Below are 142243 nucleotides of genomic sequence, written 5' to 3' on the forward strand. Positions count from 1 at the left end.
TGAGTGCAGATTTATTGTGGGAGGGACCTTTTGATTGGGTTGTTTCCATGGAGATGTGACCCCTCCCATTCAGGGTGGGTCCTAATTTGTTTACTGGCATTCTCTATGAGAGGATAAAAGGCAGAGACATTTTGAAGAGAACTCAGAGATAGAGAGAAAATGCTCAGAGACATTTGGAGACAGCCATTGAAACCAGAGCCAACACAGACTCAGATGTTTGGAGATGCTAAGCTAAGAGATGAAGCCCAGAATTTGCCCCGAAGAAGCTAGGTGAGAACCCACAGATGCTTAGAGAGAAAGCCACTGGAGTCAGAAGCTGAAAGCAATGCAACCTGGGAGCAAAGGACCAACAGACACCAGCCACATGTCTTCCCAGCTGACAGAGATGTTCTGGACTCCATTGGCCTTTCTTCAGAGAAGGTATCTACCTCTTGATGCCATAATTTGGACACTTTCATGGCCTTAGAAATGTAAATTTGTGAACTAATAACCCCCTATTGTAAAAGCCAATCCGTTTCTGATATATTGCATTTCTGGCAGCTTAGCAAACCAGAACATGTGTTCATGGATTGGAAGATTTAATATTGTTAAAATGTCAATTCTACTCAAAGTGATTTACAGATTCAATGCAATCTCAATCAAAATTCCAACAACTTTCTTTGCAGAAATAGAAAAGCCAATCATCAAATTTATATGGAAGGGTAAGGGACCCCAAATAGCCAAAAACATCTGTTCCAGTTTGCTAATGCTGTCGTTTTGCAAAATACCAAAAATGGATTGGGGCTTTTATAAAGGGGGTTTATTTGGTTACAGAGTTACAGTCTTAAGGCCATAAAGTGTCCAAGGTGAGGCATCAACAATAGGGTACCTTCACTGGAGAAAGGACTTTGGCATCCAGAAAACCTCTGTTAGCTGGGAAGGCACATGGCTGGTGTCTGCTTGCTCCCAGGTTGTGTTTCAAAATGGCGTTCTCTACATGTCAGCTTTCAACGGCCGTCTTCCAAAATGTCTCTGTAAGTTGCAGCAGCAGCTCCTTCTGTCTGAGATTCTTATATAGGACTCTAGTAAACTAATCAAGGCCCACACTGAATGGGCGAGCCTATGCCTCCATGGAAATTATCTAATCAGAGTTATCACCTACAGTTGAGTGGTTCACATCTCCATGGAAACAACTGAATCCAAAGGTTCCAACTTAATCAGCACTAATACGTCTGTCCCCACAAGGTCACATCAAAGAACATGTCTTTTTCTGGGGGCGTAATATATACAAACTGTCACACCATCCTAAATAGAAGAATGGAGGACACACATAACCCTATTTGAAAACTTATTGCAAAGCTACAGTAATCAAAACAGCATGTTACTGGCACAAGGACAGACAAATAGACCAATGGAATCAAATTGAGAGCTCAGGAATAAATCCTCACATCCATGGACAGATGATCTTTGACAAGGGGACCATGTCCTCTCAGTGGGTAAAGAAGTCTCTTCAACAAACGGTGCTGGGAATGTTAGATATCCGTAGGCAAAAGAATGAAAGTGGAACTGCACCACAGGCCATATACTAAAATTAACTCAAAATGGATCAAAAACCTAAGAAAAAAAACTATTAAACTCCTAGAAGAAAACATAGGGGAGTATCTTCAGGACCTTGTGTTAAGCAAAAATTTCTTAGATTTTACACCAAAAGTATGAGCAACAACAGCAAAAAATAGATAAATAGGTTTCATCAAAATTAAAGACTTTTGTGCATCAAAGGACTTCACCATGGAAGCAAAAAGAGAACTACAGAATGGGAGAAAATATTTGGAAACCACATATCTGATAAATGCTTCATATCCAAAATATATAAAGAAATCTTACGATTCAACAACAAAAAGAAAACCAACCCAATTTAAAAATGGGCAAAGGACCTAAATAGACATTCTTCAAAAGAAGATATGCAAACAGCCAATAAGCACCTGAAAAGATGCTCGACATCAGCCATCAGGGAAATGCAAATCAGAACCACAGTGAGGTACCAACTCACACCCACTAGAATGGCTACGATTTAAAAAAAAAGAAACAAACAAGTGTTGGAGAGGATGTGGAGAAATAGGAATTCGCGTTCACTGTGGCAGGAATGTAAAATGGCACAGTCACTGTAGAAAACATTTTGGTGGTAATTTTGGAAAGTTAAGTATAGAATTACCAGGGGACCCAGCAATTCCACTTCTAGGAATATACCCAAAAGAATTGAAAGCAGGGACTTGAACAGATATTTGCACATCATTGTTTATAGAGGCATTATTCACAATTGCCAAAAGACAGAAGCAACCCAAATGTCCATTAACAGATGAATGGATAAGCAAAATGTAGTACGTGCACACAATGGAATATTACTCAGCCATAAGAAAGAATGAAGTTCTAGCACATGTGACAACATGGACGAAGTTTGAAAACATCATGTTGAGTGAAAGAAACCAGACACAAAAATATATGATATCACTGTTTTGAAATAATTAGAATAAACAAATTCATCGAGTCAGAAACTAAAATATAGGTTGCCAGCTGCTGGGGTGGGGGCAGGAAATGGGGAATTAACGCTGAATTGCTACAGATTTTCTGTTTAGGTGATGGGATCATTTTGGTAATAGATGACGGTGATGGTAGCACAACATTGTGAATGTAGTCAACACCATTAAATGATATATTTGATGTGGTTAAAAGGGGAAATTTTAGGTTGTAAACATCTTACAAGAAAAAAAAAATTTAAAAACCTGTAAGATTGTGTAATACAAACAGTGAACCCTAATGTAAGCTGTGGACTATTGTTAATAGTATAGTTAATATTGTTTCATCAATTGTGACAAAGTTGCCACACTAATGCAAAATGTTAGTAATAGGAAAAACTGCATGTGGGTGAGGGGGAGTAATATTTGGGAACTCTATCTTCTGCATGATTTTTCTGTAAACTGACAACTAATAAAAAATAAATTTTAAAAAACGTATCACATTGAATATTTTAAACATGAGGTTTATTGCATACCAATTATATCTCCCTAAAGCTGTTAAATTTTTTTTAAAAAAAGATGTGAAGCACAAACATTGAGGACTGACGGCTTGGTATGCTGAGCGCTCTATGTTGGGGTTTGCCCTTATGAAGCTTGTTGCTGCAAAGGAGAAGCTAAACCTGCTTATGGTTGTGCCTTAGAGTCTCCCCGAGTGCCTCTTTGTTGCTCAGATGTGGCCTCTCTCTCTCTCTAACTACGCCATCTCGGTGGGAGATCTCACTGCCCTCCCCGCTGACGTGGGATCTGAATCCTAGGGGTGTAAATCTCCCTGGCAATGCTGGATATGACTCCCAGGGATGAATCTGGACCCGGCAGCATGGGATTGAGAACATCTTCTTGACCAAAAGGGGGATGCGAAATGAAATGAGAAAGTTTCAGTGGCTGAGAGATTCCAAATGGAGTCGAGAGGTCACTCTGGTGGACATTCTTACGCACTATATAGATAACACTTTTTAGGTTTTAATGTATTGGAATAGCTAGAAGTAAATATCTGGAACTACCAAACTCCAATCCAGTGGCCTTGACTCTTGAAGATGATCATATAACAATGTAGCTTACAAGAGGTGACTGTGATTGTGAAAACCTTGTGGATCACACTCCCTTTATCCAGTTATGGATGAATGAATAGAAAAATGGGGACAAAAACTAAATGAAAAATAAGGTTGGATGGGGGGGTGATTTGGGTGTTCTTTTTTACTTTTTTTTTTTTTATTCTTATTCTGATTCTTTCTGGTGTAAGGAAAATGTTCAAAAATAGATTGGGGTGATGAATGCACAACTATATGATGGTGCTGTGAACAGTTGATTGTACACCACGGATGATCGTATGGTATATGAATATATCTCAATTATACTGAATTTAATTTAAAAAAAAGATGTGAAGCAAATAAAGTAAGCAGGCAAACAAACAAGAACTTGGGTCTAATTGGGCACAGTACATCTGTGCTGTCTGGAAGGGCACCACTGCTACTGTGGTGCCACCAAAAGCCGTCTCAGAAGCGACCCGTAAGGGTAAGATGAAAGTTAGTCCTCTCACTGGACATGGCCGTGAGTTCTCTCTGCAAACGGCTGAGGATCAGATATACGCATTGTCCTGGGCAGTGGCAACTGGCTTGGCTGGCCGTTCGGGAGCCTCAGAGAAGGCTGGCATATTGGTGACAAGGAGATCTAAGGGAAATGTATGAAGATGAACCCATGGGAGGGGGCAAAAAGATTTCTCTCTGTGTCTCACGTCTGAAGTCCATCAGGAGGGTCTACTTCAGGGGAGGCCATCAAGAGGTGCCGAGGTGGCCAGGATTATGCAGTTAGTAGATGTCAGCCAAGCTCTTTCCTCAGCCACCCTAGCGCTGGTGCAATGGGCCCCTGGACAGAGTAGCCATGGAGACAAGATGGAGCAGCCTGGGCTGCTCTCGTGAAGACTGATGGAGCTCCTGCCACTGCTGAGTGCCTGAGTGTTCAACGGCAGGACCAATGCTGAGCCTTCAATATGGAACCACCCTTTGGGGGACCAGCCAGCCACTAGGTGACTGACAGATTACAGCGAACCCCCTTCCGCCCTGGTCAGGGTGGTGAGTTCTACCATTTGGAATTGACACCTGGTCCAGATGAGTTTGTCTTACCTTCCCTCAGGCTCTTCACCAGCACCCCCATCTGAAGGCTTTTGGTTGCCTGTTCTAGTGACATGGTATCCCACACAACATGACCTCAGACCAAGGGACTCATGTGATGACAAAACAGTTGGTAGAGTGGGTGTCTGACTACAGGATCCCCTAACCTCCCAGGGACCCCAACACCCATTGGCATGGCTGGTTAAAGGCTTAGCTCTGTTCTCCAGGATGCTGACATATCCCACTGTGTGTGGCTAGAATACGTAGGTAGAGGTAGCAGAGGGTGGAGGTAGAGGCCCCTCTCACCATGACTCCCAGTTACCCACTTGGAGAATTTTCAAATGTAGGTTCTGCCAGTTTGGAGATTCTAGATCCTGTGGATGGGAAGCTTCTGCCAAGGGTCACGGTAGGGCCCCAGAGTCCCAGTGAACTTGAAGATGTGCCCATTCCCTGATCTTTGGGCCCCTCTGGCTGGTGGGGCTAATGAATTCTGATTACCATGAGGAGATAGGCTGCTGCAACACAACAGGGCAGGGAGTTTTTTCTAGAATCCCCTGCGGTGTCTCTTGGTATCTTCACGCCCACTGATAACAGTAAATGGCAGTTGCAGCAACCACCACCCAACCAGGGCAAGGCACCAAGGCCTCAGGCCCTTGGGGATGAGGGTCCGGATCATCCCATCAGCTAACAGCCAGACCAGCTGCAGTATTGGACCAGGATGAGGGAAACGGAGAATGGAGGTGGGGGGTGGGGGGTGAGGGGTGGGGGGAGGGGCCAGCTGCAGCTGCAGGGCCTGTAGCTGGTGTCACTGGCCCTCTAAGTCTTTCAGACATTGTGCTGCCTACCACCTCGAAGTGGTCTCTGATTGAGTGGACTGCTACCTCCCCTAGTAGGGGAGAAGGGACGGAAAGAGTAGAGTAGATCTGAGTGATGTGGGGAGTGGACTCTTTCAGAATCTCTTGGCCTTACCTGCCTTTGGTTCCAGCTCTGCCTGGGGTCTGATTTGATGCAAATGCAACCTGCCAGCACCCACCTCCTCCATGCCTGTGCCCTGTCGCCTCTACCACCCACCAAGGGCCCTGGCTTGGCACCCAAGCCCTTAGATAGGCAATGCAGAAATGCAAGGAGTCAAATCTTTAATCAATGGGAAGAGGGAGATGGTGGGTAACTTCTCCCGTCTCCCCACCGAGGGATGGTGCTGAGCCTCATTTATACAGTTTCTCGGGGTCACAGTTTGTTGGTTCAGCGTTCACACTTAGCGGTGACCACCTCCATGGCATATCCTTCTGTTGGCTCTCCCTCCGTCCCGACTTTACACTCCTTCCCTCACTGCTCCTCTCTGCAGAATGGAATGAGGGTGCCTGAGCCCCCTGCTTTAGGCTCTCCTTTCTGGGAAACCCTGGCTAAGACACCATCCATGTGCTGAACCCTCAGTGTGTCTCTCCAGGCAAGACTTCAGCCTGGAGCTCCAAATCCACATTTCCAACCCCTGAATAGGAACCTTAAACTCAACATGTCCCAAACTAAACTCTTGATCTTCTCCCCCATAACGGCGCCACCTGAAGCTTTCCCATCTCAAAAATAGCAAATTTATCCTACCAAGTGCCCAGGACAAAAACCATGCCTTCTCTTTCTGCTAACACCCTACATCTGGTCTGCCAGCACGTCCTACCGTTTCTACCTTCAGAAGGTGTCCAGACCCTGACCACTGGCCACACCACCGTCACCACCAGCCTGGTTCACGGATCCATCATCTCCTGCCGGGAATGTCGCAGGAGCCTCCTGCCTGGTGTCTCTTCTTCCAACCTTATTCTCTTGTTGTCTGTTCTCCACAAAGTAGCTCGGGGTCCCACAAAGATGTAAGTCAGCTCATGTCACTCATCTATTCAAAACTCTCCAATGGCTGCCATCTCACTCACAAAGTCAAAGCTCTTATGGTTACCTGCAAAACCCCAGTCTGGGGACTCCCCCATTCCTCTTTGCACCTCCTCTCCTACTACTATCCACCTCCCTCACTCTGCTCCAGCCACACTACCATTCTCATTTTGTTCCTTGAAGACATCTGGCCAGCCCCCACCTAAGGGCCTCTGCCTGTGCTAGTCCCTCTGCTTGGATGCCCCTTCCTAGGGATCCCCACAGTTTAAACCCAAGGTCTTCACTCAAGTCTCTCCTCAGATGTTGTCTTTCCAGAAAAGCCTGCCCTCACCACACTACTGAATCGCTAAACCCTCCCACATACATACGAGCCTCTTCCCTGCCTCCTTCTCCTCCATAGCACTTTTGACATGCTGCGTCTTCCACATATTTGATTTTGCATGTTGTCTGCCTCCCTGGGCTAGAATACAATCCATAAAGACAGGGATTGTCACCCCTCTTGTTCCCTGCTGTGACTCCAGTGCTCAGAACCATGCTTAGCACACAGTAGGCACTCAAGCACTTTGCTGAATTAATGAACTTCTTTCATTTGTACAAAGGGGAAAAAGGTCACAGAGTTTTTGAGAGGATTAGCATACATGCATATAAATGTCTGACACATGTTAGGCTTTTAATAAAGGTTGGCTGTTCTCTCAAGTCTGAGACTTTGACTCTGAGACATAAAATCATGCCCTTGAGGGAACAGTGCACTCGGTTGACACGGTGAGGAGGACCCTGGTTACACACTTTGTGGTTAACTGGTGACATTGTTCCTGGAGCCTGTGGGACTCCCAGGGACTCTGAGCGAATGAGGCCGTCTGAGAAATCTCAGGAGCTCATCTGGTCTTCCCTGAGAATCCCCAACAAGGCAGCGTTGAGTGCGGCACCAAAGTGTCGCCATCACCCAGGAGCAGCTGCTGATCAGTTTAGTGGGTTGCAAATAGTGTCACCTTGATAGAAAACTGTGTGTTGCAGAAAAGGGGGTAGCGACTGACTAAAAATTTTTGTTTCACTTGTTCATGGACACGGGTACTGGATCACGATGTATCTCTAATTGTGCAGATCATGGGCTTTGGGAAATTAAGGCTCTAGTAGTTGTAAATACTAAATACACTTGAAAGTCCCGTCTGGTATCTACCATGGGTTTTCAGTGACGTTAGTTCTAGCCCCCAGCACTAGTGGGCTGGTAAATGTTTGGACAGTGTCACCAGGATGGGATTCATTAACTCAGACTCACTGAGGTCCCCTTCTGTGCCAGGCACTGGTCTAGATGCTTGGCACATAGCAACACACAAAAAATCACTGCCCTCACAGAGCTCATGTTCTTAGCAGGCAGAAACAGAAAAAAAAAGAAAAAAAGTAATAAATACTTGTTCAATGACAACTTCCATGAAAGATATGTCTATTTAACAGACATATTAACATATGTTAAATATGTGGCAGGACAGGGGTCCTCAGGAGAGCCAGGGGAGGGGAAGGAGAGGGGACTCTAACAGGGGGTCTAGGTCAGGCTCATCGAGGCAGCTTCTGAGCAGACTTGGAGGTAAAGGCGTTGGGTGCCGTGGAGACTTCTGGAAGAATGGGTGGAGTAGCAGCCAGGGCAGAGGCCTCAGGAAGGAAGTGAACTTAGCAATCAAGGAACAGCAAGGAGCCACTGTGGCCAAAGCAGGGCAGTGAGGCCGCGAGATGCCACGGAGCGGGGAGGGCCACGGACAGGGCTCTGGCCTCGAATCTGAGTGGGATGGGGGCCAGAGCAGTGTTTGGCTAGAGAGTAACACTGTGGAAACTGACCTCAAAGGGCCTTGAAACAATCCTAGGAAGGCGAGCGGATGGAGGAAGACAAGTTGGGAGGCCCTGGTGGTGACCTTGGTCAGCCCGGTGGCGGTGATGGAGGTAGGGAAAGGGGTCAGGGACCAGTGTCAGTTTGAAGATCAGAAACTGATGGATTGGATGCAGCTTTCGTGACTGTGGAGTCCAGGGTGTACCCCCGTTTGTGGCCTGGGACCTAGAAGGATGAGAGGAGGCCACCGAGACACGGGGACTGCAGGGGAGGACAGGCAGGGCAGGGCAACATGGATGGTGCTGAACAGCACGTGGACGGGCAGGAGAGTGACGAGGGCCACGCCCCTGCCACACTGAGGGCAGCTCCCTCAGTGTGGGCAAAGACAAAAGGTCATCAGCCAATTCTCAGAAGACAGCATAGGTAGACAGTCTGAGTCATCACTTCTAAGTGAAAAACGAATGGTTTGGAGTTAAGAGAAATCTGTAAAGAAATCACTCTACATTTCTTGCTCCTTTAAGATAAGTTACATCATGTGTTCCTCCGAGAGTGCCCAAGTCCTTGCGACATCGAGGAGACCACAGGCAGATTACACCGAGAAGTTCCCCTAGACAAAGTTAAGGTCACTTCAAAATACAGCTTCCGGATCTGATTATGTCAAGAAATTGCGTAACAACAGTAAACCACCAAGTCAGAGATCTCACAAAGGGTTTCCAACTACGTTTTATTTCAGTTTCCAATATTATCAGCAATGATACAGGAGTAATTCAGGCAAATATTATCGCCTTAAGTAATCAGAGAGAAAACTCACAGTGTCGAACACATCTTGCACTCTAGCAAATGAACATAAAAACAGAGAACAAAGTTAGCAGCATTCAATTAAAGTGCTTTTGGCCAAACTTCTTTTGGAAAGGGTCTCTCCTTCAGCAGTATAAATTTTATATTATTTATTGTGTAAGAAGTTCAAAATTCTATTCGTTTCCCATGGGCTACATTCAAAAAATTCATGTTTACTTATTTTTAAATAATTTTTTAAAAAGAGCACAAAATTCATTGGAATTGTGTGACACTGATTTCTTCCTGGCACACGATGAGGTAACCATGACCCAGGCCTGGCAAAATGCTCAGAACCTTCTCCCACATGTATCCTCCCTGGCAGAGTCCGTCACTTTGTTCCATGCAATAGGGTAGACCGAGGGTTTGTAGACAAGCAGGTAAGTGGAGAGGATGTCACCCATGTGGCCACCCACCAGTGAGCAGAGGCCACCAACGCATTTCCTGAAGACCACAGCAGCTCGACTGAAAACCCAGCAGGAACCAAACTTCATCTCCCTGCCTGAGCCCCTGCCCTGTGGGCTTGTTTCCGGGTAAGGTGTTACATTCCACTAAAAGCTGCCAGAGCTGCGCACCACAGGCTCTGTCACCCAAAGGCTGCTTTTCCCAGCCTTAACACTTAGCAGACAGGAACCTGACCCCACTTTGACCAGTAACAATCCCAAAACTCGACAACAGGAAACGTTTCTCAAAGTCAACATGAGGACAAATGTGTACCAGTCAGAGGCTGCAGGGATCCAAGGAAGGTGGGAGTGTGGGTGCTGGGTTTCCCACACCTTCTCTCGGCCAACTGCAGTCACTGAGTACACAGGAATTAGGTCCAGAAGGCTGGTCGCCAAGGGCAGCATGGGGTAGACAAGGAGACATCTCTTAGGGACATAACAGAGATATAACCAAGCAAGTGGGGTGGGGGATCTCCGGGCCCATGAAACCTGCCTAGAGTGAGGTCAAATGGAAGGCCCATTCTACACTGACACCATATTCTCTAGCCATCCTAGGTGGGGTCCCACTCCCTTGGCCTGTCGCCAAGGTCCACCCCACCCCTTGCACCACACTTCGTTCTACTACATCCTTTAACAAATCAGAACCAAACTACCATTCTTCAATAATAAAACCAGACTACACAGGCCAAGGACCAAAACTAGAGCATGCAACTCAGTGAAGGGGCAACATCTTCCTTGTCATGGCAATAGCCCCCAGCTCTGACACTACAGCACCCATCAGACACACCTTTTCACACACCACTCTCCTAAAGATATTCTTAGTGACCTCTGCAGCAATCTGTCCCACCCCTCTTGGCAGAGGGCCTGCTCAATCTAAAACCTAAGGCATTAACAAGCCCCACCACAAAGACTTGTCTAAAAGGCTCTACAATGGGAAAGAATGTGAATGCTGAAGGGCCCCGCTCACCCAGCAGGAAGTCCTGAGATGGACTCAGCCTTCCTGGGACTATTTCTGATTCAGTCAAGGAAGAGAATCCAACCACCCCTCCAAAGGAGCCTCTCTCTACAGATGTGCTGGGTGCAGGAAGGGCAGGTGCAGAGAAGCCGGTGCTAGTGCTGGCTAGGAGAAGGTGAGGTGTCTGATAACCTTGGAGGTGTCAATCAGCACTCGGCAATGCCAAGAGACCCAGACACCTTAGCGAGCATTCAAATGATTTGCAATCAGTGAACCTGATGGAGCAAAGGCTCCACTTAAACTCCCTGGTACCATGCTGTCACTCATCATCGTTCAAAGCAGTCTCCTTTGGGGATATGAGATGGAAGAGTCTGCTGCAACAGCAGACAGAGGAGGGGAAAAAATTAACTAGCATTTAAGGGGTGCTTTCAATTGTCACAGCGGTGGCCACAGGCAGGAGCTGCACGACTCCTGGTGGGAGGCCCACAGTGCACGGAGGGGCTGGCGGCGGCACCCCATCTCCATGCAGGCTCCAGCTCCAGGCCACACACTATCTGCTGGGCTGCAGGTACTGGTGCGTGAACATGTTGAGTTCACTGTCCAACCAACCGGCTTTATTCCTGCAAAGACACGGTTATTTGGTTGCAGTAACAGCTAATAAAAGATACTTATGAAAAGAATGTGCCAAGCACCGTTCTGAGAATACCTGACACATACAAATGTAATACTCTGATTACATTCTGAGTTACTCCACTTTACAGATGCGGAAGCTGAGGCCCACAGGAGTTAAATAACTTCCTAAGGTCACACGGTTAGTAAGTGAGAGAGAGGCTGTTCTGACTCTCAGCCCTGTTTGGTTCACCCTAGGACCCACAGCAGTCCTTTAACTGTGGGAACTCAGTCTCCAACCCTGTCCCTGTGGCTTAGAAGAGGCAGCAGAGACCCTCCTCCTCTCCCTACACACCCTGGGATTTTCCAGCCAGGGGGCAGCAGAGTGTGTCCCGAGGAGACAGCTGCCCCAAGGGGCAGGGAGGGGCACATCCACAGAGACCAGGGAAGGGAAAGTCCACCCCCCGGTGAGGGGGTTGGCACTGACACCCTGGGGCACCTCCCCTTTGGCTCTGACACCCAGCAGGCCTCTTGATGTCAGGGACAGGGTCCGGAAGTCCAGTGTCCCCATGCGTAGATGTCATCGCGTGCCGAGTGGGCTGCAGACTTTTGTGTTCAGCTCTGCAGCTGTGTCAGGAACTCTCACTCCCAACAATGAGACAGAAGAAAGTTATGTGATTTTCCTGAACAGGAGTGCCGGACTAGAACCCAGGACTCCTGGCTCCTTGGACTGACACTCTCGCCAGCAAACTGCTATGGAAGCTCTGAGCTACAAGACACACCATGGAGCTCTGGGCTGAAGTTCTGGCTCTGTTTTCGCAACGGATGGTGGCAATGGTAGCGCAAGGCTGTGAATGTACTTAACACCACTGAATCGGGCACCTGAAAGTGGCTAGAATGGGGCATTTTATGCTGTGTATATGTCACCAGAGTAAAATTACCACAAAAAGTGGATCCCAATATAAACTATGGACTTTAGTTAATCATAGAATCATAATAAACTTGGCTCATCAATTGTAACAAATGTACCATGATGCAAAATGTTAGTAATAGGGAAAACGGGGTGGGAAGGAGGGGTATGTTGGAACTCTGCATATTCTGCATGATTTTTCTGTAAACCTACAACTGCTCTAGAAAAAAGTAAAAAAAAAAAAGAAATGAAACCCCCCTGGCTCTGCAGGTCACCTAAGTCTCCAGCCTTCCTGTGACTAAAAAGGGTGAGCTGCAGCCTCCCTGGGCTTGAAGGGGAGGGAGATGAGGTGCGCATGGGACTAGTTCAGTGCCACAGTGGGCAGCAGACACACAGGAGGGTCGGCTGTGCAGAGCATCACGGGGCACTGGGGCCAAGCATGCCTGGATTCTTTGCCCAGCCTGCCTGTTTGATGGGGGATTCCAGACAAGCTACTTGATCTCTGGAGGCACCAACCTTTCTACTTACAAAGGAGATGCTGATACAACCCTTAGGGGATGCTGAGGATTGAGTGAAAATGGCTCATGTGAAAGGACTGAGGTGCAGCTGAGCAAAAGGTGCGCGTGATGCTTGGTCCCTGTCACCGTCCCTGACTGCAAGCACTTGCAGGGCAGGGGTTGTATTATGGCACTGCATCTGGCATCCAGCAGGGACCCAGCACACCGGAGCCCACTGCCTCCAGCTGCCCCAGCCAACCTCACCTGAGCAGTTTTGCTTTGCTCTGAAGCGAATTAAGAACTTCAATTTTCTTGTTCATGGCGGCAATTTCTTGTTCCAGGTTCTCGCGGGTGACATCGACTTGCTGGCACAAATGAGCAAAGGTCCCAGACAGCTCCCTAAGGGGAAAGAGTCGGGATCAGCTGGGCTGTGCAGCTGTTTGTGCCGGAGGCAGTCAGGGGCTAAGTCAGACCCAGAGAAGGGCAGCAGCTGGCAGTTCGGCCCTGCACCGGTCCTGGTTTAGCAGAATCTTTCCTACCTCCTGCTAAAACTGTTAAAAAACCACAACAAAACATTCAATATCACCATGATGGGCCCTCAGCAGTGCACCTGGCTTGGACACAAGAGACCAGGAGTCAGATCCTGGCTCTGCTGCTAATCAGCCAAGTGGCAGGGGACAAACAGGACTGTCTTCAAGTCCCAGCATCTTCATTTTGAAAAAGGAGATACCAATAAAAGCAACATCCACCTCATGGGGTTGGAAGAGTAAACAAAAAGATTTGTGCAAAGTACCTAAGCAAAGGGCCTGCCATGCAGCAATAAAAAGAAGGAAGCGGGTGCATTTAACCCCCTAACCCCAAGAACAAAACAGACACAGTCAGCCCCACACCCCCAAATCAAGTAATGGACTCCCACCAGGCCTCAAATGTGCAATGACGAAAAGGCTGTGACTAGAATTTCAAAGCCAGATCCATGGCATGAGCCCTTCAAGGCAATCTTCAAAAAATCCTATTAATATCCCTCAACTTCTCATTTCTTCTTTGGGGGACCAGTGGCCTACTCAGTCCCAGACCAGGACATAAGATGTTTGTGGAGGGACCCTCCCCATCCCTGGCCTCAAAGCTGACCCTGCATGGAAAGCATGGGATGCTCTGGCAGCTGCTGGGGCATGCCGTGCTGTGTATTCCTAAGGGAATTTCCAAGCCAGGCTGGAAGGAAGAGGGGGCTGACTGCACCTGGAGGAAGGCCTGACCTGCAGAAGCTCAGGCAGACCCACTCGGGGCGGACAGGGAGCACTCACTGCTGGACTTGGTGGCTGCAGTTGGAGCCAGTATAGCTGATGATGAGCTGCAGCTTCTCACTGGCATACTCTACAAACTGGCGCTTAAAGGCTCGTTCCTTGGCCTTGGTGGTCCAGGTGAGGCGCTCGTAGACGTAGAGGAGGCCGTAGAGCCCGAAGGAGAGGGCGATAAGCCGCCAGCCCACTGCCTTCCATACCTGCCGAGGCCCAGAGGTCAGCCCAGAGCAGGCATGCTCTGCGATGCCTCCACTCCCATCTTGGCCACCTGTCCACACCAGGAGCTCTCCTGCAGCCCAACCAAGGAGCCTCCCACTCCCACCTAGAACCCTTCTTCCAGATGTCTCCTTTGGTCCCACTAAGGCCAAAAGGGCAGGGATCAGCTCTGGTTTGGAGATGAAGAAAACTTAAGAGTTGAGTGCAAGGTGAGGGGCTCAGGACCCCTGCACGGAAGCAGGGACACAAAATTCTTAAAGATAAATGCTGGTGTTTTAACAAAGCATAACCCATTCTAAGGACAATGACAACAAGAATTCTGCATATCATTCCCCAACATCTAGCTTCTTTGGGTCTGGTTTCCAACAGTTTGGTTCAAGGCAGAATGATTCTGGTCAAGGAGCACTGGATGTGGAGCTGGGGATCTTGGTTCTAGTGCTGGCTGTGTGAAATTTCTTTACCTCTGTTTCCTTACTCACAAAATGGGCATAATGTTCTATGCCGTTTCTTAGGGCTGTCTGGGTAGAATGGATATACTGTTAAAGCATGACGTAACTGTCAAGCATTATTTTCTCAGCCAATGACCCTCTGGCAGGCCACGGTCTGTGAAAGAGGACCAGAGCATGTGCCACCTACAGTCCAGGGAGAAAGGGGCCTCGATTCATTCCAACCCCAGTCCCACATGCTGGGGATGCAACTCTCGGCAGTTTGCACTATGGCTACACCTGCCCCTACAGCCAGGGGCTGGGAGTTCCCTGTTACTGAGAAGACAGCCTGCAATCTCAGGCCTTTGGGTGGAAAGAAGAGCCATAGCAACCAAGGGATGGAAAGGCAAGGGTTCAAGTCCTGCCCTGGCCTCTTTTTGTTTTATGCCTTCGAAGTTATGCTCTTGGTTTCTTCACCTGCAAACAGGTAACTCTTTGTTGGGCCCACCCCTCTATAACCCAGGTTTGCCCATCCCTACACCTACCTGTGTAGCACAGGCTGACAGGAGGGAGCCAGGATTGGCCCCAGATGGGCTAGAGTTCAAAGCTTTGCCATGTCTTCAGCAAGTCACTTACCCTAGCAGGTTTCCCTTGTCTCTTAATATGGGAATAGCGGTGTTTAAATGTCATGCTAGTTGAGTGCCATCTCCCCACGAGATCTCAGTGAAGAGAAAGTTGTTGGTGGGTGTGAAAGCACTTTGCTATTGTGAAGTGCTGGGCCAATGCAGGGACCACCACCAGAACTGTTGCCCTCAGTCCCTGCCCACCTGTCTGCCTCCCCCACTCCCCACAAACCCCTAGCCCAAGCAGGGCCTGTCACTGACCACTCCTCCAACAACGAGGATGCCCATGGAGGTCCTGGAGGTCAGGGAGGCCAGGCCAGTAACCATGGAAACCATGAGCTCTTCCTGGGTGAGTGAGCCCTGAGGGAGAGGGGGCATGCTGGGGTTGGCTGGTGTCAGGGGGACGGGGCGCTGGACCTGAAGAGAGAAACAACGGGAGGATGAGAAGAACACAGCAATTCTCTTGCTCAGTTGAGCCCTCAGTGACTCTCAAGGCTGGGGCTGCTACAACAGGGACACAGAGAGCAGCTCTTCAATTTCCAAAGACAAAATGAGGGAAAACGAGCTTCGCATGCAGCCAGGAAAGATTTAAGCTTCCTAACAGACCTGCCAGCTCAAAGGTGGGCCTTGTGGGATACAAAATGTCAATAGGAGCCACTTGGAATCCTTCAGCAGTTTCCCAAAGTCCAGATGTGTACCAACAATGGCATGCACAATAATGCAAATTATACAGATGACCATTTTTAAAACATAGTATTGTCAATGGATATATTAAAAATCATCTATATTTAATAGCTACATATTTTAACATGCATCAGAAAAAATGCAGCTAGCATTTCTAATTCCACAGATACTGCTGCTTGGGATCAGGCCAGGGTGGTTTGACCATGGTGGACCACATGGGGGCACACAATGCCATGGCTGTGGACCTCCCCACACCCTGTGTGAGCATGGTTGGTGTGCCTGGAGGCGGGGCACAGACTCCGTGACCCCCAAGGGTGAGGAACTCGGCTTGCCTGGTCGTTGTAGCCCATCAGGGCCCGACAGCTGTTTTTGGGGCCCAGGAACCTATTCACGAGCATGGTCCACCCGAGAGAGAAATGGAACTCGATGTCCTCCTGGAAGTCAGCACACAGCTTGTCACAGTTGAGGTCATAGCTGAGGGAGAAGCACTGCCGAGGGACCAGAATGTCTATCTGACTCCGCACAGATACGGGAAGAAGGGGTTTCAAGCCATCTAGAAGGAAAAGAAATGGGGCAAAAGCACAGCAGCTCAACCCTGTGCCATGCCAGTGCCATGCCACAGGAACGTGGGCCAAGCCCACTACTGCCAGGATGCCAAGCGGTCCTGCAGGGAAACCGGGCCCTAGATGAGCTGTTCTGCAGGTCTTGGAGGGCCTCGCTCACAGAAGGTGCACCAGTTCTCCCCAGGGGTTTGCAGCGAGAGGCTGCACACCTGTAACATTTATGCCTTATTGTGGATTTGAGAAACAGGTCAAATTCTCAGTCTAAAATAGCCCCGTGTGGTAACACAGGATGGGTTCCCCAAGTCTACAAAGAGAATAAATTCATGACATATACCCAGAATCTGAAGGTATCGAGTTGAATCATCATAAAAGGTGAGAGATAAAGAAAGGTCACTATTTCTTTAGATTGGCCTCTGAATCTGATCTTGGGCAATCCCAGAGCCCGAGCTCCCAAGTTCCCCTGGTGCTGACCTATCATGTCCTGCTGCATGGTTTGCAGGGAGCTGGTGATGGCCGTGGAGCAGCGGTCAGACATGTTCCGGCCCAGTCCTTCCTCAATGTGGCGGTGCAGTTCCTAGAGCCAGAAGAGGATGTTGAGGGAAAAAGCACCTCCCTCAGGAGTTCCTTCCAGAAGCCAAAGGACGTGGAGATCCTGAGGATGGTCAGCCCCACCCCACCAGATGACTGTGGAAGGCTGGGTGAAGTCCAAGTCTTTTCTCCCTGGCTTCCACTGCCACTGATTGGGGCCCTGACACAAAGCAGAACTGCTATCTGCAGGGTGAGTCCATCCAACAGCCAAAAAGAATGGAGATCCTCTGCCAAGAGCACCCGCTGCTGAATGACTCACATTCTTATAAACCTTGAGAACGACTGGAGAAGGATGGAAATCCATCTGGTACTCGTCCACCAGTACAGAGAGGCGCCTGATCTCCTCAGCCATTGCAGTCGACACCTACAGCAAAGGGAGCGTGCTGTTAAGTACCATGGAAGAAGGTGGTTCAACTCTTATGCACCAGGAGAGAGTCTAATAGACCGTTTTTCTGCTCCTCAAGTTAGCAATTTCCCCAGCTGATCTATGGAATTAAAGCCCTTCAAGGAAGAAAGGACCTTAAGAGACTGGCCGGTCAAACCCATCTAAGATATGGAGGAGGTGGCCCAGAGAAGGAGGATTGCCCAGGGCCACACATTGGGACAACTTAATGCAAGGGAAGGCTCCATATTCTTGAGTCGAGGCCACAACTTCCTTCTGGAAGGCAAGAAGCCCCCTAAAATGAGGATGTCTGTTTTCGCACTTTTCCAGCACCCTGGATTCTACTCTGAGTCCCAATCTCCCCAAAGATGCTTCCTCCTCATTTCTCACCTGCCTTTCAACTTCCTCTGTAATCTGCTTAATTCGCAGCTTGTAGTCCTGTGCCAAGAGCTCTAGCTGTTTGTCAATAAACCTCAGCCGGTCTTGCCGCTCTTCACGTGTTTCCAGGCAGTAAACGCTGAGAACAGAGAGCCCTGGTGAGAAGACCCGAGTTCCCACGTGATGAAGCCGAGAAGCGAGAGGGGACACCAGGAAACATACAGAACCCCCCAGTTATCCTGGCCGGGCAAGGCCGGAGGGTCTGGACAGAGCTACCGCCACACGCCCAGGGGCACGATCTTGTCCTTCCCAGGACGGGGGGATACTCCACAACCCAAGGTTCCCTCTTACGTCTTTCATTTGGGAGAAGATATGGTGGTGAGAATGGGGGTGGGGGGTGCTTTTAGAACAAGTTCCATCAATAAATGCCAAAAAAAAGGTCCAACCTCACTAATAATCAGGGAAGTGAACTTATAAAAAGAGTTACTACTTTCAACCCAGACTCCTGGCGAAAACTGTTTAATGTGAAGTACGCTGAAGGTGTAGGGCAATGGAGTTCCTAATATGCTGCCGGTGGGACAACGAATAGGCAAAACTGCTCTGGAGAGCAAAAGGTAAAACTGAGTAAAACTGAAAATGTGTAAACCCTAAGACAGAGCAGTTCCACCTCCAAAAACGAATCCTAGAAAGACTCTTACAAATGTCCACAAGGTGATACAGGAACAGATGTTCACTGCGGTAGGGTTTGCAATAGCAAAAACCTGAAATCTAAATATCAATCCATGGAAAAAAGAGCTGGATTCACAATGGAATACACTGCAGCAATTAAAATTTATGAGCTCCAACTACATGTGTCCACAAGGATAAAGCACAAAAAACAATGCTGAGTGGAAAGAAGATACAGATGCAGAGTGAGAACTACTGTTTGATTTCATATCCGAACATTTAAAACATGGAACAGAATAACATTATTAAATAACTCTTCAGGATTTATGTAAAAAGTATTTTTTAAGTGGACACTGAGACCACAACCACATTCATGGTGGTGGCTGCCTGAGGAGTGGGTGGTGACATTGGGATGGGGCAGAAGACTCAAAGGGCACTTAAAAAAGATTTTTTTTATTTTAACTTAAAATAATATAAAGCAAATGTTAAGTGCCAACACTGTGTGGTGGAAACAAGGTGTTTTTATATTATTTATATTTTATTATTTATATTGCATTATTTTTATATTATTCTCTGTGCTTTTCTACATTATACATTTCTCAGCAACGAGACAGAATGTGTTGTTGACGGCTCTGAGAATGGCTGCTCTGCTCAGCAAGGTGCTGCAGCTAGAGGCCCCCAGTACAGACTGTTCAGTGGATCAGGCTGCACACGCCAGGCCGGGACAAGCAGGCAGCAAACCGCCCTCCTCGGCAGGCTGCTCTCTGTGGCTCTAACGTCCGGAGGCCGGTGGAAAGGGCCCTGCCAGGAGCCCTGAGCCTCAGCTCTGCCACCACGGATCTGCTGCTGGCACATCCTGGCCACCCACAAGGGCTGAATACAAGCATTTCCCAGCAACCCCTCTCCACCTGTCCGCAGCCCAGGTTCTTACCGCTGCTCCTGAGCCGCGACATGCAGAGAGTCCATGATGAGGCGAACGGCCTCTGCGATCTGCTTGGCCCGGACTGTGTGCTGCTCAAATTTGGTCTTCACTGCAGACTGGGAGATGCATTCCTGGGAAGACAAGAGGCAGTGAGGCAGACCGGCGCCACCAGGGCCTACGGTCAAGGTCAGGTCCTGGCTTTCACTGCAGGTGAGAGCTGGGGGAGGCACAAAGTGCTGCTACTGGAATCAAAGGGCTCACCTCAAATCTCCGCTCAAAATTCTGAAACTCAAACATCCTCACTTGAAAGCCTTCTGCAAGGGCGCCCCCTAGGAGAATTGCAAGGCATTAGCCTGGAAATGATTTAGCAGCAGATGAAAATGATGACACCACCCAGTGCCAGCCCCGACTGGGAACTCTGTTTGTCAGTCACTGGCTGGAAAACAGAGCCTCTCACTCAAGGCTCTTCTCATCATCTCCTTCTCAGAACTATTTTCTACCGACTGACTTAGCTTGATTCCAAATGTCTCAAAGTATCAGGGAAAAAGGAAAATTTCTGTTCTCATCATCACCTCCTTCAGGCATGCCCTGGGCTTTCTGGATCCTTGCATTGAGCACCTCCTTGGCAGACACAAAGAAGATGCGGTCCCCAGCCTGGGCTCGGTCCACTAGGCCCAGTTCATCCACCAGGAAGCTGGTACAGCGCTCCATGTGCTGCCGCCGGACCTGGAGCCAAGCAAATGGGTGTATGTGACCAAGGTGTGTGTGGGGTAAGGCCCTCCTGATGGAGCCCACGGCCACCAACTGCCTTTTTTTTTTTTTTTTTTAAGTAATATATTCACATGGCTCAATATACAAAAGGTACAAATCTATGTAGAGTAGGACTCTCCTGCCCATCTCTATTAGCCACCAAACTTCCCCGAAGAACCAACATCATGGGGGTTTCTTGTATATATCCTCCCAAAGATATCCTATGCATACACAAGCAGAAATGTTTAAACATTCCCCGGCTGCCTCGTTAGAGCCTACATGGCTCACTTTGGGGCCCCAGAAAGAAAGGATCCTGGGACTCTGGGAACATGGGCTCTGTACTGTCCTGCCAGGCTCCCAGGGCCTTGTCTATAAAATGACAAAAGGCCACTAGACACTCCCTTCTAGCTCTGATGTTCCAGAGTTCTATTTATAGAACTTAAAAATAACAACAGCCCCTGGTAGACACCTGCCATATGGGAGCACATTTCCAAATGTTAGTAGATGTCATCCTCAACAACTCTATTTATAACACCCATCTCCCAAGTGAGGAAATCAAATCACCAAAAGATTAAGTGATTCACTAAGGTCACAAAGAAGTTGAACTCTGGCCTGCTCCCAGCATGCTTTATTATCCAGCATTGCCTGATAATCCTTTTCCTTTCACATCATACATAAAAGTTGTGAGTTGTCAGTAAGAACCAACTATTCATCCCTCTTCTTTTTAAGCTTCCCTCCTGGGTGTCTTCCTAAAGCTTAGCTTGTTCTGCACTGACGAATTCTTTATGAACCAAAATGAGCATCTAAATATATGTGAAAATCTTCCTCTCAAAGAATGGATCAGGATGGGAAAGTGAGTGGGAGAAGGGAAAGGAGTCTTTTTAAAGCAATCAGAAGACACCACGGTGATCCTGGGGAACACCTGGGAAATCTCTGGCAATGAAATTAATTTGGAGAAGTCACCAGACCTGAAGAGGCCTGGAAGGAGGCAAACCGGCCTGTGAAGACCGTGCTCATGTGGATGGCACCCCCAGACTACCAGGCAGAGAGCCACCAACCTCCTCCATGTACTCAGGCTCCGAGGCGGAGGCGTCCCAGCGGTTGTTCAGGATGAAGATGTTTGGGCGGGAGAGGCGCTCGCTCACCTTGTGGAAAAACTGCTTCTCCTGGATAAGGGAGCAAGACCCCAGTGGAGGAGAGGCTGGGCCAGCCCAGGCCCCACCAGCCCCTGGCCCGGCAGGACCCTGAGAGCATGGGACAAGGCAGAGGACAGGTTACCGTCTGCATCAGGGTGGACTCGGAGTTGGCCACCAGCACAAACACATCAGCATCCAGGCAAAACTTGTCAATCCAGCTGTCCAGTTCGGTGGTGACATCAATCCCTGGGCTAAGAGGGCAGGGGTAAACCAATACTGTCAGGCACCCAGAACACGGGCCTATTTTATTTGCTTTGAAAAGATATGGGATTTGCAAGGCATCCAGGCAAGGGAGCAGAAAGCCAGGGAAGGGAACAAAATCAGGCCTGGCCCTTACTGGGGGAGATTTTTACTTTTCCTTTATAGCCTTCCAGGTTCTCTGAAAATGTGTCTTTTACCACATCCACCTATTGCTTTCATAAACAATAATATGTCAATGTACTTTTGGGATAGACATTTAAGGTAGAGTTCTCTATGTATGTGAACCAGGTAAGCACTACGGTACTGAACTTTATTTGGTATAGTTGTAACCTGTCTGCAAAGCAGGGGCAAAGTACTCCTCCACAGACATGAAATATACCACTGACAATACCACTGCAACCCAGTACTCCTCTACCCCCGTTCCTAATACACGGACTAACATTGGGTTGAGGTTAAGAATCTCCCATCCCTTTTTATAGACTATCACTGGGACATCTTCAGGGCACTGACTCTGATGGGTACAGTGACCAGACCCTGGAGGAAAGCCAAGAGGGAGGAGGATTTGGTTGAGCCAGTGTAAAAGGCAGCAATATGAGGTAGAGCAAGAACCTGCCCAGGGGGCTCTGGCCTGGATTATCCAGAAGTGAAAATCTGGTATCTTTCTGTTTGGTCCTTCTCAGCAGGCAGCTGCCCGCCTACCTGTCCATCAGCACGAGGTCATCCTTCAGAAGTGGACACTTGGAGTTGGGCCACATCACGCTCACCAGGCTGCCAGCATGGAGCTGCTCGTCTTGGTGGAGGGCATGGGCCAGCTGGTTCACAGTCTGATGGGGGAAGGAGGGAAAGGAAGGGCAGGGCAGAGGAAGAGCCACCCAGCCAGGAGGTTTCCCATGCCCCCTGGCCAAGGAGACTGCTGCAAAATTTACTACCCCTCTTTAACTCCACAAATAAAAAGTGAAGAGTTGTGAGTTGTCAAAACCAACTATTCTTTGCTCTTTCAGCTTCTCTTCTGGCTCTCTTCCTAAAGCTGAGTCTGTTTTGCATTGATTAGTTCTTTATGAACCAAAGGGAGCACGTGGCCCCAGACAAGGATGCAGAAGACTCTCAGAATAATAGTAGCATGCAGCCCCTTGCTGACACATCAGAACCACAAAGCAACTATAGGAATCACTCCCTGGAAACATCCCAAGGAAGAACAAGGCAAAGAGAGAAGTCAAATGACCTCTTATGCTTAGCAATACACAAGGAACTGAAGGGTTCTGATTCTTGGCTCTCCCCATTTCTGACTCTCTCTAATCCTCGAAAAAGTTCTGTCTGAAGAAGGACTTTCCCTATTCCGCCTGCAGGGAGGCACAGTCCTCTCCAGAGCTAGTGTCAGTCCAGGTACAGCAGACTTGACTGGCCAGCATGCCTAGGGCTGAGAGCTGGGCTTGGCCCTCTACCCCCTGCCTTGATGCCCCCATTCCCTCCCAGCATCCTCACCTTGACACTCCTCTTCTCCTCTGAGCCCTCAGTGAGGAGGAAAGCCTCATGGCCATCTGTGCCCTCTACCCGCAGGAAACAATTGGTGGTGTGGCCAATTCCAGAGGGCAGAACTTTGTCCCAGAGCATGGCATTGATCACGGTGCTTTTCCCATTGCTCGTCCTGGGTGGGAAAACAGCTGCCAGTGAAGCTACACTATCCATGACCACGGCTTTCACCATGAAGGTGTTAGCCTGGAGGTCCAAAGTCTTGTTCTAGGCAGTGCTACCAGTGCTCAGAACAACGCCCAGAGAGGCACATAGTAGGCGCTTGGTATTTGTTAAAACAGAGACACAGATGCCTCTGGATCCACGCCCATGATGTGTTCCTGGTTCATCAAGTCAAGCCCAGGCTGCAAGGGGCATGGAGCGCAATGCTAGCACACGGACACGTAACCTGCCCTCCACCAGAAGCCTCTCAGATCACGCATGCAGTCTGTCCTGGAAGATAAACCACTCCTCTTCTCCCTGAAATCGCTGACTCATCCCCCAGCGGTCTTCCTCAGTCTATACTGAACAAAATGACCCCGAGGCCCTTGACTCTTACCCAGGGATGGCTCTGCTGCTCTCCTCCCACCAGCTCCTCCTCATCCTGGCAGCCCCATCCCAACAGTCCCAGCCCCTATCTGGCAAAAGGAAAGACGGCTCTAGCATTCTCCCCTCTCACACCCCTTTCTTACAGCCTCGTTCTTGAAAACAGCTCTATTAGGAAAATTAATCTGCTCTGGATTTCAGAGGCTCTAGTCCTTGCCAAACATAGTCTCCCTCACTGTGAGCACAAAGCTTCCCAGCTCGTGTCACTCCCTTCACAGCTACAAGAGGCCTTACTTGCACCCAATGAGACACAAGTTCTGTGAGCCCACCCAAATGAGCCATACCCCCAAGGTCACAGTCCCTAGGGGCTGGACTCCAGGCAGGTACAGTACCTATTCCTTGGGCTAACTGTGCACTTGGCATCCAACCTGTCTGGGGCCTTTTTACCCCCTGTACTAGATTTTTTTAACGGTGTCTACTAGACCTCAAAGGGTAACAAGAAGAAATATGGATGAACGCCAGGGGCATGTCAGCTGCTGCCTGCCTTGGGGCGGTCAGATGTGATTCTGTACAAAGGGCCTCCCTCCCATTCAGCCAAGAAGAAAGAAGGTGTGTGGGCTTCAAGGACTCACCGGCCAAAAAAAGCCACTTTCATGTGTCGCCGGGCCAGCACCTCGCTGATGCCCCTCACTTTGGACAGGTAGCCTTTGACGTCCAAGACCTGTTCTTCCGTCGTAACGGGGTCCAATTCTGCATTCCTGTAGGTGTCTGGAGGTGGGGATTGAAAATGGGTCACTACGCTGTCAAAGGGGTCCCACAATCATAGTCTGGAAGGGACAGAGTCTGGCCCTGCTCTCCCAAATCACTATCCACACTGTGTTCCCTGATGTCACCAGCCCAAAGGTCCAGACTCCCTTCTGTGGCTTCACACTGTAGGGGCTGAGAAGGTGGGCTCAGGAGCATGACATCTGGCTTCCGGTGGCGGCTCTCACCACTGCCTCGCTATGTGACCTCAGGCAAATGGACCTTTCTGGGTCTTAAGTTTTCTTGTCCATAAAATGGAGATAACAAAGTACCTCGTGCAATTGTTCTGAGGACTAAATGAATTAAAACACATATAGTTCCTGGAGTGATGGCTGGTACATGGCGAACACTCAAAAGTTAACTGCCATCATTTACTCATGTATGTTTTACTAAACAAATACTTGTAAAGTTTTACTACATGCCAAGCACTGTTCTAATTGCTTTTCAAATATGGAGTCGCTTAGACCTTACTATTAACATATCACATGGTTAATAAATGGTAGAGTTAGATGTGAATACAGGCAGCCTGGCTCCAGAGCCCAGGGTTTTAACTACTCTACGTGATCTCATGAGATCCTCTGTCTGGCTCTGCTCTCAGCCTCATCTCTTGCCATCCCCTGCCTCACACTCCACCCTCATCATGCCCCTGAATGTGCATCTGGGCTTTGCTCACTGCTTCCTAAAACCACACACACAACACACACCCTGCCCCAAAGAAGCGAGGCAATGCCTCCGGGCTTGGCTCACCCCACTTAGCCTCGAGTCTATCTAGGCATCACAGCCTCCAGGAAGCCTTCCTTGACGATCCCACCACCCTGCCCTGAGTTAGGGCCCCCTTGTTGGAGCTCCTATAGCACCCTATACCTCACCCATCTTAGCACAGAGTGAACTGTCTAGCTTGGCTGCCTATGTCACCTAGCATATGAAGGCCAAACGGACAATGCCCAGTACCCAGCATGGTGCCAGGCATCCAGCAGATGCTCAAATGGTTACTAATGAATGTATACTGGGTCATGGCATTGGTTTTACCCAATGTCCTTGACAGGCAGGTGGATAACTAATTATCACAGACAGGAGCAACCGAGGCCAGCTAGCACTAGCTGGCAAGAGATGGGGGTCTGGCCCGAGCAGACTCCAGAGCATCCAGATCATGACCGGTGGCACCTCATAGACCACCCGGCAAAGTTCTCACGCAGCTGGTGCCATGGAAGGAAATGGCCAACCCGACAAGGTGCCTCCACCTACTGGGCACCCCTGCCCAAGGCCGATCAGCACTCCTGCCGCACAGGCCCTTTGGAGGAAGCTGCCTCTCAGGCCTGTGGTTACGTTTAATAGCAGCAGCACCAGCCAAACAGCCTCTTGGACACCTGCCTGCTGGAGAACAGCCCCTCGGCAGTGAGCATCCCTTCCCCTCCCAGGCACATCTCAGAATCCCTCCAGCTCTTCCCCTTTCACTCCACCAATAGGGGATGCTTCGCATTTTCTCAAAAGAAGAAATTGAACACCCATTCCTGATGCCATCACATAAACGCCCACATCAAGCACATGTCCATCTAGAACATCATCTGAGTAAGTGACTCAGAGCATCCCAGGAAGTGGCCTTGGGCTCCAAGAGGGCAGCAACCCGGTCTGCCACACCCACCTGCCCAGAGCTTGACACAGTGCCAGGCACGCTGGCGCTACTGCTACATAAGTGCATAATGATTGGAATAATTTCAACCATCCATCTTATAATTTTTCAATGCATATTTCCTTACTCAAGAAATATGTAGGCAGCACCTTCTCTTGCATCAAGCACTAAGCTAAGGGAAGGGCACAGACGGGGGAAAGTGACTGGATATAGTCCCTTTGTTTAAAGGGTGCCTTCTGCAGAAGCAGCCAGAAGCCAAGCTGTTGGGTTGAAGGCAAAGAACAGAGAAGTGTGTCCTACTTCAGCCAGGGGTCAACGCCTGGGGCATCTCCACTGAACTACTAAGGTTCTACAGACCACAATTTGGAAAAACCCTAATTTTGCCTAAGCCTCTCTTTCATAAATGAGGAAACTGAGTGCAGATGAGACTCTGCTACAGGGTGTTCACAGACCACCTCGGGAACTGGAGCCAAGGTGTGCCTTGTAGAGAGGGAGCCTGAGAAAGCCAGTGGCGGGAGCTGGTGCTCAGGTACAGGAGCATGGGAACCAGTCCTCTGCTGCCAGAGCTGGGCTCAAATTAGTAACTAGTGGAGAAGGTAGAGGTGACATGAGGTCCCTTCTCACAATTCTGTCACCAATCTAAAATTATCAAAGAGAGCATGCTATGCTCAGGGTACCAACAGCCAGGTTGTCCCAAGTATTAAAGGCAGCCCAAACCAGGCCAAGAATACCTGAGCTTTGGAGTCAGACAACTCTCAAAACTTTGGAGTCAGACAGCTCTCAAACCTCAATTTCCTCACCTTTGAAATGGGGATAAGATTGACCTACCCCTCATGATTAACCAAGGGATAACACATGGAATTCTTAAATGGCTGATTCCTTGCCTTCCTGACCTAATCTCCCCTGAGCCTCATCCCATGTGATTCCAAGAGCAGCACATCACTGATGGCAACAACCCATCTGGGCCTAGGGACCCCAAGGGCAGGGCTGTGCCTCCTCACCCCCAAATCCTGCTAAATGAATGTCCAAACCAATGGCAGTGGGCCTCACTGAGCAGGTGCCTCCTGACTCACCTTCGAGGAAGGTGGCACTCTCCTGGATGTAGGCCCCCAGCTGCTCAAAGATGCCATTGATCTTCTTCTTGGCAGTGACAAAGTGCTTGAGTGGGGAAGCATTCACCTCAGCCATGTGTCTCTTATCCTTCTTGACTGTGACAATGGAGTTGCACCGAGAGAAGAGCAGGGACATTGCGCTGCAAGACAAGACAATGTGAGTGAGCCCACGTTCACCCCATCTTGGGATGGTCTGCTAGGGGTGGGGCAGGGTGTGATGGGAACTGGGACCAGCTCGAGGGTCAGTGAGATAAGAAGCAGATTCTCAAGAGTAGGAAGAAACCTCCCGGAACATGCAGGCCAGGATCCACCTCTCATGGCACAGGCACCCAGAAGACTGAGCAGGGGCCCTGGGTACAGGCCTAGGCTGGCAGTTCCTTGTCTGCTGAACGGTGACAGGCCCTGCCTTTCCCCTCTGAGAGAGATGGGAGGAACTGTGAGATAACAGAGACGCCCTCTTCTGAGTCTCAGGCAGAAAGCATGGCTGAAGCAGACTTCTACACATCACCTACCCAAGAAAAAGTGTTGAAAAATGAAAGTACCAAGAGCAAAGTCACACTCGATGTCAGTTACTTCCACCACCCTTCCCTGGCTACTCCCCTGGACCCTAATTCCAGACAGGATTTTTTTTTTTTTTCAGTGAGGGGGATCAGGGAAGGGTGAAGTGAGGGAGGACTACTTCTTTAATTTATTTAAAACATCTATTATTTTGTCTTATTATAAGATATGTGCACTGAAAGAAATTTGAAAACTAAAGGAAAACAAATCATAATGCCATCATTCTGTGATAAACACTGTTAACATTTTATCATCCCAGTCTGTTTTGTGTGTAGGAATGTCTCTTGCTCTCACTCAACACACATCTCTGTAACCAATTTTTTTCACATAAAGGCTGTGAGACTTGACTCCAAAGTCCTAGAAGTCTTGGTTAAAGGTCAAAAGAGGCAGATGTACCAGAGAAGGCAGCACCCAGGAGTAGTGGGGAACCCCTGGGTCCTTGTCAGGTCCCTGCTCAGAGTTCCCACCATGAACAGAACTACTTCCCCAGCAGAGCCCTCAGGTCCAGGGAGATCAAAGTGTGAGAATTAGATTAAGTTTAGCTTTCACACAGGGTGGGGGCAGCTCAGGGGAATGGCAGAGGGTCAAGAAGCCAAGATGTGATCAGTGGCCGGTCCTCCTGTTTATCTGCCCACTATCCTTGCAAGGTGGAGACTCCGGGGGTAGCGGTTCCTAAAACAGCTTCATAACTTGTTACCAAACTAGCTCAGACTGACTCTGCAGTTAAAGAACAAAGGAAAGAGGGGTGGAGACTTCTTTCAAATGTTTCAAGTTTGTACAGGAGACTTTTTTTCAAATGTTTCCAATTTGTGTGGGCTAGTTAGGCTTGTTGAATATAGAATGTAACCTCTAAAGTACCCAGCCACTGGAGAAACAGGGGAGGGACTTGAGAGTTAGGCATAGGGAATAAATACTGCTGGGTCCATTGTTCTGGGCGCCAACCCCACACATTTTGGTTGGGTACCTGTTCTTGCAAGATCATGAATAAATTCTTTTCTTCACCACAATCGGGTGAGCGTTTATTCCTTTTTAGGAATAGTGCTTGTTTCTCACAAAAGGAAGAAGATGCCTCCCAAGGATGAGGGTGTAGTGTGTGCAGCTGTGTGCATGCCTGGCTCTTCTCTCTCCCACACCCAAGAAAATTCTTGTCTGGCCCCACCCTCACCCTAATCAGAGCCTCCACCCAACCCAGCACTCCACTCTCTCTGGCTGGGAAATGAGAAGGCATTGCTCATGACTGAGCATGCACAAGTAACTTCCAAAGGGTCCAAAGGGTGCTGAACAAGTTTACAAGAGAGAGAAGGAACCTCTGAAAAAGAAAACATGAGGACTGAATGTCAAAACTAGCTCTTGGAAACTAACCACCCCTAAAGAGTGGGCAAACCCACAGGGAGATGGGAGCCCACATCTTTTACCCAAAACTACAAATTATTTTGCCACATTAATAATTTCTGGGAAGATGGGAGAGGGAAATGACCCTATTTCCACTTATATATTCCTCCTTGGTCTAACACCACAACTGTTGAGAGATGTTTTCTTACTATAGAAGCCACATGGCAAGAAATGAAATAAGAGAGACGGAGAACTCTGAAGAGGGGAATTGGGAGGAAAACGACACTCTGGCTCCTCCAAACCAGAAAGAACAGACCAGTAAAATGAGGCCTCTCGTAGTCCAGCAGGCCACAGCCAAACTCTTGGAGACACAGGATTTGCAGGCAGAAGAGGGAAGCCTCCCAAAGGGAGGCAAAGGGGTCTGGGATGGGGCATGACACAGAACTGTAGATGATAGATTTTGGAGTCAGAGAGAGCTGGGCTCAAATTGTGATTGTACTATCTATGGGCTGAAAAATCTGAGAATGTCATTTCATCTCAGAACCTTGGTTTCCTCATGTGTACAACAAGCATGATATTATGTAGACAGCAAGCAGACAAAGATGATGCAGATAAGGTGCTTAGCACATAGTAAGAGCTCAAAGGCAGCTTTACATTTTATCAAAAAAAAAAAAAAAAAAAAAAAAAAAGCAATAATAATAATAAAGTCCCAAGACTCATCCACCCAAATGGCTGGTCTTCAGGCAAGGGCAGAGGCAACTCCACCAACACACCCAGGGCTCCCCCATCCCACTGCTGTGGGGATAAGTAAACTGGTCTGTGCAAAGGTGAGGACCAGCAGTGCCAGACCAGAAGTGACCTGCTTGGAGGCAGCAAGTTCCCTGAGATCAGCTGGGCTGTTAGAAGCAGGTGTTTTAACTTCTAATCAATGTTGGCAAGCCCCAAAGAAATGGAACCAAAAGTGTTAGTGTTTTTAATAAGTGAAAGATTCAAAAACATGCATTATAGTAAGAGCTTAGTAGTTCAAGGTTACAAGTTTGCTGGAGTTCAGCTGATCCAGGAACTGGCCTCTGCTCTCACCATTATCCAGGCTATAGCTGCATGCCCCAAATCATGCCCCAAATCACCTGTGCAGAACTACCTCTAAATGGATTTCTCTTGGCTCTAATTTCCAAGCTGAGATTCTGTGTTTACACTGCACATGCTGCTTCTAGTCCAGAATCTTCTTTCCTTTTTTTTCCTTCTTTTCCTTTTTTCCATCCTAATGGAGTATACCTATTTAGTTATCTGTCCTTCTAGATCCAACTCAAGCGTCACCCTCTTGGTGAAACCTTCCTTGAAGGACATGCATGCAATCCTACCAGACTTTTGGTGCTAGTCTATGAGCTTCCTGAGAGTCAGGCCCTGACTCATAGCAGGTGACCAATATGGGGCTAAGTGAATGCCCCCCTAGGGGGATATCATCTTACCCTTCTGTCCCTAGAATACACAAATCTCCTTTTTCTTAAAAAGCAGCCTTTGACAAAATATCTGTTTCTTTCCATTTGGAACCCAGTGAGTTAAGAGCATTGAACAAACCTTTCAGATTTCAGGATTTAATCCTTCCAAAGAACAAACCAGACACACGCATACGCACAAAGGACCAACACTGCAAAATACACAGAACAGAAACCAAGACTGCACCCCCATTATCTCAGGGCTTTGCCTGCTGGCTTCCTACCCTTCCAGAGTGGCAGAAAGCAACAGGGTTCCTTTTCCTCCTCTAGAAAGCCCTGACAGATCTCACTTCCCCACAGCGCTAGCCACAGATACGCGGGACCCCCCCCTCCAAGAACAGTGGGCCAGAGAGTCCAGCTCTAGTAGCAGCTACACACTAAGCAGCACACTTAGAGCTGCTATGACTGCCTCAAAGTGCTCTTGATATCAAGGTTTCAATATTTTAAGGCAGCATTTCCCAAGGTGTGGTTCCATGGAAAAAGGGTCCCATAGTAGAATCAATTTGTGAAACACCATGTTATTGCTGCCACCACCCCGCCCCACCCTGCTTCCAGTGGCGCTCAATAAAGGCTTTGGGGAGACCTGCTGCAAGGACACCCATTTAACTATATTTAATGCAGCATTTCGCAAGGTTTTTTTTTTGTATGAAGAAACCCTTCTTCTGCATAACTACCTTTAAAAACCCAAGGATCACACTTTGGGAGAATGCTTATTCATCTGATGGTCCCCTACTGCCACCAAAAAAAAAAAAAAAAAAGTGTGAGGGGCACAATATTTACCTAAGACCAGAATCAACCTTGATTCTAAACTGCAACTGCTACTGACGCTCCAAGATAATCAAAAACTTTGCCTCATCCTAGATTATTAGTTGAGAAGTATTAGCTGTCTTGGGTGTAAGAGGGAGCAGTAGCAAAAATCACTCCAAGATACGTGTAGAAACCAAGCACAGTCTCTGAATCCACACCACCTCCTTACCCAGTTTTATGTACAGCAACTCCTAGCAGAGAAAACAAAATGGATCCACGGATCGTCTGTTGGCACAACTGGAGCAGAGGAGAAGCCGGGAAATTGAAACAAAAGATTGTCCAGGGTGAAGAAAGCAGACTCTGAGCAATGATAAGGAGCCAGCCGCTGCTGGGCAGAGAGGAGGAGGAGAAGAGTCAGCACAGCAGAGAAGAATGAGCAAGGGAGATAGAGACTAATTCTTCAGAGAGCTCAGGAAATCTCGGCCACTTTCTAACCTGCCAACCTTTAAAACAACCTCTAACAGCCACCAACAAAATCATCCATGGAAATACAGTAGTTTTTTCCAACACAAGTTGGAAAACTCCAAATCTATGCAAAGAGACCTGCCACTGGTTGGTCAGCAGAGCACAACCCTTTCCACTCAACCCAGACTCAGGGTGCCAGAAGTCATAGCTACAACTTACTTTTTTGGGTGGTAGGAGACCTTCACAGGGTAAGCATCGTGGGCATGGCTGAAGTCAAAAAGATGAAACAAATTTGAGTTCTTCTGGCTGGACTCAGGTTGAGGTTGGCTGATTGTACTGACTCCACCAATCCCCTGACTTGTTGGAAAGGAAAAGAAAGATGTCAACAGGCAGCAGAAAAACTGGTGTGTTAAACATGTCTAAACAAGTTTTGAAGTTAAATAAACTCATCCCTGAAGGGAGCTTACTCATTGCACTGGGGAACTGAGTTGGCACGTGAGGAAGTGTCCTGGGGAAAAACACAACATAGAGGTGTGGGGCCAACCCTGGGTGTGCACAAACACATGCTCAGCCATGTGCTAGTGTTAAGGCACCAGGGAAGTCCCCACAGGGATCCTGGTAAAGGCACATCCAGAGGGGTGAAGAGGGGAGAGAGCAGAACTAGGACGAGGACTAGGCTTGCAGGTTGGGGAACTAAGAATTAGAGATGGGAGGGTGGGGGTGAGGAATACAAGTGGACTTACTGAAAGCCTATGTGTACCAGATGCTATACAATAGTATCTCACTTAATTCTCCATTCTATGGGAGCAAAAAGAGGCTCAGAATGCTTAAAAAGTGTTTACACTGATAGGTAAGTAGCCAAGCTGGAAATCTAGAGACACCAACACTCTTTGACTCCAAAGCTCATGTGTTTCAACTACAAGGAGCTGCCTTCCTCCCCACCTTGGGGGTAGGAAGGGTGAGATCAGAGCAGTTTTCTGGATAGAGAGAGAAAAGACTGGGAATGTAAAGAAAAAGGGCAATGAAGGATTACAAGAAAAAGAATACAGCTATTTATTCATCCTTATCTATGTGCCTGACCCAGTGCTAAGTCTTAGAGATAGGGATAGATAAAAAGCAGTCCTTGCCCTCGAAGGGCTTACAGTCCTGTGACGAATCGTACATGAAAACTCACAGTAAAATAGCGCAATAAGCATCCAAAGTGGGGGAGCCCAGGGCTACAGTGGGGTATGAAGACACCTATCACTTGGTGGGTAAATGTTGGCGGAATAAAGAGGACAGTTTGAGAAATGGGGACAGGGCAGGGGTGGAACGCTGCCGTAAAGGCTCGGGTGACGGAGACGATGGCGAGCGTCAGGGGACCCCACACCCAGGCCGGGTTCCCACGTCCCGCCCCCTACTCTCAACGCCGCGTAGGGCCCGGCGCCGAGGAAGGAGCGTGAGCACGCCCGCCTGCCCGGATCACGAGCGCCGGAGCCCCCGGACCCCCAGCGTCTCCCTGGGCCACGCTGGGCTGTTCAGGACTCCCCCTGGCTGGGCTAGGCCGGTCTCCACCACCCAAGCGCGCTCGCCCTCTCACCTTCACCTTCCCGGCTTCGCGGCGGCCATGCTGCCCACAACGTCACCAGAACGCGCCAATCAAGGAGAGACGGGAGGAGGCAGGGGAGGATGCGCGCGCATCAGCCGCCGCAGGTTTGCCGCGCTGGCCCCAGTCGGTAGATCGGCTCCGAGCTCAACGGAGCGACCCTATTATTCCTTATGGGAAAGGGTCCCCGCGGCTCTGTGCCTCCGGAGGCGGCCCAGCGCGCTGGCTCACCCCCGGGGCGTCCCAAGCCGATGATGTTTTGGTCCTCGGGACTCGCACTGCATCGCGGGAGCTGTAGTTCCGGCGGGCGTCAGTCAGGGCTGGGAAGGGCGGGGCGGAGTGGGGGCGGGGCTTCCAACTGTCAAGGGGCAAAAAAACAAGGGCGTGGAGGAGAGGTTCCCGGTCTTTCGTTTGCTGCCCCAGAGACTGACCCCCCCCCCCAAGTAGGATCCAAACTGGAAATTCGTAATTTTTAAGAAGAGCTTTCAAGAGATTAAAGCCGTTAGAATTAAGTGACTCACCCAGGGAGACAGAAGTAAGCTGGGGCCTGAGGCCCTTAAATTGCTTTTGAGGAAGTAACAGAGGCAATAACAGCTTCAATGTGGCAATCACCGAGCTGGGCATCGAACATACGTCATTTTATTTTGTCCTCACAACAGATCCAGAAGGCTCAGAAAGGAGAAATACTCAAGCTCACCTTTGGTGGATGACTGCCCCCCACACACACACACCTATGTGGTGGGCACTGGACACAGCAGTTAACAGGTCTCCTGATGGACTCAGCCGCAGCAGGGAAGATCCAGGCCAGCCCTGTCCAACAGGTAGCCACCAGCCACATGTGGCTATCAGTCCCTGAAAGGTGGCCAATGAGAACTGAGATGTGCTTTAAGACTTAGTGCGAGAAGAGCATGTAAAATATCTCAGAATTTTTATATTGATTGTGTATTGAAGCGATATTTTGGATAATTGGGTTAAAGGAAACATTACTAAAATGAATTTCACTAGTTTCTTTTAGTTTTTAAAATGTGGCTACTAGAAAATTTAAAATTACATCAGTGGTTTGCATTTGGGGTGATACTATATTTCTACTGAGCAACACGGCTCCATAAACACAAGTACCTCCAGAAACAAATCGGTTCTTGGGTGAGCAGCTTAACAGTTCCCCATGAGGTTGGTCAGAAAGTCTGTCCCTCCCTTGCTGCCCTCGGAGTAAACTGGCAGGCTAGTGTCCTAAGAGTCCAACTCTGGACTGTGAGGCCTCTGTCCAGGGTGTAGGACACACTGGGGCTTCAGTTACTGCCCTGTTCTGCCACCAAATGCTTCCTCCCCCACGTTCTCTGGCCTCCCTAAGGGGACTGTCAGTCCTCGGAGGGCAACAACTATAACTTCCATTTCCTTTCCCTTCTTTGGCAATCTTGCCTGAGTCAGGAAGAAGTCTGGAGATTCTTCCTCCTGAACATCTCTCCTGTCCATTCCCTCCTCTTCACTAAACCTCCCTGGGCTCTGGCCTCTTGCCTGGACTGCTGCAGGAGCCTCCCAATCCATTCCCAGGCCTCAGGTCTCGCCCACCATGCAGCACCCAGGTTCTCTCTGCAACAGAAAGCTTCAAGCCGTGAGGCCCCTACCTAAACCCCTCTCAACAGTGACTCCCCCAGCACTGCTGATAGTTTTATCCAGAAGGAGTGGGGAGCAGGGTCGGCATGCAATCGCAGGAGACCCTTCTTTCATCCACTACTTGTTTCTGTACTGACTGACTTTTTCACAGTGGACATGAACTGCATTTGTAATCAGAAAAAGGTAACAATTAAAATCAACCCTAAGAAATATGCACATACATGATTGTATATGCACAGACTGGTTGAGACAGGACACCCAAGAAACGGGTAAGCCATGATCACTTTTGGGGAGAGGAACTGGGTGACTAGGGGTGAGGGATGGGAGAGAGATTAAGATTCGGGCTGCATGCTTTAAACAATTTCACTGTATTATCTCCCAGTCAGAAATAGTTATTTTTCTCAGCAGCAGAAGAGCTCTTATGATCAGGTATAATTTTAAAACTCAGCCAAGGCTATCGCTCTCTAAGCCAACTCTGCAGGTAAACTCACTGCCCTCCCCCCTATGTGGGACATGACTCCCCCAGGGGTGTAAATCTCCCTGGCAACGTGGGTCATGACTCACAGGGATGAGCTTGCCCCTGGCATCATGGGATTGAGAAAGCCTTCTTGGACCAAAAGGGGGAAGAGAAATGAAACAAAATAAAGTTTCAATGGCTGAGAGATCTCAAATAGAGTCAAAAGGTCATTCTGGAGGTTATTCTTATGCACTCTATAGATATTCCTTTTTAGTTTTAAGTGTATTGGAATAGCTAGAAGGAAATACCTGAAACTATTAAACTGCCACTCAGTAGCCTTTTTTATAGATTTGTATATATTATGTCCCCAGAAAAAGCCATGTTCTTTGATGCAATCTTGTGGGGGCAGACATATTAGTGTTGATTAATTTGGAACCTTTGGATTAGGTTATTTCCATGGAGATGTGACCCACCCATCTGCAGGTGATAACTCTGATTAGATAATTTCCATGGAGGTCTGGCCCCGCCCATTCAGCATGGGCCTTGATTAGTTTACTACAGCCCTATGTAAGAGCTCAAACAGAAGGAGCTTGCTTCTGCAACTTAGACATTTTGAAGACGGCTGTTGGAAGCTGACAGTGACATTGGAGAATGTCATTTTGAAACACAACCTGGGAACAGACGCCAGTCACGTGCCTTCCCAGCTAACAGAGGTTTTCCAGATACCAACGGCCTTTCTCCAGTGAAGGTACCCTATTATTGATGCCTTACCTTGGACACTTTATGGCCTTAAGACCATAACTTTGTAACCAAATAAGCCCCCTTTCTAAAAGCTAATCCATTTCTGGCATTTTGCTTAACGGCAGCATTAGTAAATTGGAACACCTTTATTTTTGAAGACGATTGTGTAACTATATAGCTTACACTGTGTGACGTGTGATTGTGAAATCTTTCTGGCTCCCACTCCCTTTATACAGTGTATGGACAGACAAGTACAAAAATGAGGACAAAACAAACAACAACAAAAAAACTCAGCCAAGGCTAAATGCGATGTGGTATCCTGAATCCTGAATTGGATGTTGGAACCGAAGACATCAGGATAGTAATGGAAGACGTTAACAAGAGAAGAAACTGGGTTAAGGTTATACATGGGGATTATCTGAATTCTCTATCTTTGCAATTTCTCTATAAATCAAAAATTATTCTAAAAAATTTTTAAGATTTTTTAGATTACAGAATAAAAGAATGGTGGGAGTAAAAGAACAGGAAGGAGAATCAGGCCAAACCATGCATGAAGGGACTTAGAGGCCATTTTAAGAGTTTAGATTTTTGTTTTATTTTGAATATATTTTGAATATATTCTAATTGGGAAGCTGCTAAAAGAAGGCACCAAATAACTGGCCTGCTCTGGCAGTCAGCCAAGGCATTAGAGGCACTGCTTTGCTGAGCTCTTGCCAACATTCCAGCATTTAGGGGATGTGTGATAGGGCAGGGATGACACTGAGGAGACAGAACTTAGATCAGACCCAGGTGCTTGAAGCCCTGCTGAGAAGAGCCTCCTTGTTGAGCAAGGATTTTTAACTTCAGGGCAAAAGAGTCTATGTAGAATGTGCAACGCCCTGAAACTGTACCCTTAATTTTTGTGTATCTTATTTTAGGGCGAGAACCAGAGCTTTTATCAGCTTCTCAAAGGAGTCTCTGACCAGGAAAAGATTAAGAACCACCCCTGTATGAGGAACAGTGCATATAGTATGCTACCCTCTATGTAAAAAGAAAAAGCAAATACTAACATAAAAAATATAATTTAAAAAAATCGGGCTGTTCAATTTACTGTGGGCCAATTTTTTAAAAGTTAAAAATCTTTAAAACACATATGCACAACCCCTGAATGACTCTAGTTGCCTCCTGGATAAAGTCCAAACTCTCCTGGGCCTGGGAATAAACAGGCTTTTACAATCTGACCCTCTCGTCACTCCCACCAGCCAAGCTGCAGCATCTGATCCCACTTGTGCCTTGCCGGCTGCAGCCCTCTGACCTGGAGTCTCTCTGCCTGTTGGAAACCTCCCCACCCTCCAACGTGCAGCTTAAATGGCATCTGCTATTCGGGTTTCTCAACCACGGTACTTTTGCCATTCTGGACTGGATAATCTTCTGTGGAGGGGGCCATCCTATGCACTGCAGGATGTTTAGCAGCACCCCTGGTCTCCACCTGCTACCCTGCTACCACTAGCTGTCAGTAACACTTGCCCCAGTTGTGGCAATCAAAAATGTCTCCAGACATTGCCTAATGTCCCCTTAGGGGCAAAATTGCCCTGGACTGAGAAGCACTGTGGCAGAAAGCCGGCTGATCCCTCCTCCTGCTTTGTTTTTACAGCCATTGTGCCATTTATCCCACTGGTCCACAGTGAGTCGCATCTGCTTTTCTCCCTCCCCACTGCTGCCTACAGGTGCCTCAGGGACAGGGACCAGATTTCTTCCATCACTGGAATCATGTTCAAAGCTCTCAGTCTACCGCTTACTTGCTGTGTGACCTTAGGAAAGTTACTTGACCTCTCTGAGCCTCCATTCCCTCTTTTGTTTAAAAAAAAAATTACCCCTGTCCCAGAGTGGTGTGTGCTGAGGGGCTGATATGTGTGGTCCCTGGCCCACAGCAAGGGATGGACAGATGTTAGCTTCTTATTAATAAATGCCCTGAAGTGTTATTACTTCTAAGAAGAAAGCCTGTCTGGGATATGGTGGGAGCCACCAGAAGCACCAGGAGTTCTCCCAGTTCACATTTACAGGAAGGTTGCTCAGCAAAGGCTTCACAGAGGAGGTGAGGACTGATCCAGGTCTTGAAAGGCGAAGTAGCATGCCCCCAGCAACCAGTGCCTGGCTCGTGGTAAGCGTTTACAAAATATACAAATGACACTTCATGTGTGACTGAGTTTGGGAAACAAAGACGTGAGTCTCCTGACACCGCCTTTCCTTGCCTCCAGAGCACGCCAATCGTGGGCTCTTAAAACATCTCCCCCAGGTCACTCACACGTGTCCTCAGCCATGCACCTGCCCCAGGCATCTCCTGCGCAGTGGTTTCAATGACGTTTAATACAAACTCTCCTGTTTCTGATTGTCCCTCTCTCTGGAGGCATCCAGGACAGGGTGACCAGTGTAGTGTGTGGACATTCACTCCCCTCCCCCCAACAGCAAGGGTCATAGAGGGTCACAGAGGATCGAGCTGCGGCATAAATAGATGCCTCTGCCATCTCCCGGCAGGTTTTCTAAGTCACCGTCTCCAGGGTATGCTGGGCTTTCATGGCAAGAACCATGGAGGAAGGGGGCGTCAGCAGTCCTGGTGTCAGGGTGAGGGTGTGAGTCTGATTCAGGCCTCTGCATCTACCCCGAAGCAGGAAAACTCTGAGTCATGGATTCTTATCCCTGGAGTCTCTCTGGGCAGCTCAGGTAAGCCGCTGCACTGCTCAAGTCTCGGCCCATGGAGGAAGCAGAGGAAGGAAACACAGTTTTTCAGGAAGACAGCTTGGGGAGGACACGTGTCTGCAAAGCAGTGGACAGCATCTCCAGAGGCTGGGGCCAGAGCACCATGGAGAGCCCAGCCCAGGAGATCTGCTCCACCTGTGGCCTGTGCGCCCAATCTCTCCGACTGCTGGCTCCAAGAACAACGGGAAGTCAAGAGCCTGGAGGCTGGACCAGGTTCCTAGGAACTGTGGGCAGTGGTTGTCGGTGAAAAAGAAAGGTCCGAGGTGGCCGGGCCTGGACAATTAGGGATCGACGAAGGAGACAGCAATGTAGCGGGTGCCTTTGGTGGTGGGGAGGCCCTCGTGGTAGTGCGTGAGCCGCCCGGGGTGCATGAGGGTCCAACCTTTCCGTGGGGCACGGACGGAGCAGTCGTAGCGCAGGAACCGGCAGCCCCCGCCCTGGGAAACAGGAAGCATCAGTTCCCCAACAGGAAGCACCGTCTCCCCAGCAAGAAGCTGAGCCTTCCCCCACTGTCCCCTTATTCTCCATCTGAGTGGCCACAACCCCAGCGGCCCTCAGCACAGCCTGCCTGGGGATGCCTGGTGGAGTGAGAGCCATAGCTGCCCATAAGCTGCCTAGCACAGAGACTCAGCAAAGCCCAATTTATCAATTGCACTGGCCTTGGGGTCAAGGAACCCTGGGCAAATGTCGGCTCCATCAGTTACTAACTTTGTGACCAACCTGAGCCACAGTCTCCCCATCTGCAAAATGTGGAAGAAACTGCACAGGCTTGTGAGAATTAAGTGAGATGATTCAACTAAGGGTGTAGCTAAGGCAGGGTTTCTCCACCTTGGGACAACTGACATTTGGGGCCAGATAATTCTTTGCCTGGGGGGCTGCCTTGGGCATTCCTGATCTCTATGTACTAGATGCCAGTACCACCTCCATAGCTGGGAAATTAAAAACACTCCCAGGCACTGCCAGTGCCTGGTATATCACACGCCCTCAGAGAAGTCTAGCTGTTTTCATAAGCATCCTTTATGGTGCCCAGTCCAAGGCTGGGTCTAAAAAAAAAAAAAACCCTTAAAAGATGGTAGCTTTGCAAGGAGAAACATATCTCTGAGTACAACAGCAGTAAACAACCAACCCCACCTGAGTAAGTTATACAATCATGCATCAAAAAAGGAGGAAGAAGGGGTGGGTAGTAAAACAGTTATATAATTACAAAAGGAACAAAAAAACTATAAAAGCAAACCCTTCCCACAGTGTCACGCCTGGCGCCTCTCTCGTCTCATGAGAGCGCCCGCGTGCCCTTCATGTGTGTGTACTTAGTAAAGTTTCTACCTGCTTCTCGGGGAGGGGGGGTTGTAGCTTAAGGAGTGGGGAATGAATATGGCCCTCTTGCTGATTGCACCTAGAGGCCTCACGTGGGACCCTGAGGACCCCAGAACTGCTCCTTCCCCACCCTCATGTCCCCTCAGCTCTCTCCTCCAGCCACCAACCCGCAACCCCCACCCCCAGATCAACACCTTCTCTGCCACTCTGAAAGCAGCCTCTCACACAAAATTCTTACTACTAAGAGCTATTGTTCCTTGAGTACTTCCTTTAGGTCTGTGTAAGCAATTAACTGGAGTGTCTTATTTAATTCTCCCAATTTTGTGATGGGCACTCGAATTATTCCCAACTTATATACAAGGAAACAGACAGGGCTGGGAAGGGGGAGGCCAGGCCCCAGATCCAGGCATCGTGGCCCCAGATGTCCTCATGCCCAGCTCTGCTGCCTCTACAGTCCTCCCTCCTGCCAGATCATGCCCTGAAACCCCCTCTTCCAGGAAGCCCTCCCTGCAGGCCTGGGGCCCCTGCTCGTGTTCTGCACTGGCATACCCTGGGCCCCTCTGCCTCAACCACCCGAGGCTGCTAGCCAGCCAGGCCTCCCTGCCTGCCCCCTGCTCACCTCGTAATCCACCCCCACTCGGTTCAGGGCGATGTTGATGGTGAAGGTAGAGGCGTCGTGGTGCGGCATCAGTGAGGGCTGCTCATCAGGCTTGTAGCGGACAACAAAGGCCAGGTCGAACTGGGCCTGTGCCGCAGAAGGGGGACCGCGTTAAGCAACAGAAGCCGCCAAAGGCCAGGTGCAAAGGTTGGGGGCAGCAGGGTGTGCAGATGGGCCCCTCATCTCATCTGCTGGGGCATCAGCTCCCTCAGGGCTGTGTCCTCCAGGGCCTCCAGCAGTGCCCAGGATGGAGAAGGTTCTCAACAAAAGTGTGGGGCGAGAAAGATGGAGGGCCAGAGGAAGACAGGATGGATGGATGGAAGGAAGGAAGGCAGGAAAGAGGGAAGGAGGGAAGGAAGGAGGGAAGGAGGGAAAGAAGGAAGGAGGGAAGGGAAGGGAAGGAGGAATTTAATCTCACAACCCTTTTTGGCAAGTTACTTAGATTGGCAACTCCTAAGGGCAGGGTCCAGGCACACCTAGAAAAGGTGTCTGGAGAAAACTGCATGGATTGAGAAAGTGACTTGAGGGAGGGAGAAAGTCAAAGAGGCCATCAACAGATACACGAGAGATGGAGCTAGAGAGAAACTGAGGGAGGCAGTGGGCATGGCGGCCAGCTAACAGAGAGACATGTTTGCTGGCTGGATTAGGGGCCACTAAGGCAGGATTGAAAGACAAGGAGGAAGGATTCAAAAGACAGGGTGAGCTCGGAGTCTAGCAGAAGAGTGGCCTTCCTCACCCAAGACTCTTCCTGAGGCCCTGCTGGATGGGGGAGACCTCCTTCCTGCCTGAGGACCAAGCTGGGAAGGCTTCACTGCACCCCTCAACCAGCCAATCCCACCCCACCCTCCTCCCGGCTGCAAGCCCAGGCCGGCCCACCCGGGTGTAGTAGCCGGGGTACAGCTTCTCTGTCACGGGGGCGATGTACTCCAGCAGGAACTTATGCCACTCCCGCTCAAAGTTGATCTGGTTCATGTGGATGTCGATCGTCGGCACGTTCTCATAGCCACCCTGGATGCGGTTGTCCTGGAAGCGACCAGGGAGGGTGTGGCAGGCAGAACTCTAAGTTTCCTGCCCCCTGGGGTACCCAGCCCATACACTCCCCTCCCCTGGACAGTGGGCAAGGCCTGTGAATTTGACGAGTTACATTATAGGGCCAGAGCAAGGGATTCTGCAGATGGAATTAAGGATCCTAACAGTCGACTTTAAGTTCAGCAAAAGGGAGATTATCCTGGGGGAGAGGCCTGACCTCTTCAGATGAGCCCTTGAAAGGAAGGGCTCTCTCCTGCTGGCCTGGAAGAGGGAAGTCACTGTGGGTTCTATAGCTGCAAGGAAACGAATTCTGCTGACAAGCACGTGACCTTGGAAGAGGACCCCAAGCTTCAGCTAAGGCTCCAACCCTGGCTGACACCTCAGCTGCCATCTGGGGAGACCCTAGCAGAGGACCCAGTAAGCTGTGCTGGATTCCTTCTCCACAGGAACTGAGATAGTAAAGGAGTGTTGTTTTAACTTGCTAAGCTGGAGGCAACTCGTTACACAGTACTGAAAATTAATGCAGAAGGGCAGTGGTCAGCCCAGGCACCAGAGTCTGGGGACTGGTGTGGTCACTGGGGCACAAACGTTAGCCAGACCCCAGAACGAATGGGCTAGCCCAGGTCCTGGGCTCTGGGGATCAGCTCAGCCACCAAAGCAGATGGATTAGGCAGATTCACCAGAAGCACAGGTTAGCCCAGCTCCCGGGGCACAGGGCAGCTTGATCTCCGAGGCCCATAGGCCCAGGGTCTCCAAGGCCTTTAAAATGGAACTTTTCCAATACGATTACAGCTATGGAATCCCTACTTCAGAGCACAGCCTCTCACATCTGCCTCCCTGCTCCGGGGTCTGATGAACGGGGACCTCTTAGGCTTCCTAACTCCCCCCACCCATGCAAGCCTGGGGAAAGAAACTAAAGCATTCTAATAAGCAAGCAGGGGCTGAAAACCCAGCAACCCCAGGTGAAGGCAGCTCTGTGTCACGCAGCGGCGATGGCAGCTTTGGGACCAACAGTCTGTCTCCAATGTCCTCGTTTCCCTCCGCTCCTAACTGCCCATAGGCACCCCGGCCTGCATCCCCATCTGAAGGTGGTGGAGGGGCGGCCTCCCCTCCTTGTCCCCAGGGCCCACCTTGTTGTCACCCAGAGACCACTGGCCGTAGTGCTCCATCTCCTCCACCAGCTCGTCGCAGGCCACGTCTGTGAAGATGGGGAACCAGTAGACGTCCGGGCAAGGCTGCAGTGGACAGAGCTCAGTCGGGGGGTGGGGCACAGAGACCACCACTGCCACTGCCCTCAGCGCTCTACAGACCCGCTGTGCGGCCCTCGAGGTGACCCACGCCCCCAGCCCCCACCCCGGCCCGTAGCCCTCGTGGTAGCCCCACGGAGCAGGGGCTCGGTTGACACTGGACAGGCCGAGCGAGCCGCTGAAGGCAGAAGGAAGCAGAAGCTCCAGGAAGGACCTTCTCGGAAGAGACCGAAGAGCTGCCCCCAGCGCCAGAGCCGGGACAGGAATGTGCACCTCGAGGGAGCGCAGCCCTCAGAGAAACGTCCCCTCCTGGTCCTGGCCCACACGTGAGACCACATTTGGAAACTCTTCCCTCCCTCCTGCCTGAACCAGGGAAGAGGCCCCGGCCGGAAAGTGCCACCCCACTGTCCATTTCCTTCACCTCAAGTGCTGCCGAGCAGACAGAATGGCGCCTCCTCTCCCCCCCCGACCCCCTGCTTCCCAGCGGGCGTGGGGTGTGAAGGTGGCTGTGAACCAGTCGCTTTGTTCCCGGCCAGCCAGCCCCTACCGTCTCTACCAGCTTCCCAGCCAGGGCCTTGGTGTAGTTCTCATGGATGTACTTCTCCTTCCAGTCCTGTGGGGAGGGGGAGGCGCTGGGGTCACCACCAGAGGAACTCTGTGGAGCCCATGAGTGTGCGTGCCTGTGGCCTGGACCTGTGCCTGGTGGGCACGCGTGTGGGCGCAGGGACAGGGTGTACCCACAGAGCTGGTGTCTGCGTGCGCACATCCACCCCAGCTCCCAGTGGCCAGGAATGCTGTCACAGCCGCCACCTACTCTGACCCTCACCACACCCTCAGAGGCGAGGCGGGCCTGGAGGACACCCATTGTACAGCTGAGAAAACCGAGGCCTGGAAGGGGCAGCGCTGCGTCTGCTCTCCACTGGGTGGCGCTGCCTCCCCCTCCTCTCCCCTCCCAAATCCTCCCCTAGGGAGGCCGGCAGGGGGGTCCCAGCCACTGTTAGGCCCTGAGAGCGCCTGGCCTCCCTGCCCCAGCCGGGCCCTCACCTCGGGGTTGCTGAACACTTCCCAGAGGTCATTGTGGAGGTGTGTGGTCTGGTAGCTGTCCAGGGAGAGGAGGTGGCCGAAGGTGCGCCGGTTGGTGAGGAACAGGAACACATCCTGGAGAGAGCAGACCCAATGGGCACGATCCCTCCCCGCCCCCCACGTCCCAGAGCGGGCGGGGGGCATCAGTGCAGCCTCTGGGCCCACCGGATTTGAGTTCACGAGATCAGGGACCAAAGTGGGTCACCCCCACATCCCCAGCGCCCAGGCCAAGCCTGGCTCCTTCGGTGGACGGAGCGAGGACCGAAGGGATGAATGCAGAAGAGAAAAGAGTGGTAGACTGACCCCGATGTTTGACCCACAGGGGAAAACATTATGCTGACACTTTAAAAAAATAAAAAAGTTACCAAAAAATATAGGATGGGGCTCAGGAACAGGTGAGGGTGTCTCTAGGCACATTTCGTGGATGATAGGTGGGAAGTTTCTCTTTAGGCCACAAGGGTTGGCCCCCCTGCCCGGTGCCCTGCGGGCCCCCACCAGGCCCTGGCAGCACCCCCAGAATCTCGGGAGCTCCCGGACCTGTGGTGACCAGTCAGAGCTGGAGGCCCACCCCCCCCATTCTCGGGGCCATCCATGAGCCCCCAGCCCAGGGCTGACCTGCTGCCGGACGTTGGCGCAGAAGGCCATGTCAGGGTCTAGCCTGCTGTGGTGGAACAGGTCTGTCTGCCGCAGCTCAGCCCGCAGGGCACTGCCCTTGATCAGGTAGATGTTTGAGATATAGGGAACGTTCCAGACACCACTGAGAGAGAGAGAGATGGAGGGGGTCACCAGCTGGGAAGTCTGGGGCTGGGGGGCAGTGGTGAGGTCAGGGGGAACCTCACAGGCTGGTGCTGATTTGAGCCTCCCACCCTGGGCACATGAGCCTGGGATAACCATCGGGAAGTCCCTCTGGGTATCTGCTGTCTCTCTGGCTTCACGTTCAGCAGGAATGTGAGGGCACAAGGACAGGACGCTGGAGAGGGAGGTGCCGCGAGCCCAGGAGGACAGACAAGGATGCCCCCACCCCGACACTCACACGCGCCGTCCCTGCACAATGTCCACGTAGTCCTCCGAGCGGGCGTAGTAGCCGTCGGCACTCAGCGCCCCCCAGAAGTTTGACCACAGCCTCCCGTGACGGGTCATCAAGGGGGCGATGATGTTCCTGAGGAGGGAGGCAGCTCAGCGGGAAGCCCCCTGCCCACTAGGGGACAGGGGAAGACATAAGCAAGGGAGGATGGGGTGCGGGGTGCCCTGCAACCTGCACACAGTGAACCCCAGGACTCACTGGGGCGGGACAGGGTCCCAGACTTGTCTAGGACCTGCTCCCTCCCACGGGGCAGCCAGGGACGGATGGGGAGGGTCTCAGTCTGGGAGTGGGGAAGGGTGAGGAACCCCCTAAGCCAACAAGGGGGTGGGCTCCATTCTCCATCAGAACTCGGAGCTGCCAGGCTGAAGCCAGGGGCCCAACAGCCCAGGGCAATAGCTCTGGAAGCAAGGAGGAAGAGAAAGGCCAGGGAGGGGGCTCCCACCCCCAGACCCAGGTCTGCTGCACAGAGCAGCACCAGGCTGGGAGCTCCTGCTCTGAGGGTCCACCCGTCTGCCCGCCCACCCGGGGCCCTCGCACAGCCTCACTTGTTCTGCTCAATCAGCAGCCGCAGGGTGTCAGGCTCGGTCAAGGCCACCTCGGCATCCATGCTGAAGTAGTAGGTGCAGCTACGGTCCTGCCGGCACAAGTCTCTGCAGGGCAGAGGGCAGCGGGCTGGGCTCCGGGGCCATCTCCCAGCCCAGGTCTCCAGAGCTGCACTGCGCCAGCCTCCGCGCCCTCACCCACATCGGTGATCAAATCCTGGCCTCACCCCATCCCAGCCAAGGGCCAAGGGGACGGGGGATGCCAGCCCTGCTTGGACAGGGACCGGCAGCCCCTCCCGACTCCAGGACCCAGACCCTCAAGACGAAGGCCCAGAGCCTGGCAACTGCACCCATGAGTCCTGAAAACCCTGGAACTGGGGAGACAGACCCACCGAGCAGGTTCCTGCACCGCAGGAGAAGGGTGGGTCTGAAGGGTAAACTGGTATTGTCCCTCCAGAGAACAATTTGGTAACTTGTACCAAAAGCCTTAAGAATCTGTGTCCTTTCTGTTTATCTGGTCTAGAGCTCAGCAAACTATGGTTTGCTAAGGATGTTTCTTACATGTTTAAATAGTTGAAAAATCGTAAGAACATGAAAAATACATGCAATTCAAATCCCAGTTCTGTAAATAAAATTTTATCAGAACACAGCTCTGTTTATTCATTTATGTATTATCTGCAGCTGCTTTCACCCTACAAAGGCAGAGCTGAGTATCTATGCCAGAGCTTGCAAAGCTAAAATTATCTACCGTCTAGTATAGCAAAAATTTGCCAACCTCAGATCTGGACTCATTCTACCTACCTATGGTGAACACAAATTATTTAGGGTTTTGCTTTGTTTTGTTTTAAATAAATAGAAGAAACTGAAGACTGTTTCTCTAATTGTCAGCATTTGTCAACTTCAGTCCCTCCAGGGCTTCCTCTTTCCCCATTTGCCTCCTGAGCCACCTGCCCAGGACCCCCCAGGCTGCAAGGACAGAAACTAATTTCCTATTTGACAGGTGGGAACACTGGAGCCCTGAGAGGGGCAGGAACTGGCTGGAGGCCTCGCCAGCCCTCGTGCCCCAGCCCGGTGCTCCTCACCCCATGCCCCTCTGCCCACCCATCAGATCCCCCAATCCCCGACTCACGCGCCCATGTTCCTGGCATCGGCGTTTGCCGCCCGCACCTCGGGCCCCACCAGCTTCATGGACTGGTACTCGCTGCCGTGCTCTGCCAGGAACTGCTCCACCTGTGCCTTGTGGTGCTGCTCCTGAGGGCAGGTGGGAGGTTGGGGAGGGGTAGGAGGGCAGAGGCCCCACCCCGGGGCCACACCTGCTACTGCCAGGCTCCCCCTGCAGCCCCAGCCATCTGCTTTCCCGTCTCTGGATCTCTGCCTGTGCCAGACCCTCCCCCTGCAGTGCCTCACCCAACTGGGCCAAGTCCTAGCCATTCTCTAACCATCCTCCCCTGACCAGGCCGGGACCCCAGTCCTCTAAAGAGCCTTTGTCAACACAACAGCACCCACCGTTTCCCAGGCCCCACTTCCAGAGATGCAAATCTGCTGGTCTGGGGTACAGCCCAGTGATGTGCTTTGTTACGAAACACTCCAGGAGATCTCTGGACTACGTTGTGTAAAACAGCCCACACCCAGGGCCCCGTGCATGGGGAGGTGGAAAGAGCAGGGTGTTTAGAACCAAACCCAGGGTTTGCAGCCAACCCCAGCTCTGCTATGAAAGCCATGTGCCTTTGAACAAGTCACTTCATCTGTCTCGGTCTCAGTTTCCTCATTTCCTTATTTTCTCAGGGCTGCTGTAGATTCATCGAGTCAGGCATGTCCCTAGCGCAGTGTTACACGGGTGCTCATGGGCTGCCCCGTGACTATGCCCTTTCTCAACGCAAAGTCACAATTCACACATGTGCTGGGGACGTCCCTGAGGATGCCGTGAGCCCCCCAAGGCAGGGCAGACACCCCTTCTGTTTCCACGTGGCACACTGCACAGCTGAATGAATGAAGGTGACGAGAGCTGAGCTGAGCCTGGGACCATGGTGCCTGGGGATGGGACGTCCAGCTTGTCAGGGCTGAGATGTCTCAGAAGGGGGTGGGGAATGTGTGAGTTATGGATTGAATCGTGTCCCCCTAAAAGAGATGCTGAAGTCCTAATCCCCAGCACCTCAGAACGTGACCTTATATGGAAACAGAGTCATTACAGATGGAATCAGGCAAGTTAAATAGGTCATTCTGCAGCAGGGTGAGCCTTTCACCCAATATGACTGGTGTCCTTACAGGAAGAAGAAATTTGGACACAGATAGACAGCAAAAAGGGAGAACGCCAGAGAGCCACCGCCAGAAGCCAGGGGCGAGACCCGGAGCAGCCTGTCCCTCGGTCTGCAGAGGCAGTGTGGCCCACCGACACCTGGTTTTAGCCTTTGGCCTCCCGAACTGTGAGCCAATACATTTCTGTTGTTTTAAGGGACCCAGTTTGTGTCCCTTTGTTACAGTGGACCCAAGAATCTAAGATGGGAAGACTCCAGAGGGGGCAGCCAAGAAGGCCTCCCAGAAGACAAGGAGCCAGGAAGAACGGGTAGGATTTGGAGTGGACTTGGCATCACAGGTAGGGGACCTGGCAGAAGCAAAAGCCAAGAGGGACTCTGTCCGGCTAGGAGGGAGGGAGCTAGGGATGCTGAATCCAGGCCTTCTCCCCGAAACCTGATTCCTGAGAAGGTGCTCAAGGAATGAAAACCAACGTAACCATCCCCAGGTCAAATTGGGAAGGATTAATTGGGCAGAAAGAGAAGTGATGATAATGATGACAATGGAAAGTGCCTACTATGTACTTTCCACGCGCCAGGCACTCCTCACTGTGCGTCACGCGTCAATTCGTTTAATCCTCATGGAAATTCTATGTGTTTGGCACTATTATTAATCCCCATTTTATAGATGAAAGAGCTGAAGCACAGAGAGGTTAAGTAACATGCCCAGAGCCACACAGCCAACAAAAGCAGTGGGGTCGGGATTCGAACCCAGCCATGGCAGCCCCACTGGGTGTCAGCCACTCACGTGGTTGTGAATGAAAAGCCGCATCTGTTTCCGGGGGTAGTGGAGGCGCAGGAGCCGCTGGAAGAAGAGGGACAGGAACGGTGTGGGCTGCTCGATGAAGACGCCGACCAGGACAGTGGGTAGAGCTTCCTCCTGCATGGGGGAGGGGAGCAGAGAGTCCAGCAATGTCCACTTACAGCACCTGGCCCTGAGCCCCAGGGCGGCCTGAGGGAGCCAGAGGCACAAGCACCTGGGCCATCTGCACCTCTGCTTGCAGGTGGGCAGAGGCAGGGCCCGGCAAAGAAGCAGCAGAAGGATGCCCCGGGGAGAGGAAGCAGCATGAGCCTGGGCTCGGGGTGAGGATCAGGCACATGCAAGGAACAGGGGGCTGCAGGAAAGCAGAAGAAACTGGAACCGAGGCATTTGGGGGAAGCTGGAGCCAGGTGGAGTCTGAGAGGGCTTCCAGGAGGTGGTGCCTGGGTGAGGAGGGGATAATCCCAGGGAGAGGGCAAGCCCTTTTTCTCCCCTCAGAACCTGCCATCCTCCCCCATCCAGAGGACAGAACCCCCAGGTGTCCCTCAGGCCTCGGGGCCCGGCCGGCAGCCTTACCCCAATGCCCTTGAGGCTGCGTAGACCCTCGTCACACACGGTGCAGCCGGTCTCGAAGGTCCAGAAGCGCGGGATGTAGTTGCCCAGGTAGTTCAGCTGCAGCTGTTGGGGAGACGTGGGGTCTGAGAGGGGCTGGGCCAATCCCACCCACTGCCAGGCCTGTTGGGCCCACCAAGTCACAGCTCCCTGGTCCCTGGTGGGTCCACCCAAACCAGCCCTCTCCCACTCCTAAGGGGGGCAGGACCATGATTTTATTTTCAGTGGGTCTTGGAGAGAATGTTCCAGCCCCTGGAGATCACCAAAGCTGCCCTGAGGGAAAGCAGATGGAGAAGTCTATGTTTTATGTTTGTTCATCTTTGGATCTCCCAGGAGCTTGTTAAAGTGCAGATTCCTGAGCTTCTTTGGAAATTCCAATTCAGCAGATCTTGGGTGGTGTCAGGAAACCTGCCTTTTTAACGAGCTTACCCCACCCCCCACGAGATTCTGACCCAGGTGGTTGGGACCACTCGGGGAGAAAGCTGCAGTGGGCCGTGTGTCCTGCAGGGTCCAGCTCCATTCCCAGCCATGGTGAGCACCAGCCTGCAGCTCCAGGAGGGCCGGGGCCAGTCTATCCCTATTCCCTGGTGCAAACATTCATAAAGGTTTGCTGAATGAATATTCGAGACTGCCTGGTGGCAGAATGAGGAAGGCTCGGGGCAGCCCAGCCCAGGCCAGGCCAGACAGGCAGCAGCCACCTCCTGTGTGTCCTGCCATCCAGCAGGGATGGATGGGGTGTCACTGGCCACCACAGTGGGGAAAGGCACCACGTTGAGCGCGGATATGGGATCAGAGGAAGCGAGCTCACAGCAGGGCCCAGGCGGGTGGTCCCAGACCCAAGGAGAGGCTGTGGGGTGACAGTGACAGCAGCACTGGGGTTCTGACGCCCTCCTAGAACCCCACCCCCTCCAAGAATGAGGCCCCTCCCTACCTTGGTGGGCCCATTGCCGTGAATCAGGACGGGGAGGGTGTCGTAGGCCAGGTTCCGTGCTCTCACGTGGCCCATCTCGAACTTGAGCACAACCTCATCTGGGGGTCAGAGAGCACGCCCCGGGCAGCATTAGGCTGAGAGGCCCAAGCGGGGCCTGGGTCCCAGCTCAACCCCAGCAATCGGGGTGAGGCCTTGGGCAAGCCAGTTCACTTCTCTGAGCCTCAGTTTCCCCATCTGTAAAATGGGGATAATCGCTTTTGGTGGGGTGGGTGCAGGTCACCGTCTAGGACTCAGATCACACCAAGCACGCGGTGAGCCCTGAACCCAGGCAGCCCCACTACTCATCGTGATTATGTATCAGAGCTGGAAGCTGGGGGTGGGGAGCCAAGACCCAGGACCTTCCAGCTACAGCCACAGCTCAGAGACGCCCCAGGCCAAGCACAGGGCGCCACACTGACGATTAGCCCAGGGAGGCCAGGGTGGATGGGGGTCTGCAACGGTCAGTTCTGTCAGTTCTACCTGTCAATCTGGTGAGGCTCTGTGCCCTGTTGTTTGCTCAAACACTAGTCCAGGTGTTGCTGTGAAACTATTTTGTACATGTGATTAACATCCACGATCAGCTAAATAAAGGAGGTTACCCTCGATAATGTGGGAGGCCTCATCCAATCGGTTGAAGGCCTTACCAGCAAAAACTGAGGTTTCCTGGAGAAAACAAATTCTGCCTGAAGACTGAAATGTCAACTCGCGCCCAAGTTGCCAGCCTGCTTGATGGCTTTCAGACTTGCCAGTCCTGCACTCCGACCCCACTGCTCAGCATATCAGTAGCTGCCTTGTCTGACAGTGACCACATGAAAAGGGCCTTCTCTTCTCAGAGGCCTTGCTGAAGACGGAGGGAGGGAGGCCTTTTGTGGTGGGTGATCACGTGAGGAGAGCCCCACTGTGCAAGCTCCTGGCCAGTCCAAGAGGTGAGCAGGACCCAGCTTCTCAGCCCAGGGTATACAAACCCCCAGAAACCACAAAGCATGTGAGGTTTCTGCATCTTCCTGGGAGAGGAGCCAGAGTCCACACACCCTACAGAATCACCAGTCAGTGATTGGGTCCCACTTCCCTTTTCTAAAGATGGGAAAACTGAGGCCGGGTGTTGGGGTAGGGGGTGGGGTGGGAGACTTGCCCGCAGACCCAGCAAAGTCATCAAATCTTGGCCAGGCCCAAGGGTATCTGTGGCTTCAAGGACCAAGCAGTCTCTCTGCTTCCCAAATTGTCCACTGACTCCCTGCCAGCTCAGTCCCCAGCCCTAGCCCAGGAAACCTCGAGGTGGGAGGGCAGGGGAAGGAGCAGGAGCAGGCTCCCCCATAAGGACCCGGGATGCAGGCAGGAGGTGGAGTACCCACTGTGCCCATCGCCCAGCAACTCCCAGGCTGAGCGGCCGCCTCCCCTGCCTGGGCTTTACGGCCTGAACACTTGGGCCTCCTTTCCAGCAGACAGACCTGCTCCACCCCAGGACATCCAGGTGGTCTCTGGGAACCTGGGGGTCGGGCAGGCCACCTCCCAGCACCATGACCAGAGAAGGACCAGTCTGGTTTTCCCCTTTGGGCTCAGGCCCTGCCTCACCCTCTCCGCTCCTCACTGATCTCAGGATCCAACTCCTCAGTCTGCCTCCCACCCCTCCCTGTGGGGGCTGCTCACCCAAGGCTCCATCCAGGTTCTGGAAGATACGGCAACGGTGGTCCAGGGTGATATTGATGTGTTTCTGCAGGAAAGAAGACACCAGGCTGTAGCAGGGACAGGCCCTGGGAGGAAGATGGGGCTCTATCACCTCAGTACAGGGAACCCGACCCCACATCTACCACTTCCTCTCCCCACACCTGCTCTGTCCTGACACATCAGGGCAGCCGGGCACCCTGAGGATGCCAGCCACTGGCCAAGTCCCTGGTATCTACTGGTCTAGTGGCGCAGAGAACCAGGAACTCTCAGAACCAGAAGGAATCTAAGGAAATCACTGGTCCAACTACAATGACAACCACCACAATTACAAACACTTGCTTTACTATGTGCCAAGCACTGTTCTATTTCACTTAATTCGCACAACATCCCTTCAAGAAAGTACTATCGTTATTCCTATTTCACAGATGGGAAAACCAAGGCATAGAGAGGTTAGGTAACTTTGCCCAAAGTTACAAAGCTAGAAGGTGGCCAAGCTGGGATTTGAACTCAGGCAGCCTGGCCTGGAAGTCTCTATTCTTAACCACTGGGCAACATGCTCTTTTCAAGTTTCAACCGTCTCGTGGAGTCCTAGGCCAGGGCAAGGCAGGGCAGGTAGCACTCTAGGCTCCAGCTCCCATCCCAAACAGAACAGCTCCACTTTGATGTTTTAGACCCTGGGCTTCTGCAAATGATATCAATAGAGGCAAAGGGGGAGGAGGAGGAAGGACTGGCTTAACAAAAAGATTGTAATTTGCCCTGCACAAGCCCAACTGCTTCAGTTTATGGATGATAAAAGCTGAGGCCCAGAGAGGGAAGTGACTTACCCGAGGTCACACAGCACAGCAAGGGAAAGAAGAAAATGAGCAGGGCAGGATTCAGGAATCCAGAGCCTCAAGGGTCTTGCTGGGTCTGGGTTGCACTGGCCTGGCTCTGCCCCCCCTGCTCCCCTTGATGACCCCTGCCCCGGACCTGCTCTGAGGCCTGGCCTCTGGGACCCAGTCAGCCAATGTCTCATCAGCCCCCCCAGGGACCAGTCTCAGACAGGGTGGGGGAGGGTCCATTCCTTTCATCACAGTCGCCACTACCTGACATGAGAGGGTACATTCCTTGTGTCCCCCATTCAGTCCAGCAGAGACCCCAATTATCTTGTTCATTGCCATATCCCCCACAACTGACACTGTGTCTGACACAGCAGGTTCTCAATAAATATCTGCTGAATAAGCGAGTGAATCAATGAATGGGTGTCAATGCCCAATCCAGGGGTGCAGGTCCCAGGAAGGCTGCATCCAGGGAACCCTGGCTCCCTTTTTCTCAGCCCCTCCCACGCCTCTTACCCTCTTCTCCGGGTCTAAGAAGATCTTGGTGTAAAAGAGCTGGTCGCTGTCACTGTCCTGGCCCTCCCATTCGGCCACTAGTTTGCTGAGGTTGGGGGCATAACCGATGAAGCCTGGGGGGTTGTGGGGAACACGCAGAAACAGACAGCTTGCAGGCCAGGGGCCTCCTCCTAGCCTCCCCTGTCATCCACCCCCCACTCCTTCACCCATAAACCCTGCCTCATCCCAGAGGTCCTCCTGGATTGAGGGGAGGTGGTGTCTGCAGGCTGGAAACAGGCCTGCCTGTTAACAGCACTCACTGAAGATTTCCCACTGACTCCAGAAAAAAAGATCAGTGGTGCCCACTAATCTGTACCACTCCGGCCATCAGCACGGGGCTGGGTGCCACACAGATGGTGAGTGAACGAAACAGACCAGGAGCCCCTGGAGAGCACAGCCCCTTTCATAAGTTATCTGGGAAAACTTGGCCCAGAGAGAACCACAGGCTTGGCCAAGATCATACACTGGGGGCTGAGCCCTGACGAAGTAGGAGAAACCCACAAGGACTCTCTGGCTAGAGGCAGACTGGTGAGAGGAGAAAAGGAGAGAAAGGGGAGAAGGTGGGCTGCTACCACGGTAAGGCCCATCCCAAGAACACCCCTACTTCTGGGGCCAGCCCAGGCCACGTGGACTGTGCCAACTCTCAACCAGCAGAGAAACTTGGCTGCAGGATCTGCTCCCCGTTCCGAGGCTGGACAGAGGCCTGGGGATTTAATTCCCCGTGCAAGGGATTCCTCTGGCTGCAGGGTGGGGAAGGGGCTGAAAGGCATGAGGGTGGAGGCTGGCGGAGCAGGAGGGAGAGGATGCTGACCCAGACAAGACGGTGGCAGCGGTGTGGACATAGAGGGCAGATTCAAGCCATCTTTAGGAAGAGGGAGGGATGTGTTTCACCCAAGGACTGGAGTTGGAGGAGGGCCAGAGAGGGACAGAAGTGACTCCTTGGGCTTTGCCCAATGTAGCTGGGTGGTTGCTAAATGAGTCGGGGAAGACTGCAGGGAGAGCAGGTGTAGGGCTTTAAAAAACCAGGAGCTCTAATCAGGACATTGTGCGTCTGACACCAGTGAGACCGTTCATGGAAGATGCTGAGCAAGGAAGATGTCCATAATTGCAGTGCAGGGACCCCCTGCAGCCCTACCCAGGCCCCCCAGTCTGCACCCAGGTCTCGTACCTCCAGAGCCCAGGAACCTCTTGCCGTTAGAAACTGCCGGGTACTTCACCTCCAGCCTGCGGTCAGGGTAGATAAGCTCCTCGGCCGAGAAGACCACCTGGCTCCTGGCCTGCCGGAACTTCTTCAGGAGCTCCCGGGGCCCCGATGCAAACAATACGTCATAGCTGCGGCCAGAGTGGGAAGAAGAAGGAGTGGGGCAGAGGTGAGGAGGGATAGAGGTGAGGGGATGGGCAGGCGGGGACCAGGGATCGAGGCCCTCCACAAACCCCCCTCTGCTCCACATCGCTGGCCCCGCCTGCCATGTGTCCACCCCCCATCCTGAGCAGAGAGACAGCCCCCCTAACCCATGCCTCTCCTACCCCCAAACCCCAAAGCCTGGCTCACGCCTCTGGGCAGGTCCCCACTCTCATCTTTCCACCAAGAATGGGATGGGCTACCTCAGTGGGACTTACCCTGGGGTTTATGGCCCCTCAAACTGGAGGCAACCTCTAGTTAGTTTGATCCCCCTTCGACCCCAATGTCCTGGCAAGGCCTCATTTTAGAATATTTTTTACATTTCTCTGCTGAGGGGTCCAGCCAGGAAGCCCCTGGCCCACCTACCTGTCTGTGAAGAGAATGACCAGGTTTTCCTTGTCTGAGTGTTTCTCCAGAGCTCTCTTCAGCAGCCGAACCTTCTGGCCCCCGCCTGCTGCCACCTCCTTCTCCCCACCATTCCAGTCCTCGCCCAGGCCAAGTGCCTGCAGAGAAAGGCCCCTTAACACAGGCTGTTGGCAAAGAATTCCTCTCCTACCCGGGAAAGAGAACATCTTCACTGCTCTTTGTCCAGCACCTCTTGTGGGCAGCCAATTCAGCACCCGGCAGTCGGCCTAGTGGCACGGTCCCTGGGCCTTCAGTACATGTCGTGGTGACCGTTCCGCAAGGCGGAGCGTCGAGTGGCGCCTATGACTCCTGCCTAAAAGGAATTTGTTTCTTGCTGCTGTTTCTTATATGTTTCTTATGTTGTTTCTTATATGTTTCTTATATTCATACTGCCTCTTTTTCTCATTTGGTGTGTTTTGGGCTCTGTGGTGGTGAAATGCTCCCACACCTAGCTACATGAATAAGCCAGTGGCTTACCCTGCATTAGCTTTAGCGTAGTGAAAATGCCTGCTCCTTTCTTAGAAGACAATAGGTCACCCTTTCTGCTCAAAAACCCCCTTCCCAAGCTTTGAAAGAGTTAGCTAGAAGAAATAAGTAGCTTTGAAAGAGTTACTTAGAAGAAACAAAACTCTAAAACATGAACACAAAAAAATAGTTATAGGCTGCTTGGTACTCAATAATAGGAACTGTTACGGCTGTGCCGAAACACTGTGTCTTGCTACGCTTCAAGGAGTCTGTCCCTGCTAGCCCATTGATCATTGTGTAAGAATAAATAATGTCTGAAATTTAGCCAAACTATTCTAGTATTGCATGCCTAAATGCTAGTGCGTATGTTACAGAAAATTATAAAAATAAAGCTCTGATGCTCTGCTTGGTCGGAGATTTCATCTTCGTACCCGGACACAACAAGGTGTCTGTCTCGTTTTTTCGCGGACTCCAGCCCCCCTATCAGGACCCTGACCGTTGCTGAGGGTTAGACCAGCCCTCGGCAACCTCTGCCCCTCCCCTATGTGGAAACCCTTCTAGAGTGCAGGTGCGGCGGATGGTCATGTGACCTTACCCAGCCAATCAGAATGCCCCAAACACCCCACAGCTATATATTTGAGCATGTGACCACACACAGCCTATCAGAGTCTTCCCTGGGACTGTTCTGTTAAAACTAAAGGAAGTCTGCCTTGTTCTGCTGGAGTTGCAAGCCAGGGCATGGGAGCCTGTGGCTGGTGGTCATCTTGCCACCAGGCCAAGAGAGCATGTCTGCAAATGAAAACAAACAAGGCCTAGAGATGGAAAGACAAAGCCCTCACCAAGTTGCTTGAAATCCTGGATGCAGCTGTGCCTGAAGCAACCCTTTGCTTCAACCCTCATTCATGTGAGCTAATACATTCTCTGTCACGCTCAGGGCCAGTAGATCGCAAGTTTCACGTGGGCAGTGGCGTGGTCTGTCTTGCCCATCACTCCATCCCTAGCACCTAACGTGGTGCCTGACCCATGGAGGCCATGGCACACTCAGCTGAACAGAGGAATGTTTCTTTGCAGGGCTCAGCCCCCAGGACTGCACACAGGGGACCCCAGGGAGACTCAGACCATGTCCATCCCAAAATCACCAGTGGAGGGGGTATGGGGTGGGAGACTGTGAGAATGCTGATTCCCAGGCCCCACCCTCCAAACTAGCCCTGTGGAGAGTAACATTTGCACACCGCTATGTAGCTCCCCAGCCTCACCTGTCCCCACACTCTCCCTTTCGCTCACTCCCCTACACTTGACTCACGCTCTGTCCCCTCTTCTTTTTCCTAACAAACTAATCTTCATCCTTCAGGCTTCCAGAGCCTTCCGCATGGCCCCAACTCTGTCTGTGGGGCCCTGGCAGTTTGGGAAGGGAGGACACCAGCTCCTGAATTCACCCACTGCCCTCTAGCTGTGTCTGCCTCACCCAGGGAGCTCCGAACCTGGATCTTGTAGTTGAAGAACTGGGCTGAGCGTCTGAAGCGTCGGAACCCCTCCGTCTCCTTGGTGGCCACTGTGAGGACGAGGAGGTTGTCTGGGGACAGAGAAGGGCAAGGTCAACAGGAATGGAGGAAGAGGGAAGGTGACAGTAAGGTGTGAGTCACTGTTCCCAGTGACCTGTGGAATCCTGGTAGGACATGTCTTCCCATCCACCCACTACAGCCCCAGGTAGGAAGAGACAGCCCTCAGGTCACTCAGCTGGTTACGACAGAGCTTGGACACAACCTGGGACTCTGGGGCTCCCCCCAGGGCTCCTTCCACTTGGTAAGTGACCAACATGACAGGAAGCCCCCAGAGGAGAGGAGCCTGCCCCTTGCATTGTGGGACTGAGCCTCTCTGGCCTTAGGGGGCTCAGGCCTCTCATGGGGGGCAGAGGGGAGGATGTGCTCTGCATTCTGAACACCAGGAGGAACTCTCTGTCCAGTGGATGTCAGCCCAGGGATGGTGGACACACAGCGCAGATGCCACCGCTCTCCACGCCTGCAGCCAGGACAGACTTCCCCAGTCTTTCTTGGTGAGCCTCACACGGCCTTGGGATCTCCCAGCATAGTGCTTCTGGCTGGGACAACCGATTAGAGCTGGCTCAGGGTGGAAACCAACTGGTGATCCCCCCATTGGCCCACCCCTGACCTCTGGCCAGAGCAGCTTGCACTATCTTTTTAATGAGGAACCTTCCTTGGGCTTTGTATTGTGGCTGCACCTCTGCAATGGAACCTGCTGGAATCAACTCCCCAGATGGTATCTCTGGTTTGGGGGTGCTGGGGAAGCTCCTCCCAGACCACATTTTTGAGGCTGTGTTCTCTGAGAAGTGAGGGCTCTGGAGCTGGCCTGTCTGGTTAGAACCCCAGCTCTGCTTCTTACCAGCTGTGTGACCCTGGGCAAGTCCTTGACCTCTCTGAGACTCAGTACCCCCTTATACATGGGAATAGTAATGTCTACCTGCCAGGGCTCCTGGACTGATTAAATGAGATCAGGCCTGTAGAATCTTCACTGGAGCCCCCAGCACATGCTAAGAGCTATTCCTGGTGCTGACTAGGGAGAGTCAAATGCCTGGCCCTGGCATTCAAGGCCCTTCCTGACCCGATCTGATGACTTACTCACCCCCTCCACTGTGCAGGATCTCCTCCAGCCGGTGGGTGGTGGAGTAAAGGGGGTTGCCTTGCTGGGCTCCTCCTCTCTTACCACAACTCCCTCTCCCTGCCATTCTCTTCAGGTCTCAGAGCCAGTGACAAAGACACCCTTTCCCCACCACCACCTCCATGAAGCCTTCTTGGATTTTTTCTGCCCTCTCTGTCCTCCTTGAGCCTCAGAGACAGGATCCCACTCTGCAGTGCTCACCTTTATTTTGCTGTGTGAGCCTGAGCTCCCTGGGCATCCAGGACTTACACTTTTCTGTGCAAACACACACACCAAGTGGGCCAGGCCAGCGGCAAGCCAGTAAGGCCCTTCTCCATCCCACCCCAGGAAGACTGGGCTAAGAGAACAAAGGGGTCCAGCCAGCAGAGCCTGCTGAGCTGAGGGAATGGGCCCTGCAGATGCTGGCTCTGCAGCAAGGGACTGGTGCCAGGTCGTGGAGCAGGAATCCAGAGGAACAGGTCAATTACCAGAGCAGGAAGGGGTTGCTTCACCAGGCATGTACAGAGAGGACAGACTGACCCCCCGGGCCCAAGCAGGGAGGTACCGCTCACACCTGGGGAAGGCTCCCCCCAACTCCAGCCAGGATGAATAAGCCTCCCCCAGGAGAAGAGAGTCAGAGCCACGAGCTGAGGCCCAATAGCAGGGGCTGCCGGGGACAGGAAGAGTGTCACATTTCAGGGATGGAAAAAGCCAGAGGGAACGTGTGTGATTCTGGATTCCCAGGTCAGTGTGTCTCAAGGCTCCTTTCTCAAGTTCCAGCTTCTGAATAACATTAGCAACAATGGCTTTGCTGAGAGCTTTCTGGATGCCAGATGCTGCTCCAAGCCCTTCAGATACACTGAGTGAGTCTCCACGTGATGGTTAGGAACCAGGGGTTCAGGGCTAGCGAGTAACCTGCCGGAGGAAGCAAGGAAGTGGCAGCACATCAGAGTTAGGGTGCAAGAAGCCTGGACCCAGGTCCCCCTCCCTTAACCCCACCCAGGCCTGGGATGGCGGCCAGGCTGTCCATTAAAAGGCCCTGTTTCTCTATTTTCTAAGGCAATTGTCAAGCTGCCAGGATGGGAGGGCCCAGGCCACAAACCAGACCCTCCCCAAACACCCACCTTCCTCCCACTCAGCCTGTCCCCTGCTCTGTTTCCACATGGAAGGGGCCTTAAATCCTGGGTTCCCTGGGCCACGCAGCATCTGCCTCCCTGGCAGAGGACATCACAAGATCGCCAGCCCCAAGGGTCCCAAACCCACCTGCACGTCAACTTTACCAAGGGAGGCTGTGGAATCCAGACCCCTGGGTCCCAGGGCTAGAATTGTGGGGTGGACCAGGATTCTGGATTTTTCCTTTTTCATTTCCCAGATGATTTCTGATAATGGCCACATCTGGGAACCCCTGGGAACCAGTCCAACCCCCTGAGCCTCTGACTCCAAGTCCAAGGGCCTGGGAGGTGTTCACAGCAGAACTCCAGGCAGGCCCCTCCACAAGGGACCCTGGCATCACTTCTCAACACCCTATGAAAACTGCCTCAGAAAACCCAGCCAGCTGCACCCCGCTCCAGCCTGCACTCCATTCCCTTGTTCCATCAGCAAAACTCGCCCCTCCCCTAAAGGGGCCCCCAATTCACCTCTTCTAGGAAGCCCTCCTTAGTCTCATCTTTTTTCTGGTGTGCACTGCAGGCCAAAGGAGCAATGTGGGAAGAGCATTCTAGTTAGAGCTGCCATTCACTGAGCTGGCGCCCAGGCACTGCGTGAAGCTGCTACCCTCATTATCGTACTTAATATTTAAAGCAACTCCTTGAGGAAGTGATATTTTTATCCACCTTCTACAGGTGAGGAAACTGAGGCACAGAAAGGCTGATTAACCTGCCTGAGGTCACAGAACCTCAGGATGAGAAGGGAATGTGTTGGAATTCCAGTGCTCTTAACCTCACCATCTCCTCTGAGTCTAACATCCTGGAATGCCGCATCCTCTTGACCGCAGCCTGACTCCAGCATTTCTAGCAGCTTTCTCTCAGGGACCCCCCCATGGGGCGCTCAGCTCCCCTCATGGCTCAGGTCTTTTTCGGACTCACCAGCAGGCCCAGCCAGAGCTCTGGGCAGCCCACAGAGTGTCAACGTGGAGGATTCGGTTTCCAAATGCCGAAGTCCCGCCTGCCCACGGTCTATCAGGTCCAGCCAGCCTGCCTTGGGCTGAGGCCAGGGCCCACGTTGGGCCTGGTGTCCAGGACATCTGGCCCTCCCAGCCTGCTGCCCAAAGTCCATGGTGCTTTCCCCAGATGGCATGAACCTGCGCTCCAGGTCAGCAGAGCTCAATCAGGCAGCAGAATGCAGTGGCAAAGGGATGGCTGGGCAAGTTTCTTAGCCTCCCCATGCCTCAGTCTCTTTGTCTGTAAAATGGGACTCACGAGGGTATGACAACACCAGCCACCAGAGACTCATGATGATTAAATGAGCCAATGTACATGGATGCTGGCACCGAGCCTAGCATGGGAGCCGCGTGGGCTGGTTACAGGGAACCTCCCCCAAGAGGAGCCGAGCAGGGGTGTGCCCTGCCCCGGGTTCAGGGACAGAGTACAAGGTTGATGTGCAGAGCCTTACAAGGGGACTGGGGGAGGAGGCTCCTGGGAGAACAGGAGTCAGCCGGAGACCCAGCGGGCCGCCTGCTCCCTCGGGTCCTGAGGACGCGCCCAGGCGGGGGAGTGGACGGTCAGCGTGCAGCCTGGCACGCTCTGCTTGGTTCTCAGGACACACCCAGTCTTCTCTCTGGGAACGTGGGAGTCAAGTCCCATCACCCGGGCTTGAGTGAACGGGCTCTGGCAGAATGGCAGGAGATGGGGATTCCCAGCGCCCACTCATTCCTGCCACCTCAGTCTCCTCAGGGCCCCCTCAACCCCACCCCTGGGATGTTTCCGTTTCCTGCTGTGGAACAGCATGACCTGGAACTCCGGGGCTTCTGATCTCGGCAGCTGTCAGGTTCCAGCTGCTCCTTCCCTCCCCGTGGCCAAACCAAGGCCCACTGGGAAAGGCAGGAGCCAGCGACAGGGCAGGAGCCAGTGGCTCCATTAGAAGCTTCTACAAAAGGGAGAAGGGACCACTGGGCATCTTGACTCTCAGCTCCATGGGTATTTGCCTAGTTGGATGTTGCATTCTTCTGTCTCCCACATTGGTCTGGGAGACCGTTAGGACAGGAACAGCATCTCTTCCCTCAGACGCGGGGCTCCCTGAGAGCAGATGGCTGTGTCTCCCCCATTGGTCTGGGAGGCCACTGAGGTCAGGAGCTCTGAGTCCTCCCTCAGATTTGGGAGCTCCCCCAAAGTAAAAACTATCCATCTTTCTATCTCTGCACCAACTCTGCAGGCATACGTTAGAGTGGGTGGGCAAGCTGCCAAGAGCCCCCCAAGTCACTCTTGCCTCCAAGACTCCATAGTAAACCCCCTTCCCTACACTGGGGTGGGGGGTGGGGGGTGAGACAGACAAAGTACCATCCCTGAGCCTGCCCCAGTTGAATACCTCCAGCAACTGCCCTGTCCTGGCCACCTGGGCTGGACTGGGGTTCCCGGCCCAGCCAGGGGAGGGAGGAGCTGGCCTCTCTGGGAACTGCCGGCATGCCCTCTTCCTGATACCAGTTAGTAGGTGGCTCAGGCACAGCCTGCAGGAGAAAACCATCATCCCTCTCTGTCCTCCTGTCTAGTTGGCCAAGAGTCCCACCTCAGCTGTGTTTGGGGGTGGGGGCTTGGCAGGCTTCCCCAGACACGTCTCCAGGCAACAGCCCCCTGACCAGAGGCAGGGGCTGGCAGGAATGAGCAGCAGGTCTGAGTTCCAGCCCATGGTGCCAACCAGCCGTGGCAACCCAAGAATTGGTTCTTAACTTCTTGGATCTCTGTTTCCCTATTTATGAAATGGAACGAAGGGTTCCTTACTTACCAAATGGGGTAAGGGACAAAGACCTTGACTTGAGGGCAGCCTGACACTACAGCCCACCTGGGGACCCGCTGCCTCTTGTCCATCACCGAGTGCCCAACATCTGCTAGGCGCTTTGCCTGAATTCTCTCAGTGACGCCTGAGTCCTGCCCTCGGCCAACAGGCGCACCCTACAGGGGCTGCCTGCATCTCCGCTGCCCCCTCCCGTGTTGTCCGCTGGGGGTCAGGACACTTGAAGCCCTGTGGTCCACTCGGTCCCTCCCTGCCTCACCTCTCTGGGCTCTGAGATGGGTGGCTCAGCACAAATCTAGTTTCTCTCCCAGGACAGTGTCGGATACAGGGGTCACAGCGGCAGAAGCAGGGGGAAGAAAGCCCCAGAAAGAAAAGGCTCAGACTCCTGGCTCCCAGCTGGGGACTGGGTCAGACTGCTAGCCCTTTGCTGGACACACACCAGGAGCCTGGCCCCACACTCAGCAGGGCCCTCACTGGACTCTGATCTGTCCTACTGCCCTGCTGAGAAATTCCAGGAAGCTGGCAGCACTGCTGCTGGAAGAGAAAATGTCCTTTGCAGAGGGCCTCCCTGGGCCAGACAATGAACTGAACCCCCACCGACAGGCCACATCCTACGAAATTCCCGTCACAGCTCTAGGAGTGATGCATCACCGCCCCATTTTGCAGGCAGGAACACCAAGCCTCCTGGGTATTTGTGCCCACTGGCTTTGCCACTGGGAGCCGTGTGCCTTGGACACAACCTGGCACAAAGGAAGTACTCAAGAAATGGTGGTTTCCACCCCTTCCATTGCCCAAGGGTCATGGAGTCTGGTTCCTTCTGCTATACCAGCTCCTCGCCCCACTCCAGGCTCCCCTGTTCTCCAGACCATGGAAGCGGGGAGGACGCGAGACCAAAAGGAGCAGGGAACCATGGAGGATGTGGCCAGTCTGGCTCCCTTTGGCCCTGGCTATCCTGGGCCCTCCGTGGGGCTCTGCTAAGCTCAGCAGGCAGCCCTGCAATAGGGGGGCCCACTCTGAAATCCAATCTGCCTCAGTGAAGTAGAAGGGACCCTAGACCAGGAGTCCAGTGGGCCTCGGACCTGCTCCTCCCCAGGCTGGACAGCTCTGGGCAGTCACTTCCCCTCTGTGGGCTTTGGTTTCCTAAGTGTGAAGTGGAGAGAGTGGTACCTGCCTGGAGGGGGCTGAGGGCGCCAAAGAGAACACGGGAGAAAGTGAGAAGTACCTGGCACACCTGCACTACCCTCTTCACCCCCCCACCACCCCAAGGGCGGCCCCCTCCATCCCCACGGCTGTGACACCCAGGGGCTCTGAGCCGGACTTTGGAACCGGACACACCTGGGTGTGAATCCTGGTTCAAGGCGCACAAGTTGTGTGATGCTGGGCAAGTGCATCACCTCTGCAGCCTCAGCCTCGGTTTGTCCGGCTGGAAAATGGGGATAACAGAAGGACGCCCGTCCTGGAGGCTTTGTGAGGCTGGAGAGTCACCCACAGGAAGTGTTCCCTAAACAGCAGCCCTTGCTCTTGTCCTTAGGATGGGTGTTCTTATCTGACCCTCTCCTGTCCTCCGTCACCCTCCTCTCTCTGCTGCACGAATGTGCGAACCCCAGCCGCCAGAGGGGAAGAGATCTGTCGGTGTCCCCAGCGCGTGAGTGGCCAGTGGCCGGAAGCCAGCCCCCCTCCCCAGCCCACCCTCCCATACAGGCCGGTCCTCACCCAGGCAGTCCCCGCACCGCCCGCCCCGCGCCCTCACCCTCCGGCTTGGCGTCGCCCTTCACTTCGGCCAGGAGCAGCCAGCCCAGCGGGGCCAGGAGCAGCAGGGGCCGCATGGTCGGGGGTCTGCGGGCGCTGGGCCCGCCCGGCGTGGCTCGAACGGTGGAAAGTTCGCGACGGGCCGGCGGTCCCGCTGCCACGCACTGGGCCCGCCCCGGGGGCGGTGCCGCGCCGCCCGCTCCTCCCCGGCCGCCGCCCGGGGGAAGGGTTTTCCCGCAGATGTGTCGGGCCTCTCGCGCCTCTGGCCCGGCTCGCGCCTCCCGGGTCCTTGCGCCGACCCTTGCTTCTCAAGGGAGGTTCAATACGACGAGGAAGAAGAAGCCGGAGAGGTGGGGGGAAGGTGACCCCCATTCCTATACCGCGGAGTCCACGCCAAGCTGTGCGGTGTCAGTAGCCGTGAGCCTCAGTTTCCTCTCCTTTGGGGATTGTAGAGCATCTGTTCGTCGGGTCTTGTGCGGGTTAATGAAATTGTTACCGCAGCAAGCTCAGCGCCTATTGTCCTTCCCCATTTGACAGAGGAGGAAACTGAACCCCGGGGGCTCCTACTGCTTGCCCAAGATCCCACAGCCAGTAGTCGTGGAGTCTGATTTTGAACCCAGATAAATCCTCTACTTAAGCACTGGGCTCCGATTTGCAGCTTTTTTTCTTTTTTCCATCAAAGCAGGTCACCTCATTTATCACATTTGTTCGACAGAATAGCCCAGGGAAAGGTATTTATTATTGCAACACTCCTTTTACAAAGTAGCAAACCCAGACCCAAAGGAGTCCAGACCTGTTGGCACAGGGGAGGGAAGCCCCGCCTCTGACATGGGCTTCCTGGGGCCCCAGCCCCCCTCACTCTGGCTCAGTGCAGAGAGGCGCCTCTGATTTTCCCACCCTAGGTGAGGCCCTCAGAAGGGGAATGTCACAGCCAGAAGGACCTGGGAATCCAGGCCAAGGGTTGACAGTCTGAGTTGGAAATGGGCAAGGTTGGGTATGGATGTGTTCAGAGACATCTACACCCAGGTATGACCATCTTGGCCGCTGGAAATGCAGAAAGCCCCCATCTCTACCCTCTGCAAAGAGAATCACTTCATTGTCTTTTATGTCTCTGGGAAGCCAGATGAACCTCTCAGCCAAGGAAGGTCTTGCTCCTGAGGTCTCATTGTTGAATAAGTGAATGAATGAATGAATGAATGTCAAAATTCCTTAGGGCCACTTCACAGGCCGGAATCTTCTCTAAAGCCCAACAAAAAACTCAAGGGTCCACAGAGCAAGGGCTGTTGGCCCAGCTTGAGTCAGCCATCTCTGGGGAAAGGCCCCTCCCTTCCTCAGAAGACAACTGCAGAGAGGGAGACCCTTTCCAGCAGAGCAGGCTGCAGAGGGGCTGCAGACTCCTGGCCAGGAAAGGCCTTGACCACAGAGGAGTGGGCAATGGACACAGCCCTGAGTGGGGCTGGAGTGCGGCAGGCTCTCCCCAGGAGAAGAAGGCACAGGCTGGGGGAGGACGTTGTCACTGTCATGGATGTCAAGCAACATAGAACAGATGGGGCAGAGGTGGAGGGACAAAGAGACTGCCAGCCCTGCCTTGGCAAGGGAAATACACTCCTGAAGCAGAAAAAGCAGTATATATGGTATACCCTACTCAGCAAACATATAGTCTTAGAGAGATAGATATGCATAGAGATAAGTCTGGAAGAAAAGTACAGCCAAATGCTTACAGTGATTATTTCCAGGTGGTGAGATTATGGGTAGTTTTTACTTTCTTAGAATTTTCATTGTTTCTTGATAATTTTTTACATCGAATATATGCTATTTGGATCATTCAAACAAAACTAAGACGTTCTTTTTTAGAAGCTAGGTACAGTCACAGGGGGGCCTTGGAGATCGTCTAATATCAAGTACAGAGATTTGTTCATTGTACAGATGATAGAGGCAAGACTTAGAGGTCAGCTCAAGGTCATGAAGCAAGTAACAGGAAAAGGCATTAGTGGGATCCACGGCCTCTACCTCCCAGCTGGGACCAGCAGAGGGGAGTTTCTGCAGCTGGGGTCAGGACTTGGTGCCAGAATCCACCGGATGTTTTGAATTCAGAAGGACGCAGACGGAGATTCTAGACCCTTTGAGGAGGAAACACAGGGATGAGTGGAGGGCTGGAGAATGAGCATGTGTTGGCTGGCTCAATTTTCAAAGCTCTCTCTCATTCCATGCTCACACCAGCCTTGTGAGTTCAGCAATATTGCCTCCATTTGCAAAATGTGGAAACTGGGGCTCAGAGAAGTGAAGCAACTTGCTTGATGTTGCACAGCTGAGGTGGGGGTCACAGTCAGGAAGGCGGGATTGGAAGCCAGCTCTAGCTCCCCATCTGTTGGGGCTCCAAGAGAACCCAAAGGGTGATGCACGTGGCCAGAAAGAATTACTGGGCAGTGGGGTGCTCATGGCCCAAGTCCCCAAAGTCGGAGGCTGGAGGAACACCATGAGAGAGGTTTCACTCTGGCGCAGCCTGACCGCTCTGGCATCTATTTCCTGTTCCCTTCACCAAATTGCTGGAGCTTGAACCTGGTCCAAGCTGAGCGCCTGTCTCTTTAACCAGTGGTGGCTGCCGTCCAGATGTTACTTGCTGTACGTGCAGCATGTGTCGTGATCTGCGAAAGGCACAGGACTCAGCTTGCCTGGGAAGGCGCAAGGGGGAGAGGGGTAGCCAGCCTGGAGGGCAGCTGCCCGCTGCCAGGAGGGGCATTTCACTCTTTCCTCCTCGTCTTTTATCTACTTCCTTTGTTGGCCTCAGGAAGAGTGACAGCCTCTCAATGGGACGGCCACACTCTATGCTGCCAGGTGGACTGTCACTGGCTCTCAGCCCCCTCCCCCTTACACTCATCAGCCTGCACCTTTAATAACAATAAAACAATAATAATTACAACAATGACAATAATAATAGAAATAGAATTTTTAAGCTATCTACCCTCAAGTGAAAAAAGTAAGCAAGAGTATATCATATGGTACAATTTCTGTAATGGGAAAAAATACATATGTAAGCAAAGAGAGTGTCTGGAAGAATATCAAGGAACAGGTAACAGTGATTGACTCCAGGGAGAGGAACAGACTGGCTGGGGACTCAGGAGGGACGAAGACTTTTTGTACTTTTTGAATTTTGTATCATGTATGCATGTTCCCTAGTAAAAATTAATTAAATGATGAATGCCTATTTTAAGCCAGGCATGTGCTAAAAAGCTTCATGTGCTTGTTCAATTTAAGTTCCAGAGCAATTGTCTTATGACCCCAGTTTATGAAGGAGAAACCAAAGCCCAGGGAAGTTAGTTGACTTGCTAGCAAGGAGATGGGGGGCCAAGATTCAAAACCCAGCAGCCTGATGCCCAGGTCTTTACTCTTTACCTCCTTCCTGGCTTTGCTGTGGCCGTGTTGCTGACTCTTGACGTTGAACTCCTCTTCTGGGTGTTTAAGTGTGGCAAGGTATTAAGAGAACAAGTAAAGCACCTTCTCTTTGACCTAATGCACTTTCCCTTTCTGGGAAGTGATCCCACAGAAAAACTCTTACAACAGTGCCAAGATATATGTCTACTACACCACTGTCTGTAATGGCAAAAATAATGATACAAAAAAAAAGAGAGAAAAAAATAATAATGATGGAAGTTTACATTTAGCGAGCACTTACTGTGTGCTCCAGCCTCGCTTTACCTGTATTAACTTATTCCTCAAAAGCACTGGAGGCAGGTTCTCTGTTCTTCCCCATTTCACAGATGGGATGAAGCCTGCGTCTGCTCCTTGGCTCTCCCCACACTGTGGATTGATCCGCTGTCTCTAGCCGGAGGTCATGTACTCCTGGGCACCCATGATCACATTCTGTGGGGTGTGTGAATTCCCAATGAGAAGCGAGAATGTTGTGTTTATGTTTTGATGATAACCTTAAAAAAAAAAGTAGGCATCCTCTAGGATTGCCTGGATAGGTGCCATCTAACAGCGCACCGGCCCCCCAACCTCAGCAAACACATCCATGTGTGCTCACAGCCCAGGAGAGACCGCCTGAACGACCATTTAATTTTCAACCACTGCTAAGCACTGTCTGGCTTTGCAATGCCCCAAATAACCGTGGAAACAATCGCCCCATTGTCCGCCCCTGTGCTCATATCGAATTCTTTCCCTAGATATGAAGCAAAATTTCTCGTTTGCATTGATAATTCACATTTTAAAGTCCTTTCCAAAGTACGAGATTTCAAGTGTTTCATGTTATTTAACAAGTTAAAAGTTTGATGTCAGGAAGACGACTTGGTGTAGTAGAGAGAAATAGACTGACTGTCCTGGGCTGGATTTGTGTCCCCATATGCCCCACGGGCCTAGAAGAGTTGTCAACAAAATATTTCCTAGGAGAGCTCATTTCCAGTGTTTCTTTCTCTTTCTCTCTCTCTTTCCCTTTCTCTTTTCCTTTCTCTTTCTTCCTTCTCTTTCTTTTGCTTTCTTTCTCTTTTTCTTTCTTTCCCTTTCTCTTTTTCTTTCTCTTTCTTCCTTCTGTTTTTTCTTTTCTGTTCCAAGTTTTTTGCAGTGAGGATGATCATTTTTACAGAAACAATAAAGTTGTTTTTTCTTTAAATCCTAGGGCTGTTGAATCCATCAGTAGCAAACGGGGGCTTTCGGGCCAAATTTGGCCCAACACGTGTTCAGTTGGCTAGCTCTATGTTTTTTGCTTTTTTTTTTCGTAATGTGAATTGGCTGCTTCCAATCCGCCACAGACGGCCCTTCTACGGTCGACTCGCCTGCTCCAGGCCCGGGAGCGCGCGGCGCAGCCCCGGCATCTCCGTCCCGCCCGCGCGCACAGCTCCGCCTCCTCCTCTCTAGCCCGCCCCTCCCTCCTCCCTCCGCCCCCCGCCCTCTCTCCTTTCCCCCCTGTCGCAAAGGACGCGGCGGCGCTTGACGGCCGACGTAGTCTGACGGCCCGAGGCAACTGAGACGCTGGAGGCCCCGGTGGCGGCTGCCGCGACGGCTGCGACGGGGCCAGGGGCGGGCGCCGCGGTCTGGGCCGGGCTGTGAGGCGCGGGCGGCCGGGCCGGTGGGCTGGGCGGTGGGCCCGGCGGCCGCCCCCGCCCCGCGCCCGCGCCTAGCGGCCCAATGTGGCTGCAGCAGCGGCTTAAGGGCCTGCCGGGACTGCTGTCGAGCAGCTGGGCCCGTCGCCTCCTCTGCCTTCTCGGCCTCCTGCTGCTGCTTCTGTGGTTCGCGGGCTCCGGGGCGCGGCGGGCGGCGGGCGGCCTGCACTTGCTGTCTTGGGCCCGCGGCGAGCCGGGCGCTGCCGAGCCCTCTGCCTGCTTGGAGGCGGCCACCCGTACCTGGCGTGGCCTGCGGGAGCGCGGTGAGGCTGTGCCGCTGGGCCCCGGTGTGCCGGCCTTGGTGGCTAACGGCTTTCTGGCCCTGGACGTGGTCGCCAACCGCCTGTGGGTGACCCCCGGGGAGCGAGAGCCCGCCGTGGCGCCAGACTTTGTGCCCTTCGTGCAGCTGCGCCCGCTGAGCTCGCAGGCCGAAGCTGGGGAGGCAGTGCTGCTGCTGCGGGAGGGACTTCTGCGCCGGGTGCGTTGCCTGCAGCTCGGGACCCCAGGTCCGGGCCCTGCGGCCGCCGTCCCAGGACCCGCCTCGGCCTCCGGCCTCGCCGCAGGGGCCAGCCGTGACTGCGTGCTGCTGCAGGAGGACTTTCTAGCGCACCGGGGCCGACCCCACGTGTACCTGCAGCGCATCCAGCTCAACAACCCCACGGAGCGCGTGGCCGCGCTGCAGACTGAGGGGCCCACTGCTGGGCCTGTCCCCAAGGCCTTCACCAGTACCCTGGAGAAGGTCGGAGACCATCAGTTTCTTCTCTACTCCGGCCGCTCCCCACCTTTAACCACCGGGCAGGTGCACCTGGTGGTGGTGGCTGCCAAGAAGCTAGTAAACCGGCTCCAGGTGGCTCCCAAAACGCAGCTGGACGAGACGGTGCTGTGGGTGGTGCATGTCTCGGGTCCCCTTAACCCACAGGTGCTCAAGAGCAAAGCAGCCAAGGAGCTCAAGACGCTCCAGGACTTGGCCCGGAAGGAAATGCTGGAGCTCTTGGAGATGCCAGCGGCTGAGCTGCTTCAGGACCACCAGCACCTCTGGGCTCAGCTCTTCAGCCCAGGTGAGGCCTGGTGAGGGCTTGGGCAAGGAGGGTAGAACAGGATCCTCCCTGGCAGTGCCTGTCCCAAGATATGCAGAGGTGACACTGAAGGGAGTACTGGGGTGGTTAAAACTTGGGCTTGGCATTTGACTGCGTGGGTGTGTGACTTGGATCAGTCACCTAATGTCTCTGGACCTGTTTTCTCATCTGCAAAATGATAACAATGGCACCTACCTCAGAGGGCTTTGGTGAGACTCAAATGAAAGAAGGAGGGTAAAGAACAGGCGGGTCTTATTGCTTTTTGTTCTTGTAGGTGAGGCCGGAATTGAACAGATGAAGGTTCCTAGGGTCAGTTAGTAAGGTTAAACCAGCAGGCCAGGCCCAACAAATCCCCAGATTTCCTTCCTCATTTCATCATAGTCTGGCTGATAACTAGTGTAGTGACATGACTCCTACCAGGCTGTGCCCTTGCTCTTGTGGCTGCAACCTTTTTGTGGGGATCTTGGGGAATCTCTGACCAGGTTGGGATGCTCCTGCCAAATGAAAGCTGCTTTCTCTGTTGACTTTAAAAAAAGACAGTCCTAGTCTAGACAACAGAGGGATTATGGTCTCCAGGATTCCAGCTGTCTGAACTCTTATGTTGGGTTGTTCAAAGAGAGCCTTTAGTTCATTCAGCAAATGTTTATTGACTGCTTGTGCCAGGGGCTGGTCTAGGCACGGAGGATACAGAAGTGAACAGAACAAAGTTGCTGTTCTCACGGCACTTGTTTAAGTTCCAGCTGGGAGGAAGACAGATATAAGAAAAGTGAACATTTAGGTAAATAAGCAAGAAGGTCTTTTAGGATAAAAAGTATTATGGAGAAAAGTTAAAACCAGGGGTATTGTGATTGAGTGGAGGGTATGAATGTGGGGTTGAGGGGCCTCCTTTTAGCCACAGTTGTCTGGGGTGGTCTCTGTGAGAAAGAAGCACTTGTATGGAGCCCTGAATGGCAGGAAGAAGCCAGCCCTGTGCTGATCTGGGAGAGGAGAGCTTTAGGCAAGAGAAAGCAAGGTCAGAGGCTCAAGGCAGGAGCGGTTTTGGGTGAGTGGCCATGTCGCTGGCAGGCAGTAAGTATGGGGGTGTGTGGGATTGTGGTCTCACAGGCAAGGGTGGCAGCCAGATCCTAAAGGGCCTTGTAAACCTAGAAATTTTATTCATTGTAGCATGGGGAGCTGGGGAGAGCCATGATCTGATGTACATTTTAAAAAGATCTCTTTGGCTGCTGTGTGAAGAATATAGGCTGTAGGGGGCAAAAGCGGGTGCATAGTCTCCAGTTAAGAGATTTTTGCAGGATCCTGGGTGAGAGAGGAAGGTGGCTTGGATCAGGGTTGTGACTGTGGGAAAAAAAGAGAAGTGAATGGATTCTGATTCATTTGGAGGTGAAGCTGCCAGGTCATACTATGGATTACAGGAAGTGAGAACTTTGAGGATGACTCCCAAATTTGGGGGTCTTGAGCAGTTACATGGCTGGGGGTATCATTTACCAAGCTAGAGACAATTTAGGAAGGGTTGGTTTGGGGCTGGAAGAGTTCACACTGTGTCCAGTTCAAGATGCCTCTCAGACGTCCAGGTGGAGACACTAAGGAGGCTGTTGACTGAGTCCAGAGTTGATACAAACTTGGGAGATAACTGTGTTCAGGTGTTATTTAAAGCCGCAGGCCTAGAGAGAGAAATGATAGGAGAAGTGGGCCCAGGACCTGCTGGGGCATTGATAGGAACTGTGTTCTGGGGGCGGGGGGTAGGGGGCAGTGGACTTTCTACTTCACGCCTTGGGTTTGGAAGTCCCAGCTAAGCCTGTGTTCTCAGCTCTGGCAGGAGACCCTGCTGTTCTGGTAACAGGATATTAGGTTTCTATATGGATTGTGCAAAGAAGATAGGCAGGATGGCTTTCTCCCATACTTGATAGCAACTGGAACTGCCATTTTCATCACTAGAAACTAAACTTCACATCTCTGCCCTCGATTTCTGTTTCCTCACCTCTCTCCCAGCTGCGTCCCCCTAATATGCAGCCTTTGTGGTATTACAGGCGTGGAGATGAAGAAGATCACTGACGCCCACACGCCGTCCAGCCTAACCGTGAACCTGACACTCTACTACATGCTCTCCTGCTCGCCAGCCCCCCTGCTCAGTCCCTCCCTGAGCCACAGGGAGCGAGACCAGATGGAGTCAACTCTCAACTATGAAGACCACTGCTTCAGCGGCCACGCCACGATGCACGCCGAGAACCTCTGGCCCGGGAAGCTGTCCACTGTCCAGCAGATCCTGCAGCTCTCCGACCTGTGGAAGCTGACTCTCCAGAAGCGTGGCTGTAAGGGGCTGGTGAAGGCAGGTGCTCCGGGCATCATGCAGGGCATGGTACTCAGCTTCGGGGGGCTGCAGTTCACCGAGAACCACCTCCAGTTCCAGGCCGACCCCGACGTACTGCACAACAGCTACGCGCTGCACGGCATCCGCTACAAGAATGACCACATCAACCTGGCCGTGCTGGCAGATGCTGAGGGCAAGCCATACCTGCACGTGTCCGTAGAGTCCCGCGGCCAGCCCGTCAAGCTGTATGCCTGTGAGGCAGGCTGCCTGGATGACCCCGTGGAGCTGACCTCAGCGCCCCAGGGCCACACCTTCTCCATTATGGTGACGCAGCCCATCACGCCGCTGCTCTACCTCTCTACCGATCTGACGCACCTGCAGGACCTGCGGCACACGCTGCACCTCAAGGCCATCCTGGCCCACGACGAGCACATGGCCCAGCAGGACCCTGGGCTGCCTTTCCTCTTCTGGTTCAGTGTGGCCTCCCTCATCACTCTCTTCCACCTCTTCCTCTTCAAGCTCATCTACAACGAATACTGCGGGCCAGGAGCCAAGCCCCTCTTCAGGAGTAAGGTATAGAGCCACTCCTTCAAGCCCCAGGCCTCTGCCTTGTTTTCTGTCCTGTGCCCTGGATGGGCCTGGCCTGCTGAGGGTGGGGTGAGGCCTGGACAGTAGCAGGGTGTCCTCAGTCGAGATACAAGTGAGTACCTTTTTAGAGGACACCAAAAAGTGACTTCTGAGAGGAGACCATAAGGAAAGGAAAACCATGGAAATCTTGGTGCTGAGTAGGTGAGCCCATAGTTCCATCATTGTCTGCATTTTAAGATTCCTTCACCACACCCCTAGATTGCCTTGAAGCTTCTCCCTAAACTGCTAGTGGGACCCCATCCTCCCCGCGGAGGACCTGCTCAGCACCTTCCTGTGGGCCCCGGCCAGGTTGTTGTCACGTCAGGACAAGGCTCCTCCCCTCCCGGTTCCTGAGACATCTTTGCCCCCAGGAAGTGGTGGTTTTGACCACAGTTGCTGAGGGAGTATTGTCTGGAATGTATCTTGGGGAGTGGGTGGGTGGCGCAGGGTGAGGCTGCTTGCTCTGCTCTGCTCTGCCCCGCCAGCCGGTCTTCTGCTTTCTCACTGCCAGGCTGCCCTGGGGAAGGCCAGGAGGGAGGCCCTCATTCGCACTCACGGGAGAAGGTGCTTTAGAAGGAACGCAGCTTTTTCTCCCCTTCTTTTTTTCTTTCTTTCTTTCTTTTTTTCTTCTTCCTTCTCCCCTTCCACCCTCTGTCTCTTTTCTTGAGTCAAACTGCAGTGAGAGTGGAGGTAAATTTAGCCCTAGGTCTGCGTTCCCAAGTCGGTAAAGAGCCTAGAGCCCACTCAGGAGAAGTGCTCCATCACGTCGGCAGAGGGGCTTTGTGGCTTCTGGCTTCTGGTCCAAGGCCAGGACTTGGAGAAGGAAGCAGCCCTCTTCCACCTGGAGGAGCAGAAGGGTGGGAGGCAGGTCTGAGTTCCTCAAGCTTGAAGAGCAAATTGAAAGTCACATTAAAAAGAAAGGTGCAGCAGGCCTTCCTGGGTAGCCATCCCTTGACTAGCTGGAAAAGAACAGGTGGTAAATTTGCATTGTGTGGGTTTTGCAGCCTCTGTTAAACAAGCGGGCTGCTGCTTCCTGCAGGTTGGCAGGCTTATCTCCTCTTGCTCCTGATAGGTACACATCTACCCTTGGCTCCCCACATAATCAGGTGGGGTGGGGGGACAAGCTAAACTGCCTTCTTGAGATGCTGGCCCCTGCCCCGTGGGTTACTGATCCCAGGGACTCATGCTTGAGCTGGACCACGGCAGAGCAGAGCACATGAACACTGCATCAGCCTGAGGAGATCCACCGGCCACCGAATCCACGGTGATGCCAGCGTTGCCCTAGGCCAGGCACTGTCTGCAGGTCCACCGGGGTCGTCTCCGTAGCCCGCTTCTCTTGGTAGTTCCGTAGCTGTCTGCAGGGTGGGCGATGAACAGTAATAACTTGTTTTGTTAATTGAACAGGAAGATGCCAGTGTCTGAGTGAACTAACAGTCCTGCTTTCAGCTGCCGTTTGCACAAGACACCCAGCACCGAACGTCCTGCTGCTACGAGCGAGGGGTCTTTGAAAGCAACCATCCTTTTGTGCCTTGTTGGGGGAAACCGGTGACGTAGAAGCATTTGTGGATTTTAAGAGTTTGCATTGAAAGGAATGTGTGTTGTGCAGAATGGGGAGGGAAGGGAGCTAGTGGACTTTTTTGTAAGCTTTCGATTCAATAAATGAACTTGTATGGAAATACTTGAAATTGAATTCACTCCTTCCACTCTCCCCCTTTCCTCTGTCCCAGGAAATTGACCCTCTTTTGAAAAGACTTGTCTAGGAAAAATTGTGTTCTTTTCCTAATTAAATGTGTTCTTTCTTGAATGAATTTTTAATTTATTTTTGTTGAGATTTTGTCAGATGGCTTTTACCTCCACTTCAGATGGTGAACCTGGGCAGTGATTTCCGAGCGATGCCGTCTCTGTGGCAGTTGGGGCCTGTGTGGTTCTGCAGCTGGGCCTGGGCCGCTGGGGAGCTGCACTGTGCCTGGAGGACGGGCCAAGGGGTCACACTCGGGTTTGCACGTTGTCTCTTTCTTATCATGAGCCTGCGGAGATCTGTGGTTTTGTACTTTCGGGCTTTGGGGAGGTGTTTAACTTTCTAGTGATTGATGATTGTTGGGTTTTGAAATACCAAAGCTTCTTTTTGTTCTGTTTTTAAATAAATGCCTTTCAAAAGTCCATGACCTCTTTTGTGTGTGGTTGAACCCTGGAGACATTCCTGTCTTCCTCTGGTGCCGGTTGTTTGGGTGATGTTGGAAGCAGGGCACACCACATGGCCTTGCCACAGAGATGGGAATTATTTTCCCAAATCCTCTTCTCTTCAAAGGAGTTAACTCAGGAGATGTGGGGGTGGCCTGCTCCTTTTTGCTCACCTGGGGGGTTTTCTGGGTGGCCTGGCTGAGTGGGTTGACTGAGGGCCTCTAGCATTGCCCAAGTCTTTTCTCTGCCCCAAATCACCTGGATTCTCCTGCCCTGGCTTTTTTTGGCCATAAGACTAGGCAGCGGGAAAATGCCACACCTCCCCCCCACTTCCAGCTCCCTGAGTGGGTTCTCTGCGAGGTGTTAGCTGGAGCCAAGGTCAGATCCCTCCCCTTTGTGCAGTAGAGAAGGGAGTTGTCCCAGGGACGGAAAAAGGAACTGGGTTGGGTGGGGCCGCCCACCTCGGGGTCTTGTCCTCAGTGTTCTAGTCTTTTCTCTGGGTTCCCAGACCAGTGTTGTAAGCAGCATGACTCACCTGGGAGCCTGGCTTGCTTGCCAAGGAGCAGATGGTCATGAGAGGAAATATCAGACTCTGCTTGTAGTTGCCCTGGTTCTCTGTCCCTTCAACCCCTTGCGTCTTCAATCCCTGCTCTGGATAGTGCAGTGTTCAGAGAAGCTCCGCCCTTCCAGCCGTGGGTGGCTGGCTGGTCTGCCTGTTCCCAGGGGGCAGTTGGGTGTCATTTACAGTGTCACATGCTCTCCAGTTGTTCTAGTTAAACGGGAAACTGCTTGACCACAAGAGCCACATTCCACAGCTCCCGCTCACTCTGCCCGTGAGTTTGGTACCGGGCATGCTGGCAGCTCCCATGAAACACTGATTGAGTAGAATGTCAGTACACTGATATTTGGAAACGGTAGCTCTCTTAAGGGCTCACCGTGTGCCAGGCATTGTGTTTGGTGTTTTACATCAACATGGCCCTAGGGGGGAAGGACTGTGTATGATTGGGGGTGGTTAGGATCCTAATTTGAGAGATGAGGAAACTGGGCTTCAGTGGGTAATTTGCCCAGGCCACGCAGCTACCAAGTGCATGGCTGCAGTGCAAACTCAGGCTTGGCGTGGGCCCCACCTTTCTCCCAGACCCCTCTGCTGCCTTCCATTTGCTCCCCACACTGCTCCTACAAGGCTTCCTTGGGCTGGGCTAGGGGTAAAGTTTTTCTTCTCCATCTCACTTTGGGATGGTGTTAGGGATTGAATCTTGCCCCTACAAAAGGCATGTTGAGTCCCAACCCCTGGTCCTGTGGGTGGGAACCCATTTGTAAACAGAACCTTTGGAGATGTTACCAGTTAAGGTGTGCCCAAATCCAGTGAGGGTGGCCTAATCCAATATAGCTGTGGTCTTGTAAGCAAAGGAAATTGGATACAAAAAGAGAAGCCACAAAGCAACCAGAAGCTGGAAATCAATGGAATTGGGAAGAGAAAGGGCAGTTGCCCTCCCTGCAAAAAGGGGCTCAGAAAGGGTGGGGGGCAGAGATGGCATCACAGCTGCTGGGCACTGGCCAAGCAAACAGCCTCACCCTGAGCAAGCTCCCTGCAGCCTGACACTCCTTGTGCCTGGAACCCCTCCTCTGGACTTTGGCCAACGAAAGCTTCAGATAAATCATTGGATTCAGTAAGCATTTGTTGAGAATCTTCCAGCAGACCATGTATCGGGCTGCTGGGGTGACAAAGTGGGATGTTACAGTTGAGCACTGGCTGTGTGCTTGGCATTTCCCCACCAGCTTACGTCCCATGAGGGTGATGGCCATACTGTCTTCTTCACCTCTGAGTGCTTGGCGCTGGGCAGGTGTCTGCCAGGCTGCTGGAACAGAGGACCACAGACTGGTTGGCTTAAACAGCAGGAATTTATTGTGTCAGTTTTGAAGGCCAGAAGTCCGAAAATGAAGGTGTCGGCAAGATCGTGCTTTCTCTGAAGTCTGCAGGGTTCTGATGGTGACTGGCTGGCCATCCACAGCTCAGTCTGTACCTCCACGTGGCTGTCTCCTGACTCCTCTTACTGTGTCAAATTGCTTCTGCTTATCAGGACCCCAGTCATATGGATTAAGGCCCAGCCTGATTCGGTTTGGCCTCACCTTAACTAAATAGGATCTAAAAATCCTATTTACAAATAGGTTCACGCCCACAGCTTCAGGGGTGAGGACTTGAACATGTCTTTGTGGGGGACATGATTCAATCCGTGACAGTGCCGGAAGGATATTTGTTGAATTACATTTATGTACATTATGTCATTTCATCCTTGTGTATCAGTTAGGACTTTTGGGGTTACAAGTGACAGAAACCCTGATTAAAACTGGCTTAAGCAGAAGGAAATGTTTCAGTTCACATGACATTATAGTCCAGTGGGAGCTTTAGCAATGGCTTGATCCAGGACTCAAGTGACTTCAGGAGGACCATCTCTTAGCTCTGCTTTCTGTTCTGGTATATTAACTTCCATCCTCAAGCTTGCTACCTTGAGGGTAACAAAAATGGCTACAGCTGTCACCAGCCACCTGGTGCCTTTCCCACTTCAAGCCCAGAGGAGTTGGACAGCCCACCACTGATCCAATCACTGTGGCCAGGGTGAAAGGGAGATGCTACTTATGTAACAGGAGAATGGTGGTTTCTCAAAGGAAATTTGGGGAGCTATCATCAGGAAGAAGGGGGAGCAGATGCTCAGCAGCAAAGTGTGGGTCTCCAGCCTACCTTGCAAAGTAAGTTTCATTCCCATTTTACAGATGAGGAAAGTGAGGCTCTGAGGAGATGAGTCAGTAGGCAAAAGTCACAATTAGGGGATGTGATCCCAGGTCTGTCCGGCTCCAAAGATAGATGTCCTCACTACTAGCCCAAATCGTGTGGACACACTGGAAATAGCCACTTGTCACCCCTAGTTTCCCAGAAGCAGCACCAACTTCCTGCTGGGCAGGGGCGTGGCCCCTGATTCACCCAGGTGTGTCTCTGGGCAGGGCAGGCTGCAGAAGCCCCTTCAAGGACAGGTGGGACATTTGGTGGACGGCACTTAGCTCCAAGCCCACTTCCCTGCTGGGGGGGGGGTGGTCTTAGGCCCCTTATATAACCAAATCCCCTTTGGGAATCTTTGGGACTGAGAAGAGGGGAACAGCACAGCCACTGGACCTGCTCTCGCGGAATGCACAGTCCAAAGGGAGAGACAGGTGAGAAACAGGACAGCTGTCCTCCATCGGGGTGGGAGGTGGAGGATAGGAGCCGACACACCTACCTACCTCCACTGGAGGGTCAGAGATGGCTTCCGGGAGGAAGTTGAACCCTCCAAACTGGAGCCTGAAGGATGAAGGGGAGGGACCTGGCCAAGGCGAGTGGGAGGAGCACCTGGCAGGGGACTGCACAGGTGGGGAGAGGGGGCTGTGGAGGGACCACTGGGTCTCCTGTCTGTCTGGAGTGTAAAACCCACCAGGGGATGGAACTGGGCCAGAGAGTTGGGGTTGACTTGCCCACCAGGTTGCCCCCTGAGGGTAAGAAGCAGGCTCTGGCCTTAATTCATGGCAATAATGACACTAGAGGTAAGAATCCTCATGCGGGCATCACAGTCCTCTCCTCTGAGCCCTGTCATATTTATAATTTTAGCCAATATTTATATGGCATCCCTGAAAACCGAGGGAGGACGGTTCATCACCGAATTTACGAGTGGAAACTGAGACACATGAGGGGTAGTGAGTGACTTGCCAAAGATCAAAGGTAGGCCCCAGGGGCAGAGGCAGGGTCGCCTCTGCTAAGACAGGAGGAGCCACGGGAGATCCTATCTCCAAGCATCAGTGCGACTGCTCCACGGCTCCATGGCTCCATGGGGTCCTGACAGAAGACAAACCGGGACGGGTAAGGAGGGGCTGGTGAGCTCATGAGAACGGCTGTGGCTTCTCTCAGAGAAAAAAACTTGGAGAAAGGTTAACTCGGCAGCATTCCTGGGAAGGGAACTGGTGTAAAGGAAGGAGCACTGGCCTGGGGTCAGGGGACTGGGCTCCGGGTCCAGTTCTGTCATTATTATTATGTGGCCTCTAACAGGTGAGTTAGGCGTTTACACCCTGGGTTCCCACCTGTAATACGGGTCTAATAACACCTTCCAACTTCATAGATGGTTGGGAAGTCCCAATAAATGGCTGGGAATGAATGTGCTTTGATAAATTTGAAACTTTCTGCCAATGAAAGGGGGTGCTGCCTTGTATGCCTGGAGGCAGGGGACTGCAGATCAGGGTTTTTAAACCCGGGGTCTCGGGTAGAATTCAGTCGTCTGTGAACCTCGATTGGCAAAAACATCTTTATTTTCATCAGACTCGAACTGAAATTTGGCATTTCCTTCTGTTATTAATTTAGAAATTTGGGTCATCACCACAAATAGAAATCATGAGATATGTTCCTAACATATTGCAGTTGTAGGTTTCTTGAAATACTGCTTATGTTTATCATCACTTTGAAATTACAGTAGTCATTAGATCCCAATATTTATTAATAAAGCACATATCATATCACAGATTTGATTTTAAAGTATATTTAAATGAAATACAGACACAAAGACAGATAGTGTATGACCGCACTTGAAATAGCTAGAATGTACAAACACAGAAACAGCAAGCGGAGGCCAGGGTACCAGGGGATGGGGTGGGAGGGATGGGGAGTGGAATGAGGAGCTAATGCGTAAAGGGTTTCTGATGGGAAAGTTCTGGTAATGGAAGGTGGTGAGGGTAGCACAACATTGTAAGTGTGATTATCCCACCGAATGGCATGCTTAGAAGTGTTTGAGATGGGAGAGTTTATTTCATCTGTATGTTGCCACAATTAAAAAAGAAAAGCAACTAAATAGACAATGGCAACTAAATGCAACACACCGTCCTGGATTGGATCTAACAGTGGAGGAGAAAAGGCCCCAGAAGATATTATTGATACATATGAAAAAATTGGAATGTAGACTGTAAACTTTATATTGATGTTAAAGTTCTTGAACTTGATAACTGCATTTAGATGGTTACATCAGCAAGTATCTCTATTCTGAGGAAATGTACAGGGATGTATTAGATGTTCAAGGAGCATAATGCATACAACCTAGTCTCAAATAGTTAGAAAATATATACATAGAGAGATAGCTGGATAGACAGATAGATGGATATAGAAAGTGATACAGCAAATGTGGCAAAATGTTAACAATTGGTGGATCTGGGTTGGAGTTCTCTGTATGGGTGTGTTCTGTATTATTTTGGCAACTGTCCTGTAAGTATGAAATTATTTTACAGTAAAAATATAGAAAAGTGTATTTAAAACTTTTTTTAAAATTATGGACCTTGTGTGACATACACAAAAGTAGAGCCGATAGTACAGTGAACCCCTGAGCCCATCACCCAGTCCCCACAACCTTCACCCTGAGGCCAGGCCTGTGATCATCCACATCTCCATCCACTTCCCCTATGATAATTTTTTCCCTGATTAATTAATAGATTATTTTTTTTAGAACAGTTTTAGATTTACAGAAAAACTGAGCAGGTAAATACAGATTCCCATGTTAAACCCCTCTTATCCTGCACACACGCTTTTCTCTATTATAAGAATCTTAACTAATGTGGTAGTTTGTTACAATTAGTGAACCAGTATTGATACATTAATGTTAACTAAAGTCATCATTTACATTAAGGTTCACTCTTGGTGGCGTACATTTCTACGACTTTTGACAAATGCATAATGTCACATATCCACCATTAACTATTTTTACTTCCCTAAAAATCCCCTATGTTTCACCTATTTGTTCCCCCCCTCCTCCCCCTTGAACCCCTGGTAACCACTTCTCTATTTTTATTTTAATGAAAGAATTTCCAAAATTTACAGACATTCTACACCCACCAAGAAACAAATTCCTCTCCCCTCCCCTCCCTCATCCCTGGGTAACCTCAAACCTACTTTCTAACTCTGTGAACTTTCTATTTCTATTTCTAGATATTTTGTATGTAGAGTAACATTTTGTCTATCCATTCATCTGTTGAGGGACACTTGGGTTCCATCTTAAGGCTACTGTGAATGAGGCAGCTGTGAACATTGCGTACAAGTATCTGAGTCCCTGTCTGCAGCTTCTTTGGGTATATACCTGGGAATAGGATTATGGAGGCATATGGAAATTCTATGTTTAACTTTTTGAGGAACTGCCATGCGCCTACGGAACTGTTTACTGCCCCCATAGTTTTGCCTTTTCCAGAATGTCATCTAGTTTGAATCATACAGAATGCAACCTTTTCAGACTGGCTTCTTTCACTTAGCAATACGTAATTAAGTTTCCTACACATCTTTTTTTGGCTTGGTAGCTCTTTATTGCTGAATAATATTCCATTGTTTAGATGTACCAGTTTCTTTATCCATTCATCTGTTGAAGGACATCTGAGTTGCCTCCACTTTTGGTGGTTTTGAATAAAGACGCTGTAAATATTTGGGTGCAGGTTTTTGTGTGGATGTAAGTTTTCAACTCATTTGGGTCAATACCTAGCTGTTCAGTTCCTGGATTGTATAGTAAGCCTATGTTTAGCTTTGTAAGAAACTGCCAGACTATCTTCCAAGATGCTTGTACCATTTTGCAGTCCCACCAGCTGCGAATGAGGGTACCTGTGGCTCCACGTCCTCACCAGCATTTGGTGTTGTCAGTGTTTTGGATTTTAGCCATTCTAATAGGCGTGTAGTGGTATCTTGTTTTAATTGCACCTCCCTAATGTCATGCTGTCGAGCAACTTTTCATATTCTTATCGGCCATCTGTATATCTTTTTTGGTGAGGTGTCTTCTATCTCTTTTGCCCATTTTTAAACTGGATTGTTTATTTTCTTATTGTCAAGTGTTCAGAACCCTTTGGATATTTTGGATACAAGTCCTTTATTAATGATGTTTTGAAATATTTTCTACCAGTCTGTGGCTTGTCTTTTTATTCTCTTAACACATATTATTTTGAAACAAACCTAAGACATAATGCCATTTCATTTCTAAATATTTCTTTATGGTTCTCTAAAATATAAAGATGTAAAAAAAATAACCACAATATAATAATATCAAAATTTAACAATTTCCTTAATATCATCAAATACCTAGTCAGGTTAAAAAATGCAGATGGCTCTATTATTTTTCATAGTTTTTGTTTAAACCAGGATCCAAATAAGGTCCACACATTGAGGTTGGTTGATATGTCTGTTAAGTCTCTTTCAACCTATAGGTTCCCGTTTTATCTCTCTGTTTTTGTTTTTTGTTTTTTTTTTTACAATTTATTTGTTGAAAAAATCTGATTGTCCTGGAGCTTTTCCCACAGCCTGGGCTTGCTGATTGTATATCCCTGTGGTGTGGCTGAACGTGTCAACCACATCTTAAGATCTAGAGGCTTGATCAGATTCAAGTTTGATTTTTCCAGGCAAGATTACTTCATAGGAGTAGTGTATTCTTTCATCAGGAGGATTAAAACATCTAGTTTTCTCTCTTCTGGTGATGTTGGCAGCTCATGGTCAATGTCTAGATCTATTAGTTCATTATGGGTAACAAAATGAGGATTTTTAAAATGGTTTTTTAAAATTTTTATTCTGGAAACATAGATACAATCTAAATTTTCCCATTTTAACCACATTCAAATATACAATTCAGTGGTGTTAACTGCATACATTCACAATATTGTGCTACCATCACCAAAACTTTAATTATCAAAACTTTTTACCTTTATTCTTTTGCATATGGATATTCAGTTTTCTCAGCACCATTTACTGAAGAGAATATTCTTTCCCCACTGAGTGGACTTAACCCTCTTGTCAAAAACTCATCATTGATGTGAGGGTTTATTTCTGAACTCTTAGTTTGATTCCAAAAATGAGGATATTTTAATTCTATCATTCCTTCTTTATTTTTTTAGCTGGAATTCTGTAAAGGGAATCTTCCCTTCATCTATTATTTGGTTACCAAGTGATACAGTTCATATAAGAAAAAACAGGATAAATGCTTGATTCTAATTGCCTATTTTCAAAATACTAAATTGGTTCTCAAGCATCCTCTAATGGTGACCAAATAGAATTTTTCAAAAAGCATTTTTACAAACTCATGGATTTAAACGCATTTGACATGTTTTTGTCAGCTAAGTATGATCACGAGACTGAGTTTTCATCAAGCGATTGATCAGAAAATTCACTTCATCTTGAGTTTTAGCAATCCCTTTATAATTATCAAGTATCTTTCTCAAATTTCCTATTTTTAAACAAATATCAGGTTCTATTTTTAATGACCTTATCAGAAAACATTTATAAATAGAATAGTCAAAGACAAAGTAGCCAATTATGCTGCGATTAAAAAAAAAAAGTTTAAAAAGCAATCAAAACTTACAATAAGCACAACACTTGGAGCCAGGGCCCAGAACAGTGTCTGGACCTTAGTTGGCATTTACCTTGGATGACACTTACCTCTTTTAAAAATGTGAATAGAAATGCCCAAGGCTCAACTTTTTTTTTTTTTTTTTTTTTTTTTAATTTTATCCAAGATCTGAGCAAAAACAGGTTAACCATCATACTCCGTATTTAGCAAACATCTGTGCCAGACCTCGCAGCACAAGTTGATGCTCGGTGATCTACGTGTGAGCATTTTGTCTATAAGAAATTCGAAGCCTCGGGGAAGTATATCCGACGTCTCCGGGAGGGTATTCCCGTTTCTTACAGTTAAGTTGTTGCTCAGGAGGACACGCCTCGGTTTGCGAGGATCGTCTGTAAACTCGGGCTTCGCAGGAGTTCCCATCCCAGGTCCAGCAAGGACGCGCAACTCCGCGAGGACAAACTGCACTCTTTAAAACCTTACTCCGCAGAAGCAGAATATTGGGCACAGCGCAGTGGAGAAGCCCTTCCTACTTCACTCCATCGTGCATTCGGTTGACAAAACTAGTCCGTTTCAGGAACTACGCGGACGCACCACAGACCAACAAGCAAAAAAAACAGTTCACAACCAGTCTAGTTGAGGATTTTCCTGGTTAATTAAGTACGTCTTGTGTACATTAAGTAGCCCTTAGCACAACAAAAGAAACCAAACACAACCCGCGTTTTATAAACGAAAGCAGTAAAATGAAAATCGAGGAACATTAACTGAACACTACAATCAGAAAAAATAACTATTCACGCTGTACGGAAACAGCGTTGTACATAACTGCAAATCAAAAAATGCAACGATTTAATTTTTTTACAGTATAATAAGCCTTGCAGAGTGCAAGACCTCAAAAAATTGGGGACAAACTCAGAATTGTTTCTCTCCACGGAAATCTTTAGTAAAAGGCGAAAGATTTATACGATCTGAAGAGAAACCAGAGTATGAACAAAATCTTTAGCACACAATCCTCGGGTAAATGTTACACCTAAACCAGTAATGGCGATCTCTTGTCGGAAAGAACTAGTGACTTCTGCCTCTTCCCCAGATAATTACATAAGAAAAATACCTTTCTGGAAAATAATAGATGGAAGATTAAAGGAGACTCTAGAAGTTTTAATGTAGAAAATTGTCCTGTGTGCCGTGCATTGTGGGTATGCAAATATAACTCTGAGTCACACCCTGGGTTCCGGCAACACTTTAGTTCACTTGGTTTCGCGTTGCACCTGGAGCCACCACCAGATGGCAGAGCGGGGGTGAGACCGAAAGGGTGTAGACCCCAGGCGGGACCCACTAGAAAAAGTCTGACTTTATTTTATTGTTAGCGCTTTAAGTAGACCCTCGGGAGACAGTTTAGGAAGCTGAGCATAAAGGCAGAGACAAATGGGTGGTCGCCTGGGCCAGGGCGTGGAGGGCTGGGTTGCTCAAGGGGAGTGTGTAGAGTGAGGAGGCGATGGTGACATAAAGGAGGGGTGCAACAGGGGGAGCAGGAGAAAGAGGTTAGGAAGAAGATGCCAGAAGGCAGAGGAAAGCAGGAGTCGGGGGTGTGAGAATTAGATTAAGTTGAGCTTTCACACAAGGTGGGGGCAGCTCGGGGGAATGGTAGAGGGTTAAGAAGCCAAGCTGTAATAGGTGGCCAGTCCTCCTGTTTATCCACCCACTATCCTTGCAAGGTGGAGACTCAGGGGTAGAGGTTCCTAAAATAGCCTGATAACTTGTTACCAATCTAGCTTAGACTGGATCTGCAGTTAAAGAACAAAGGAAAGAGGCCACATAAGCATAGAAGTGGTGTCAGTGCCTTACATGGGCATAACACTTATAGTCAGGGATGGAGACTTGTTTCAAATGTTTCTTGTTTCAAATGTTTCAAATTTGCACAGGAGACTTATTTCCAATGTTTCAAATTTGCAGGGGCTGGTTAGGCCTGTCAAATAGAATGTAACCTCTGAAGTATCCAGCCACTGGAGAAACAGGGGAGGGAGTTGTGGATTAGGCATAGGGAATAAATAGTGCTGGGTCTATCTTTTGGCGTGCCAAGCACCACACTTTGGTTGCACGCCTGTTCTTGCAAGATCATGAGTAAATTCTTTTCTTCTCCACAATCAGGTGAGGGTTTATTCTTTTTAGGAATAGTGCTTGTTTCTCACAGGGGGCGCACAGGCAGCAGCTTCAGAAGGGAGAGGTGGGTTGTGTCAAATATGGACAAGAGGTCAAATACGGTGGCTACTGCAGAATCCACTGGATTTCACGACAGGGAAGGTGCTGGTAACCTTGGCCGTAGCTTTTTCCATGGAGTCGGGGGGTGAGAGGGTGGGGTGATTGAAGCCCAGTGCAGGGAGGGGGCTGGGAGGCAGAGCATGTGGGTGCCGAGAGGTAGAGAGAGACTGTGGCTGGAACAGGTGTGGGGTGAAAGGCAGCCTTACATTTTTCTTCTTTTCTTGTTAGGAAAGTGTAGATTGTGTTAAAGCTTGTAACTGAAAAATTAGGATTTAAGGGATGATTATGATTACTGAATCATTACATAGATATTCCTTTTTTTACTTTCTGGTCTATTAGAGTAAACAGAGGGAAATACCTGAAATCTCTGAACTGTAATCCAGCGCCTTGATCTCTGATAATGATTGCATCGCCTTCATCTTGTGCTCTTGTGATTGTAAAAACCTTGTGACTGACCTTCACTTGTACCCATTTTATCCAGTTTTTTGACTTTGAAGTCTTGTGATCACTAAAGATGGCCCCTTATGTTTATTAATGAAGGGCCTTGAGTCAGCCCAGAACTAACCCACTGCAAGTACAAAGTTATCTTGATAACTGAAGCTGGATCTAACCAAAATGGGCCCGCCTGACATGCATAATGGCTTAAACTTTAACCTATAAGTCACCTATACTAAAAATCATGCCCATCACCATATTAAGGCTGCCATTTTCTTACACATGTTCTGTGACAAAGCATGTAATCAATGTGCGCATGCTCAATAATTAGATCACATCTAATTACATCATCTGGAGCCACTGTGCTCATTATCTTAAAACCTGCTCATCTTTTGATTCCATAAAACTGTCAGAATTACTGCAGTTCAGGGAGACAGGTTTTTAGGCTGACAGGCCTTCTGATCTCTTGCTTTGCACCTAGCAATAAACTCTTTCTCTCTTTGAAACTCCAGTGTCTCAGGAATTGGTTGTTTGAGCACATCAGGCAGAGAATCCACCGCTTTGGTCCGGTATCAAGCTTTGATGGGAAGGAGTCAGTACAGAGGCAAAGGGTGAAAGAGAGAGAAGATAGACAGTGGATGGGCAATGGGGAGGGGGTGAGGCTGACTTTGGGTAAGAGGAAGGGGAAGCACAGGTGATGATGCCACCCCCACTAGTACCATTTATGGAGCTGGTCCCCTGTTCTGTCGCTCTCCTCACTCCCTCCTTCTCTTGCCCTTCTTTCCCTCCATCTCCCTCACCCACCCTCTGCTTTTTCAGCATCTGCACCTTGGCAGCTGAACTGCTGGAAAAATCAGACTGCTGGGCCAAACCTCGGTGGAGGCCCTTGTCAAAACAACTGCTACTGCAAATAGAAAGAAGAAACCTTTATCAACAATATAACAATTAGCGAATTGGGCAACTCCATGTAAAAGCAGGTGTTCAAAGCCTTCAGTGGGTACTGGGAGTTGATACTCCAAAAATAAGGGAAATGGCGGTTGTCCGGTGAATTCTGTTCTAGTGGCTTATTGGAACATCGAGACAGAAGGAAACTTGTCCAAAATGGATTGGTCAGAGCTTTGGCCTCTTTTTCTGCTCCTATTTCCTGTAAATTTCATTGCCCAAGCTGTGCATTCCTGAAGTCTGATTGTGTCAGCTCAGGGTTCTGACCGTGGACCCTCCTTTGCCAGGAAACATTTGGTAACCCAAGGCTTGAAGGTCAATTTATGAGCTCCTTTCACATTTTCGTCAAGATCTTTTGTAGAAGACATTACTGATGAAGATTGATTTTGTGCTGTCCCGTGGTGCTAGGGGGATGTCCTAGGTGTGAACTTTCCGTGTGGCTGGAAAGGGCCAGTGTCATGTCCCATGGAGGACGGATTGTGTTATGGAACTATGGCCAATTGAGGAAACACTGGGAAAATGGGTTCTATCAAAGATTGGCGACAAGATTTCCAAAGACAAGAGAAGAGTATTATCCAAGGGCAGCAGTATTTGGGGGTAAAGGAAGGTAGTTGTCAGAGGTATATCCTGTAAGGCATCGTAAGTGCAGGCCTCGAGATCAAACGCCTGATTTACTAGCAAGATTTTGGAAGTAAGTGATTGTTGAACCTTACTGTTATTCTGAAAACCAAACAACTAGTTAAAAATACTGTGATAATTATAAGGAGGAAGAAGATTGACAGTGTTTGAAGTATGCCCCTAATCCAGTCTCCCCAAGATCCAAGATTCAACCAGCTAAATAAATCCCAAGCCCTGGGAGTCCCTAGTTCTTGCAGTATCTGAATATTTTCTTTGATGTCCTTAATGTATTGTTCAATTTGCAGTTTGATTTACATAAAAGCAGAATCGCTCCCTAATGAGGGCACATGCCTCCTTGCTGAGCTGTGAGACTATCGAGTGCCCTGCAGTTTTGTAGACAACCTTCACTAGGCTTTCTCCCTTGAGTTATATTTTCTGATGCCTTGATGATATTTTAAAAGATGCCCTCAATAGTTTTTGTCATGTTTCAGATGGCTTTTTCAAGTTGAGGAATCCCATGAAACCAAAATATACATCTCATAAATTTCCAGCCTATGCCTGGCCTTTCAATTAATGGGTTGTATTTTGTAGTGTCCTGGTTAAGTCTAAAATGGTTTTTGAGTTGACAAACGAAAATTCCCAGGTTGCCTACATCTTTGTATCTAATTGGTTCCTCTTCTCTAGGTCAGAGAGTAAGGCTGTTACTGTGAAAGTCCCATTCCCTGCTGGTGGTAAGGCCATATAGATGTTCTTTCCACATAGGAAGAATAGGCTTTTTTTGTGCCTCTCTGGACCTCCAGATCTGGAGGAGTTTGCATCTTTACAGGCAAAGTCTTTAAAATTATGGGGTCCAGTTGAAGATGATCAAAGGACATTGTAGTGTAGTTGACATAAGAGGTTGTTTGAGTGGTTATAAATGTGTGAAGTAGTGTTAGGGACTTGTCGTCAAGTTAGGCCTGAGACTTGATCTAGATAGAAGGTGTGATTGTCAGCGTTATAGACAAGGTTGACACTGGTGTTCCAATGCCCTGAAAAGTTTCCAATGATAGAAAAGTCTGTTTCATTTAGCTCAAAATCATAAGTGTCAAGTACATCGTTATCAGAGTCCTGTTTGATTATCATTGTAGAGAGGATACCACCTGCTTTTGCAGAGGTTGGCTGGGATAGTACCTGGATAAGGTCTGGTGCCATCATCACTGTTAATGCAAAGATTGAAATTCATTAATCTGGGCAATTGTGCTATGGGGTACCCCTTTTCTTCAAGAGTAAGGTAAGTCCAATGGGGTGACAATTCCTTATGTTTACCTATTGAGGGCCCATCTCTTTTATCCTATACTTGGTCTGTGCAAAATATACTTTTTAGGTCTATCCAAGTCTGAATGTTGATGGGTACAGTCCTTCTGTGGAGTCTAAATTAGTGCAGAGCCAGCAATCTGACATATTGTCCAGATTGACAGCCCTTTAAATGGCTGAGAAAAAGAATGGTGAATGGCAAGGGATCCAGAAGGAAAGGAAAGGAGAAAGGAAAGGAAAGAATGCATATTTCTTGAGCCACAGCTCTTGGGGCAAGCTGTCCACATCAGTTGTCATCTATTTCTGGGTGACCTGAAACTCTTTTTGGAGTGAGTTTGAGGTCACCAATGACTGTACTTTTCCAATGGTTAGTTGGTGCTCATTTAAGTTGAAATAGGTGTATCCAAGGTCTTACACCAGCAAGTTTAGCAGCACATTGCTTGATGAGGAGGACTTCATAAGGTCCTTTCCATTGAGGTTCCAAGGAGTTTTTATATTGATGTCTTTTCCAATACACAAGCACTCCAGGCAGCAGCTTTTTGGGGGGTCAGTTGGAGTCAGGCAATGTTCTCCTCCTTCAAAAGCTTCTTCAACCTGTGAAACATATCTATAATCATTTCAGCTTCAGACTTTGGTAATGGAAGGCTTTTGATTATCATATCAATTTATTAGCTATTGGTCTATTCAAATTCATTATTTTTTCTTGTGCCAGTTTTGTCATTTTATATTTTTTCTAGAACTGTATCCATTTTATCTAGGGTTTCAAATATATTGGTGTAAAATTGTTCATTAAAATTTAATAATAGTTTAACCCATGTTGTATCTATTTGTGTCTGTCTATATGTTGTGTCTCCCTTTTTAAGTACTTTGTTCATTTGCATATTTTTTATTTTTCATCTTTCTTGCCAGGTTTATCCAGCTTATTAATACTTTCGAAGAACCGACATTAAAAATTATTTTAAATTCTATTTGTCTCTAATTTATCCCTTTTACTTATTTTTTCTCTCTCTCTTAGTTCTTTGACTTTCAACTTTGTGGCTCACTTCCCATATTATTGAACTGAACAATCAATTAGGAATGTTTTCAGGGGCAAGTAAAAGAAAACTTGAATAAAGGTGGAGAGGCAGGCCAAATAATGGCCTCCCAAACAATCCCCAGAACTTGCGAACATGTTAAGTTACATGGCAAAGAGAAATTAAGAATGCACATGGAATTAAGGATAATAAACAGCTGACCTTAAAACAGGGAGATTACCATGGATTATTTCAGTTAGGCCCAATGTAATCAGAGTTCTTAAAAGTGGGATGGGAGGCAGAGGGAGATGTGGTTATGGAAGAAAGTCAGAGTGATGGATATGAGGGGGATTTGACCCACTGCTGCGGGCTTTGAAGAGGGAGGAAGAGGCCATGAGCCTAGGAACACAGGCAGCCTCTAGAAGCTGAAAAAGGCAGGGAAACAAATTCTCCCTATGCCTGTTTGGATATATTATGTCCCCCCAAAGCCATGTTTTAATCCAATCTTGTGGGATATTTGGATTAGGTTGCTCCCATGGAGATGTGACTCACCCAACTGTAGGTGATACTTTTGATTAGATTATTTCCATGGAGGTGTGGCCCCACCTATTCAGTGTGGGTCTTGATTAGTTTACTGGAGACTTTTAAAAGAGCTGGCCTAGACCCAGATGCTTGCTGACACTTTGAGATGCTAGCCCAGAGTTTGCTCCGGAGAAGCTAAGAGAGGACAAAACTCCCCAAGAGTAGCTGAGAGACACTTTTGGAGAGATACTTGGAGTTGCAGATAGAAGGATGCTTGGAGATGCTAAGCTAAGGACACACAGGAGCTGAAGGATGCCAAGGAGCTGAGAGAGGAGCTAAAACACAACCCAGGACAAGCAAATGCCAGCCACATACATTCCCAGATGACAGAGGTGTTCCAGATGCCATTGGCCTTTCTTCAGTAAAGGTATCCTCTTGTTGATGCCTTAGTTTGGGCCAAAACTTTTATGGCCATAGGACTGTAAATTTGTAGCCAAATAAACCCCCTTTTATAAAAGCCAATCCATTTCTGGTATTTTGCATAATAGCAGCGTTAGTAAACTGGAACACTCCCCTAGAGCCTTCAAAAGAAATGCAGCCCTGATGACACTTTGATGTTGGGCTGGTGGGACCCATCTCAGACTTATGAACTACAGAACTGTAATATAATAATTTTTACAGCAGTGACAGAAAATGGATACAGGGGGTTTAAATGAATAGGTTCATTTTTGTTTTGTTTTGTGTTCACATAACAAGAAGTCCCAGTGTAGTCTGCCATTGATTCAATTGCTCAACCTTCAAGAATTGGCTTGGATTCTCCTTCTTTTCTGTGTGGCTTGTCTTTGGTATGTTGCCTTTTTAACTTCATGACAATCACCTACCTGATGATCCCAAGGCAGCTGTCACAACTCCAGGTAGAAAATCCATGTTCAAGGCAAGACAAAGGCTTAAAGATGGCACAAGTGAAATGCCCTCTATATCCTGTCCAGAAAATCCACCCGTTCTTACTTCTCATTGGTCAGAAATGTGTCACATGGCCAGACAGAATTGCATGGAAATTGTATGGGAATACTGGGAAACCAAGTATTTAACTTTTTCAGTCTCAAAGGTGGAGGTGAGTAAAGAAGAAGGGGTTTGGAAATGGTGGTTGGCTTAGCCATTAGTGGTATGTGTTGTCCTCAGGTTAGACTCCCTGGGTAGAGAGGAAGGAGAATGCTGGCCACAGGGAAAGGTGTGGGAGACCCAGAAATGGAACCTCAGGGAGAACCTCAGGGTGGATTCCCTCCCTCCTTTACCGAGGCAGACTTTGCCAGTTTTCTTTCCCTGTATCCAATCCTTCCCTCCTAGAATCTCGCATCATCAGCTGGGCTCAGGGCTGCGTAAAGACTACATTTCCCAGCCTCCCTTGTGGCTAAGTGTCATCACGAGACCAAGTACTGGCCAATGGGATGAAAGCGGAAGTGTGGTGGGGCTCTGGCAGCTTCCAGGAACTTTTTGCTAAGAGTTATCTGTGGGTCCCCCTCTTCCCTTCTTTTTTTTTTCTTTTTCTTTTTTCTTTTCCCTTCCCTTCTTATTCTCTTCTCCATCTTGCTGCTCAGAACGCAGTGAGAAGGCTCAAGCATCATCCTGGATCTCTAGTTCCAGGGCCACCTGTCCGGAAGCAGCTTGCGTTCCTGAAGACAAGGAGCCATATCGGTCCTGGTCTTCCCGAACTTTTACTTTAGAGAGAAAACGTTTATCTTCGGCCAGCTCCCATTATTTGAAGTTTTTGTTACTTCCAGTTAAAACGATCTTAATAAATCTGGCTTAGGGTTGTTTCTAGGTTATATTACTGGAAAGAAGCAGACCAAGTCCCTGGAGACCCACTAAACTCAATTCACATCCCAGCGCCATGAATTACTAGCTGTGCTTTCATTCACCAGGTGGTAGTTGATCTCCTACTGTGTGGCTAGCAGGGGTTTAGGAGCTGGGGAAATGGCAGCAAATAGGTCTCTGCCTTCCTGGAGTTTACATTCTAATTGTGGTTTGGAGGATGGTGAGTTGGGGGCAAGTTTATCAACTTTTCTGAGCCTCAGTTTACTCATCTATAGAAAAAAAGGGCAATTATGGTACCAACCTACTTCAAAGAACTTACTGTGAAGATTCTGTGGGATAAAGATACTTCTAAAAGCCTGAGACTCCTGGTGAATGAGATTTTAAATTATCCACAACTTTGACATTGTATAACATTGAATCACGTAGAGTCCTTTCCATTCTTTTAATTTTTTTCTTTATGCAGATTTTTAAGTATAAAATCAACATCCAAAAACCTGCACATATTTAAAGTGTATGATTTGATAAGTTTTGAAATGTGTATACACCTCTGAAAACATCACCACAATCAGGACAATGAAGACATTCATCACTCCCAAAAGTTTCCTTGTGTCCCTTGGTAATCCCTCCCTCCAACCTTTCCTAACCCACATCTCCAGAAAACCATTGATCTGCTTTCTGTCATTATAGATCACTTTCATTTTTTAGAAATTTCTTTTACTCAGCATAATTATTTTGAGATTCATATTGTTGTGTGTATCAATAGTTCATTGTTTTTATTGTACTCTAATCTTCTTTATGTATCTATGAATTTGCAATATTCTAGTTATTTCATATAAGTGAAATTATACAATATTTTTCCTTTGTGTCTGGCTATTATTACTACACATGAAGTTTTCAAGGTTCATCCATATTGTAGTATGTATCAAAATGTCATTCCTTTTTACAGCTAAATTAATGTTCCATTGTATGTTTATACCACACTTTGTTTATCCATTCATCCATTGAGGGACACTTAAGTTGCTTCCACATTTTGGCTATTGTGATTAATGCTGCCATGGACATTAGTGTACTAACAAAGTCTGACAAACTCAAGAAGTTAGAAAGAAGTGGAATAAAGAAATTAACCACCAAAAAACTGATGGAAGAAATAATAAAGATACTAGCAAAAATTAATGAAATAGAAAAGAAATATATGAAGGAGAATAAACACAGTCAAAAGTTCATTCTTGGGAAAGAATTAATTAAAAAATTTAAAACAAGGTAACATGGATCAAGAAAAAGAGAGAAAGCAAAAATAACCAATATCAGGATGAAAAAATAAACATTCCTTTATTACTTTAGATCCCACAAACATTTAAATCCCACAAACATTTTTACTTTAGATCCCACAAACATTTAAAAAACCATAAGCATATATTATTCTAAAATTTTTATTCCAATAAATTTGAAAATTGATGGCATGAGGGCTGTATCCTAATCAAGATGGCAGAATGAGACACTTCAGGGCTCTGTGCCCCCACAGAAGCTTGAGCAACCATAAAGAATTGGTGGAAACATCTTTCTCAAGGCTCCAGGAAACAGTTAAAGGACTGCAGTAACAGGGCAAGCACTGGATCAAGACAAGGGCCACTTAAAAGTGGTAGGGGGGAGGCGGGGCAAGATGGTGGACTGGTGAGCTGTATGTTTTAGTTACTCCTCCAGGAGAGTAGGTAGAAAGCCAGGAACTGCGTGGACTGGACACCACAGAGCAATCTGACTTTGGGCATACTTCATACAACACTCATGAAAATGTTGAACTGCTGAGATCAGCGAAATCTGTAAGTTTTTGCAGCCAGGGGACCCCCGCCCCTCCCTGCCAGGCTCAGTCCCGTGGGAGGAGGGGCTGTCAGCTCCGGGAAGGAGAAGGGAGAACTGCAGTGGCAGCCCTTATCGGAAACTCATTCTACTGATCCAAACTCCAACCATAGATAGACTGAGACCAGACACCAGAGAATCTGAGAGCAGCCAGCCCAGCAGAGAGGAGACAGACATAGAAAAAAACAGCACGAAAAACTCCAAAATAAAAGCGGAGGATTTTTGGAGTTCTGGTGAACATAGAAAGGGGAAGGGCAGAGCTCAGGCCCTCAGGCTCATATGCAAATCCCGAAGAAAAGCTGATCTCTCTGCCCTGTGGACCTTTCCTTAATGGCCCTAATTGCTTTGTCTCTTAGCATTTCAATAACCCATTACATCTGTGAGGAGGGCCCTTTTTTTTTTAATCCTTTTTTCTTTTTCTAAAACAATTACTCTAAGAAGCCCAATACAGAAAGCTTCAAAGACTTGCAATTTGGGCAGGTCAAGACAAGAGCAGAACTAAGAGAGCTCTGAGACAAAAGGCAATAATCCAGTGGCTGAGAAAATTCACTAAACACCACAACTTCCCAAGAAAAGGGGGGTGTCTGCTCACAGCCATCATCCTGGTGGACAGGAAACACTCCTGCCCATCGCCAGCCCCATAGCCCAGAGCTGCCCCAGACAACCCAGTGTGATGGAAGTGCTTCAAATAACAGGCACACTCCACAAAACTGGGTGTGGACATTAGCCTTCCCTGCAACCTCAGCTGATTGTCCCAGAGCTGGGAAGGTGGAGCAGTGTGAATTAACAAAGCCCCATTCAGCCATCATTTCAGCAGACTGGGAGCCTCCCTACACAGCCCAGCAGCCCAGAACCACCCTGGGGGGATGGCACTCACCTGTGACATAGCACAGACATCCCTCAACAGAGGACCAGGGGGTGCATGGCCTGGAAGAGGGACCCACTTGCAAGTCTCAGGAGCCATACGCCAGTACCAAGGACTTGTGGGTCAGTGGCAGAGACAAACTGTGGCAGGACTGAACTGAGGGATTAGACTATTGCAGCAGCTTTACAACTCCAGGATCACCAGGGAGATTTGATTGTTAGAGCCACCCCCCCTCCCTGACTGCCCAGAAACACGCTCCATATACAGGGCGGGCAACACCAACTACACACGCAAGCTTGGTACACCAATTGGACCCCACAAGACTCACTCCCCCACTCACCACAAAGGCACAGCAGGGGAGAACTGGCTTGTGGAGAACAGGTGGCTTGTGGACGCCACCTGCTGGTTAGTTAGAGAAAGTGTACTCCAGGAAGCTGTAGATCTGATAAATTAGAGATAAGGACTTCAATTGGTCTACACATCCTAAAAGAACCCGATCAAGTTCAGCAAATGCCAAGAGGCCAAAAACAACAGAAAATTATAAAGCATATGAAAAAAACAGACGATATGGATAACCCAAGCCCAAGCACCCAAATCAAAAGATCAGAAGAGATACAGCACCTAGAGCAGCTACTCAAAGAACTAAAAATGAACAATGAGACCATAGTACAGAATACAAAGCATATCAAGAAGACCCTAGAAGAGCATAAAGAAGACATTGCAAGACTAAATAAAAAAATAGATGATCTTATGGAAATTAAAGAAACTGTTGACCAAATTAAAAAGATTCTGGACACTCATAGTACAAGACTAGAGGAAGTTGAACAATGAATCAGTGGCCTGGAAGATGACAGAATGGAAAATGAAAGCATAAAAGAAAGAATGGGGAAAAAAATTGAAAAAATCGAAACGGACCTCAGGGATATGATAGATAATATAAAACATCCTAATATAAGACTCATTGGTGTTCCAGAAGGGGAAGAAAAGGGTAAAGGTCTAGGAAGAGTATTCAAAGAAATTGTTGGGGAAAACTCCCCAAATCTTCTAAACAACATAAATACACAAATCATAAATGCCCAGTGAACTCCAAATAGAATAAATCCAAATAAACCCACTCCGAGACATATTCTGATCACACTGTCAGACACGGAAGAGAAGGAACAAGTTCTGAAAGCAGCAAGAGAAAAGCAATTCACCACATACAAAGGAAACAGCATAAGACTAAGTAGTGACTACTCAGCAGCCACCATGGAGGCGAGAAGGCAGTGGCACGATATATTTAAAATTCTGAGTGAGAAAAATTTCCAACCAAGAATACTTTATCCAGCAAAGCTGTCCTTCAAATTTGAGGGGAGAGCTTAAATTTTTCACAGACAAACAAATGCTGAGAGAATTTGCTAACAAGAGACCTGCCCTACTGGAGATACTAAAGGGAGCCCTACAGACAGAGAAACAAAGAAAAGACAGAGAGAGAGAGAGAGAGAGAGAGAGAGAGAGAGAGAGAGAGAGAGAGAGAGAGAGATATTTAACAAACATATATAGATCACCACATCCCAAATCACCAGGACACACATTCTTCTACAGTGATCATGGATCTTTCTCCAGAATAGACCATACACTGGGACATAAAAAAAGCCTCAATAAATTTTTTATTTATTTAACCTTTATTTATTTATTTAACCTTTATGGAGAAAGGTTCAGTACTAAAGAGATTCGGTATGGGTACAATAAAGGATATTAATAGAGAGAGGGGAAAAATATATTTGACAAACATAAACCAAAGGATAAGATGGCTGATTCAAGAAATGCCTTCACGGTTATAATGTTGAATGTAAATGGATTAAACTCCCCAATTAAAAGATATAGATTCGCAGAATGGATAAAAAAAATGAACCATCAATATGTTGCATACAAGAGACTCATCTTAGACACAGGGACACAAAGAAATTGAAAGTGAAAGGATGGAAAAAAATATTTCATGCAAGCTACAGCCAAAAGAAAGCAGGTGTAGCAATATTAATCTCAGATAAAATAGACTTTAAATGCAGGGATGTTTTGAGAGACAAAGAAGGCCACTACATACTAATAAAAGGGGCAATTCAACAAGATAAAATAACAATCCTAAATGTCTATGCACCCAATCAAAGTGCCACAAAATACATGAGAGAAACACTGGCAAAAGTAAAGGAAGCAATTGATGTTTCCACAATAATTGTGGGAGACTTCAACACATCACTCTCTCCTATAGATAGATCAACCAGACAGAGGACCAATAAGGAAACTGAAAACCTAAACAATCTGATAAATGAATTAGATTTAACAGACATATACAGGATATTACATCCCAAATCACCAGGATACACATACTTTTCTAGTGCTCATGGAACTTTCTCCAGAATAGATCATATGCTGGGACATAAAACAAGCCTCAATACATTTAAAAAGATTGAAATTATTCAAGGCACATTCTCTGACCACAATGGAATACAATTAGAAGTCAATAACCATCAGAGACTTAGAAAATTCACAAATACCTGGAGGTTAAACAACACACTCCTAAACAATCAGTGAGTTAAAGAAGAAATAGCAAGAGAAATTGCTAAATATGTAGAGACAAATGAAAATGAGAACACAACATACCAAAACCTATGGGATGCAGCAAAAGCAGTGCTGAGGGGGAAATTTATAGCACTAAATGCATATATTAAAAAGGAAGAAAGAGCCAAAATCAAAGAACTAATGGATCAACTGAAGAAGCTAGAAAATGAACAGCAAACCAATCCTAAACCAAGTAGAAGAAAAGAAATAACAAGGATTAAAGCAGAAATAAATGACATAGAGAACAAAAAAACAATAGAGAGGATAACTATCACCAAAAGTTGGTTCTTTGAGAAGATCAACAAGATTGACAAGCCCCTAGCTAGACTGACAAAATAAAAAAGAGAGAAGAACCATATAAACAAAATAATGAATGAAAAAGGTGACATAACTGCAGATCCTGAAGAAATTAAAAAAATTATAAGAGGATACTATGAACAACTGTATGGCAACAAACTGGATAATGTAGAGGAAATGAACAATTTCCTGGAAACATATGAACAACCTAGACTGACCAGAGAAGAAACAGAAGACCTCAATCAACCCATCACAAGCAAAGAGATCCAATCAGTCATCAAAAATCTTCCCACAAATAAATGCCCAGGGCCAGATGGCTTCACAGGGGAATTCTACCAAACTTTCCAGAAAGAACTGACACCAATCTTACTCAAACTCTTTCAAAACATTGAAGAAAATGGAACACTACCTAACTCATTTTATGAAGCTAACATTAATCTAATACCAAAACCAGGCAAAGATGCTACAAAAAAGGAAAACTACCAGCCAATCTCCCTAATGAATATAGATGCAAAAATCCTCAACAAAATACTTGCAAATCGAATCCAAAGACACATTAAAAAAATCATACACCATGACCAAGTGGGGTTTATTCCAGGCATGCAAGGATGGTTCAACATAAGAAAATCAATCAATGTATTACAACACATTAAAAATTCAAAAGGGAAGAATCAAATGATCATCTCAATAGATGCTGAAAAAGCATTTGACAAAATCCAACATCCGTTTTTGATAAAAACACTTCAAAAGGTAGGAATTGAAGGAAACCTCCTCAATATGATAAAGAGCATATATGAAAAACCCACAGCCAGCATAGTACTCAATGGTGAGAGACTGAAAGCCTTCCCTCTAAGATCAGGAACAAGACAAGGATGCCCGCTGTCACCACTGTTATTCAACATTGTGCTGGAAGTGCTAGCCAGGGCAATCCGGCAAGACAAAGAAATAAAAGGCATCCAAATTGGAAAAGAAGAAGTAAAACTGTCATTGTTTGCAGATGGTATGATCTTATATCTAGAAAACCCTGAGAAATCGACAATACAGCTACTAGAGCTAATAAACAAATTTAGCAAAGTAGCGGGATACAAGATTAATGCACATAAGTCAGTAATGTTTCTATATGCTAGAAATGAACAAACTGAAGAGACACTCAAGAAAAAGATACCATTTTCAATAGCAACTAAAAAAATCAAGTACCTAGGAATAAACTTAACCAAATATGTAAAAGACCTATACAAAGAAAACTATGTAACTCTACTAAAAGAAATAGAAGGGGACCTTAAAAGATGGAAAAATATTCCATGTTCATGGATAGGAAGGCTAAATGTCATTAAGATGTCAATTCTACCCAAATTCATCTACAGATTCAATGCAATCCCAATCAAAATTCCAACAACCTACTTTGCAGACTTGGAAAAGCTAGTTATCAAATTTATTTGGAAAGGGAAGATGCCTCGAATTGCTAAAGACACTCTAAAAAAGAAAAATGAAGTGGGAGGACTTACACTCCCTGACTTCGAAGCTTATTATAAAGCCACAGTTGTCAAAACAGCATGGTACTGGCACAAAGATAGACATATAGATCAATGGAATCGAATTGAGAATTCAGAGATAGACCCTCAGATCTATGGCCGACTGATCTTTGATAAGGCCCCCAAAGTCACTGAACTGAGTCATAATGGTCTATTCAACAAATGGGGTTGGGAGAGTTGGATATCCATATCCAAAAGAATGAAAGAGGACCCCTACCTCACCCCCTACACAAAAATTAACTCAAAATGGACGAAAGATCTCAATATAAAAGAAAGTACCATAAAACTCCTGGAAGATAATGTAGGGAAACATCTTCAAGACCTTGTGTTAGGCGGCCACTTCCTAGACTTTACACCCAAAGCACAAGCAACAAAAGAAAAAATAGATAAATGGGAACTCCTCAAGCTTAGAAGTTTCTGCACCTCAAAGGAATTTCTCAAAAAGGTAAAGAGGCAGCCAGCTCAATGGGAAAAAATTTTTGGAAACCATGTATCTGACAAAAGACTGATATATTGCATATACAAAGAAATCCTACAACTCAATGACAATAGTACCGACAGCCCAACTATAAAATGGGCAAAGGATATGAAAAGACAGTTCTCTGAAGAGGAAATACAAATGGCCAAGAAACAGATGAAAAAATGTTCAGCTTTACTAGCTATTAGAGAGACGCAAATTAAGACCACAATGAGATACCATCTCACACCGATTAGAGTGGCTGCCATTAAACAAACAGGAAACTACAAATGCTGGAGGGTATGTGGAGAAATTGGAACTCTTATTCATTGTTGGTGGGACTGTATAATGGTTCAGCCACTCTGGAAGTCAGTCTGGCAGTTCCTTAGAAAACTAGAAATAGAGTTACCATTCGATCCAGCGATTGCACTTCTCGGTACATACCCGGAAGATCGGAAAGCAGTGACACGAACAGATATCTGCACTCCAATGTTCATAGCAGCATTATTCACAATTGCCAAGAGATGGAAACAACCCAAATGTCCTTCAACAGATGAGTGGATAAATAAAATGTGGTATATACACACGATGGAATACTACACGGCAGTAAGAAGGAACGACCGTGTGAAACATATGACAACATGGATGAACCTTGAAGACATAATGCTGAGTGAAATAAGCCAGGCACAGAAAGAGAAATATTATATGCTACCACTAATGTGAACTTTGAAAAATGTAAAACGAATGGTTTATAATGTAGAATGTAGGGGAACTAGCAATAGAAAGCAATTAAGGAAGGGGGAACAGTAATCCAAGAACAGATATGCTATTTAACGTTCTGGGGATGCCCAGGAATGACTATGGTCTGTTAATTTCTGATGGATATAGTAGGAGCAAGTTCACAGAAATGTTGCTATATTATGTAACTTTCTTGGGGTAAAGTAGGAATAGGTTGGAAGTAAAGCAGTTATCTTAGGTTAGTCATCTTTTTCTTACTCCCTTGTTATGGTCTCTTTGAAATGTTCTTTTATTGTATGTTTTTCTTTCTTTTTTTTTTTAATTTTTTTTTCCATACAGTTGATTTAAAAAGGAAAAAAAGGTTAAAAAAAAACAAAGGAAAAAACAAGGAAAAAAATATGTAGTGCCCCCTTGAGGAGCCTGTGGAGAATGCAGGGGTATTTGCCTACCCCACCTCAATGGTTGCTAACATGACCACAGTCATAGGGAACTGGTGGTTTGATGGGTTGAGCCCTCTACCGTAGGTTTTACCCTTGGGAAGACGGTTGCTGCAAAGGAGAGGCTAGGCCTCCCTATAATTGTGCCTAAGAGCCTCCTCCCGAATGCCTCTTTGTTGCTCAGATGTGGCCCTGTCTCTCTAGCTAAGCCAACTTGAAAGGTGAAATCACTGCCCTCCCCCCTACGTGGGATCAGACACCCAGGGGAGTGAATCTCCCTGGCAACGTGGAATATGACTCCCGGGGAGGAATGTAGACCTGGCATCGTGGGACGGAGAACATCTTCTTGACCAAAAGGGGGATGTGAAAGGAAATGAAATAAGCTTCAGTAGCAGAGAGATTCCAAAAGGAGCCGAGAGGTCACTCTGGTGGGCACTGTTACGCACAATTTAGACAACCCTCTTTAGGTTCTAAAGAATTGGGGTAGCTGGTGGATACCTGAAACTATCAAACTACAACCCAGAACCCATGAATCTCGAAGACAATTGTATAAAAATGTAGCTTATGAGGGGTGACAATGGGATTGGGAAAACTATAAGGACCACACTCCACTTTGTCTAGTTTATGGATGGATGAGTAGAAAAATAGGGGAAGGAAACAAACAAACAAACAGACAAAGGTACCCAGTGTTCTTTTTTACTTCAATTGCTCTTTTTCACTTTAATTATTATTCTTATTATTTTTGTGTGTGTGCTAATGAAGGTGTCAGGGATTGATTTAGGTGATGAATGTACAACTATGTAATGGTACTGTGAACAATCAAATGTACGATTTGTTTTGTATGACTGCGTGGTATGTGAATATATCGCAATAAAATGAAGATAAAAAAAAAAGTGGTAGGATCTTCTGGTGCTTTGGGTGGCTTGGCATGGAGCCAGCCCATGCTCCCAATGTGGATCCCTGGTCCCAGTTTCAGAGGTAGCAGAGAATCTCTCATGCATATAACAGCCCAATCTGTTGCTGTCCCAGAACTTGCCTTGTATGCAGAAGGAAGTTCACAGAACTCTTCTAAGAATGCTGTGGGAGGGCAGTCAAGAGGCTGCTTAGGGTAAGGGATTGCTGGCTGTAGGACATACAGTGCAGTGCCCAGACCTTGAAGAAACTGTTCCCTAGAGATGAGGGGACATTCAAAACTGTGTAAATAGAAGAATTCCTAGGATCACATGTGGATTCCCAAGACAAGATGTATGTGCAGAAAGGACTAGGGAGGCTATTAGGTCTTAGTCTGGAGCTATTCCCTAAACTCATCGTATGGATAAGATATGACACGCACTTGCACAGATCACTTTGTAAAGACAGGGAAAGGTGTTTTCTTTTTTCCCTTCTTCCTTTTTTTTTTTTTTTTTTTTTTTTCTTTTTAGCTCCTAGCATTCAAGGAAATCTCTGACAAACACTAGCTGCAATCAAGCTTAAGGAGCAGATGCCTCAGTGTCTAAAGTCCAGTGATAACACATTAAAATATCAAAATGTTCACATTTCAACAAAAGATTACAAAATGTACAAAGAATCAGGAAGCAGTGGCTTGGGGAAAGGAAAAGATTAAGCACTAGAAGCCATCAATGATGGGTACCAGACCTGGGACATACCAGAAAAACCTTTTTAAAAATAGTCTAACTATGTTCAGAGAGCTAAAAGAAAATGTGGACAAAGAACTAAAGGAAATCTGGAAAATGAGAGACAATTAAACAGAATATCAATATAGAGATGGAAATTATGAAAGGAACCAAACAGAGCTGAAGTCTACAGTAATAGAAATAAAACATGTCCTAAAAAGGTTTTGACAGCAGATTGGAAGTGACAGAAAAGTGATTCAGAAAACTTGAAGATAAGACCATTGATATCCATTCTGAGGACCATAAAGAAAAAATAATGAAGAAAAATGAACAGGAACCTGTGGTCAATTATCAAGCATACCAATACACGAATTGTGGAACTCCCAGAAAGAGTACAAGATAGAAAAGTGCAGAGAGAATATTCACAGAAATAATGGCTGAAATCTTCCCAAATTTAACAAAAAACCTTAAGCTACACATCCAAGACACTCAACAAACTCCAAACAGGATAAACTGAAATAGACCCACACCATGGCATACTATAATCAAACTGTAGAATACCAGAAAGAAAGAGAGAATTCTGAAAGTTGCAGGAGAGAAGCAACATGTCATATACAAGAGGGCCAAAATAAGATTAAGTACTCATTTCACCTTAGAAGCCATAGAGCAAGAAGACAGTGGGATGACATATTTAAAGTTCTGAGAGCAAAGAATTGCCAACCAAGACTTCTATATCCAGTAAAACTGTCTTTCAAAAAAATAGGGGCGCAATTGAGACATTTCCAGATGAACAAAAGCTGAGAGAGATCATCACCCTAAACCTGCCCTACAAGAGAGGCTAAAGAGAGTTCTGCAGATTGAAAGGAAAGGACAATAGACAATAGATCAAAGTAACATGAAGGAATAGAGATCTCTGGTGAGGGTAGTGACATGGGTAAATATAAATGCCAGCACTGTTATATTTTTGTTTTGTTGCTCTACTTTTTACTTCCTACAGTATCTAAAGGGCAAATTCATAAAATGCAATGATAAATAAGTGGTTTTGGACTCATTATGTAAACATGTAATTTGTGACAAGAATGCAGGCTCTGATCTCCCAAAGACGGAGGCTGAGGGAAAGGTGTGAACTTTGTGCTGTTCTGAGCTCTTGAAACAAATCGTCCATGGGAGCTTCCTACGGGGCAGGGGATCTCTGGAAACCAGAATCGACAATCGGCCCGGGGCCCGCCGTTTTTCAGCACCGCGGACAGCGGCTCTCCGAGGATCGCTTCAGGTCTTTGGACTTCGTTTTCTGCTCCTCGTGGTACCAGCGTCGGGCCTTCTCGAGGGCGTTTTAGAACCAACCGCGACCTGGGAGGTTTCCTTGCCGTCTTCGGCGGCCCCTTCCTCCCGCCTTCTCACGACCCTGCGCTGTGGCGGCGCCAACTCTCGCGGCTGGAACGTGCCTCTCGGTTTTCCTCTCCCGCCAGGGATCTAAGGGTCGCCGGGGTGCGTCGTTCCTCCGCTACGCAGGACCCATGGCCACGAGCTGGCTTCCGCCGCCGTCCTTGACCCAGCTTAGACAGAGGCCGGGGGCTCCTCTGTCCCCTGCCCCGGGGGTGGGGGTGAGCGGGCAGGAGTGAAAGGGCAGAGGGGAGAGCAGGTCCGCAGGAGGACTCAGGGGAAGCCGAGTCCAGAGCAGGTCAGGGGAGGGGGTCCTTCGGCGCTTTTACTTTCTCGTCCCCCAAGATCGTGGATTTCCCAAGCGCACGGTCCTTCCCGGACAGGTCCCCTTCCCAAGCGCAGCGGGGACCAGCTCCCGTGCTCCCCCGCCGTTGTTCCCCCACAGCAACCGGAGCGCAGCAGCCCAAAGCCCTGGCCAGAGCCTGGGCCACCCACATCCCTCAGTCACCTTTCTCAGCGACCAACCGTAGTTACAGGGCCCTCCGGCTCCACAAGAATTGGATGCAAACCCTCCTCCCCCACCCCAGGCGGCCCCCTCAATCGCTCGCGGAATTATCCGGCCTCAACATTGTGTGGCTGGATCCGAGAGCCGCGGGCACCATGGGTGCGCTCCTCCCGCTGCTCCTTCGGGTGCTCCTCCCAGCCCTCGCGTTAGCTCCTCTCCCGGCCGGGCTTAGGCGACTGGACATCCCGGAGAAGGTGGCTGCCTTCTGCTGCTCTGCATCCCCACTGCCAGCTCCCCCCTCTCCCACCTACTAACCCAGTTACTCTCCCTCATCCACGTGGATAAAACAAAAGCATCAGAGAATTTTAATCATTCACCTTGGCTTGCCAGTGGATGGTGTGACTTGGCAGATTGACTTTCCTGTTTATGCTTGCTATAGTGATTGATAATCAAATTCATCTGCATTCCTCAGAAAATGCCTCAAGACTAGAAATGCACTGTAATCATCCTCCCCTCACCCCCACCCCCATCAAGAAGGAGCCAATAATAAGAGCTAATACTGGTATTTTAATATCAATGTTAACTATCTTCTGCTACCTAAACTCTTTTAATTTTCAAAACAACCCTATAAGGTGGGTACCGTTATTACCACCCCCATTTTACAAATGGGGAACTGAGGCACAGAGTTGGGAAGGCACACAGCTAGTCACTGGCAGAGCCTGAATTTGAACCTTGGAAGTCTCTCTCCAGAGTCCATGCCCTTAACCATGACACTGTTTTCCCTCATCATTAATCTAAAGATTTCCATTAATTGAGCACCTCCCATTGGCCAAGGGCTTTATATACATCATTCCATTTAATTCTCACAACAGCTTAACATGATAAATGCCATTGTGCCGGTTTGAATGTATAGTGTCCCCCAAATGCCATTATCTTTGTAGTCTTGTGTGGGGCAGAAGTTTCGGTGCTGGTTAGATTTGCTTGGAATGTGCCCCACCCAGCTGTGGGTGATAATTCTGATGAGATGTTCCCATGGAGGCATGGCCCCGCCCATTCGGGGTGGGCCTTGATTAGTGGAGCCATATAAATGAGCTGACTCAGAGAGAGGGAAGGGAGTGCAGCTGGGAGTGATGTTTTGAAGAGGAGCAAGCTTGCTAGAGAGGAACGTCCTGGGAGAAAGCAGTTTTGAGGCCGGAGCTTTGGAGCAGATGCCAGCTGCCTTCCTAGCTAGCAGAGGTTTTCCGGACGCCATTGGCCATTCTCCGGTGAAGGTACCCGATTGCTGGGGTGTTACCTTGGACGCTTTGTGGCCTTTAGACTGTAACTGTCTAAACATGGTCACATGGTCACAGAGTGGCCTTGTCTGCTGTTGATGTTCTGTGAAATTGTTTCTGTTCAACAGGAGAACACTGAGGCCCAGCTGTGAGTGCCCAGCCAGCTCCTGGATGTCAGGGGCTGCATTTCTTCTTCTCAGTGACAAGAATTTTTCTTGCAATCAACCTAGAATGGCTCAGACTATGATCCTGTAAAACCCAGCCAGGGTGCCCTAGAGAACTATGTTGGTCTAATAACATAAGACAAAGACAGTGGGATGAATAATTGGATGCACACATAGTAACACATTTCCCAGCAAAATCTAAAAGAGTCTTGGACAACTGTGGCCCTGGAACGTCTATGCCTCCCTTCCACGCTTGGTGGGGATCCCTGAGAACCCACTACAGAGTACTCCATAAATGTTTCCATAAATGTTTCCTGAGCAGCTGCACTGTTCTGAGCCCCCAAGTCACTGTGGACTATTTCAGAAGGCAGGAGACATGACCTCTGCCTGCAGGAAATACAGTCAGATACTCCTCCTCCCAGAAGTTGATGGGATGGACAGCAAGGTCATTCTCTCCTCTCTAAGGACAAAGGGAAGATGAAAACTTCCTGGCTCCTTGGAAACAAGCACTAGAGTGTCCAGATTCAAGCTCTTCAGGGCCACCTGGCTCCTGGCCAGCAGATAAGAGGAGGGGCAGGGCTGACGAAGCAGGAGAGGTGGGAGCAACTGCCACCACAAATGGGGCAAAGAGTGGGAGGAAGGGAGGCTCTTCTTGACATTAGAGTGGAGCAGATGCTGATGTAGGTACAAGATACACTCCAACCCCACGTGTGCCAGTTTGAATGTATTTTGTCCCCCAAATGCCATTTTCTTTGATGTAGTCTTGTGGGGCAGACATTTTGGTGCTGATTAGATTTGCTTGGAATGTGCCCCACCCAGCTGTGGGTGATGACTCTGATGAGATATTCCCATGGAGGCACGGCCCCACCCATTCAGGGTGGGCCTTGATCAGTGGAGCCATATAAATGAGCCAACTCAAAGAGAAGGAACTCAGTGCAGCTGTGAGTTACATTTTGAAGAGGAGCTATAGCCAAGAGAGACACTTGAAGAAAGCACAGGAGCTGCAGATGAGAGACATTTTGCGGATGGCCATTGAAAGCAGACTCTTGCTCCAGAGAAGCTGAGAGAGGACAGATATCCCAAGTGCAACTAAGTGTGACATTTTGCGGAACTGCAGCCCAGAGAGGGAGAAAGCCATTCTGAAACCAGAACTTGGAGCAGACGCCAGCCACGTGCCTTTCCAGCTAACAGAGGTTTTCTGGACACCATTGGCCATCCTCCAGTGAAGGTACCCATTTGTTGATGTGTTACCTTGGACACTTTATGGCCTTAAGACTGTAACTGTGTAGCCAAATAAACCCCCTTTTTATAAAGCCAATCCGTTTCTGGTGTTTTGCATTCCAGCAGCATTAGCAAACTAGAACACCGGGCTTTGGTGAGAAGGGGGTGGGCAACCCCAAAGCCCATTTTTAGGTATCATTGGTCTACCAAGTTGGACTTGGTTTGCAAATGACAGAAACCCAGCCCAATCTGACATAAGCAGAAGAGGGGGTTTATTGGCCTGTGTTCCTGAAATGTGCGAGGCAGATTAAGGCATGACCAGATATAGGGGCTCAAATGTTATTGGGAGTATGTGTCTCTTCTTCTCTTGGATATTCTTTCAGTGTGAGGGCCTCCTGCACAAGTGGCTTTCTCCAAGAGGGAGGAGAATGGCTTTCTGAGAACCTTAGACCCCAGGCTCAGCCCAGCAACTCCAGTAGAGAGAGAATGCCTCTTTCCCAGCAAAAGTTCCATCTCTGTGACTTGGTTTGGGTTACATGTCCTCTCTAAAAAGAAGATGCAAGGGTGAGGGTTAGTGCTACCCCAACCACAGAGACAGGAGTAAGAGTGAGGGTGGAGGGGTGAGTTTCCTGGAAGGAAAAGTGAAGGGCAGTTATCATAACAGATTGTGGGCAGGAAAAACTTTGTGGCTCTGACTGGTGAGGAATGGAAAGTCTCCCCATGTATAAAATGATGGAGTTGCACTTGATGGTCTTAGGTCCCTGTCCTGTCTACTTTGATTCGATTCTGTGATTATTTTATTTGCATGTACCACAGGAATCCTGACTGTAGGTGTTAAGGTGTTAACCTGAGTTTGCTCTCTCATTCCCTTGTCACCATGTGGGTATTTCAGACAGCACATATGTGATTCTGTCCAGTGCATCTCAAACTTTCACATGCTTGTGAATCACCTGGGGATCTTGTTAATTTGTAGATTCTGGTTCAGTAACTCTGGAGTGAGGCTGAGAATCTGCATTTGCAGCAACCTCCCAGGTGATGCTGCTGGTCCATGGAATAGCGATGCACTAGATCTCAGGCATGATTTCTTAAACAGCAGAGCTGTCTGCATCTCCTGCCCAGTTCAACCCAGGCACAAGGTCTATTCCTCTTGTCTAGAGAGACACGTCTGCCTCCTGAAGTGAGGACTCTAAGACCACCACGCTAGAGGGGATGCTGAGCCCACCTGAGAAAGGCTGGGGCTAAGACAATTAGAGGATCTGGTGCCTGGAAAGGAAGCTTCCTCTTGGGTTCCCTACCTGCCAACTTTGGAGAAGGAGACATCAGCCAGAGCCCTCAGAGGCTGAGAAGGGAGGGCAGAGGAGGGCAGCTGGAATGAGACCTATGCCTGCCTGGCCTGGTGAACAGCCTCAGACTTGTTTTCTCTGGGTGCCGACCTGTGGAGGACTGGGATGTTCTTCCAGCTTCTCTAGGGGCTGGAGCCCAAGCTGGAAGTCAGAAGAGACATTCTACTGCTGGATCCCTGTACACTGCACATTCTCAGTGGGAGTGATATCACCCCCAAGAGAGTAAAAACTGATTCTTGCGGGGAGTAAGAAACCTTAGGTATCACAATGGTAACTATAATCACCCTCCAAAACTCAACCCAACCCAACAAAATCTTATTCCTTAGTATTTGATTCCTCTTATTTGGAGACATTTTTTTTTCTTGGGGGGTTCTAATGAAAAAAAAATTGAGAAACTGCTGCTGATAGAAGTTTCTCCAATCCCAAAAAGACCCCTTGCAAATGGGCCATGTATAACACAGCTCTTCTGGGCCTGTCTCTAAACTCCAGGGTGAAAGCAAGCTCACAAGCAAAATGGAAACGCTTCTCCCTTCCTCAATTTAATATTGGGTTTCTTTCTTTTTCTTTTCTTTTTTTAAAATTAATTACTTTATTTCTATTTTTCCAAACAAACACTCCTTCTTACCCTCAAGACCATCCTCTGTTAGTTTCTAATCTACTTTCTATCTTTGTGAATATGCTATTTCTAGTTATCTCATAATCAATTCATACAAAGTTTGTCCTTACGTGTTCTTGCTGATTTCACTGGACATAATGTTTTCAAGTTTATTCCATGTTGCAGCATGTCTCCTAACTTTATTCTTTTTTTAAAAATTTTATTTTGAAATAGATTCAGTTATAGGAACAGTTGCAAAAACAATACAAACCCCATACACAGAACTCCAGCACACCCTGACCCCCCCGATACCCCGATCCACCAACTTTAACATGCTGTCACATCGCTATTTCTTTCCGTCCCTCCCTCCCTCCCTATCATCCATCATCTATTGCTCCGTCTTCTGAACATACGAGAGCTAGCTGCACACATCTTTGAACAAATACTATAATTCACATATACAATTCCCATGAACAAGAACATTCTTTTATGCAATCCCATTAAATGCAGCTAAGAAGTACAAGAGATTCAACATTGATACAAAGCTTACATTCTATATTTCCTTTTTTTTTCTTCCTTATGTCTCAACTGTGTCCCTTTGAGCCTCCTGTCCTCCATCCTCAGATCCCATCCAGGGTCATCCTTGGCATTCAATTGTCATCTATTTAGACTGTATATATTTATTTTTTTTTCAATTGTGGAAACATATATACAGCCTAAATCTTCCCATTCCACCCCCTCCCTAGCATTCCATTAGTGGGATTAATCACATTTAGAATGTTGTAATGCTGTCTCCTTCCTATCATCCATTACTAGAAATTTCCCTTCACCTCAAACAGCAACCCTATACTCATTTCTTAACTCCCCATTGCCCCTTCCCCCATTTCTCTTAACCCATACTCTACTTTTCATCTCTATGGTCATGTTCTCTGATAATTTCTTTGTGTTTACTGTGGGACTTAAAATTAAACTCTTAAATCCATAACAATCTTGTTTTTCTTTGATACCAACTTAACTTCAATAAGACACATAAACTATGTTCCTATACTCCTCCATTCCCCCACCTTTATATAGTTCTTATCAAAAATTACATATTTTACATTGAGTTCAAAACCACTGATTTGTCATTAGGGTTTGTGTATTTTATATCATGTAGGAAGTAAATAGTGGAGTTACAATTCAAAAATTATTGACTTCTATTTGTATTCCATTGTGGTCAGAGAATGTGCTTTGAATATATTCAATTTTTTTTTTAATTTATTGAGGCTTGTTTTATGTCCCAGCATACGGTCCATTCTGGAGAAAGATTCATGATTACTAGGGAAAAATGAGTGTCCTGGTGATTTGGGATGTAAGGTACTATATATGTCTGTTAAAATACTCTATATCTCTTTCTCCTTTCTTTGTTTCTCTGTTGGTAGGGCTCCCTTTAGTATCTGAAGTAGGGCAGGTCTTTTATTGGCAAACTCTCTCAGCATTTGTTTGTCTGTGAAAAATTTAAGCTGTCCCTCAAATTTGAAGGAGAGTTTTGCTAGATAAAGTATTCTTGGTTGGAAATTTTTCTCTCTCAGAATTTTTTTTTTTTTTTTTTTTTACAGGGTCACATTTTTAATTCCTGAATTTTACAGTTCAGCATTAATATCACCACATGTATACAAATGGTGTAAAACAAGTACAGTGGTATTTTTAATACAAAATAAACATCTGTTTTATGGAAAAGCTATACTTCGTATCTACAGACAGCCCATCTTTTCCAAACAATAGCCAAAATGAAAATTAACTACAAAATCTCCAAAACAGGGGAAACTGCTTCAGTTTAAGCTATTTCAGGAAAAATGGACCCATTAACACATTACAAGGGTGATCTAAAGATTGTAGCTGGAATTAGTTTTTAGCTTTTATTTTTCCCAATAAATTAAGTCGTAGTTTGGGGACATTTTTCTCACTTCAGCATGATCTCAGATCATAGATGAACAAAACTAACATTAAAATATTTACAGTTAACTTGCTGTTCTAAAAATAAAACCTCAACTGTCTGCCTCTATTTTAAATTCATTTACGTACATGGAATGTGCTTTTACTCTTCAAAAAGCAGCTTTCATATTACACCCTTGTTTGCTTATCAAAAAGCTTCATATGCTGCATGCTGACTCTGACACTTAAGTAACTTCTGGTCCAAAATGGCTTCTAGATATTAAATACCACTTAATTCAGCACTACTCTGTGTATGTTAGTCTTTATAAATTATACATTAAAACATGGCTGCTGCCCTGGAAAGAGAGAGAGAACTTTACTAACAAAGCAGAAAGTTATTTCAAAGTTGTCTTCCACGAGACTGTACTAGTAAGTAGTTCTAAGCATTCTGTTTTATCCATTTCCATGTTTCTAGAGAAATCCTTCTGGAACGCTACTGTACTGATTCTAAAAGTGCTGATTTAAAAATTAACAGAAATGTCCATTTTGAATCCATCTTGCTAATTTTTGTCAAAATACATACTGCAAATTCCTGGTGTAGAAAACTCAACATGCACTTTAATACAGGGTGTACTTCTCTCCAATACCACAAGGCTGAATTTCTGTTAGATTTTCAAAGAAATGGTCCCAACAGCATATCTTCATTGTTTATGATAGCTGAATTTGTTTTCCATAAAAATTTCTTTTAAAAAGAGGCAACTGATTAAAAGAACATGGCCAGCACCATTATACAAGTAATGTTATTGGGTTTGCAACTTAAGTTTTCTAATTGTTTCTAGATCAGATACCTGCTTGGAGCAACCCTGCATTAATCTTATTTTATCAATCTTACCCTCCCCTAAGCCACCATTCCCAAACCTGAGACTTCCTTGTTGAGAAAGCTACCTCCCAGGTTCTGGTTACTAACTTTTTTTTTTTTTTTTTTTTTTTTTTCCTTTCTGCCTGAAAGGCAAACCCCCTTAATTACTAGCAAGCAATCAAGTTCCTGGGAAGCCTGTTTTTTGTTTTTTGTTTTTGTTTTGTTACAGAACTAAACTCTCCTAGCTGATATACTGTGTCCTTTGCTACTCCTTGTGTATTTATAAGTTCAAATGAGAAAGCTTTCTGATTCAGATTTTCAGCTCATTGAACAGTTGCAGCATTTTAGTAAGACCACATGTTGCAGATACCCCAGTAAAAATTTTATGAGCCAAGACGAGGTCTTTTCCTGGGTGATGTTTCTTCTTCTTCATCTTCTTCTTCATCATCTGGATAATCCACTAAGCCAACCAAACTTCCCTTGGTGGCTGTTACTGATGTAGCCAAGTTTGCAGTTTTAGAAGAGGACCCGTTAGAACTTGCTGGTGGTGTCTGACCCACTACAGGTTTACTGTTCGTACTGTTTGTTCCATTAGCAGCAGTGGTAGAGTGGGAAAAAGTAAATTTGAAGCCACCAGAAGATGTCCTTTTTGGAAGGTTTTCCTTGTCTTCACTTTCTTTTGCTTTTTTGGTCTCCATAAATTTTTCATAACTATCTGGAAAATCATCTTCTGGCTTAGATTTTTCCACTGGTGCTACAACTGCTTTTCCTTCCTCCTCTTCATCTTCATTAAACCACATTTCTTCATCCTCTTCCAAGGTTTTTGCATCTCTGCGAAATCTGTTACTACGCAATATAGATGGTACACTGTTCAGTTTCTGATTTTGTCTGTCTTTCTCTTGCTCATATTTAGTCTTCAATCCTTTGAATGTCTGAACATATTCAATCGATTCAAGGGCCTTATAAAAGTTTTCAACTATATGTGCAGTAAGAGACTTGATATCTTCCACTCTTATGAATTCAAAAAGCTCAATTACAGCTGAATTCAACAGATTGTACCGAGTTCCATTATCCAAAAGAGCATTTATAACTGGCTCAAAAAGATTTCCCTTGGTGATGTAACGATTATAAAATTCATCTTTAAGGCCAATGATCCGCCTCATAAAGCGAAGAGCACACAAGGCCAGGAAGGTATGCTTTGAATTCATTAAGACCAATACTCTTCTTAGCAAGTCCTTGTTCATAATATAATTTTTTATGTGATATGTGTGATGTTCCACACAAAATGTGAGTAACTCTAAAATTAAGGCTAGCAGCTGTGCTGTTTGATAATTATCAGGACAAATTGTGTTGTTTTGGTTAGATCCAACTAAATTATCCTTTTCACATTTGTCCTCTGACGTATTGGCCAAAAGTGGTGCTGTGAGAACATGCATACAATGGTTGTAGAAGAAATTTAGAAATTCACTTTTTTCAGTTTTATTAGTTGTAGCCAGCATGTTCTCCGGATCAATTAGAGTACGAAGAAGTCCCATTAACTGAACAGCGCCTCCTAGCTCAGGATCAGTATCACAGATCATTTGCTCAATTACTACATTAATGAGAAGGATATCATCATCACTCTGTTGGGCTTCTTGCATTACAAATTCTCGGACCATAGATGGACTAAACTCTACTAAGTAAGAAAATATATCTGTGGCAGCTGATCTTACTTGCAGATCATCCATGCCCATTACAATTTCAAGAGCAGGAAGAATTCCCAATTTTGCCAATGTTTTGAAAAATGCATCCCTGTTTTGAGGTTGTAATGTCTGAGAAAATGCACAGAATTCCTTGAAAAAATTAACCAATTCACGCCGTTTATCATCATCTATAGCCTCATCTGTTAACTGTGCAAAAACTTCAGACAAAAACTTTTCATCTTCCTGCAACATGCTGACTATCTCAACTTTGTTGAAGAAAATGAAAGAAGTAAGAGTAGAAAGAAAATTCTCTTCAAAAACAGATGGCGTAGGTAAAATGATGTCCTGAATGTATTGGACCCTATAAGTCTGATGTATTTTTCGTCTTAGTTCAGAGTCTGTTATTGGTATAACTTCCTTAAACTTTGCAGTTTTGGTCAAGAATTCCCTATGCCTTTTTGGTTGAGCCAAAGCAGGGTCATATTCAAGACATCCCACGACATCCATGATACACTCGTCAGAAAACATTACCTCAAACAGAGTTGCTTTATTTAGGAATAAGATTCCTCTAATAATTTCATACAAATGGTGTAAGCCTTCGGTATTTTCTAGGTTCTCACAAGCTTGGAACAGCTGCAGTAGTTTTTTAATATAGCCTTCATTTTCCAAGGCTAGAGCCAGCTTTTCCCTACGGATAGGTGAGGAGAGAACTGAGGTAACTAAGTCAGCAATCTCTTCAAGTTTATTGAGTTCACATGTAGGCAGGTCAATCAGATGACTGGTTTCAGGCATTTCTTCAAATCTTTCTTCTTCTGATTCATCAATGAGATCCTGTGTGACTTCCACTGATGGATCCTTACCTTGAACCAACTGTCACAGCCAACAGGAGCCTCAGGAGACACAACTACTAAACGTAATGTGGTTTTCCTGAATTGGATCCTGACAAATTTTTTCCCAGATCTCATCACAGCCAGCTTTTTCCTGAAAGCTTAAAGCCAGATCATAGTTCTCAGCTTCTGACCAAACAATTAATGTATCCTGCTGTTTCTGATATGCAGTGTTTGGATTTATCTTTGATTCCAAAAGTAGTGATCCGTCGGACTCGGCCCGAACCAACAGCGACATCCCCTTGAGCTCCTCCACATATGTGGAGGAGACGTGCCCGGTGCCTCGGTCGACCCATTGCCGGTCTTCGTTCAGGGTATACACCTTCACTCGCCGCTGCGTATCCGACATGGTGGCGGCTGCTCCCACCGTTCCAGTCGCCGCCTCCTCGTTCGCTTCGAACGCGCCCCTCACTCTTGAAAGACGGGAGCGGTAGTGGCGGCACGGGCGGCGGCGGCAGCTCCGGAAAAGCCCGGGTTCACCATGGCTCCAAAGGTTCGGCCGCGGGAAGGAGTGACAAGAACCACCGAGACTTCTTGCCCGGAGACCCCGCTTCGTCTCACTTCACCCTCGCACACACCCAGTCTTCCCTCCCCTTCCCCCCCAGAGAGCTCGCTCGCTCTCCCTCCGCCGCCACCACCGCCGCGGTAACCACTACAAACCCGCCATCTTGTAACCCGATTCGTTCTCTCTCTCAGAATTTTAAATATGTCGTGCCACTGCCTTCTTGCCTCCATGGTGACCACTGAGTAGTCACAACTTAGTCTTATGTTGTTTCCTTTGTATGTGGTGAATTGCTTTTCTCTTGCTGCTTCCATAACTTGCTCCTTCTCTTCCGTATTTGACAGTCTGGTCAGAATATGTCTCGGAGTGGGTTTATTTGGATTTATTCTATTTGGAGTTCACTGGGCATTTATGCTTTGTGTATTTATATTGTGTAGAAGGTTGGGGAAGTTTTCCCCAACAATTTCTTTGAATACTCTTTCTAGACCTTTACCCTTCTCTTCCCTTTCTGGGACACCAATGTGTCTTAAATTTGGATGTTTTATTTTATCTATCGTATCCATGAGATCCATTTTGATTTTTTTGATTTTTTTCTCCATTCTTTCTTTTGTTCTTTCATTTTCTGTTCTGTGGACTTCTAGGACACTGAGTCGTTGTTCAACTTTTTCTAATCTTGTATTAAGAGTATCCAGAGTCTTTTTAATTTGGTCAACAGTTTCTTTTATTTCCATAAGATCTTCTATTTTTTTATTTACTCTTGCAATGTCTTCTTTATGCTCTTCTAGGGTCTTCTTTATGTCCCTTATATCCTGTGCCATGATCTTCTTCATGTTCTTTATATCCTTTGCCATGTTTTCATTCCTCAATTGTAGTTCTTTGGTTAATTGTGCCAAGTACTGTGTCTCTTCTGATATTTTGATTTGGGTGTTTGGGATTGGGTTTTCCATATCGTCTGGTTTTATCATATGCCTTAAGATTTTCTGTTGTTTTTGGCCTCTTGGCATTTGCTTTGCTTGATAGGGTTCTTTCAAGTTGTAAAAAAAATAACAATTTAATTTCTCAGAAATAAAAGTTGGTGGTGTACACTTTCTCTAACTGACCATCAGATGGCATCTGCGAGTCACCTATACCCCTCAAGTCAGTTCTCCTCAACTTTGTCTTTGTGGTGTGTGGGGAAGTGATTCTTGTGGGGTTCAGTTGGTGAACTCAGTTTGGGTGTGTTGTTGGAGCTGTCTGCCCTGTATGTGGGGCGTGTGTCTGGGTGGTTAGGGAGGCAGGGCAGCTTTAATATTCAAACCTCCCAGGTGTTCCTGGAGATTCAAGGCTGTTGCAAGAGTCTAAGCCTTCATTTCAGTTTTGCCCCAGCTTTTCTCTGTCACTGACTCACAAACCACTGGCATTGACGTAGTGTCCCTGGGTTTTCCATGTGGGCCCTCCTTCTCAGCTGTGATCTTCCAGGACTTCTGCTGAGGGAAGTCTGTGCTACGTCACAAGTGTGCGCCGTCCCTCAAGGGAAGCCCCGGGCCGCCGGGCTGTGCAGGGGTGCTCCCAGCCTGATGCAAAGATGGCTGAATGGGGCATCTCACCCCCCCCCCCCTTTTGCACAGTTCCTCCTTCCCAGCTCCAGGACAACTGGCGCGGCTCTGGGCTGTGGGCAAGGCCCCGGGCAGGAGTGTCTCCAGCCCGCTGGGGAGCCAGCTGATATCAGTTGGGTTTCTTTCTCCTTTTGGCTCTCCCCTCTGCTCCCCTGGCTCTGAGGGAATCTACAGTGGGCTATCCTCCATGCCAGACACTGAGAGGTTGGCTCGGCCTGCTCCTGCCGTGCTTCACTGCACAGTTCCCACTGTTGCAACTGCAGCTGCTCCTGGGTTTTTCCCTTTTTTTTTTTTTTAAAGAACCAGTCTGTCTCCAAATGCCAACCCCTGGTTTCCCCACACTGCAGCATGGCTGTGGGTCTTTCAGCTGGCTTACTTACTCGTTTCAGAATTCAGACTCCTGGTTTCACCAAGTGCACGGCCCCAGTGGTTCTAGCAGACCTTGTCCAGCTGGTGCATCGCTGAAACTGGTATTCTGGGTCACCTTCTGGTTTTTATCTAGTATTTTTCATGGAGGTGTTTTTTTGCCCTGTCTCACCTAGCCACCGTCTTAGGTTCTCCTAACTTTATTCTTATATTTGAGTTCTTGATCCATTTTGAGTTGATTTTTGTATATGATGTGAGGTAGGGATCATTATTTTGCATATGGAAATTCAGTTTTCCCAGCACTATTTGTTGAGGAGACTATTCTTTCCTCCATTGCATGTATTTAGCACCTTTGTCAAAAATCAGTTTGGCCATACTCATTGAGTCTCTTTGGCCTTGGAAGAAAATTGAAGGAAGTTCTGGCAGCAGCCCTCAACCCACTTTTTTTCTAACACTCCCTGTAAAAGGATATTAGAGAGTGACCATTCATAGTATTTGGAGGATGATGCTGAAGCTCAGAGAAGGAAAAGGACTTGCCTAAGGGCACCAGCACAACCTTCACAGAGGTGGGGTTTGGACCCAGACAGCAGTCCTGACCCTGGATCTGTCTGCTGCCTCTGGGCCTTGACAGTCATCCCTCTCAGCCCGCCCTTCATCTTGCCAGTGCCTACTCCTGGTCCACCCCAGGCCATGTGTGACTACCTTCCTGGTCAGCTGTGGTCTGCTGTATGAACTCTCAGAGCTCCCCTGTATCTAAGTTTAATTTTAATTTCATATTTAATTTTAGGGCAATGTATTTTCCCTGCCTCACTGGAAGCCCCATAAGGGAAGGGACTGGCTGTGTCCTGACACCACTGAGTAACCAGGGTCCATCACAGTGTCTGCCATGTGGTTGGCATTCAATAAATAATGGAGTTTAAAATGACTTTAATGGTTAATTTCAGCATAGTATTTTCATAACATCTATGTCAGTTTTGAGCCTCTGCACAGTGTTAACTTCAGCAAAGGAACAACACCTAGATTTTATGTCCCAGAATACAAGTTGCACCAGGGCAGCAGGGATTTTTAGTCTGTTTTGTTCACTAATATGTCCCAAGTGCCTAGGACAGTGCCTGGCATATAACAAGTGCTTAATAAATATTTCTTCAATGTATGAATATATTGCCTGTTGTAGATTTCTTTTCTCAGAAACAGACAGAATGTTTTCAAAATTTTAATATCCTCTCTCCAAAATGTCATGACCTGTGAACCAAGACAGCTAAGCTTGATGCCAATTCAATATGGATTTTCTTCACTGATAATTAATGTTATCAGGCTTGAGTTACTGCTTATGTGACATTTGGCCTCTTGTTTACCCTAGGATTGATAGTTCATCCAAGAAAGTTTGACTTTTGATGTGTAAGCCTTCCTCTTGGAGATCAACATTAATTGTTGTTGCATATACACAGACACCTTGGTCTTATTATTTAATACACAGGTATGAACTATGTGACTCATGGCAAGGTCCTTCCTATTTCCCCCATTGGTCAACTGTTAGCTTTGTCCTTTTCTTACCACAGAGACCGAATTCTTCACTGATAGGGACAAAATTGCTTTCCAAGAGTTGGTTCACCTGGACCCCCTGATGTAACCATGGAGCCCTTTGGAGAGTCCTGGATGTTGACAGAAGGATTGCTGAGGATGGTCTTTGTTGTTTTAGCTGATTGGGTGCAGGATGCAATGAATATTTGATGAACTGAAATGGATTCCATTCAGCAGTGGCATTCACAAGCCTTTCTGAATCTCCAAGAGCTGGCTCTAAGTGTGATGGTTATGTTCATGTGTCAACTTGGCCAGGTGATGGTGTCCAGGTGTCTAACAAAGCAAGCATTGGCCTAACCATTACTGCAAGGATATTTGTGGCTGGTTAATAAACCAGAAGGCTGGTTTATTAAATCATCAGTCAATTGACTGCACCTGTGACTGATTACATCAACAAAGGGCATGTCTTCCACAATGAGAGAATTCCATCAGCTGGATTTAACTCAATCAGTTTATGACTTTTAAGGGAGAGAGGGACAGGAGCTTCATTTCTTCTCTGGCTAGCCAGTGAAGTGTTTCCTGTGAAGTTCATTGAACACCTTCATTGGTGTTGCCAGTTTGCTACCTGCCATATGGAATTTGGACTCGTGCATACCCACAGTTGCATGAGACACCTTTATGAAATCTTATATTTATAGATATATCTTGTTGGTTCTGTTTCCCTAGAGAACCCTAACTAATACACTAGGATAAAAGAACATCAGAGAAGATGCAGAGTGAGCCTGGACCAGGAGTTACAAACATGCATGGTCTGAGAGGTCAGAGACTATGGTGAACTGAAGAGAGCAGACCCCAACTAAGGGTTTCATCTCAGCTCCAGCCAATGGATGCTACACAGGAAGAGGGGCCCAGTAGTGTCAGTTCTTGTTTTTTTGGAGAAGCCAGAAATTCAGGATTTTATGTTAAATCTCCATCTTTTTAAATGTTGGAGATTAACTCAAAACTAAAAACAAAACCAAAGACATCAATATCTGGATTCAGCCTGTGGGCTCTCAGTTTGCCATCTCTGGCATGACTGACTGAATGAGAATAATGACACTAGCTAACATCTGTGTGCACTTGCTATAAGCCAGCCACTGAGAAATGCTTTATGATCATTTAATGCTCTTGACAACCCTATTAGGTTGGTGAGGGCTGTTGTTCAAGATATTTAATGTAAGACAATATAAAATACAAAAAAAGACAAACCTGAATCAGGTTTGCAGATCTGACACCTAGTTTACAGAGAGTTTAGAGGATATAAGAACAAATTAAATTATACCATGAGGAAGAAATCAGACAAATTCAGGATGAAGAACATTCCGTAGGACAACCAACCCAGGCCTTCAAAAGTCAATGCCAATTATATGCTACCACTAATGTGAACTTTGAAAAATGTAAAACAAATGGTTTGTGGTGTAGAGTGTAGGGGAGCTAGCAGTAGAGGGCGATTAAGGAAGGGGGAACGGTGATCCAGGGAGAACAGATAAGCTATTTAACGTTCTGGGGATGCCCGGAAATGGCTATGGTCTGTTGGTTTCTGATGGATGTGGTGGGGGCGGGTTCGCTGAAATGTTGCTGTATTATGTAACTTTCTTGGGGTGGGGTGGGAGCATGTTGGAAGTTAAGCAGTTATCTTAGGTTAGTTGTCTTTTTCTTACTCCCTTGTTAGGGTCTCTTTGAGATGTTCTTTTATTGTGTGTTTGTTTTCTTTTTAACTTTTTTTTTCATACAGTTGATTTAAAAAAGAAGGGAAAATTAAAAAAAAAAAAAAAAAGAAAGAAAAAAGACAAACAAGGAAAAAAAAAAAAAAAAAGATGTAGTGCCCCCTTGAGGAGCCTGTGGAGAATGCAGGGGTATTTGCCTACCCCACCTTCATGGTTGCTAACATGACCACAGACATAGGGGACTGGTGGTTTGATGGGTTGAGCCCTCTACCATAAGTTTTACCCTTGGGAAGACGGTTGCTGCAAAGGAGTGGCTAGGCCTCCCTGTATTTGTGCCTAAGAGTCTCCTCCTGAATGCCTCTTTGTTGCTCAGATGTGGCCCTCTCTCTCTGGCTAAGCCAACTTGAAAGGTGAAATCACTGCCCTCCCCCCTACGTGGGATCAGACACCCAGGGAAGTGAATCTCCCTGGCAACGTGGAATATGACTCCCGGGGAGGAATGTAGACCCGGCATCGTGGGACGGAGAACATCTTCTTGACCAAAAGGGGGATGTGAAAGGAAATGAAATAAGCTTCAGTGGCAGAGAGATTCCAAAACGAGCCGAGAGATCACTCTGGTGGGCACTCTTACGCACACTTTAGACAACCTTTTTTAGGTTCTAAAGAATTGGGGTAGCTGGTGGTGGATACCTGAAACTATTAAACTACAACCCAGAACCCATGAATCTCGAAGACAGTTGTATAAAAATGTAGCTTATGAGGGGTGACAGTGGGATTGGGAATGCCATAAGGACCAAACTCCACTTTGTCTAGTTTATGGATGGATGTGTAGAAAAGTAGGGGAAGCAAACAAACAGACAAAGGTACCCAGTGTTCTTTTTTACTTCAATTGCTCTTTTTCACTCTAATTATTATTCTTGTTATTTTTGTGTGTGTGCTAATGAAGGTGTCAGGGATTGATTTAGGTGATGAATGTACAACTATGTAATGGTACTGTAAACAATCGAAAGTACAATTTGTTTTATATGACTGCGTGGTATGTGAATATATCTCAATAAAATGATGATTAAAAAAAAAAAAAAAAAAAAAAGTCAATGCCAAGAAATGAAAGACCAAAAGAGCCTTTTTTCTTTCTTTTTAATTTTTTAAGTATCAGAATAAGTCTAAAGAAAAGAAAGTGCCTTATTTTCTTTCATGGTCATTTTAGTCAAGTGTTTCTGAGATCAGTATCTCCCTCAGAATACAAGTTAATGCATGTTACTCAATTGCCCAATACGTGAAAAGAAGATAGGGGAGACAAACTAGCTGATGGTTGGAATAATACAATTTTTGCCACATTACCTTGATGCAAATTTTCCAAATCTGATACTGTGAAAAATCTGATAACTTTTCCAACGCCTGACTAGTAAATTTTTAAAGCATCCTCCTCTTAAAATCATAATTGAGTATTTTTGGTTATTGCAGTCTTCACTGTAAGCAAGCCCAAAGGATTCTGTGCTAAGAATTATGTGTGATTCTAAACATCAGTTTATAGACAATATTAGAACTTTATTTTATTTGCAGGAGGGTGTGTTGAGTTTTTCTTATTATTTGGATCTAATACTAGAAGATAGAAAGCTTTTTCACACAAAAAAATAATCTTTCTGATTTTCATTTTGAAAAACAATGTTTTTAAATGACCCAAAAATTTAATCAGATTTCTTTCTACCATACCAGATAACTTGTATAGTCCATCTCTTTGCTGGTTTTAGCAAAAAACAAAACAAAACAAAACAAAATCTACATACACACCTACAAACACACACACCTTTTTTTCTTTCTTTTTTTAACTTTAAAAGAATGTGAAAAACTAATATCACTTTGCATATAAAGTCTCAACTCCATTTTGGTTTAAGCTTCCTATTTCTCATGAAGTTCAAACAGTTAGTTTTGTAGTTGAAGCAATTTGTTTACAAAGCCTACATCCAAACACTTGAGTAAATAATCGTTAATTGCTCAGTACCAGACATGGCAAATTTCAAGTGACAGTGGATTACCAATATATCAACTCATTCCCTCTTACATACCTTTATGGTGTCACAGTCAATGGTCAGCAGTAAGCTCTGCAAGCACCTGTGTGGTGGCCTCGCCCATAATCTTGTCTCATTTGGAAACAGTTTTCAGTTTGCTATGTAATAGATACTCACTGTTTTGTATTCAGCTAGTTTTGGTTTAATGTGCCACTGCTTTGTTTTTCTGTTACACATACAGTTGTTTTGATTTATTTACAATGTATGCCATGCCGTTTTGATTTTTATTTTGTTCGGTTGGTTAAATAAATTTGCAACACTCAAACATTTGAGGTGACAGTTGTCAAAATCAATACCAGTATTTGATCCAGTTTTGTCTCACCTGTGTTATACCTAGACATTTTAGATATTTATCAAAGGTCTTTTATTGGGAAAAAAGTAAATATATGAAATAAATGTGTGACATTTATGGGTAATGTTGGCTCTGAACAAACTTTTGAAAACTTAGTTGACAAAATTTTGGATCAACTGGAAAAGAAAGCATGACTTTTTTTTTTTTTAGCTTGCATTGATTGTATTTTTTTCCCCAATACTACCCCATTTTTAACACCTAGCAAGGTTGACATTCATTTGTTCTCCCTCATGTAAAAACCTATTTGTACATTTTATCACAATTGTTGAGCATTCTAGGTTTCACTAAGTTGTACAGTCCCTGTCTTTATTTTCCCTCTTTCCTTCTGGTGGCCCACATGCCCTTAACCTTCCTCCTTCAACCATACTCACAGTCATCTTTGTTCAGTATACTTACATTGTGCTACCATCACCCAAAATTGTGTTCCAAACCCCTCACTCCTGTCTTTTCCTATCTGTCTATAGTGCTCCCTTTAGTGTTTCCTGTAGAGCAGGTATCTTGTACAAACTCTGTCATTGTCTGTTTGTCAGAGAATATTTTAAGCTCTCTCTCATATTTGAAGGACAGTTTTGCCGGATATAGGATTCTTGGTTGGTGGTTTTTCTCTTTCAGTATCTTAAATATATCACACCACTTCCTTCTTGCCACCATGGTTTCTACTGAGACATCCACACATAGTGTTATCAAGCTTCCTTTGTATGTGATGAATCGCTTTTTTCTTGCTGCTTTCAGAATTCTCTTTTTGTCTTTGATGTTTGATAATCTGATTATTAAGGGTCTTGGCATAGGTCTATTCAGATATGTTCTATTTGGGGTACACTGCGCTTCTTGGAGCTGTAATGTTATGTATTTCATAAGAGATGGGAAATTTTCATTGATCATTTCTCTATTATTGCTTCTTTCCCCTTTCCTTTCTCTTCTCCTTCTGGGACACCCATGACATGTACATTCATGCACTTCATGTTGTCATTCAATTCCCTGAAACGTTGCTCATATTTTTCCATTCTTTTCCATATTTGTTCTTTTGTGTGTAGGATTTTTGGTATCTTGTTCTCTGGTTCCTGAATGTTTTCTTTTGCCTCTTGAAATCTGCTGTTGCATGTTTCCATTGTGTTTTTCATCTCTAGTGTTGTGCCTTTCCTTTCCACAGGTTCTGCCAGTTGTTTTTCCAAACTTTTGATTTCTACCTTATGTTTGCCCAGTGTTTTCTTTATATCCTTTATCTCTTTTGCCATATCTTCCCTAAACTCATTGACTTGGTTTTTGAATTAATTTAGCATATTTATTTCAAAATCTTTAACTGACTGTTTCATTAAAGTGAAACAATACATCAATTGTATCTGAATTGAGGTGTAATTTTGTTCCTTTGACTGGGCCATATCTTTGTTTTTCCTAGTGTGATTTGTAGTTTTCTGTTGTGTAGGCATCTGGTATCCTGATTGTCCCAAGCACATTTTCCCAGGCCATTAGGGGCTCAGCTCTCAGAAGGGGCCTAAATTCAGTGTCAGGTTTCCCTGAGGGTGTGTCTTGGAAGATTGACAGACTTTCCCGTGAGGCCTCTGGCTGCTGTGCCTTTCCTAACCTGCCCAGCAGGTGGCTCCTGTAAGCCTGTTGCTCCCCACTGGTGTAAAGCAGTGTGACCCCTTTAACTCTCAGCTTAAATTGTTTCTGTATTGACTGTTTTTTCCAGGGCCCTGGAGTCTGAGTTCTGAGGGGAGGGCAGGCACTAGAGCTGGGCCCCACCTCCTTCCTCATAGGGAAGATGTACACCCTATGGAGCTATATTCTGCACTTGAATCACTCCTTTGTCTCTCTGACTCTGTTAACTCCACCCCTATCTGGGTCAGAGCACCATGAAATGAAAATGGCTGGGGCTTTCTCCACTGAGCCACTCAGGTTGAAAAAGAGAAAAAGGGAAAGAAAGCCCCTTTTCAGAGACAGTCCATGGCCCCCCAGTTCTCCTGTCAGCCAGAGATAGCACCTGATCTTCTGGGCTCCCTTTCCTGGGACACAGTTTTCAGCCTCTCTAAGGTCAGCTGTTTCTAAAAGCCTCTGTATTTTTTTTTTTATTTTTATTTTTTCCATCAGCCCCACCTCTTCTCCACTGGGAGCGATCTCCGGGTACTTTGCTGCTTGTTAGGGGTTTGTCTATGTTTTCAGCTTCTATTCAGCAGTCCACATTTGTTAATTAAAACCCCAGTTGGAGCTAGGCTGAGCTATATTCACGTGCTCCGGGAATGCTGTTTTCTCCCACAGTGAGGTCTTGCAGCTCAGCCTGCTGTGTGGGGAGGGGGCTCCCAGTGCAGGTCCACAGTTTTTACTTACAGCTTTTATGATGAGATCTCAGCTATTCCAGGTTAGTGTATGATGTATGGACAGTCACAGTTGTCCCCCAGCAGTTGCTCCAGATTATTTACTACTTGTTCCTGGTTGTTTATTTGTTGCTCCAGGGGACTAACTAAATTCCACACCTCTCTATGCTGCCATCTTCCCTCTCACCTCAAGAGAGCATGACTTTTGAAATCTCTGAATGCCTTGATCTCAGTATTATCATTCTTTATTGAATTTATTTCTTATTAAAATATGTAGTTTTTAAGAATTTTTTTTCTGACAGTACTACGTAATTTTTTTTAGAATGGGTAGATGGGAATGTTGTTTCTATGTTACCATATAGCTGACATGTATTTTTGTCTATTCTTTATTATCTTAGTAGTTTCATGTAATGTATGTACCATAACAAACCTATTGCCTATGAGAAACATGTAAGATAATGTATTTACAGCCATTGTTACAAATTTATAATGTATTTTTCTATTTTGTTTTATATGTATGTTATATAACATTCAAAAAGATTTTTTTTCTTGTTTGAGAAAAGGATACAAAATGCAAAATCCACACTTTTTTCTATTTTTTAAATTGAGATTGTTCACATACCATACAATTATCCAAAGAGCCAAAGTGTACAATCAGTTGCCCATGGTACCATCATACAACTGTGCATCCATCACCACAATTAATTTTTTTCAGTTTTTAGAACATTCTCATTACTCCAGGAAAGAAACAAAGCCAAAAAAAAGAAACTCAAATCCTCCCATACTCTTAACCATCCCCCTCTCCATTACTGATTCATATTGCTGATGAAAGAACATTAAAATACTACTAAATGTAGTATATAGTTTGCAATAGGTATATATATTTTCCTATATGCCCCTCTATTATTAACTTCTAGTTATAGTGTCATACATTTGTTCTAGTTCATGAAAGAGATTTCTAATATTTGTACAGTTAATCACGGACATTGTCCACCACAAGATTCACTGTTTTATACATTCCCATCTTTCAACCTCCAACTTTCCTTCTGGTGACATACATGATTCTGAGCTTCCCTTTTCCACCATATTCACAGACCATTCAGCACTGTTAGTTATTCTCACATGTTACCATCACCTCCGTCCATTTCCAATGTTTAAGTTCACCGTAGTTGAACATTCTGATCATAATAAGCAACCACTCCCCATTCTTTAACCTTGTTCTATATCTGGTAACTTATATTTCATGTCTATGAGTTTACATATTATAATTAGTTCATATCAGTGAGACCCTGCAGTATTTGTCCTTATGTGCCTGTCTTACTTCACTCAATATAGTGCCCTCAAGTTTTCTTCATCAACCCATTTTTTTTAAGATGGTTTTGTTCACACACCATACATTCTGTCCTAAGTAAACAATTGATGGTTCCCTCTGTAGTCATGTATTTATACATTCAGCACCATCCCCACTATCTATATAAGGACATCTCCATTTCTTCCACAAAGACAGAGGAAGAGTCAAAGAAGGTAGACAGAGAAAAGAAAAAGAAAAAAGAAAAAGAGAAAAATAAAAACATAGCAGCTAGAAAGCAACAAAAGGAAAGATAGCATTAAACTAAAGCAGAATAAAGAGTCAGACAACATCACCAATGCCAAGATGTCCCTTACCCCTCCCTTATGTCTCCCTCTTATATGCATTTAGCTTTGGTATATTGCCTTTGTTACATTAAAGGAAGCATAATACAATGTTTCTGTTAATCATAGTCTCTAGTTTTCTTTGATTGTATTCCTCTTTCAACCATACTCACAGTCACCTTTGTTCAGTGTACTTACATTGCTGTGCTACTATCACCCCAAATTGTGTTCCAAATCTCTTACTCCTGTCTTTTCCTGTCTGTAGTGCTCCCTTTAGTATTTCCTGCAGAGCAGGTATCTTGTTTACAAACTGTCATTGTCTGTTTTTCAGAGAATATTTTAAGCTCTTCCTCATATTTGAGGGACAGTTTTGCCAGATATAGGATTCTTGGTTGGCAGTTTTTCTCTTTCAGTATCTTAAATATATCACCCCGCTTCTTCTTACCTCCATGGTTTCTATTGAGAAATCCGCACATAGTCTTATCAAGCTTCCTTTGTATGTGATGGATCACTTTTCTCTTACTGTTTTCAGGATTCTCTCTTTATCTTTGATGTTTGATAATCTGATTATTAAGTGTCTTGGCATAGGTCTATCCAGATCTATTCTGTTTGGGGTATGCTGCCCTTCTTGGATCTGTAATTCTATATTTTTCGTAAGAGATGGGAAATTTTCATTGATTATTTCCTCTATTATTGCTTCTGCCCCTTTTCCCTTCTCTTCTCCTTCTGGGACACCCATGACATGTACAGTTCTGCATTTCATTTTGTCTTTAAGTTCCTGGAGATGTTGCTCATATTTTTCCATTCTTTTCTCTATCTGTTCTTTTGTGTGTAGGCTTTCAGGTGCATTGGTCTCTAGTTCCTGAGTGTTTTCTTCTGCCTCTTGAGACCTGCTGTGGTATGTTTCCATTATGTCTTTCATCTCTTGTGTTGTGCCTTTCATTTCCATAGATTCTGCCAGTTGTTTTTTTGAACTTTCAATTTCTACCTTATGTATGTCCAGTGATTTTATTATATGCTTCATCTCTTTTGCCATATCTTCCCTAAACTTTTTGAATTGATTTAGTATTAGTTGTTTCAATTCCTGTATCTCAGTTGAAGTGTAAGTTTGTTCCTTTGACTGGGCCATAACTTCGTTTATCTTAGAGTAGCTTGTAGTTTTCTGTTGTGTAGGCATCTGGTTTCCTTGATTGCCCCAATCACATTTTCCCAGACCAGAACAGGCTCAGGTCTCAGCAGGAGGCAATATTCAGTATCAGGTCTCCCTGAGGGTGTGTCTTAGAAGACTGACACACCCTGTGAAGCCTCAAGCTGCTGTGCTTTTCTACCCAGCAGGTGGCACCTGTCAGCCTGTAGCTCCTGACTGGTGTAAGGAGGTGTGGTCATGGCTGTTTTCCCCCAGGCTCTGGGGTCTTATTCTGAATGGAAGGTGGGTAGTAGAGCTTGGCACCACCTTCTTCCTCTTAGGAAAGATACACCCCCCCCAGGAGAGGTCATTTGCATTTGAATAGTATCTCTGACTCTGCTATGTCCACCCTAGTCTGGGTCAGAGCACTGGGAACTGAAAATGGCTGAGGCTTTCTCCACTGAGGTGAAAAAGGGACAGAAAGTCCCCCTTCAGGGCCAGTCTGCGGCCACCCTCCATTTCACCCATCGGCCAGAGACACCACCTGGTCTAGGTTCCCCCTCCCTCCCAGAGAGGTCCTCTGGCTCTCCAAGATCAGTCATCACCAAAAGCCTCTGTCTGCTTGTTGGAGATTCATAGCTTCTATTGAGCGGTCCACATTTGTTAGTTAAAACTCGAGTTGGAGCTGGGCCGAGGTATATTTGCTTGTTCAGAGAGTGCTGCTCTCTAGCACAGTGAGGCTTTGCAGTTTAGGCTGCTGTTGGGGAGGGGCCCTCAACTCAGAGCTGCAGTTTTTGCTTACAGATTTTATGCTGCAATCTCAGGCATTTCTCCCAATCCAGGCTAGTGTATGATGAGTGGACAGTCATGATTGTCCCCCAGCAGTTATTCCAGATTATTTACTAGTTGTTCCTGGTTGTTTATTAGTTGTTCCAGGGGACTAACTAGCTTCCGCTCCTCTCTATGCCACCAACTTCTTCCATCTCCCCAAATCCACACTTTTGATAACTGAAATTTGCCAATTGTTTTTTAGTACTTTATTATATTGTGTATCTTGTCTTTCTTGGGCTTTGAGTTAGCTAATGAATGAGTACACTAGACACTTTGGGTTTTAGTTGGGATTTTACATAGCTTGCATTTTAATTCTTTGGTTCTTTGCTGTTTCTATTAACCCATAGTATTATTTTAACAAATGTTATAATATCAATCTACTAAAAACAAGTCAATGTCACACAAACATGCACATGCACACACACAAACACACACACACAAAGGTGTCAGGGAACAAGAGCTCTTCAGTTAACAGATTGAAAAGACATAAGTACCAAGAGCAACATGAACATCTTTTTGGATCTTTATTTGAACAAATCAGTTATAAAAAGCCACTTGGGGAACAATTGTAGAAACTTGAACATGGACTGACTTCTCATCAGAAGCAATTGAGGCTAGAAGACAATGGAATGACTACTGAAAGTGCTGAAAGAGAAAAACAAAACAACTGCATTCAGCTAAAATATCCTTCACATGTGAGGCTAAAACAAAGACTATTTCAGACACAAAGACAGAAAATTTATCTCCAGAATAACTGCATGACAAGATATACTAAAGAAAGTACTTCAGGCTGAAAGAAAATGATAAAGATATCAAAACTGATGTTCATGAGGGAAAGGAGAACACCAAAATGGGCAAACATATAGCTGAATATAAACTCTACCTTTTGTTTTCTTTTCTTAATTTCTTTAAAAGACCACTGATTGTTTAAAGCAAAATAGTAACTCTGTATCTGGGGGTTTACAACATAGGAAAAATAAAATATATACTTAATATTACAAAGAAGGTGGTTAAATGGAATTATATTGTTTTAAGGTCCTTATATTTTACTTGAAGTGATAAAATATTAATTCTAGGTATTCTTGGGAAAGCTAAGAATACATATTTTAATCCCCAGAGTAATATAAAAAGGTTTAGCTAAAAACTAATAAAATAAATAAAAATGGAATGTTATTCAATTAATCTAAAGATGTCAGGAAAGGGAGAGCAAAAGAACAAAGAAAAAGAAGGGATAAATAGAAAAAATAGCAAGATGATAGACTTAAACCCAATCATATCAATAATTACATTAAATATTAAGGAATAATCTTTCCAATTAAAAGTCAGAGGTTGTCAAATAGGATGAAAACAACACTCAGTTATATGCTGCTACTAGCAATATTCTTTATATGTAAAAACACAGATAGATTAAAAATAAAAAGATGGAAAAATATGTACCATGCAATAGCAAGCATATAAAGCTTGTGTGGTTATATTAATATCAGACAAAGAAAACTGTAAGACATGGAGTATTACCAGAGATAAAGAGGGGCATTTCATAATGATAAAAAGCTCAATTCATTGGGAAGACATTACAATCATAAACATGTACGCACTTAACAACAGAGTTTCAAAATGCAATGAAGCAAAACTGATAGGACTAGGAAGAAAACTAAAATCTTAGCGTATGTTCTATGACCATAAAGATAATTAAATTAGACTTAATTGTCGATAGCAATTAAACTAGATAACAAATTAGATTTTAAGTGTAAATAACAAGATATCTAGAGAATTCACAGATTTGGTAATTAAACAACACCCTTCTAGATAATTGATGAGTCAAAGAAGAAATCACAAGCATAACTAGGAACTATTTGAAACTCAAAGATGATAATAACCTACACATAAAAAAATTATTGGATACAGCTAAAGCAGTCCTTAGAAGGAAATTTACAGCTCTAAATAAAAGATTTAAAAATTGATATTCTATTTTTCCACCTTAAGAAGCTAGAAAAAGAAGAGTAAATTAACCCCTAAGAAGAAATTGAGACGGGTCATAAACCTAAACATAAAAGCTGTAACTATAACACTTCTATAAGAAGATGTAGGAGAATAACTTTGTGACCATGTAGTAGGAAAAATTTCCTTTCTGCAACAGCAAAAAGTACTACATATAAAAGAAAACTGCTAAATTGGATTCTATCAACATTAAAAACTTCTGCCTATTAAGCTACTGCTAAGAAAATGAAAAGGCAAGCCACAGACTGGGAGATAATATTCCTAATACATGTATCTGGCAGACAACTTGTATGCAAAAACATAAAGAAATTCTACAAATCTGTTTAAAAAAACAAGCAATTAAATTAAAAATGGGCAAAGACTTGAATGGATACTTCACAAAAGAAGACACACAAAAAGCTACTCAATATTATTTATCATCAGGAAAATGAAAATTGAAACCACAATGCAATTCCCTCTAGAATAGCTAAAATTAAAAATATTTACTACTAAAAATGTTGGTAAGGACTTTCAGTATTAACTATTACAAAGTTGTTTGTTTTAAAGCTTATTATAACACTATAGTAATTAAAGTGGTGTGGTATTGGTGCAAGGATAGCCAATTAGACAAATGGGCAAAATTGAAAGTCCAGAAATAGAGCCACAACATCATACACAACAACTCCACATAGATACTTGTTCCAGTTTGCTAATGCCACCATTATGCAAAATACCAGAAATGGATTGGCTTTTATAAAGAGGGTTTATTTGGTTACAAATTTACAGTCCTAAGGCCATAAAATTGTCCAAACTAAGGCATCAACAAGAGAATACCTTCACTGAAGAAGGGCCAATGGCATCCAGAACACCTCTGTCAGCTGAGAAGGCACATGGCTGGTGTCTGCTGGTCCTTCGCTCCTGGGTTGTGTTTCAAAATGGCTTTCTCCAAAATATCTCTGGGTGTCTGTCTTAGCTCCTGCCTGCAGGGCTTCATCTCTTAGCTTAGCATCTCCAAAAGTCCTTCTGTCTGCATCTCCAAGCATCTCAAAGCGTCAGCAAACTTCTGGGTCTGTGTTGACTCTCTTTAAAGGACTTCAGTAAGCTAATCAAGACCCACCCTGAATGGGTGGGATGACACCACCGTGGAAATAATCTAATCAAAATATCACCCACAGTTGGTGAGTCACATCTCCATGGAAACGCTCAATCAAAAGGTTCCACCCTGATCAAAAGACCAATAAATCTGCCCCCACAAGATTGCATTAAAGAACATGACTTTTTTGGGGGGACATAATATATCTAAACCAGCAAAATATTCATCTTATATACTTTTTAATAAATGGTGCTGTACCATGTAGATATCCAAATGGAGAAGAATCTTGACACCCATCTCCCACCATAAACATGGACCAATTCCATGCAGCTCATAGACCTGTGAAAGGTAAAACAATAAATCTTCTAAAGGATAAACTAGGAGAAAATATCATGAGCTTGGGGCAGAAAAAGATTTCTTAAACAGAAATCTAAAAACACTAACCGTAAGGGAAAAGACTAATAAATTGGACTCCATTAAAATTAAGATCTACCATTAAGGTACCATTAAGAGAGTAAAAAGGTCACCAAATGGGAAAAGATATTTGCAATACATATATGGACACAGGATTTGTATCCAGAATAGATAAAGAAATCCTATGAATCAATAAGAAAATGACAGTCTAATAGAAAAATGGGCAAAACTGAATTAGACCCTTCACAAAAGAGGATATCCAAATGGCCAATAAGCATATGAAAAAGTGCTGAATTTATTAGTCATCAGAAGTATGCAAATTAAAACCACAATGAGATGCCGTTATGCACCTACCAGAAAGGATAAACCGTTAAAAACTGTATACCAAGTGTTGGTGAAAATGTGGAGCAACTGGAATGCTCATACAGTGCTGGTGAGAGTGTACATTCAACCAACCACTTTGGAAAACTATGTGGCAGCATCTGAAGCTGAAAAAGCACCTACCCTGTGACCCAGTAATTCCACCACCGTGTATAAAACCAAAAAAAAAAAAAAAAAAAATGCATGGATATGTGCACCAAATGTCAGGGACAAGAACATCCATGGCAGAATTATAACAGGAAAATGTACCCAATATCCACCAACAATAGAAAAGATAATTTGTGGTACATTGACACATATAAAGAGCAATGAGAAAGGTAGAACTACACTTACACACAATGTGGATGAGTCTTACAAACAAAATTTGCCACTAAGAAGACAGACACATACTGAGACTAAGAAGAAGACAGGCATACTGAAGGATTCCATTTATATAAATTCTGTCCAAACAGTCAAAACTAATCAATGATGATAGAACGTGTTTATTCTTGACTGGGAGGGGGCATGAGGGAGGCTTCTGAGAGATAGGGAATGTTCTATACCTTCATCTGATTGATTTGCTGTAAAAATCCATCAATCTGTACAATTTACTCTATGTATGTTTATTTCAAAAACCCATTTTTAATGCATGTAATACTTCACAAATAAAGTTTAGGTGAACTAACACCAGTCTTTCAGTTTTCGTTTCTTAGCTGCTAAAACAAATACCATACGATGCTTTGGCCTAACAACAAGAATTCACTGGCTCACAGTTTCAGAGGCTAAAAGGCTTGCTTCCTCCTGGGGTCAGTATCTTCTGGCTGGCCAGGAATCTTTGGGGTTCTTTGGCTTTTCTGTCACATGGCAATGCACAAGGGGATGTCTTCTCCTTTCTCCTCTGGGTTACACTGATTTTCAGCTTCTGACCACTTCCTATGGCTGCCCCTCCCTCTGATTTTCACTCTGCTTATAAAGGATCCCAGTAATCTGTATTAAAGCCCAACCTGATTTAGTTAACTGAAGAGATTTTATTTATAATGGGCCCATAATCACCAAAATGAGGACCAAGACAAAGACATTTCCAAACTGGGATACATAGTTCAATCCACATCACCTTCTCAAACTCGTCCAAAAAATAGAGGCGAAGGGAACACTAACTCATGCAAGAGGCCAACATTACTCTGACACCAAAGAAAAAGACGTCAAAAGAAAATTACAGACAAGCATGCCTTATGAAATAGACGTAAAAATCCTCAACAAAAGACTGGTAAACAAAGCTCAATTGTGTATGAAAAGGATTGTATATCATGACCAAGTGAAATTTATCCCAGGAATGCAAGGGTGGTTCAACATACGAAAATCAATCTACATAATACACCCCTTAATACAATGAAGAGGAAAAAAAAAAAAAAAACACATGATCATCTCAATTGATGCAGAAAAGGTATTTGACAAAATCCAGCAACTTTTCTTGACAAAAACTCTCTGAAAGCTAGAAACTGAAGGAAACTTCCTCAACATGATAAAGGGAATTTATGAAAAACCCTCAACTAACATCATACTCAAAGATAAAAGACTGAAGGCTTTTTTCCTAAGATCATAAATAAGACAAGGATGCCTGCTTTCGCCACTGCTATTCAACATTGTATTGGAAGTTCTAATCAGGACAATTAGGCAAGAAAAAGAAATAAAAGCATCCAAATTGGAAAGGAAAAAGTAAACTATTTTTATTTGCAGATGAAATGATCCTATATATAGATAATCCCACAGAATCCACAAGAAACCTATTAGAGATAATATGCAAATTCAGCAAAGTTGTAGGGTGCAAGATCAACATGCAAAAATCACTTGCATTACTATGCACAAGTAATAAGCAATCTGAAAAGGAAATTAAAGAAACAATTCCATTTACAATAGCATCTAAAAGAATAAAATGTCTAGGAATAAATTTAACCAAGAAGGATAAAGACTTGTGCGCTGAAAACTGCAAGACATTGCTGAAAGAAAGAAGACCTAAATGAGTGGAAATATATCCTGTGTTCATATACTGGAAGACTCAATATTGTTAAGATATCAATATTACAAAAAGCAATTTACAGATTTGATATAATCTCAAAGAAAATTCCAGCAGCCTTTTTGCAGAAATAGAATAGCCAATCATCAAATTCATATGGAAGGGCAAGGGGCCCCAAATTGCCAAAATAATCTTGAAAAAGAACAAAGTTGGAGGACTCACACTTCCTGATTTTAAAACTTACTACAAAGCCACAGTAATCCAAACAATGTGGTACTGGCATAAGGATAAACATATGTATAAATAGAATAGAATTGAGAGCCCAGAAAATATATCCACACATCTGTGATCTGTGGCCAATTGTTCTTTGACAAGAGTGCCATGTCCACTCAATAAGAAAAGAATAGTCTCTTCAACAAATGGTCCTGGAGCAAATGGAAATCCACATGCAGAAGAATAAAGTGGACCCCTACCTCACACCATATACAAAAATTAACTCAAAATGGCTCAAAGTCCTAAATTTAAGAACCAAAACTACTAGAAGAAAGCATAGGAATAAATCTTCAAGATCGTTTATTTGGCAGTGGATTCTTAGACATGACAAAAAGCATGAGCGGCAAAAGAAAAAATAGATAAATTGGACCAAAATTAAAAACCTTTGTGCATCCAAAAGCATTATCAAGAAAGTGAAAAGACAACCTATAGGATGAAAGAAAATATTTTTGAGTCATAAACCTTTAAGGGTTTAATATTAAGAATATACAAAGATTTCCTACAAATTCAACCACAGAAAGACAAGCTGCACTATTACAATGGGCAAAGTATTTGAATAGACATTTCTCTAAAGAAGGTATAGATGGCCAATAAGTACATGAAAAGCTCAATAACACTAGTCATCAGGAAATGCAAATCAAATTCACAATGAGATAATGCTTCATACCCACCAGGGTAGCTATTATTAAAAGTGTTGGATACGGAGAATTTGGAACACTTGTACATTGCTGGTAGAAATGTAAAGTGTAAAATGGTGCAGCTGCTGTGGAAAACACAGTGTGATGATTCCTCAAAAAGTTAAACATCAATTTACCATATAACCTGGCAACTCCAGTCCTAGATATTTACCCAAAATAATTGAAAGCAGGGACTCAAAATGTATACTAATCTGCCAGTGTTTGTAGCAGCAGAATTCACAATAACCAAAAGGTGGAAACCACCCAAGTTTCCATCAACAGATAAACGGATAAACAAAATGTGTAATATACACACATTGCAATATTATTCAGCTGTGAAAAAAATGATGTTTTGATACATGCTGCAATATGGATGAACCATGATACCATTCTCCTAAGTGAAATAAGCCAGACACAAAAGGACAAATATTGCATGATTCCACTTATATGAATAGGCAAATTCATAAAGACAGAAAGTAGATTAGAGATTACCAGTTTCTGGGGAGAGAGACATTGAGGAGTTATTGTTTAATGGATTCAGAGTTTCTGTTTAGGGTGATAAAAATATTCTGGAAATAGACAGTGGTGGTGATTAAACAACATTGTGAATGTACTTAATGCTGTTCGTTTGTAAACTTAAGAGGCTAAGTAAATTGCTCAGGGTCACACTGATGATCTGTGATGACCAGGACAGGAAATTTGGCTCAAGAGGCTGCCCACTTAACCACTCTAATATGCTTCTCTCTTTGGAGCAAAAGATGGTCAGCAGGACTGAGTCCTGGGGACATGGATTCCTCACTCTGGGTATAAGCCTCCTCCCTTGTGGGTTCCCAAGGATCAATGAGGGCATGTGGGTGACGTGCTGAGCACAGGTTTCTAAGTCCAGTGTCACCCCAGTTCTCTTCAGGGGAGGCTGTGTGGGCAGGTAGGCTGGGAGATGGAAGATGGGGGAGCCTGAAGGTGGCAGCCACCGTGGGCTCACTAATAACCATGATTGTTATGAAAATTTCAGGCTGATTAGAAATAGGGATGGCATGAGGCCCCAGCTGGTCCTCTGATTGTCTCCCTCTTTGGATGCAAGCACCACGACATTGTTCAGAAAATTGCAGAAAATTGCCTTGTTTCCATGCTACGGCAATTAGCCAGCCTTCCTCCTAGTCCTACCCTTGGCAAGAGACACACCTCCATTTATCCATCCATCCATCCTCCATCCATCCTTCCCTCCCTCCCTCCCTCCATTAGCACTTTCAAGGTCAAGGTCAGAGCCTGGCTTTGAACCTTCCAGTTGTGAATTTCTAAGATTCTAGCAGGAGGAATTCTTGGTCCTCACACTCTCTTATAGGGCCAAGTATCGGAGTTAATCTCCTGAGCAGCCGCCTGGCCCCCATCCCTGCCCCCCATCATATCCCACCCCCAGCTTCCCCATTGGCTCCCCAGAGAAGACACTGGGAGAGAGAGGCCCCTGGAGGGTGCTGCTCCCTCCTGTTTCCAGCAGGTGGTGCTAAAGGCTCGCCCCTCGCCTTGGGAAGGAGCCGACGAGCCAGGGAAGACAAGGCAATGGCTGAGCCAAGGCTGGGCTGGGTTCTTACCCACCCACCACCCCTGGCCAGTGGGCAAGCCAGGGAAACGTCCTAAGAGGCCCTGGTTCTTGGATGGGCGTTCCTGAGCTGTGCAGGAGGGGCTGTCTCTCTCCTGGTCTGGGATCAGCTGCACAGCAGGCAGCGCTAACCTCCTTTGTCGGTGCCCCGAATATCAGAAAGGGCTTTGACCTTAGAGTCACAAGAGACCTCAGTTCAAACCCCAGCTTGGCCTCTTTAAGGGCTGTGTGACACTGGGCGAGTTGCTTCACATCTCTCAGCGTCAGCAAAATGAGGGTAATCATGCCCCGTGCTCAGGGTTGGTGTTGGGGTTACATGAGTCAGCATGCAAAAGGGCCAAATGCAGAATGGGGGGTCAGCGAGTGCTGGTTCCCTTCTCCACTGCAGGCCCTGTCAGCTGCCAGAGCCCAGCATGGTGCCATGTCTTACTCACTCTACACCCTTCTCTGAAACAAAGGGCAGAATTGGGCTCCTGGTAAGACAGAGCTGAGGGGTGCAGCGAGGCAAGTTCCAGAAACCACCTCTCCAAGCCCATAGCTGCCTCCTCCAACACTTTGGGGGATTTGGGCACAGTCCCTGATTTTCTAATAACTCCTGTTTCTTTCACAGCAGGGCTGGAGGACAAATTCAACTTTACATTAAAAATAATGGCTTTTCTAGAAAAAGGCTGGCAAGGCAAACATCATAATGTTCATCTGTGGTGTTAAAACACCTACAAGATGAGGGATTTTTAAAAAACTAACAAAGCCCAGTCCTGGAAGTGGGGGACTTGCGTTTAGTCCCCCTTGCCGAGGCAGCTTCTGGCCCCACCGGTGCCTGGGGTGTCAGTGCAGAGCGGACACGGCAGGAAAGCACTGGCTGCTCAGAGTCTCCGGCCAGGGACCACAGCCTGGGGAGGGCTTGGAGACCGAGCCGGGGGTGTTTCCAGAGTGTGTTTGGACCCGGGGGTTCAGAAGCTGGAGCTGGAAGCTGGTGGGGGGGTAGGGGGTTGTCTTTGGCCCCAGGGGGCTTCTCCTGGGCCTCCTGAAGGGGAGCAGTAATCCCCGGACCTGTCAAGGTTGCTTTCAAGATGGGGTCCACAGCAAACCAGCTTGTTGCGGTCCTGTGGGGGGCTGGCGTGAGGTCAGAGGGAGACACCTGGGCTGTCCTGCCCCCACCGGGGGATCTCAGATCTCAGAATTTCTGAACCCCAAGAGGCAGGCGAGCCCCAGTGACAGAGGACCCTTTGGAGGGCGAGGAGCCAGGTGAGACGAAGCAAAGGGAGCCCACGGATCGGGAGGGCATCTCGGAGGTGGGGCAGGTCCCAGCCTGGGCTCCTGGGATTGACACTGGAATCCGTCCATCACTGACGCCCTGGCTGCCCCTGCTTCACCGCATTCCACCCGCCGGCCAGGGAGGGTGGGAGCAGTCCTCGAGCTGCAAAAATCTTCCTGTCACATGCCCCATCAGCACCTCTGCAACCTTATCTCCCCCCTTAGCTTTTCTGGGGTGCTGAGAGCAGGCAGAGGGGGTTGGGGTGACAGGGGGTAGGACCGTGCCTGGTCTGAGGTGGGGCTGGGACCCCTATGCCCTCACAGGCTCTGCCTCAGTTCTCCTGGGGCAAAAGTGCGGACAGTGGCTCCCCACCCCTTCCCCACCACACAGCCTTGGCATGGCAGAGTGGAAGGAGCCCCTTTGGAATGAGACACACCCAAGTTTAAATCTGTGCTCAGTCACTGCTGTGTGATGCTTGCAAAGCACTTGCCTGATCTGGGCCTCAGCTTTCCTAATCTGTCAGATGGGCACAGGGAGACCTGCCCAGTCTGCCTTCCAGGGTGGGAGTGACAATTACAGAAGACAAGGTGCTTTATTAACGATAAAGTCGTAATCTTGCAGGCAAATGCTGCCTTGTCATCCTTCATCCAAAGCTGGATACAGCCTGCAGAGAAGTTTTGTTTGAACCCTGCAGCAGTGAAAAGGAAGGAAGGAAGGAAAATTCTGTCAACATTAAAAAAAAAATCAGATTTTTGCATAAGATTTTTGAATTTACTTCTGTATCTGATCATAAAAGGTCCACATTCCCACACAACAGAACTCAGCCAGGCTGAGCTGCTCTCTTAAGACAAGGCTCTCCAGGTCCCCACAGCCCCTGCATGCCCTGTTGGGTCCCCAGCTCCCAGGCCAAGGGTCAGCTGCTGTTTGTCCCCCATCTCACTTCACTCATTACTTGCCCCTCTGGCTCCTGAAGGAATTTGGGTTTGCAGCCCCTGCATAATTTAAATGGGAAGGACAGTGTTGGCATCACCCCTTCTGGTCCCGCAAGGCATGGTGCCCCTTCTGGCTGGGTGACACCCCCCTCTTCTTCCCCAGCCCTCTCTTCCTGTGTGTGTCCCTGCACCCCCACCTCACCCACTGTCCCTGCACCCCCACCCCACCCACCTGGCTCTGAGCACCAACCATGGAGACGGCAGCATTGAGGAGGGTTTCTGATCTTTGGTTCCTTTCAGAAGAGTGGCTATTTGTCCATTCAGACAATAAATTGCATTTTCCTGCTCTGATACCCAAAGGCTGCTTGAGCGAATCTAGCTGGTCGGGGGGTCCAAGGGAGCTGCCCAAGGCTGGGGGTGAGCAGGCCAGCCTGGTCCAACTCAGGAGACAGTTCCTGGCCCGCCTCAGCAGACAGTTCCTGCCCCACATCTCTACCTCACCCCCTCCCAGCAGCCTCATCAGCCCGGTCAGCACGATCAGACTCCCAGGTGGCAGGACGAGAGCCCACAGCAGGAGCCAGGCCTTGGGGCCCCTGGAGGGAGCTCCTGCACTCGTGGTCCCCCTAAGGAGCCCCTGGAGGTGGGCTTGGACTCTGATTATAGCAGAAGGAGGCCCAGGAAGGCTCACTCTGGCTTTCCCCCTCTACGGTGTGTTCATTTCCCAGCAGGAATATGGTTCCTAATGGGCAGTGTCCCCAAGAGTCTACTGAACCATGTCTCCCAGCCACCAGTCATGCAGACTGCTGCTGAGTCCCTGGGCCTGTTAGGGAATAGGCTGCTGGCCCAGCTTTCCCAGGCCTGAGGGCACAAGTCCGGCTGTCCAGGGCTGGTTGACACAGGGCCAGCTCTCAGACCCATCACCTCTTGGCTGAGCTGTGGCTTCCTGCCAGGAATGCTGGCTGGATCTTAGGATTCTGGAGCCAGGTGTCCTCATCCACAACTAATTTGCTGCGTGACCTCAGGCAAGCAGGATGACCCCTTTGGCCTGCTCATGGAGGAGGTCTGGAAGAATCTGAGTGCAGGACTCTGTCCTTGAAAGGGGCTGGGACAGGGTGGTGGACAGAGGGCTGTTGTGAGGACCACAGCAGGATGTTTATGTGGCAGCACCTTGGAAACAATAAAGCAGAGGTTGGGGGTCGGATTTCCTGACTTCCAATCCCGGTTCCACCCCTTGGCAGCTCCATGACCTTGCGGACAATAGCGGCCCCCACTTCATAGGGTGGTTGAATGACATCATGCACGAGAAGCACTTGGCACCCTGTCGGGCCTGTAGTAAGTGCTCCAAAGAGGGTTAGCAATTGTTACTGATACAAGAACTGCACAGAACCCACAAACTAGGAAACAGAGGCTGCCCTGGGTCAAAGTGTAAGATTCCTACAGGTGGGGGCTGGAGTTAGGTGGGCTTGATATGGGGGGGGGGGTGCATCTGAGTTTGGGTTCCATGAGTTTGTGCTATGCTTGAGCATGGCAGATCAAGCGTGCCGGGGTTTGGGGCCATCCTCGCCGAGGCCTGGCTGCTGCTGGGAGACCCTAACGTGGTGGCTGCAAGCCGCCCTCTTCCAAGGATGGTCCTTTGGGACCAGCCACACTGAACACATGGCAGGGACACAGGGTCCTCCACCGCAACCCATACAAGGCCCGGGGCCTGAGCTCAGCCACTCGCATCACGGGGATGCAGGGGGTTCACCTTCTCCAAGGAAGGGGCAGGAACGAGAGGGAAAACAGGAGCTATTTTGAGAAGGTGTCGAGGGCCAGGGCACTAAAATTAAACCCTTGGTTCCTAAAAAGACATTGGCGCCAACCAAGGCCTTGGAGAGGGCTCTTCAGCGCGGAATGTGACCCCAGGAAGCACTCCGGCGAGCCTGGGCAATGAGGTCAGCCTTCCGGGCCAGTGGGACCGCCGGGGGGCTGGTGGTGGTGGGCACCTTGCCCCCCAAGCCCTGCCCGTGGAGTTCTGGAGCTGGTTCCAGCCGCTTCCTGTCTGTGCCTAGTGAGTGCCAAGGCACGGGGGCAGAGCCACCCATTCTTGGTCACTGATTGCCTTCCTGGCTGCATGTTTCCTTTTTTGACTGTCCTTTTTGCCTCCTGTGCTTTCTGCTCCATCTGGGGTGTGTGTATATGGGAGGGTGGGGCTCAGAAGCGGCCACCTTGGGGACAGGCCCTCCTGGGGCCAGGCTGAGTGTATGCGGCTGGAGGGGCTTGGTATCCCCTGTCCTTTTGGGCCTAAGCCTACACACACCTTTCCCAGGGCTGTGGTCCCAGAACGTGGGCTTTCTTTGCTCATCTCCTCTCTCCATCTCTAGGCCTCACAGCACTCCAATGTTGCCTAATGCTTGAATCAAGCTGATGTGGAACCTGAGAGGGCAGTGACCTGGCCACTCTAGGGCAACAGGGGCCTGGAAATACAGGTTCGTGGCTGTGCTCCCTGCAGGTGGGCTGTCTGGGCAAAGGCCTGGGTCCACGGAGGGAGGTGGCAGGGATGATGGGGGGTGAGGTGGGGGTGGGGACAGCTCGGGGCATATGATGGGGTCTGTCCACTGTGCTCACCCACAGTGGTGACTCATCCCTTAATGGGCAGCCCAAGTGGGTTCTTTGAAACCCCTTGAAGACTAAAGTGGACGAGCAGATGGGGCTCGAATCACGGCTCAGGATGTCCTGCTGGGATTCTCAACACAAAGGTGGGGGGAGCCCTGAGGAAACAGGGAATGTGGATCCCCACAAGCCTGGCACTC

The 142243-nt window shown here is 47.5% G+C and overlaps 4 protein-coding genes and 1 non-coding gene across 5 annotated transcripts; 1 reads left to right on the forward strand and 4 right to left on the reverse strand.

The window, feature by feature from the left end:
• Nucleotides 1-9059: 9059 nt before the first annotated feature.
• On the reverse strand, nucleotides 9060-33425 carry MFN2 (mitofusin 2). The gene is made up of 19 exons (XM_037828501.1): nucleotides 33273-33425; nucleotides 31913-32050; nucleotides 27057-27235; nucleotides 24182-24317; nucleotides 22977-23139; nucleotides 22194-22318; nucleotides 21376-21484; nucleotides 21156-21263; nucleotides 19920-20073; nucleotides 19609-19676; nucleotides 19357-19478; nucleotides 17772-17898; nucleotides 17259-17363; nucleotides 16883-16985; nucleotides 16181-16401; nucleotides 15426-15581; nucleotides 13904-14100; nucleotides 12867-13001; nucleotides 9060-11206 (listed from the first exon to the last, which is right to left on the reverse strand). The coding sequence occupies exons 3-19, from the start codon at nucleotides 27229-27231 to the stop codon at nucleotides 11137-11139; spliced, it is 2274 nt and encodes a 757-aa protein (XP_037684429.1). The 5' UTR covers nucleotides 27232-27235; nucleotides 31913-32050; nucleotides 33273-33425; the 3' UTR covers nucleotides 9060-11136.
• Nucleotides 33426-38418: 4993 nt separating this feature from the next.
• PLOD1 (procollagen-lysine,2-oxoglutarate 5-dioxygenase 1) lies at nucleotides 38419-64247 on the reverse strand. The gene is made up of 19 exons (XM_037828502.1): nucleotides 64077-64247; nucleotides 57208-57299; nucleotides 55223-55359; nucleotides 54623-54786; nucleotides 53416-53528; nucleotides 52064-52127; nucleotides 50378-50475; nucleotides 49411-49512; nucleotides 48823-48954; nucleotides 46913-47034; nucleotides 45787-45891; nucleotides 45191-45316; nucleotides 44773-44914; nucleotides 44119-44232; nucleotides 43622-43687; nucleotides 42958-43062; nucleotides 41675-41821; nucleotides 40760-40885; nucleotides 38419-39263 (listed from the first exon to the last, which is right to left on the reverse strand). The coding sequence occupies exons 1-19, from the start codon at nucleotides 64150-64152 to the stop codon at nucleotides 39108-39110; spliced, it is 2187 nt and encodes a 728-aa protein (XP_037684430.1). The 5' UTR covers nucleotides 64153-64247; the 3' UTR covers nucleotides 38419-39107.
• Nucleotides 64248-69030: 4783 nt separating this feature from the next.
• KIAA2013 (KIAA2013 ortholog) lies at nucleotides 69031-75342 on the forward strand. Its single transcript, XM_037828503.1, has 3 exons — nucleotides 69031-70229; nucleotides 72275-73128; nucleotides 74587-75342. The coding sequence occupies exons 1-3, from the start codon at nucleotides 69197-69199 to the stop codon at nucleotides 74602-74604; spliced, it is 1905 nt and encodes a 634-aa protein (XP_037684431.1). The 5' UTR covers nucleotides 69031-69196; the 3' UTR covers nucleotides 74605-75342.
• A 9261-nt stretch (nucleotides 75343-84603) lies between these two features.
• Nucleotides 84604-84720, reverse strand: LOC119528408. Its single transcript, XR_005215707.1, has one exon. It is a non-coding gene; the product is annotated as a U5 spliceosomal RNA (small nuclear RNA).
• A 27666-nt stretch (nucleotides 84721-112386) lies between these two features.
• On the reverse strand, nucleotides 112387-115507 carry LOC119527944 (serine/threonine-protein phosphatase 4 regulatory subunit 3B-like). The gene is made up of 2 exons (XM_037828504.1): nucleotides 114901-115507; nucleotides 112387-114828 (listed from the first exon to the last, which is right to left on the reverse strand). Exons 1-2 carry the CDS (start codon nucleotides 115194-115196, stop codon nucleotides 112662-112664), a joined length of 2463 nt encoding a protein of 820 aa, XP_037684432.1. The 5' UTR covers nucleotides 115197-115507; the 3' UTR covers nucleotides 112387-112661.
• Between the last annotated feature and the right edge of the window lie 26736 nt (nucleotides 115508-142243).

The sequence above is a fragment of the Choloepus didactylus genome, chromosome 2, assembly GCF_015220235.1.
Source record: "Choloepus didactylus isolate mChoDid1 chromosome 2, mChoDid1.pri, whole genome shotgun sequence".
Lineage (NCBI taxonomy): Eukaryota > Metazoa > Chordata > Mammalia > Pilosa > Megalonychidae > Choloepus > Choloepus didactylus.

Excerpts from the sequence above, each read along its gene's own strand:
- LOC119527944 (XM_037828504.1), bottom strand. The coding sequence starts at position 115,196 with ATGTCGGATACGCAGCGGCGAGTGAAGGTGTATACCCTGAACGAAGAC. Across the intron at positions 114,829-114,900 it reads ATCTGGGAAAAAATTTGTCA|GGTTCAAGGTAAGGATCCAT; the intron begins GGATCCAATTCA and ends GCTGTGACAGTT.
- KIAA2013 (XM_037828503.1), top strand. The coding sequence starts at position 69,197 with ATGTGGCTGCAGCAGCGGCTTAAGGGCCTGCCGGGACTGCTGTCGAGC. Across the intron at positions 70,230-72,274 it reads GGCTCAGCTCTTCAGCCCAG|GCGTGGAGATGAAGAAGATC; the intron begins GTGAGGCCTGGT and ends GTGGTATTACAG.
- MFN2 (XM_037828501.1), bottom strand. The coding sequence starts at position 27,231 with ATGTCCCTGCTCTTCTCTCGGTGCAACTCCATTGTCACAGTCAAGAAG. Across the intron at positions 20,074-21,155 it reads AGCCTGAGTACATGGAGGAG|GTCCGGCGGCAGCACATGGA; the intron begins GTTGGTGGCTCT and ends GCTTGGCTCCAG. Across the intron at positions 16,402-16,882 it reads CATGCAGCAGGACATGATAG|ATGGCTTGAAACCCCTTCTT; the intron begins GTCAGCACCAGG and ends TTTTCCTTCTAG.
- PLOD1 (XM_037828502.1), bottom strand. The coding sequence starts at position 64,152 with ATGCGGCCCCTGCTGCTCCTGGCCCCGCTGGGCTGGCTGCTCCTGGCC. Across the intron at positions 57,300-64,076 it reads GGGCGACGCCAAGCCGGAGG|ACAACCTCCTCGTCCTCACA; the intron begins GTGAGGGCGCGG and ends CTCTGTCCCCAG. Across the intron at positions 49,513-50,377 it reads ACGGCAATGGGCCCACCAAG|CTGCAGCTGAACTACCTGGG; the intron begins GTAGGGAGGGGC and ends TCTCCCCAACAG.